At 32.9% G+C, this 136,025-nt stretch overlaps 12 protein-coding genes across 16 annotated transcripts; 7 read left to right on the top strand and 5 right to left on the bottom strand.

Annotated features, from left to right (window-relative positions):
• Window positions 1-9,528: 9,528 nt before the first annotated feature.
• Window positions 9,529-11,920, bottom strand: LOC112751560 (uncharacterized). Its single transcript, XM_025800730.3, has one exon. The coding sequence runs from the start codon at window positions 11,563-11,565 to the stop codon at window positions 9,769-9,771; it is 1,797 nt and encodes a 598-aa protein (XP_025656515.1). The 5' UTR covers window positions 11,566-11,920; the 3' UTR covers window positions 9,529-9,768.
• A 19,856-nt stretch (window positions 11,921-31,776) lies between these two features.
• On the bottom strand, window positions 31,777-33,842 carry LOC112749325 (probable RNA methyltransferase At5g51130). Its single transcript, XM_025797580.2, has 6 exons — window positions 33,648-33,842; window positions 33,422-33,536; window positions 33,149-33,202; window positions 32,680-32,894; window positions 32,031-32,099; window positions 31,777-31,869 (listed from the first exon to the last, which is right to left on the bottom strand). The coding sequence occupies exons 1-6, from the start codon at window positions 33,840-33,842 to the stop codon at window positions 31,777-31,779; spliced, it is 741 nt and encodes a 246-aa protein (XP_025653365.2).
• Window positions 33,843-50,573: 16,731 nt separating this feature from the next.
• Window positions 50,574-52,253, top strand: LOC112749324 (uncharacterized). The gene is made up of 3 exons (XM_072218327.1): window positions 50,574-50,813; window positions 51,092-52,192; window positions 52,242-52,253. The coding sequence occupies exons 2-3, from the start codon at window positions 51,092-51,094 to the stop codon at window positions 52,251-52,253; spliced, it is 1,113 nt and encodes a 370-aa protein (XP_072074428.1). The 5' UTR covers window positions 50,574-50,813.
• Window positions 52,254-52,256: 3 nt separating this feature from the next.
• LOC140172956 (uncharacterized) lies at window positions 52,257-53,389 on the top strand. Its single transcript, XM_072218438.1, has 2 exons — window positions 52,257-53,038; window positions 53,279-53,389. Exons 1-2 carry the CDS (start codon window positions 52,319-52,321, stop codon window positions 53,291-53,293), a joined length of 735 nt encoding a protein of 244 aa, XP_072074539.1. The 5' UTR covers window positions 52,257-52,318; the 3' UTR covers window positions 53,294-53,389.
• A 2,068-nt stretch (window positions 53,390-55,457) lies between these two features.
• LOC140179563 (uncharacterized) lies at window positions 55,458-57,021 on the bottom strand. The gene is made up of 3 exons (XM_072218437.1): window positions 56,691-57,021; window positions 55,835-56,281; window positions 55,458-55,764 (listed from the first exon to the last, which is right to left on the bottom strand). The coding sequence occupies exons 2-3, from the start codon at window positions 56,027-56,029 to the stop codon at window positions 55,534-55,536; spliced, it is 426 nt and encodes a 141-aa protein (XP_072074538.1). The 5' UTR covers window positions 56,030-56,281; window positions 56,691-57,021; the 3' UTR covers window positions 55,458-55,533.
• On the top strand, window positions 56,432-63,886 carry LOC112749323 (TMV resistance protein N-like). Its single transcript, XM_025797578.2, has 6 exons — window positions 56,432-57,038; window positions 59,045-60,149; window positions 60,336-60,635; window positions 60,730-61,677; window positions 61,809-62,427; window positions 62,827-63,886. Exons 1-6 carry the CDS (start codon window positions 56,578-56,580, stop codon window positions 63,702-63,704), a joined length of 4,311 nt encoding a protein of 1,436 aa, XP_025653363.1. The 5' UTR covers window positions 56,432-56,577; the 3' UTR covers window positions 63,705-63,886.
• A 329-nt stretch (window positions 63,887-64,215) lies between these two features.
• Window positions 64,216-69,592, top strand: LOC114925390 (disease resistance protein Roq1-like). Its single transcript, XM_029293023.2, has 5 exons — window positions 64,216-64,800; window positions 65,785-66,889; window positions 67,078-67,365; window positions 67,466-68,410; window positions 68,787-69,592. Exons 1-5 carry the CDS (start codon window positions 64,337-64,339, stop codon window positions 69,477-69,479), a joined length of 3,495 nt encoding a protein of 1,164 aa, XP_029148856.2. The 5' UTR covers window positions 64,216-64,336; the 3' UTR covers window positions 69,480-69,592.
• Window positions 69,593-83,135: 13,543 nt separating this feature from the next.
• Window positions 83,136-89,262, top strand: LOC112751558 (TMV resistance protein N). Its single transcript, XM_029292660.2, has 6 exons — window positions 83,136-83,879; window positions 84,207-85,305; window positions 85,518-85,802; window positions 85,912-86,865; window positions 87,499-88,183; window positions 88,303-89,262. The coding sequence occupies exons 1-6, from the start codon at window positions 83,395-83,397 to the stop codon at window positions 89,187-89,189; spliced, it is 4,395 nt and encodes a 1,464-aa protein (XP_029148493.2). The 5' UTR covers window positions 83,136-83,394; the 3' UTR covers window positions 89,190-89,262.
• A 377-nt stretch (window positions 89,263-89,639) lies between these two features.
• On the bottom strand, window positions 89,640-94,627 carry LOC112751557 (uncharacterized). 5 transcript variants are annotated; one of them, XM_025800724.3, is made up of 13 exons: window positions 94,260-94,627; window positions 93,391-93,442; window positions 92,581-92,906; window positions 92,405-92,479; window positions 92,259-92,317; window positions 91,969-92,104; window positions 91,652-91,748; window positions 91,467-91,533; window positions 91,223-91,321; window positions 91,002-91,091; window positions 90,725-90,879; window positions 90,295-90,396; window positions 89,640-90,174 (listed from the first exon to the last, which is right to left on the bottom strand). In XM_025800724.3, exons 3-13 carry the CDS (start codon window positions 92,831-92,833, stop codon window positions 90,054-90,056), a joined length of 1,254 nt encoding a protein of 417 aa, XP_025656509.1. In that variant the 5' UTR covers window positions 92,834-92,906; window positions 93,391-93,442; window positions 94,260-94,627; the 3' UTR covers window positions 89,640-90,053. The 5 variants fall into 5 exon arrangements, with proteins under 5 accessions (XP_025656509.1, XP_025656510.1, XP_029148492.1 ...); XM_025800725.3 differs by having other exon boundaries at window positions 91,969-92,029; XM_029292659.2 differs by having other exon boundaries at window positions 92,581-92,852.
• A 9,667-nt stretch (window positions 94,628-104,294) lies between these two features.
• On the top strand, window positions 104,295-108,343 carry LOC112751556 (CDT1-like protein b). Its single transcript, XM_025800723.3, has 8 exons — window positions 104,295-104,466; window positions 104,576-104,778; window positions 104,894-105,013; window positions 105,307-105,532; window positions 106,045-106,767; window positions 107,265-107,466; window positions 107,560-107,650; window positions 107,933-108,343. The coding sequence occupies exons 2-8, from the start codon at window positions 104,615-104,617 to the stop codon at window positions 107,997-107,999; spliced, it is 1,593 nt and encodes a 530-aa protein (XP_025656508.1). The 5' UTR covers window positions 104,295-104,466; window positions 104,576-104,614; the 3' UTR covers window positions 108,000-108,343.
• Window positions 108,344-122,456: 14,113 nt separating this feature from the next.
• On the bottom strand, window positions 122,457-124,381 carry LOC112749320 (protein FAR1-RELATED SEQUENCE 5-like). Its single transcript, XM_025797574.1, has 3 exons — window positions 123,410-124,381; window positions 123,083-123,334; window positions 122,457-122,987 (listed from the first exon to the last, which is right to left on the bottom strand). Exons 1-3 carry the CDS (start codon window positions 124,379-124,381, stop codon window positions 122,457-122,459), a joined length of 1,755 nt encoding a protein of 584 aa, XP_025653359.1.
• A 5,795-nt stretch (window positions 124,382-130,176) lies between these two features.
• Window positions 130,177-133,508, top strand: LOC112751554 (serine/threonine-protein phosphatase 7 long form homolog). Its single transcript, XM_025800722.3, has 4 exons — window positions 130,177-131,201; window positions 131,699-132,441; window positions 132,521-132,608; window positions 132,710-133,508. Exons 1-4 carry the CDS (start codon window positions 131,136-131,138, stop codon window positions 133,343-133,345), a joined length of 1,533 nt encoding a protein of 510 aa, XP_025656507.1. The 5' UTR covers window positions 130,177-131,135; the 3' UTR covers window positions 133,346-133,508.
• The last annotated feature ends 2,517 nt before the right edge of the window (window positions 133,509-136,025 follow it).

Genomic DNA, 136,025 nt, shown 5'->3' with positions numbered 1-136,025 from the left:
GAATATTCTAGGTGAGCACTAAAGCATGTAATAAATCTTCTCCCTTCTTTGTTGACTGAACCATCCGAATTCAATTTTCATGAAGGGATGAACCAAAGGTCCCAACTTTTTTCTTTACTCGAGCAAATTCAGATTGGGCTAAATGGAAAGTGAAGAGTACTCATAAATCATAATATTAGCAGAGAGATTAGGAGGTCACAATCACCATCAACCAATGAAAGAAATATTTATGGACAAGTCTAAGCCAAATTTAGTGTCAATGCTCCTTCACCTTTGTGTCGCAATCCAACCACGGTATTAGTAAATCGGATTCTATCTGCATATCACCCTATTTATTTGAATTCAAATGAAAAGTTGCATATATAGATTTGATCATCCTATCATATATGCGCACTAATATAATCGAATGGTATATTTTATGTAAATATTCACATATTTACAAAAATAAATAAATAAATATTATTTAAATTTTAGAATAAAACTTTTTTTGATTCCTAACTATTTATGAAAAGAACCTGGTGTCCTTAACCATTAGAAAATAACAACGCGATTCTTATTCTTGTGATCGACATGTTCTTTCGGCTCTCCCTAACCATTAGACTCTTTCGATTACTTTTTATCCGAAAAACCGATAAAAGAGTCCTTCCAGTCACACAGAGAAAATGGATAAGGACCGCGTTATTATTTTCTAATGGTCAGGAGGCGTCAAATCTTTTTCAATAAATGGTTAGGGACCAGAGAGGGGTTTTACTCTAAATTTTATTTCAACTAATAATTATCATATATGTTGTATTATTTTATTTTTATTAAAAAAAGTATGTTTAATAATATTTTAAAAGTAAACATATTTAAAAAAATAGAAAAAAAATTTTATTGATACTTTTTAATAAAAATAAGCCATCTAAAATATTTTTAAATTTTATAGATATATCCGATATCCGATTTGATCTACAAATTTGTGGATCCGATCGGATCGTATCCAAGCTTAAAAAGCCACGGATATTGGATCTGATTGTTTTAGTGCGGATCGGATCGAAATTTTAGTCATAACCGATCTGCATTCACTCCTAAACCCAACAGTTACAAAGGAAATAGACCTAAAGTATTATAGTATTATTTAAACCTAAATAATTATAATTTAAATTAAATTCTAAATAATTATTTTATCGTATCAATTATATAATTGTAGGAGCATAAATATTGTGAAATTATTACATCATTTTATAATATATTTAATATCGACTATATTATATGTACACTAAAATTAATCATTAAAATCAATTATTAGTATAAAATACATGTTAAATTATAAATACATATTAAAAATAAATTAACTCATATATCACAACAATAGCGGGTGACAAGTGTCTCAAGTGAATTTTATTGTGCTTTGTCCGCTGAAAGACTTACTGATTAAGTATGATAAGTATAATTATGATGAATGGTCAATTGTGATTATGATGATGGCCTCAGCTTAGATGGTATTTTTGGTTTTTGTAAGTGATATTGACATATTCACAAAGCGGTTATATTTTTGTTTTGAATTAAAATGCGTACTAAGTATTCATATATTTTAAAGCCATTTTAGCTAAATTCATATATCAGAAACAAAATGAAAGAGTTAGTCCCCATTTAATTTTATAGAGAAAAATAAGAAATTCATTAATTGTTAATTAAGGACTAATGTAAATAGGTTTAGCGATCATGTTGCAGCGGATATTACTGCTGATTAAAAAGCAAAACAAAAATAATGAGTTGCAATTTAATCAATTTTTCTTCCTCATGATAAACGTATACTTTTTGTCTAAAAAAAGAATTTTTTATTAATTAATTAATACAGAAATAGTTGTAATATAATTGTTGCAATATAAATTCTTACAAAAATTATAATTTGTTGCAATATAATTTGTTTACCAATATAATCTAGCTATGTAATAAGTCTTTCTCTTCAGTAACGAATTGTATCTATTTGCATTGGAATATATATAGAAACTTCGTTGGAGGTAAGAGTTTTATACTATTTTTTTATATATCATATTTTAAATAGTTTTTAATATAAATATTAGCATTGCATGTCATGATATAATGTTTCTTCATTTCATACACATGCATTATAATAACGATCTTATGTATATTAAAGGATCTTTGGGTAAGAGAAAATGACCTCCAAAGACAAGATAATTGAAATGATCATTTGATAAGAAAAGGTGATCGACAAACTTTTGGGATAAGAACATTCGATAAGGGAAGGAAATTCCCAAGGACAAACTTTTGCCCTTTTCTTTTAACATAAACTTATTTAAATAACCTTAATAATAACCTTAATTGTAAATTGAACTGAGGAAATGATCTTTCAATAAAGAAAGGTGGCTCTTGGTAAGAAAAGATGATCGATTGAGATGATTCTTCAGTAAAGAAAGGTAATTGTCAAACTTTTAAGATAAGAACTTTAAATAAGAGAAAGAGACTCCCACCTTTTTATTACCGGTTTGAACTTAATACCTTACATAAAAGTTACGAAAAAAATAATGAAAAATGTAAAGAAACGTGTGATTATGATTGTTCTCCTTTTATCGTTTCTGTTAGATTTATGATTATATTTTTTATTCTTATTTTATTCAAAAATTCTTCTTTTATCCAAAGATCATTTTTATTTAATTTATGATTATATTTATTATCCTTATTTTATTTAAAGATTCTTTCTATTTGATTTATCTATGCCAATGTTACTATTCTTCTCTTATTTATTTTATCTTATTTTATGGCCTACGAAAACATCAAATCAAGATTTATGAGTTTACATTCTATATGTTTTAACGTTATAGGCATGAGCCACATGTATCATAACATAAGTAAATGAGAAATATTTAAAAGTCACACCACTCCAACTAACAAAACCTTTTAAAAAAAATAATTGAACAACATTGCATTATCATTATTTTTATTTTAAGACTCGTAGTGGTTGGAGATGGATACAGTGACATTATATAGATAAACTACTGAGTTAATTTTTGTTTATTACCCCTTTTTTCGTACTATCTTCAAGAACAACGCGGTGCAAATAATATGCTACTTGATTGAGCTAAAAAGACTAATACACTATAAGATGGTTAGGAACCGTAGGTCAAGGACATAAATACAGAACGTTAAGCACTTATCCAAATTCATATTAATGATGGAGGATAGGTGATTGATTTAACCATAGTTATATAGAAGTGGGAAAATTAGGATTCTCTCTGTGTTTTATTTAATTTTTATTGAATAACTACAATTGTGGTTGTGATGTTTGTTTTTTTTTTATTATATGATTATTTGATACCAGTAAAATTTGTTATTGTTTTTTTCTTTATAATTTAGTACGTCCATTTTCCGACTTAGTATTACCAAGTCCATATTTTTCAACTAGTAATGTTTTTTTATGATCAATATTCTCATTATTTTCAAATGGTTTTTAAAAATAAAAATTAGTTATCTACTATATTTTTATAAAAAATTTATTTTAAAATTTTGTAAAATTTAAGTATCAACAACCAGTATAATTAAAATAAAATTTAAGATTAGTCTCAAAATATTAGGATGTTACACATTTTATTATAAATTCTAACTTCTCTATTGACATCTTGTCAATTGGTAACATATACAGTACATGAGTTTAAGTATCTTTACTTAAAATGAATAGAGGTTTAAATGTCTTTTTTTAAAATAGATAGAGATTTAAATATTTCTTTCAAAGACCATCGTTCTCTCGTTCTACCTCCATAAACAATTATTCCAAGCTGAATATTAATTTGCGCAGTTCATAATTCATTGTTAGGGTTGCTATTTTATGAACAAGATTTGAAGAATTTATATTAATTTGGGAGCAAGCAAAACACATTTTGCAAATTGTACAGGGAGCTATCTATTCTAAATAAATTCAGTGATGACACATAAGTAATTAAAATATTACAACTAGAATTATGTCATTACCAATTGATAAAAATGTTAATAAAAGAATTAAGATGTCTAACAAAATAAATAGTTAAAACTCGATATTGTTGTGATAAACATAAAGGATATAGATGTCCATTAATATCATGGGTGAGTCAGTATTTATGTTACTAAGAAAGAATTTATATTTAATGAAAGTTGAAAATATAAACCCTATACATATATAAACAGGGGTTATGGTACGAGACAATTCACACAGCAATATAATCTTCTCTCTCTTTATATTACTAATGCAATTCTCTCTTTTACTTTATTTTATAAACATTTTTGAATATTTTTCTCTCTCACTGTTTATATATAATATTAGTAAATATATCATCTTTATTATATTGAGATAGTAATTGTAGTACTAGAGTCTTTTACTTATATTTTTATTTTATATTTATTTTACAACAGATATAGTATTTTGGTTTTATTAGAAGATGAGTTGTTTGTTATTATAATCCGAAATGGAATGAGGTTTTACTCAAAAAAATTAAAGAAGGGATAATTACTTAACTTATTATTTTTTATATATGCACATGCGATGAAACTTGAAAGTCATCATTTAAAAAAAAAAAGAAAAAGTTATTATCAAAGAAATAACAAAAAGAATATAAACCTTATTCAATAATATTTTCTGGAAATCTTTAGGACGAATTTCAATCTCATTATAATTCTTCTTAGCAACCTGCACAATAAAAAAAGATTTAACCAACTTGTATTTTAAGGACAAATTTAAAGACTACAATAATAAAAATATTTTAACTTTTATTATATTTAATACATTAAAAATATAAAAAATTATCTTCTCAATAACTTTTAGTAAAACATTCAGGAAAAAAAAAACTATGCTTTCAAAACATATGTTAGTAAGAGCCTAAAAAAATACATATATATGCTGAATGCTGATTGGGATTTGGGAGTAAATGAATAGAGTTAAAAGCATAATTCAAATATAGCAAGTTGATAATGCTTTGATTATTATAATAATCAATTAACTGCCAAGATTAAAAAGAATCTAGCTAAAATTGATTAAAGTGGTAGATACGCACAAATATATAAATCCGTTGAAAAATATAGGTTATGAAATTATTATAGGTGAATGATTCCAAAATGGCAAAACAATAATCCAAAATATATTAAAAAAAGTTAAGAGTGAACTTAAATATATTGCTCATATGTGTTCAACAAAAAAAGAATTTTTCTTCAATGATTTAATAATAGATTATTGTAATTTAACGATCAGATTCATATAATGTAAATTAATTTTTGTAAAATGTAACTCCCACTCTTCCGAAATTGTGTTTATAAGTAAAACAAAGAACCAATCTCGACAGGTGGAAGCAAAACTTTGGGTATACAACTACGAAAATTGGCATATTGTTAACCCGACAGGAGTGGCAGGAGGACTTGTGCTAGCTTGGAAGGACAGCATCAGTGTTCAATTATTAGCAGTGGAGAATTCTTTGTGGCGGCCAAAATTAAGGAAGTCGGAAGCAGTGAGGTATGGGCGTTTATTGGTGTCCATTTGAGTTGTTCAAAGCAAATTCGATCCTTACAGTTTGAGGAGCTTACAACAATGAGCCAACACCTGGAAGAAAAAGTGGTAATAGCAGGCGATTTTAATGCTATAACAAGCCAAGCGAAAAAGGAGGGTAGAGGCCAAAAATCAACAACCACCATTGCAACATTCACTAATTTTATTGACAGTAACGAATTAGTGGATATTGAAATGGTGGGGCGCCCTTTCACGCGGATAAATCGAAGACAAGGAGAGGATTTGGTGAAGGAGAGGCTTGACTGCTATTTAGTTGGGATGGAATGGAAGTTGAAGTTTCCAAATGCAGTGGTGCACAGGCTCACAGAGTCAGGCTCGGATCATGCTCCAATTTCGATGGAAACCGAACCTCAATCCTGGCATAGTAAAAGGCGGTTTAAATACCAGGAACGTTGGTGTGGAGAAGAGGATGTCAAGAGAATTGTTAGTGAATTGTGGAGAATGGAAGTTGTAGGCTCGGCTATGTTCTCCTTGACCCAAAAGTTGAAAGTTTGTAGACATAAACTAGTTCAATGGCAGAAAACTCACAAAGCAAACTCCCGAAAAGAAATTGAGGACCTTCAAGCTAAACTAGAGAAGTTGCGGGTGGTTGGAATCAATGGGGGAGAGGAGGTTATCAGTTTGGAGGAGAAGTTGGAGTTGGCATATTTGAAAGAAGAGAGATATTGGCGAGAAAAATCTAGAGTCAAGTGGCTAAAAGAAGGAGATCAGAACACTAGATTCTTTCACCAGAAATTTCAATCAAGGATGCGAAGGAACAGAATTTGGAGATTAGTGGGGAGGGACAATGAAATTGCATCGAAACCGGAGGATATTGCAAAGGTAGCTGAAGACTACTTTTGCGATATTTTTACTTCTTCTTGTTCGGCTGATCCGAATCCGTACTTAGAGGATTTGGAGCCTAAGGTTACAGCTTCTATGAACCATAGGCTCCAAAGGCCAGTAACTATGGACGAGGTCAAAAGAGTTACAATTAGTGTTCATGCTCAGAGTGCTCCTGGTGATGACGGGTCTACAGCTAAGTTTTTTCACTTTTTCTGGGATATAGTTGGAGGTGACATTTTTAAGGCAGTGAGAAGTTTCTTTCACAGTGGCAGAATTCTAAAAAGCTTCAATCATACACAAATTTGTTTGATTCCAAAGGTGTCAGATGCCAGTGACATGACTCAGGTACGACCGATCAGTTTGTTTTCAGTTATGTATAAAATTATTTCTAAAGTTATGGTGCACCGATTACAAGGTATTATGAATAAAATTATAAGCTCAAATCAGAGTGCGTTTCTCAAAAGTAGACTCATTTCAGATAATATTCTAATTGCCCACGAATGTATGCACTATTTGAAAAATAAGAGAAGTGGGGCAGAGCTTGAGATGGCTATTAAACTAGACATGAGCAAGGCTTATGATAGGGTTGAATGACATTTCTTATGGTATATTATGGATAAGTTGGGCTTTGATGCTAAATGGATTAACTGGACTAAGGAATTGGTAACGACTGTTTCTTACTCTGTCGTTGTGGAAGGTCAACCTTTTGGCTATTTTAGGCCAAATAGGGGCATCCGACAGGGTGACCCCCTATCTCCATATCTCTTTCTTTTTTGTGCAGAAGAGCTTTCCTTCTTGCTACACAAGGCAGAGCAAAACAGATTAATTCAAAGAGTTCAAGTTAATCGGAGATGTCAAACAGTTAATCACCTTTTGTTTGCTGATGATTCAATCCTTTTTTGTAAGAGCGCACCTAATACAAGCCAAAGTATTCTAGAATTACTAGAGATCTATGAGGGTTTCTGTGGGCAAAAAGTCAATTTGAATAAGTCGGCTATCTTTTTCAGTCACAACACACCCCAGAACACAAAACTAGCAGTTGCTCAGACACTAAATATTGAACATATCGGAGTATAAGACAAATACCTGGGACTGCCCTCTATAGTTCAAAAATCAAAGAAAGCAACCTTTGGAGCTATCAAGGATAAAGTTCAGAAGAGGATTATGGGTTGGAAAAGAAGTCTATTGTCATTACGTGGCAGGCACACACTATTGAGAGCGGTGGGGGAGGCGATTCCTATTTATACACTCTCTTGTTTCAAGCTCCCGGACACGCTGTTGACTGAGATTCATAGCATGCTCTCGCAATTTTGGTGGGGTCAAAAAGGCGCAGAACGAAGAATGGTTTGGATTAAATGGGACACAATGACGAGACCGAAGAAAGATGGAAGGCTGGAGATCAAGGACCTAAGGGCGCAAAATTTGGCTTTATTGGGCAAGTAATGGCGTATAATGAAATACCCTAATTCTACTCTATCAAGAATGCTCAAAGCTAAATATTTCAGATATACAGATTTCCTACATGCAGAAATAGGAAGCGTACCGTCGTGGGGCTGGAGAAGTGTTCTTGAAGGGCGCAAGGTGATCGAGAAAGGCTTATTATGGAAAATAGGCTCTGGTACTAATGTTCGCATCTTCCATGACCCCTGACTCCCACCACCAGTGCCCCTTAATGTCCCTCAAAATGCACTCACAATCCTGCCAAATCTGTAAGTGTATTACGTTAGTGCGTTACTAAATCCTGATAGAAGTTGGAATAGAAATCTCATTGAGTCAATTTTTTCAGTTGATATATGCAATAAAATTTTTTCAATCAAACCAACAGAGGAGGAGGATGAAGTTAATTGGTGCTGGACAAAATCTGGTATATATGAAGTTGGGTCAGGATACAAAATTGCTTATGGATTCTTTCATACTCCTACTTCATTGAGGCCCCAGAACATACAGAACAATAGAGTCTGAAATAGCATTTGGAAATTGAAATTACCTCGTAAAATTAAGGTTTTTCTATGAAAAAGTTTTCATGAAAAGCTTCCGGTGTTGCAACAAGTTCACAGCCGGTTCGCATCCACTCCTGCCATTTGTCCAAGATACATGTTGAAGGTTGAATCAATTTCTCATGCTTTGTTCCAATGCCCTCTGTCTTCAATAATATGGAGCATAAACTTAATAACCCCTTACCTATAGATGAGAGAAGAAGAGACATTTTTCAATTGGTGGCAACGAGTCTTATCCTGGGCAGCGGCTCAATTAGACGGTAGACAAAACACCCTCCTCATAGCGGCGCTGTGTTGGAGCACTTGGAAAGCGAGGAATCGGTGTGTGTTTGAGAAGGTAATAAGCTCGGCACCAGAGATAGTGAAAGAAACCAGCAATTTAGTGCGTGAACTCGTGAACCATACCTGACAGATGCTGCTAATTTTCTTTACTCTTACTTTACTCTTTTCTAAACTCTTAGTCTTTTAGTCACACTTGATGATAAATGAAAATACCCAATTCTTTTGTACTTCTTTATAAAAACATTTTTATTTTATATTAAAAAAATAACATTTATCTTTAAAAAAATATATAATTTTTGTAGAAGGATATAAGTAACTTAAGTATAAAGATATATAATTCCTAACTTATGATATATATTCTTAAATAAAACTACACAAAAATTGTTCTAGGAATTAGATAACTTCTAATATTAGCAAAAAATTGAAGAGAAATCATGTTAAGAAATAGAGAGAGGATATTATTACAGGTGATAAATCATGCTTCAATGAGTAAGACCTCCATGCCTGAGGTTCCAATAAAAGAACACCACCCTGATAAGAAGAAGAAAGAATATATACTAACATGTAGAATTATATAATAATGGATAAACACAAATTTAGTGTCAATGCTCATCGCAACTGAATAATCATGAACCTAAAATATTATTTAAACTTCGAATATTATAACTTATTTTAAATTCTAATTTAAAATTATATTAATAAATACTATATCATATATAAATACTCTATTCATATAAATTAAATCTGATATATTATCATTGTAAAACAGTTTTATACGTGCATTCAATTATATAATATTACATCTTTTTTCATTAACTTTATGAATAGTCCTCCAAAAAAATAAATGTAATTAAACGAAGATACAAAATATTTTAAAGTTTTACACTATCAACGCATCAAAATTAAACTCATTTTTATACCACAAGTTTTATCTTGCTCCGTAACCACATGAATGAAGCTTAAATGGAAGTAGATGACTAGAATAATACATTGCATAATCTTCTCAAGAAGGAGATTCTTGCTCTGGGTCCAATTTGAAAAAAAAAAAAAAACAGCATGAAAGTATCAGTTTCAACACAAACATCAAAACCTCAATTCAAATAAAGAACTAAGAGGTTATATATATTGATATATTCAAACAATTTTCTGCACAAATTCTTGAAAAGCATTCTCTCCTTTGTGCGTAGATAGGCAACCTACAAGCAATTCCATGGTTGTAGCATCTGCTGCAAAACCTTTGTCTTTCATAATCTGAAAATATTTTATTGACTTCAGAACAGCATTTCGTCGTAGTAATCCTTGGATGAAGACGTTATATGTGCAGCTATCTGGCAAGCAGCCATGCTCTTCCATATTCATCAGCATCTCTTCAGCATCAATCAGAAGTCCTTCCCCACATAGACCTTGGATCATTATTGTATAAGTATATACATCAGGTTTCAAGCCTTTTGCTGGCAGACAAGAGAAGAGTTCTCGTGCATCATTTAGTTTTCCAGCATGGCACATACCACGGAGCACCACACTGTAAGTTTCAATATTAAGATCCAACTTATTCTTCTCCATTTCTCTAAATAATGATATTGCATCAGAAGACAAATGACATTTGAATAGGCCATCCAATATAATGGCACAGCTGAATACATCAGGATATTGACCAAATTTGTGCATTGTAAAAAACAATTCTTTAGCAGCTAACGGTTTACCCACTTCGCAAAATCCATGGATAAGAGTATTCCAAGTCACAACATCCAAATTTAAACCTTTATTGATCATTTCATCCAAGAGATAAATAGCCTTATTAATCCTTTTGATCTTGCACCATCCATGGATTAATGAATTATAAGTGTTGACGTCTGGGAGGCATCCCTTGTGTACCATCAAATCAAATACTTTCATGGCCTCCTCCATTTGATTTTGAAAACAATAAGCAGCAATCATTGAGTGATAGGTGACAACATTAGGCTCCTTTGCCATTCGAACCATTTGACCAAGTATGGCTCTAGCACTTGAAATCTTTCCCTCTTTACAAAGAGCATCCATTAAAATATTAAAAGTATGCGTATCCGGCATAATTCCCTTTTGTTTTCTCTCGCTGAGTAAAGACGCAGCCTCTTGCCATCTGCTGAAAGTACAGAGTCCTTGAATCAAGCAATTGTAAGTGATAGTAGAGGGTTGTATACCTTTTGTTGTCATTTCGGAGAATAGACTCAAAGCCTCAGATAGCAGCCCATCCTTGCAAAGACTATCCACAATTGCGTTATAAACCGCAACATCAAAACTTGGTTTGCAGTTTCTTGTTTCCGTCTTCCTTAGAAGGGCAATGGCAGCAGGGGTGTTGCCGATCTTGCACAATCCATTTATAATTGCTCCAAACGTGTGGGCGTTGGGTTGATACCCCATGTTATCCATGTGGTCAGCTAACCATATAGCAAGATCCACCTTGCCTTCAATACAAAGACCATTAACAATGGTGTTCAATGTGACCACATTGGGCTCCAAGCCGATTTTGAACATCGTACCCACCACAGAGAAGGCAAAGGGAGTGTGATTCAAACGGCACAGACAATTGACAACAATACTGAGTGTATAGATATCAGATTTGAGTCCTAAAGAGAACAAGTGTTTGATTAACGAAATGGCAGCTGTGTAATGCTTCATCTTAACCATAGAGCTAAACAATAAGGTAAAGTCCTTCACAGATGGCAAAGGGTTCATGGAAACCATTTTGTGAAAGAGATGCAGAGCAGAATCAAGGTTTTGGAGATTCCTAATAGAATCTATGAGACGGGTTCTGTCCTTGATGGCATCAATATGAGTGGTATAAGAGAGAGTAATGGGGAAAAGGAAGGGTTTGGGACGAGAAAAAGTACCAAATTGAGATTGCTGCGGAAAGAAGCGCAGAGAAGCTCTTGTTGATGAACGCAACATCATTGATGAGTGAAGAACGCAGTGGGAAGAACACCCTAGAGTCCCGCAAAAACTCACATAGCAATATTCTAGGTTAGCACTAAAGCATGTAATAAATCTTCTCCCTTCTTTGTTGACTGAACCATCCGAATTGAATTTTCATGGAGGGATGAACCAAAGGATACCATCGGATAAGCATTTTCTCAAAGGTCCCAACCTTTTTCTTTACTCGAAAAAATTCAGATTGGGCTAAATGGAAAGTGAAGAGTTCTCATAAATCATAATATTAGCAGAGAGAAGAGTCCACGGCACCCCCCTTCAAGAGGGATGAGGAGGTCACAATCTCCATCAACCAATCTAAGGGTTAACTAGCAAAAATGTTACTAAACATTGAATTTTGATGTAATTTTTTATAAATATGATTATACAAATAAAATATTATTATTTATAAAAATTGATAATTTTTTTGTTAAGTATATATTTTATATAATTTTTTTGTTAATAATTAATAATATTTTTAAAAAATTACAAAATAATATATATTTAACAAAAAATTACCAAATTTTAAAGATAATAATATCTCATTTTTTTAATTATACTTGTAAAAAATTGTATCAAAATTTAATCTCTAATGTATTTTTTAAAAAATATATATTTAATGTTAGTTTTTTTTAAGATTATCTAACATTAAATATGTAGTTCTCAACATTAGAGATTGAATTTTGATGCATTTTTTTACAAGTATGATTAAAAAAATGAGATATTATTATCCTTAAAATTTGGTGATTTTTCGTTGAGTATATATTTTTTTGTAGATCAAATTCGATCTGCACAGTATTTATTTAAATTCAAAGGGAAAGTTGCATATATAGATTTGAATTCTATCTGTACATTAATAGAATCCGATTATGGATTTCATGTAAATATCCACATATTCGTAAAAATAAATAAATAAATAAATAAGTAAATAGTGTGTAGATCGATCCGCATAGTATCAGATTCGATCTGCACATTAATAGAATCAGATTGCGGTTTTCATGTAAATATTCAAATATTCGCAAATATAAATAAATAAATAAATAAATATTTTTTAAATTTTATTTCAACTAATAATTTTTATATATGTTGTATTATTTTATTTTTATTAAGAAAAGTATGTTTAATAATATTTTAAGAGTAAACATGTTTAAAAGAATGAAAAAAATGGATGTTATTGATAATTTTTTTAATAAAAATAAGTCATTTAAAATATTTTTATATTTTACAGATATATTCGAAATCCGATCGGATCGTATCCAAACTTAAAAGTCGCGAATATTGGATCCCATTCAATCCGATGATTTTAGTGTAGATTAAATCAATATTTTAGTCATAACCGACCCGATTCGATCCGATCCGATCCGATCCGATCCGATCCGCATTCACCCCTAAACCCCACAATCACAAAGGATATAGACCTAAAGTATTATACTATTATTTAAACCTAGAATATTATAATTTAAATTAAATTATAAATAATTATTCTATCATATCAATTATATAATTGTAGGAGCATAAATATTGTGAAATTATTACATAATTTTATAATATATTTAATATCAATTATGTTATATGTACATTAAAATTAGTCATTAAAATTAACTACTAATATAAAATATATGTTAAAATATAAATATATATTGAAAATAAATTAACTTATATCACAACAATAGCGTGTGACAACTCACAGGTGTCTCAAGTGAGTTTTATTGTGCTTTGTCCCCCTGACTGATTAAGTATGGCCTATGAAGCACGGACACTTCACTGAGTTATCGTATCCGCGTGTCGGATACATTTTGGACATGACACTCACCGACACTCGTTCGACACGCGTGTCTGTTGTGTCTAACCGTGTCTTAATAAAAAATAAAAAATTCTTCTCCGAACATGCCTGAACACACCTAAATACCATCACGTGTCCGCGTGTCCAGTCTTATTCTTAATATATATTCTTAAAATAAATTTAGATATAGTATATATTATTATTTATTAAAACAAAAATATTTTAAATACTTGATATAATTAAAATAAGACATTAAAAATAATTAAAAAATTTTAATTTATATTTTAATATCAATAAAATATCAAAATATCATTACAATTTATCTAAAAAATACTTTATATTTTATATATATATATGTTTCTGTGTCATGTAAGATTTTAAAATTCGTATGTCGGCGTGTCCCGTGTCGTGTCGTGTCCCGTGTCCGTGTCAGTGTCCTTGCATCATAGAGTATGGCAATTGTGATGGGCCTAAGTTTAGATGGTATTTTTAGTTATTGTAAGTCATATTTACAAAGTGGTTATATTTTTGTTTTGCATTAAAATATGTACTAAGTATTCATATACTTTAGAGTTTAGAGCCATTTTAGTTAAATTCATATGCCAAAAACAAAATAAAAGAGTTAGTCCCCATTTAATTTTATAGAAAAAAATAAGAAATTCATTAATTGTTAATTAAGGACTAATGTAAGTAGGTTTATGGATCATGTTGCAGCGGATATCACTCCTGATTAAAAAGCAAAACAAGAATAATGAGTTGCCACCTAATCAATTTTTCTTCCTCATGATAAACATATACTTTCCGTCTAAGAAAAATTGATTTTTTTTATTAATTAATTAATACAAAAATAGTTGCAATATAATTTGTTACAAAAATATAATTTGTTGCAATATAATTTGTTTACCAATATAATAGTTGCAATATAATTTAATCATGGAACAAATCTCTCTTTTCACTAACAAATTGTGTCTATTTGCATTGGAATAAAAATTTTACTGAATATAGATATTTTATATTACTTTTTTATATGTCATATCTTAAATATTTTTTAATATAAATGTTAGCATTGCATGTCATAATATAATGCTTCTTCATTTCATACACATGTATTATAATAATGATCTTATGTGCATTAAAGAACAGAGAAAACAATCATTTGGTAAGGAAAAGTGACCCCCAAAGACAAGATAATCGAAATGATCATTCGATAAAGGAAAGTAATTGAATTGGGATGATATTTCGGTAAGGGAAGGTGATTGACAAACCTTTGGAATAAGAACCTTCGGTAAGAGAAGGGAACTCCCAAAGACAAACTTTTGTCCCTTTCTTTTAACATAAACTTATCTAAATAATCTTGATTGTAAATTGAACTGAGAAAATGATCTTTCGATAAGAGAATGTGGCTCTCAAAGACAAGATATCGATATGATTCTTCGATAAGGAAAGATGATCGATCGAGATGATTCTTCAGTAAATAAAGGTGATCGCCAAAACTTTTGAGATAAGAACTTTAGATAAGAAAAAGAGACTCCCATCTTTTTATACCGGTTTGAACTTAATACTTTTCATAAAAGTTATGAGAAAAATAATGAAAAATACAAAGAAAAAGTATGATTATGATTGTTCTCCTTTTATCGTTTCTGTTTGATTTATTATTATATTTATTATTCTTATTTTATTCAAAGATCCTTCTTCTATCCAAAGATCATTTTTATTTAATTTATGATTATATTTATTATCCTTATTTTATTTAAAGATTCTTTCTGTTTAATTTATCTATGCCAATATTACTATTCTTCTTTTATTTATTTTGTCTTATTTTATGGCCTATGAAAACATCAAATCAAGGTTTATAAGTTTGCATTCTATATGTTGTAATGTTATAGGCATGAGTCACATGTGTCATAACACAAGTAAATGAGAAACATCTAAAAGTCACACCACTCCGACTAACAAAACCTTTTGAAAATAATAATTGAACAACATTGCATTATCATTATTTTTATTTTAAGACTCAGAGTGGCTGGGGATGGATACGATGACACCATATAGATAAATTACAAAAAAATTTTTGTTTATTACCCCTTTCTCCGTACTATCTTCAAGAACAACGCGGTGCAAACAATACGCTACTCGATTGAGCTAAAAAGACTAATATCACTATAAGATGATTAGAAACATGAGATCAAAGACATAAATACAGAATGTTAAGCACTTATCCAAATTCATGTTAACGATAGAGGATACGCAATTATTTAGGCAATTTACGTAAATAAAATATTTGGACTTCAATATTACACAAATACAACTTTTGGAATGAGAAGACGCAAATGCATTTTTTCATATATCTATAGAAATCGCTACTGACAGTAGCAGTTTACAGAAGAACGTAATCCGCCATAGGTAGCCGCGGATTACATGGATAGGCTGCAACACAGAAATCGCTATAAGCAGCAGCAGTTTCTGTTGAGGAGGAAACGTGCATAAACCGCTATTGGCAATAGCGGTTTATGTGTATGGGGACGCCTGCGTAAACCGCTGGAGACAGCAGCGATTTACGTTGAGTGTGTGTGAGGGGCGTTGGCTATATAAGCCCCACAAAAGCATTGTGGTGGAAGAAGAGTTTCATTTCTCACAATCCAACCCTCTCTAGATAAGGGATGATCCTGTTATGCATGGACATATTTTGTTACCTCCTCACACTGTAAATATAAATAGTTGGATGCACCCAACATGAAAGATATACACGAAACAAGTAAATTCTACTATCTACAAGGAATCCCCCTATCTAATAAAACTAAAGAAATAACTTAAACTATCACCAAACAAGGAAACAATTAAACAATTAAACAATATTACTATTAAACTATTATTCAATCGTTATATCAAATTGTTAAATACTTATTTCTTTGATTAATTAAAAAATTGGTTATACAATTAAACTCCGCCGGTTAATAATTGATTTTTTTTTTGGTGACTGGTTAATAATCGATTATGAGTATCACAAACGGTTTTCGACAATAATCGACTTTCTAATTAACATGCACAAGTCCAATACTCAACTATAACAGTTAACCTATAAATTCTAGTTCCTCTACCATACATATACCATTTTCCTAATTAACAAGCGCTAATGCTAAGATAAATAAAATAAAATTGACCTCTTTAACAATGGTACCGGCAATATGGGCAACATCGTTCAGTTGGTACAAGCCCTGCTCGCCTGCCATGATACGTAGATGGAGGTTGGCACTGAGATACCTCGGATCCACTCTCAAGGTACTCTACCCTTTCTCTAGAATTTTCTCTCTCTAGCTAAATTCAAAATCCACTCCAAATGAAGAATCCGCGGCTGCCTTCCACGGTTTATATAGGCACACACACTCAACGTAAACCGCTGCTGCCTCCAACGGTTTACGCACGCGTCTCCATACACGGTAGCGGTTTATGCACGTTTCCTCCTCAACAGAAATCGCTGCTGCTTATAACGGTTTCTGTGTTGCAGCATATCCACGTAATCCGCGGCTACATATAGCGAATTACGTTCTTCTGTAAACCGCTACTGCTAGTAGCGGTTTCTATAAATATATAAAAAATTGCATTTGCGTCTTCTCATTCCAAAAGTTATATTTGTGTAATATTGAAGTCCAAATATTTTATTTACGTAAATTGCCCCGATTATTTTAACCATAGTTATACAAAAGTGGAAGAATTAGGATTCCATGTTTATCTTATTTAATCTTGGTTTAATTACTCTTTTAGTCCTTATAGTTCTACTAAATTTTTAATTAGGTCCCTATACTTTTTTTCCTTTCAATTGGATCTCTACACTGCTTCAATTTTGTAATTAAGTCCTTCTTATTATAAAAAATATTAGAGTTAACTGAATATTTCTTCGCAAATTGAAGGTATTTATAATTAAAAACTTAATTAAATTTTTTACCGCACGTATTTTGGTAAAAATATATATTATGTTAATTTTAACATTTTTAACATGAAAATGACATAATTACAAAATTAAAAGTAGTGTAGGAATTCAATTGAAAGGAAAAAAGTATAAGAAGATAATTAAAAATTTGGTGAATCTATAGAGACTAATAGAGTAACTAAACCTTTAATCTTTATTGAATAACTACAATTGTGGTTGTGATGTTTATTTTTATTTATTATACGATTATTTGATATGGATAAAGTTTGTCATTGTTTTTGCCTTTATAATTTAGTACGTTCATTTTTTGTGTTAGTATCACAAGATCTACTTATACTTTCCAATTAGTAACAAATTTCTTTTATGATCAAAGTTCTCACTATTATCAAATGCTTTTAAAAATAAAAACTAGTTATTCACTATATTTTTATAAAGATTTTATTTCAAAATTTCGTAAAATTTAAATATCAACAACCAATATAATTTAAATAAAATATAAGACTAATCTAAAAATATTAGGGTGTTACACATTTCATTATAAATTCTAACTTCTCTATTGACATCTTGTAGATTAGTAACATATACAATACACGAGTTTAAGTGTTTTTACTTAAAATGAATAGAAATGTAAGTGTCTTTTCTTAAAAAGAGATTACTTCGACAAAGACACTAAAAATGTCTTTTTTAAAACGTTTACATGTGTCATAGTATTATTGGCCATCTTTATTAAATCAATTAATAATTTATTTTTTAATAAACCAGAATAAAATCGGTTTATTATAACAATAATAATAAACCCACCCGCATTATAATTATTAGATTCGATTTAATCCGATCGATTTACACAATCTAAATCGAATCATGTTTAAATATTTCGATAATAAGACAAATATATCCATGCTTTTTGTTTAAAAAAACAAAAAAAATGATTGAGTGGGTTATGTAAATTAGTTGGTTAGACCGGATCTGATAACAATTTGATTTATTGTTATTGTTATAAAAAATCGATTTATTTTAGTTTTTTAAGAAATTCAAAAATAATCGTTGTATTAATGCGTCCAATAATAATGTGAGTTATCCCATACATAAGTGTCTTTACAAAAAGATCTTTTACGCATCTTTTATCGAGCATCCTCCTTCTTAAAATAGATAGAGATTTAAATATTTCTTTTAGAGACCGTCGTTCTCTCGTTCTACCTCCATAAACAATTATTCCAAGCTGAATATTAATTTGCGCAGTTCTTAATTCATTGTTAGGGTTGCTATTTTATGAACAAGATTTGAAGGACTTATATTAATTTGGGAGCAAGCAAAACACATTTTGCAAATTTTACAGGGAGCTATCTATTCTAAATAAATTCAGTGATGACACATAAGTAATTAAAATATTACAACTAGAATTATGTCATTACCAATTGATAAAAACGTTAATAAAAGAATTAAGATGTCTAACAAAATAAATAGTTAAAAGTCGATATAGTATTTTGGTTTTATTAGAAGATGAGTTGTTTCTTATTATAATCCGGAATAATGGGATGAGGTTTTACTCAAAAAATTAAAGAATGGATAAGTACTTAACTTATTTTTTATATATGCACATGAGATGAAACTTGAAAGTCATCATTTAAAAAAAAAAAAGTTGCTAATTAACTATGAGCAATGAATGAATCTAAAACTCAAGCTTGTGAACTATACAAAAGAACTAATTCATATTGAATTACATTATTGACTTTGTACAAAACTTTTGTGATTGTTTCATTTCTTGAAAACCAAAACGGGTCTATTGAAACGACGATGTTTTGCATCTACCCAACCTGAATTGATGTGTTCTACCGTTCTAAATCCAATCTACAACAAAGTCAAATAAAATCAGGTGTCAAGAATATCAATGATAAAATTGCATAATAAATAAAACAAACAATGCTTGTTATTAATTAAGTAAACAAACATCACATGTTTGTGCAATTTTATTATCAAAGAAATAACAAAAAGAATATAAACCTTATTCAATAATATTTTCTAGAAATCTTTAGGACGAATTTCAATCTCATTATAATTCTTCTTAGCAACCTGCACAATAAAAAATATTTAATCAACTTGTATTTTAAGGACATATTTAAAGAGTATAATAATAAAAATATTTTAACATTTTAATATATTTAATGCATTAAAAATATCTTTTCAATAACTTTTAGCAAAGCATTCAGAAAAAAATATATGCCGAATGCTGATTGGGATTTGGGAGTAAATGCATAGAGTTAAAAGCATAATTAAAATATAGCAAGTTGATAATGCTTTGATTATTATAATAATCAATTAACTGCGAAGATTAAAAAGAATCTAGCTAAAATTGATTAAAGTGGTAGATACGCACAAATATATAAATCCATTGAAAAATATAGGTTATGAAATTATTATAGGTGAATGATTCCAAAATGGCAAAACAATAATCCAAAATATATTCAAAAAAGTTAAGAGTGAACTTAAATATATTGCTCATATGTATTCAACAAAAAAAGAATTTTTCTTCAATGATTTAATAATAGATTATTGTAATTTAACGATCAGATTCATATAATGTAAATTAATTTTTGTAGAATGTAACTCCCACTCCTCCGAGATTATGTTTATAAGTAAAATAAAGAACCAATCTCGACAGGTGGAAGCAAAATTTTGGATATGCGGCTACGAAAACAGGCATATTGTTAACCCGGCAGGAGTGGCAGGAGGACTTGTGCTAACTTGGAAGGACAGCATCAGTGTTCAAATTATTAGCAGTGGAGAATTCTTTGTGGCAGCCAAAATTAAGGAAGTCGAAAGCAGTGAGGTATGGGCATTCATTGGTGTCCATTTGAGTTATTCGGAACAAATTCGATCCTTACAGTTTGAGGAGCTTACAACAATGAGCCAACACCTGGAAGAAAAAGTGGTAATAGCAGGCGATTTTAATGCTATAACAAGTCAAGCGAAAAAGGAGGGTGGAGGCCAAAAATCAGCAACCATCATTGCAACATTCACTAATTTTATTGACAGTAACGAATTAGTGGATATTGAAATGGTGGGGCGCCCTTTCACGTGGACAAATCGAAGACAAGGGGAGGATTTGGTGAAGGAGAGGCATGACCGCTATTTAGTTGGGATGGAATGGAAGTTGAAGTTTCCGAATGCAGTGGTGCACAGGCTCACAGAGTCAGGCTCGGATCATGCTCCAATTTTGATGGAAACCGAACCTCAATCCTGGCATAGTAAAAGGCGGTTTAAATACCAGGAACGTTGGTGTGAAGAAGAGGATGTCAAGAGAATTGTCAGTGAACTGTGGAGAATGGAAGTTGTAGGCTCGGCTATGTTCTCCTTGACCCAAAGGTTGAAAGTTTGTAGACATAGTTAGACTAGTTCAATGGTAGAAAACTCACAAAAGCAAATTCGCGAAAAGAAATTGAGGACCTTCAAGCTAAACTAGAGGAGTTGCGGGTGGCTGGAATCAATGGGGGAGAGGAGGTTATCAATTTGGAGGAGAAGTTGGAGCTGGCATATTTAAAAGAAGAGAGCTATTGGCGAGAAAAATCTAGAGTCAAGTGGCTAAAAGAAGGAGATCAGAACACTAGATTCTTTCACCAGAAATTTCAATCAAGGATGCGAAGGAACAAAATTTGGATATTAGTGGGGAGGGACAATGAGATTGCATCGAAACCGGAGGATATTGCAAAGGTAGCTGAAGACTACTTTTGCGATATTTTTACTTCTTCTTGTTCGGCTGATCCGAATCCATACTTAGAGGATTTGGAGCCTAAGGTTACAGCTTCTATGAACCATAGGCTCCAAAGAGTTAAAAGAGTTAAAAGATTTACATTTAGTGTTCATGCTCAGAGTGCTCCTGGTGATGACGGGTCTACAGCTAAGTTTTTTCACTTTTTCTGGGATATAGTTGGAGGTGACATTTTTAAGGCAGTGAGAAGTTTCTTTCACAGTGGCAGAATTCTAAAAAGCTTCAATCATACTCAAATTTGTTTGATTCCAAAGGTGTCAGATGCCAGTGACATGACTCAGGTATGACCGATCAGTTTGTTTTCAGTTATGTATAAAATTATTTCTAAAGTTATGGTGCACCGATTACAAGGTATTATGAATAAAATTATAAGCCCAAATCAGAGTGCGTTTCTCAAAGGTAAACTCATTTCAGATAATATTCTAATTGCCCACGAATGTATGCACTATTTGAAAAATAAGAGAAGTGGGGCAGAGCTTGAGATGGCTATTAAACTAGACATGAGCAAGGCTTATGATAGGGTTGAATGGCATTTCTTATGGTATATTATGGATAAGCTGGGTTGTGATGCTAAATGGATTAACTGGACTAAGGAATTGGTAACGACTGTTTCTTACTCTGTCGTTGTGGAAGGTCAACCTTTTGGCTATTTTAGGCCAAATAGGGGCATCCGACAGGGTGACCCCCTATCTCCATATCTCTTTCTTTTTTGTACAGAAGAGCTTTCCTTCTTGCTACACAAGGCAGAGCAAAACAGATTAATTCAAGGAGTTCAAGTTAATCGGAGATGCCAAACAGTTAATCACCTTTTGTTTGCTGATGATTCAATCCTTTTTTGCAAGAGCGCACCTAATACAAGCCAAAGTATTTTAGAATTACTAGAGATCTATGAGGGTTTCTGTGGGCAAAAAGTCAATTTGAATAAGTCGGCTATCTTTTTCAGTCACAACACACCTTAGAACACAAGACTAGCAGTTGCTCAGACACTAAATATTGAACATATCGGAGTACAAGACAAATATCTGGGACTGTCCTCTATAGTTCAAAAATCAAAGAAAGCAACCTTTGGAGCTATCAAGGATAAAGTTCAGAAGAGGATTATGGGTTGAAAAAGAAGTCTATTGTCATTACGTGGCAGGCACACACTATTGAGAGCGGTGGGGGAGGTGATTCTTATTTATACACTCTCTTATTTCAAGCTCCCGGACACGCTGTTGACTGAGATTCATAGCATGCTCTCGCAATTTTGGTGGGGTCAAAAAGGCGCAGAACGAAGAATGGTTTGGATTAAATGGGACACAATGACGAGACCGAAGAAAGATGGAGGGCTAGGGATCAAGGACCTAAGGGCGCAAAATTTGGCTTTATTGGGCAAGTAATGTTGGCATATAATGAAATACCCTAATTCTACTCTATCAAGAATGCTCAAAGCTAAATATTTCAGATATACAGATTTTCTACATGCAGAGATAGGAAGCGTACCGTCGTGGGGCTGGAGAAGTGTTCTTGAAGGGCGCAAGGTGATCGAGAAAGGCTTATTATGGAAAATAGGCTCTGGTACTAATGTTCGCATCTTCCATGACCCCTGACTCCCACCACCAGTGCCCCTTAATGTCCCTCAAAATGCACTCACAATCCCACCAAATCTGCAAGTGTATTACGTTAGTGCGTTACTAAATCCTGATAGAAGTTGGAATAGAAATCTCATTGAGTCAATTTTTTCAGTTGATATATGCAATAAAATTTTTTCAATCAAACCAACAGAGGAGGAGGATGAAGTTAATTGGTGCTGGACAAAATCTGGTATATATGAAGTTGGGTCAGAATACAAAATTGCTTATGGATTCTTTCATACTCCTACTTCATTGAGGCCCCAGAACATACAGAACAATATAGTTTGAAATAGCATTTGGGAATTGAAATTATCTCATAAAATTAAGGTTTTTCTATGGAAAAGTCTTCATGAAAAGCTTCCGATGTTGCAACAAGTTCACAGCCGGTTCGCATCCACTCCTGTCATTTGTCCAAGATGCATGTTGAAGGCTGAATCAATTTCTCATGCTTTGTTCCAATGCCCCCTGTCTTCAATAATATGGAGCCTAAGTTTAATAACCCCTGACCTATAGATGAGAGAAGAAGAGACCTTTTTTCAATTGGTGGCAACGAGTCTTATCCTGGGCAGCGGCTCAATTCGATGGTAGACAAAACACCCTCCTCATAGCGGCGCTGTGTTGGAGCACTTGGAAAGCGAGAAATCGGTGTGTTTTTGAGAAGGTAATAAACCCGACACCAGAGATAGTGAAAGAAGCCAGCAATTTAGTGCGTGAACTCGTGAGCCATACCTGATAGATGCTGCTAATTTTCTTTACTCTTACTTTACTCTTTTCTAAACTCTTAGTCTTTCAGTCACAGTTGGTGATAAATGGAAATACCCAATTTTTTTGTACTTTCTTATGAAAACATTTTTATTTTATATTAAAAAAATAACATTTATCTTTGAAAAAAAAAATATAATTTTTGTAGAAGGATATAAGCAACTTAAGTATAAAGATATATAATTCCTAACTTATGATATATATTTTTTTATAATCAATGAGACTGAAACTCAGAAAATAAAACTACACAAAAATTGTTCTATGAATTAGATAACTTATAATATTAACAAAAAATTGAAGAGAAATCATGTTAAGAAATAGAGAGTGGATATTATTACAGATGATAAATCATGCTTCAATGAGTAAGACCTCCATGCCTGAGGTTCCAATAAAAGAACACCACCCTGATACGAAGAAGAAAGAATATATATTAACATGTAGAATTATATAATAATGGATAAACACAAATTTAGTGTCAATGCTCATCGCAACTGAATAATCATGAACCTAAAATATTATTTAAACTTCGAATATTATAACTTATTTTAAATTCTAATTTAAAATTATATTAATAAATACTATATCATATATAAATACTCTATTCATATAAATTAAATCTGATATATTATCATTATAAAACAGTTTTATACGTGCATTCAATTATATAATATTACATCTTTTTTCATTAACTTTATGAATAGTCCTCCAAAAAAATAAATGTAATTAAACGAAGATACAAAATATTTTAAAGTTTTATACTATCAACGCATCAAAATTAAACTCATTTTTATACCACAAGTTTTATCTTACTCCGTAACCCACATGATTGAAGCTTAAATGGAAGTAGATGACTAGAATAATACATTGCATAATCTTCTCAAGAAGGAGATTCTTGCTCTGGGTCCAATTTGAAAAAAAAAAAAAAAAACAGCATGAAAGTATCAGTTTCAACACAAACATCAAAACCTCAATCCAAATAAAGAACTAAGAGGTTATATATATTGATATATTCAAACAATTTTCTGCACAAATTCTTGAAAAGCATTCTCTCCTTTGTGCGTAGAGAGGCAACCTACAAGCAATTCCATGGTTGTAGCATCTGCTGCAAAACCTTTGTCTTTCATAATCTGAAAATATTTTATTGACTTCAGAACAGCATTTCGTCGTAGTAATCCTTGGATGAAGACGTTATATGTGCAGCTATCTGGCAAGCAGCCATGCTCTTCCATATTCATCAGCATTTCTTCAGCATCAATCAGAAGTCCTTCCCCACATAGACCTTGGATCATGATTGTATATGTATATACATCAGGTTTCAAGCCTTTTGCTGGCAGACAAGAGAAGAGTTCTCGTGCATCATTTAGTTTTCCAGCATGGCACATCCCACGGAGCACCACACTGTAAGTTTCAATATTAAGATCCAACTTATTCTTCTCCATTTCTCTAAATAATGATATTGCATCAGAAGACAAATGACATTTGAATAGGCCATCCAATATAATGGCACAGCTGAATACATCAGGATATTGACCAAATTTGTGCATTGTAAAAAACAATTCTTTAGCAGCTAACGGTTTACCCACTTCGCAAAATCCATGGATAAGAGTATTCCAAGTCACAACATTCAAATTTAAACCTTTATTGATCATTTCATCCAAGAGATAAATAGCCTTATTAATCCTTTTGATCTTGCACCATCCATGGATTAATGAATTATAAGTGTTGACGTCTGGTAGGCATCCCTTGTGAACCATCAAATCAAATACTTTCATGGCCTCCTCCATTTGATTTTGAAAACAATAAGCAGCAATCATTGAGTGATAGGTGACAACATCAGGCTCCTTTGCCATTCGAACCATTTGACCAAGTATGGCTCTAGCACTTGAAATCTTTCCCTCTTTACAAAGAGCATCCACCAAAATATTGAAAGTATGCGTATCCGGCATAATTCCCTTTTGTTTCCTCTCGCTCAGTAAAGACGCAGCCTCTTGCCATCTGCTGAAAGTACAGAGTCCTTGAATCAAGCGATTGTAAGTGATAGTATTGGGTTGTATACCTTTTGTTGTCATTTCGGAGAATAGACTCAAAGCCTCAGATAGCAGCCCGTCCTTGCAAAGACTATCCACAATTGCGTTATAACCCGCAACATCAAGACTTGGTTTGCAGTTTCTTGTTTCCGTCTTCCTTAGAATGGCAATGGCAGCAGGGGTGTTGCCGATCTTGCACAATCCATTTATAATTGCTCCAAACGTGTGGGCGCCGGGTTGATACCCCATGTTATCCATGTGGTCAGCTAACCATATAGCAAGATCCACCTTGCCTTCAATACAAAGACCATTAACAATGGTGCTAAATGTGACCACATTGGGCTCCAAGCCGATTTTGAACATCGTACCCACGACAGAGAAGGCAAAGGGAGTGTGATTCAAACGGCACAGACAATTGACAACAATACTGAGTGTATAGATATCAGATTTGAGTCGTAAGGAGAACAAGTGTTTGATTAACGAAATGGCAGCTGTGTAATGCTTCATCTTAACCATAGAGCTAAACATTAAGTTAAAGTCCTTCACAGATGGCAAAGGGTTCATGGAAACCATTTTGTGAAAGAGATGCAGAGCAGAATCAAGGTTTTGGAGATTCCTAATAGAATCTACGAGACGGGGTCTGTCCTTGATGGCATCAATATCAGTGGTATAAGAGAGAGTAATGGGGAAAAGGAAGGGTTTGGGACGAGAAAAAGTACCAAATTGAGATTGCTGCGGAAAGAAGCGCAGAGAAGCTCTTGTTGATGAACGCAACATCATTGATGAGTGAAGAACGCAGTGGGAAGAACACCCTATAGTCCCGCAAAAAGTCACATTGCAATATTCTAGGTTAGCACTAAAACATGTAATAAATCTTCTTCCTTCTTTATTGACTGAACCATCCGATTTGAATTTCCATGAAGGGATGAACCAAAGGATACCATCGGATAAGCATTCTCTCAAAGGTCCCAACTTTTTTCTTTACTCGAGTAAATTCAGATTGGGCTAAATGGAAAGTGAAGAGTACTCATAAATCATAATATTAGCAGAGAGAAGAGTCCACGGCACCCCCTTCAAGAGGGATTAGGCGGTCACAATCTCCATCAACCAATGAAGGATTAACTACCAAAAATATCCCCCAAATACCTTAGAGGTTAAATTTTAATGTAATTTTTTTAAACATAATTAAAAAAATAAAATATTATTATACATAAAAATTGGTAATTTTTTTGTTAGGTATATGTTTTTTATAATTTTTTTATTAATAACCAATAATACTTTTAAAAAATTATAAAATAATATATATTTAATAAAAAATCATCAAATTTTAAGAATAATAATATCTCATTTTTCTAATCATGCTTGTAAAAAATTGCATCAAAATTTAATCTCTAATGTATTTTTTGAGAAATACATATTTAATGTTAGTTTTTTTACAAAATTATCTAACATTAAATATGTATTTTTAACATTAGAGATTGAATTTTGATGCAATTTTTTGCAAGCATGATTTAAAAAATTAGATATTATTATCCTTAAAATTTGGTGATTTTTATTTGAGTATATATTTTTTTGTAGATCAAATTCAATCTACATATCACAGTATTTATTTAAATTCAAAGAGAAAGTTGCATATATAGATTTGATTCACATCGAATCAGATTCTATCCGCACATTAATAGAATCAGATTATAAATTTTATGTAAATCTCCACATATTTGTAAAAATAAATAAATAAATAAATAAGTAAATAGTGTGTAAATTGGATCGCATCGTATCAGATTCAATCTTCACATTAATAAAATCAGATTGGGAATTTTATGTAGATATCCACATATTTGTAAAAATAAATAAATAAATAAATAAATATATAAATATTTTTTAAATTTTATTTCAACTAATAATTTTTGTATATGTTATATTATTTTATTTTTATTAAAAAAATATGTTTAATAATATTTTAAAAATAAACATATTTAAAAAAATAAAAAAATGGATGTTATTGATATTTTTTTTAATAAAAATAAGTCATTTAAAATATTTTTATTAATTAGTCCCCATTTAATTTTATAGAGAAAATAAGAAATTCATTAATTGTTAATTAAGGACTAATGTAAGTAGGTTTATGGATCATGTTGCAACGGATATCACTCCTGATTAAAAAGCAAAACAAGAATAATGAGTTGCCACCTAATCAATTTTTCTTCCTCATGATAAACATAAACATACACTTTCCGTCTAAAAAAAATTGAATTTTTTTATTAATTAATTAATACAAAAATAGTTACAATATAATTTGTTGCACTATAATTTGTTTACCAATATAATAGTTGTAATATAATTTAGTCATGAAATAAGTCTCTCTCTTCACTAATAAATTATTTCTATTTGCATTGGACTATATATAGAAATGTTACTGAAGGTAGAGATTTTATATTACTTTTTTATATGTCATATCTTAAATATTTTTTAATATAAATGTTAGCATTGCATGTTATAATATAATGTTTCTTCATTTCATACACATGTACTATAATAACGATTTTATGTGCATTAAAGAACAGAGAAAATGATCATTTGGTAAGGAAAAGTGACCCCAAAGACAAGATAATCGAAATGATCATTCGATAAGAAAAGGTAATTGAATTGAGATGATACTTCGATAAGGGAAGGTGATTGACAAACCTTTGGGATAAGAATCTTCGATAAGGGAAGAGAACTCCCAAAGACAAACTTTTGTCCCTTTCTTTTAACATAAACTTGTTTAAATAACCTTGATTGTAAATTGAACTGAGAAAATGATATTTCGGTAAGGGAAGGTGGCTCTCAAAGACAAGATATCGATATGATTTTTTGGTAAGGAAAGATGATCGATCGAGATGATTCTTCAGTAAAGAAAGGTGATCGCCAAAACTTTTGAGATAAGAATTTTCGATAAGAAAAAGGGACTCGCATCTTTTTATACTGATTTGAACTTAATACCTTCCATAAAAATTATAAGAAAAATAATAAAAAATACAAAGAAAAGTATGACTATGATTGTTCTCTTTTTATCGTTTCTGTTTGATTTATGATTATATTTATTATTCTTATTTTCTTCAAAGATCCTTTTACCCAAAGATCATTTTTATTTAATTTATGATTATATTTATTATCCTTATTTTATTTAAAGATTTTTTCTGTTTAATTTATCTATGCTAATATTACTATTCTTCTATGACCTACGAAAACATCAAATCAAGGTTTATAAGTTTGCATTCTATATGTTATAACGTTATAGACACGAGTCACATGTGTCATAACATAAGTAAATGAGAAACATATAAAAGTCACACCACTCCGACTAACAAAGCCTTTTGAAAATAATAATTGAACAACATTGTATTATCATTATTTTTATTTTAAGACTCGGAGTGGTTGGGAATGGATACGATGACACTATATAAATAAATTACTGAAAAATTTTTGTTTATTACCCCTTTCTCCGTACCATCTTCAGAAACAACGCGGTGCAAACAATACACTACTTGATTGAGCTAAAAAGACTAATACACTATAAGATGGTTAGAAACGTGAGATTAAGGACACAAATACAGAATGTTAAGCACTTATCCAAATTCATGTTAGCGATAGAGGATAGGCGATTATTTGGGCAATTTACGTAAATAAACTGTTTGGACTTCAATATTACACAAATACAACTTTTGGAATGAGAAGATGCAAGTGCACTTTTTCATATATCTATAGAAATCGCTACTGGTAGTAGCAGTTTACAGAAGAACGTAATCCGCTATAGGTAGCCGCGGATTACGTGGATAGGCTGCAACACAGAAATCGCTATAAGCAGCAGCGATTTGTATTGAGGAGGAAACGTGCATAAACCGAGCAGGGCAAAGCACCTAGAGAGAGGGCAAGGCACCTTGAGAGTGGATCCGAGGTATCTCAGTGCCGACCTCCATCTGCGTATCATGGCAGGCGAGCAGAGCTTGTACCGACTGAACGGTGTTTTGCCCTCTCTCAAGGTGCTTTGCCCTCTCTCAATGTGCTTTGCCCTGCTCGGTTTATGCACGTTTCCTCCTCAACAGAAACCACTGCTGCCTATAGCAGTTTCTGTGTTGCAGCCTATCCACGTAATCCGCGGCTACCTATAGCAGATTACGTTCTTCTGTAAAACGTTACTGCCAGTAGCGGTTTCTATAGATATATGAAAAATTGCATTTGCGTCTTCTCATTCCAAAAGTTGTATTTGTGTAATATTGAAGTCCAAACATTTTATTTACGTAAATTGCTCCAATTATTTTAGCTATAGTTATACAAAAGTGAAAGAATTAGGATTCCCTGTTTGTCTTATTTAATCTTGGTTTAATTACTCTTTTAGTCCTTATAGTTCTACTAAATTTTTAATTAGGTCCCTATACTTTTGTTCCTTTCAATTGGATCCCTACACTGCTTTAATTTTGTAATTAAGTCCTTCTTAGTATAAAAAATATTAGAGTTAACTGAATATTTCTTCGCAAGTTGAAGGTATTTATAATTAAAAATTTAATTAAATCTTTGACCGCACGTATTTTGGTAAAAATATATATTATGTTAATTTTAACATTTTTAACATGAAAAAGACATAATTACAAAATTAAAAGCAGTGTAGGATTCAATTGAAAGGAAAAAAGTATAAGGATCTAATTAAAATTTTGGGAAATCTATAGAGACTAATAGAATATTTAAACCTTTAATCTTTATTGAATAACTACAATTGTGATTGTGATGTTTGTTTTTATTTATTATACTATTATTTGATATGGATAAAGTTTGTCATTGTTTTTACCTTTATAATTTAGTACGTGCATTTTCCATCTTAGTATCACTAGGTTTACTTATACTTTCCAACTAGTAATAACTTTTTTTATGATCAAAATTCTCACTATTATCAAATGCTTTTAAAAATAAAAACTAGTTATTCATTATATTTTTATAAAGATTTTATTTTAAAATTTCGTAAAATTTAAATATCAACAACTAATATAATTCAAATAACGTATAAGACTAATCTAAAAATATTAGGTGTTACACATTTTATTATAAATTCTAACTTCTCTATTGACATCTTGTCAATTAGTAACATATACAATACATGAGTTTAAGTGTCTTTACTTAAAATGAATAGAAGTTTAAGTGTCTTTTCTTAAAAGGAGATCACTTCGATAAAGACACTAAAAATGTCTTTTTTCTAAAAAAAAAAAAAATGTTTACATGTGTCATGATATTATTAGACATCTTTATTAAACCGATTAATAATTTATTTTTTAATAAATCAGAATAAAATCGATTTATTATAACAACAATAATAAACCCACCCGCATTATAATTATTAGACTCGATTTAATGCGATCGATTTACACAATCTAAACCGAATCATGTTTAAATTTTTTGATAAAAAGATAAATATATTCCTACTTTTTGTTTAAAAAAAAAAAACATAATTCAGTGGGTTATGTATGTAAATTGATCGGTTCGACCGGATCTGATAACAATTGGGTTTATTGTTATTATTATAAAAAAAATCGGTTTTATTCTAATTTGTTAAAAAATTCAAAAATAACCGGTTCATTAATACGTTCAATAATAATGTGAGTATTACGATACATAAGTGTCTTTACAAAAAAATATTTTACGCCTCTTTTACGGGGACATCCTCCTTCTTAAAATAGATAGATATTTAAATATTTCTTTCAGAGATCATCGTTCTCTCGTTCTACCTCTATAAACAATTATTCCAAGCTGAATATTAATTTGCGCATCAGTTCATAATTCATTGTTAGGGTTGCTATTTTATGAACAAGATTTGAAGAACTTGTATTCATTTGGGAGCAAGCAAAACACATTTTGCAAATTGTACAGGGAGCTATCTATTCTAAATAAATTCAGTGATGACACATAAGTAATTAAAATATTACAACTAGAATTATGTCATTACCAATTGATAAAAACGTTAATAAAAGAATTAAGATGTCTAACAAAATAAATAGTTAAAAGTCGATATAGTATTTTGGTTTTATTAAAAGATGAGTTGTTTCTTATTATAATCCGGAATAATGGGATGAGGTTTTACTCAAAAAATTAAAGAATGGATAAGTACTTAACTTATTTTTTATATATGCACATGAGATGAAACTTGAAAGTCACCATTAAAAAAAAAAAAAGTTGCTAATTAACTATGAGCAATGAATGAATCTAAAACTCAAGCTAGTGAACTATACAAGAGAACTAATTCATATTGAATTACATTATTGACTTTGTACAAAACTTTTGTGATTGTTTCATTTCTTGAAAACCAAAACGGGTCTATTGAAACGACGATGTTTTGCATCTACCCAACCTGAATTGATGTGTTCTACCGTTCTAAATCCAATCTACAACAAAGTAAAATAAAATCAGGTGTCAAGAATATCAATGATAAAATTGCATAATAAATAAAACAAACAATGCTGGTTATTAATTAATTGAACAAATATGAAATATCACATGTTTTGTGCAGTTTTATTATCAAAGAAATAACAAAAAGAATATAAACCTTATTCAATAATATTTTCTGGAAATCTTTAGGACGAATTTCAATCTCATTATAATTCTTCTTAGCAACCTGCACAATAAAAAATATTTAACCAACTTGTATTTTAAGGACATATTTAAAGAGTATAATAATAAAAATATTTTAACATTTTAATATATTTAATGAATTAAAAATATAAAAAAAATTATCTTTTCAATAACTTTTAGCAAAACATTCAGAAAAAAATATATGATGAATGCTGATTGGTATTTGGGAGTAAATGCATAGAATTAAAAGCATAATTAAAATATAGCAAGTTGATGATGCTTTGATTATTATAATAGTCAATTAACTGCCAAGATTAAAAAGAATCTAGCTAAAATTGATTAAAGTGGTAGATAGATACGCACAAATATATAAATCCATTGAAAAATATAGGTTATGAAATTATTATAGGTGAATGATTCCAAAATGGCAAAACAATAATCCAAAATATATTCAACAAGAGTGAACTTAAATATATTTCTCATACATGTTCAACAAAAAATAATTTTAGAAGTGACAAAAATAAAATAAAATAAGTTTAGAAGTGCTATATGAAATTAAAAACTCTGTTTTTCATTTGGTGTAACAAGAAAAAAGTGGAAAGAAAAAAAGGTTACCAAGTAACAGTATCATAAAGTTCTGGATGCTGGCTCTCCACAAAATTCTCTTGTTTGAATGTAACCACTTCAAGCAGATTTCTTTTCTCCAATGAAGAAGGTTCCGATGGCGTCACTTCCTTCTCCGGCGAAGCAGCAGCATCCGAATTATTCTCAGAGGATCCTCCCATTTGCATTAGCAAATAAGAATCTCTCAAATTTAAATTTGCTTGCTCAACAAGTTCTGGAAAATTGGCCAGAAGAACAATAAATCAATAAGGAACAAAACATTTACCTATTCTAACATCCCAATTCAGAGTTCAAAGCTTGATGAATAATAATAACACACATGATTCTATAATGTGAATGAAATTGAACTTTAAGATATAAAAAACATACATAACCCTAATAAGATCAAAGTTACTTGCTAAAGAAGGCACTATCCAAATTATCCAATAGAAACAAAAAATACTGAATGGAGAAAAAAAAATCAATAACTGATACCAGGATCAATGTCAATTGCAAGAATGCTCCGGCACCGGAACATTTTCGCTGCGAAAAAGAACAAAGAAACAACATTTAGAAATGAAAATTTACCATCATAACACAAGTTTCAAACTTCAATTCAATGCATAACAGCAGAATCCTTTTTTTCCCATTAAATTGCAGACCAAGAATACATAAATTTCTAACACTTCAAATAGTTCCTATGATATGATCACTTTAATAAGCTAAGGGAAGATTGAATCTTTGGAGGGTTAAAGAAAATACCAATGGAAATGGTTAATGTCCCATCGTTGCAACCAATATCAAGACACTCCTTGTCTTCAAACCATTCCTTCCTCAAGAGTTCCAAACGTGGATCTTCTTCAGGACCCTCTTCATTCTTGAATCATAAAAAACAAATGGGCATTGTAAAGTTTGAATCTTTTTTACCGAAACTAATGAAAAGAAGCAAGCAATAACAAAGAAAAAGAAGAAATTAGATGATAAATACTCGATGTTCATAGTATCCTCTGAAATTGCCATATTGCCTACGACTAAGGGGTGAGGGTGATTCATTCTTCTTCTGATTCTTTTCCTCTTCCTTTTCGCTTTCAATTTCGATATCAGCATCACTGTCATTTTCACTTTCTGATGAATCCTGAAACGGAACCTGATGCAGGCCAATGTCTCCTTCTTTTGCTGCCATTGTTGCATGAACAAAGAGTTGCTTAAAGTGCAAGTAACAAAGTTTGTTATTTAATTTGCTTCTTCTGAATATAAAAGAGGTTCAGTTAGTTAATTAGTTATTGTGAACACTTAAAGTTTCATACCTGTTTCAACCATAATATCTAGCACCATTTCTCAGCTTGTTCTGAGAGGAATATAAAATTCTATATATTATTTTCTTCATATATCCATTTGAAGCATTTGTTTATTCTTCACATTAATTGATGTAAATAATAATTAAGTAAAAATATTTACTGCGTTTGAATGGACTTATTTTGAATAAAAGGCCACTATAAAGAAGTAATTATTAATTTACTATTTATATCCAAAGACCCAAAAATAAATAGTATTTCCTTGCTTTATCCATTACAAGTCAACACAATTATACAGCATTTATCACTTGGTTTGAATGATCATTTATTATGCTTATAATAGATAATTAAAGTACTATCAAATAGTAGTAAAAAAAATTCAGGTGCAGTCGACTTCACGTGAAATTGATACCTGAGAACCGTTAAATGATTTGATTGATTTGACTAAATTTTCATCTAACGACTCTCAGATATCAACTTCACGTGAAGTCGACTTCACCTGAGTTTTCACCTTATTTTATTTTATTTTTTTGAAAAAAAAAAAGAGAAAATAAAGAATGTGTCATTGTATCCTGAACAAGGTGTAGTCACGAATCAACTTTAGGCAAAGTTTCCAAAAATTTTATTTTTGCCTTATATTGTTCAAATAAATTTAGAAAAATATGTATTATTGATTGTTAATGCATAAAATATTTAACATTGATTTAATACCTCCGTGATGTGGCAAAAAGTATAAGAATCAAATAAGAATACTCTCTTTTGTTAAAAAATAAAGTTACTTAAAATTATCGGTCTCGCTATGTTACCAACAACATTTTTGTCAATTTCTGTCAATTCTTATTCATAATTGTGTTTAATGGAAGTGTCTTCGTAGATGTGTCTAATAAAAATGTCTTTTTTATAACTGTGTTTAATAGAAGTGTCTTTATAGATATATTTTCTGGATGTGTCTCTTTATATATGTGTTTAAAATATAATAATTAATTATTGTTGATAATAAATTAGCAGATAATATGTTGGTACCCTATACTTTTCCTAAAATTATTTAGTAAAACGTTTTTTTCGATGATAGGATTATTTAGTTCCATTGTAAAATCATTAAAATGCATTAGTAAATGCTACCTTATACACAAATATTGTTGCATATTTTCTATAAGGCAATGTTATTATATGTTTGACCCTTATTTTCTTTTCAAATAATATTGACTTAGAAACTATCCCCGAATTTATTTGGACTCTACGACAGTTTTAGTATAGGAAAATTATAAGCAAGAACACTCAACTAATAATTATGAATAAAAAAATAAATGAAATTCATCATATTCTTTCTCCATTTGACTCATCTATGGTTATATACAAAATTTTCGATTTTTATATATTATTTTCGGTCTTACTACTCGTAAATATAATTAATAATCAAATACATCATAATTAAAATCTTCTAAATGAGTTTGATATTTTGCCTATTTGAATTATGTTATATGTACGAACCTGTTAATTTCTTACATATGACCATATATAGGAAAGTGTTCTACATACTAATAATTAGAATAATATATAATCTAATTATATGTTATTTACGAGAATTATGTTAACGCTATTAATTTCTAATATGACTATATAGGACATGCAAATTGTCGTCTTATATATGAACTAATTAGAATTTAATAAAATGAAGTTTAGATTCTAAATAAGACATGTAACATTAGAATTTAAACTATTGATATGAATTAGTTTTTCTATAATAACATGTATTTTTATATAACTAAGAAATTTAATATGAGAAATTATAAAATTAATGTTAGGTTTTTTTTGTTTTAAACCGATGATAGAGAGACTCGAACTCGCAACCTTTAGGTGAGTATGAAAAAATTATGCTGTTTGAACTATAACTCATTGGCAAATTAATATTAGGTTAATTATATACAATTTATTATTTATGATATTATAAAGATGACTAGGTAAATATTTAGATTTTATTTTTATATTATTATAAAATAAATTCATCAATATGTACTGACATGACAAATTTATAGTTTACAAATTAAGTATTATTAGCTCATTATAAAATTATTTTAATCTCTTATTTTATATATATTATTAAGATATTAATAAGTATTAATATGTCTATTAATTATTTTTTTTTTTATGGTAGTGATTTTAGAGTCAGCTGGAGGCTATAACCAGTCATCCTGTTAGAGTGTGACACCTGTTAGGCCTGATTTGAATTTATATAAGAAGAGGATTTCTACCTAATTTTAACATGGTAAACATTACATCGTTTATATGTATTATCTTTATACATATTAAATAAATAAAAAATAAATTAATAAGTTATTAATACAATAATACCTATTGTAAATACATAAATAGATTACAAATATGCTGGTTTGTATAATATATAAATTAGTACCACTTCCATGTATTTTACAAAACTATCCTGTTATTATTCTCTTCCCTCTTAAGAATAAAATTCAGTGCAATATATACTGTATCGAGATTGGAGAGGAAAAGATACATTTGATCATGTATGATAAAAGTTTAGGGGTGTCAAAAATTCCCAGGAAGCGGGGATCCCCGCGGGAACCGCCTCGAATGGAGCTCTGTTTGTGGGGAATTTTTTCTATAGGGATGGGGATGGGGAGCAAAATTCCCCCGAGACAGGCGCGGGGATTCCCGCCCCATCTCCGATAATTCTCCGAATGTTTGAAATTCCTTAAATAACCTTACTTTATTTCTAATATAGGTGGATTTTTTAGTAATTTTACCAATTAAAAAAACCCTAATCCTATTATTCAGTCTTCTCTACTCACTGTGTTATAAAATTTTGATTTTCTCTCTTTTTATGTATCTAAAGCAATTAGACATATAGTGTTTATAATTTTGAAATAGTTAGGGTTTGATTTTGAAATAATTGCTTGATTTTCTCTCCTTCTATGTATCTAAAACAATTATGATTTCTCTTGCTGAGTATGTTGACCATCAAAGAATACTTAATGTTAAAGACTATATCTTATCGCTTTTTTTTAGAATGGAAGTTGTATTTTAAGATTTTATTTTATGGATTATAATTTGCTATGTTGTATTTCTGGACTTATAATCTTGAATAAGATATGTTTGTATGTTTGTAATAGTATTTTGTAGTTTGTTTTTTATTTTTTTGATATTTTTTACTATAATTTTCATATGAATGTTAAATATAAGGGGATGGGGAATGGGGCTCCCGCGGGGAATATGGGGAACGCGGGGAATGGGGATGGGGACAATTATCCCCCATGACGGAGATCGGGGCGGGATGGGATTAATTCTAGGGGCGGGGACGGAGAGCAGGGAGGCATCCCCCGCTCCCGCCCCGCCCCATTGACATCCCTATAAAAGTTCTATATCTGCCGCTTGTAAAATTAAACAAATATGTTGTACGTATAAAATATATATTAAAATATAAAATATAAAATATATATTAAAAAAATATAAAAATATGATAAATAGTTTTTAATATATAAAATATTTTTTTTATTTAAAAATAAAATGTTGAAAAAGAGAGGTTTGGTAGTGGCAAAAAATGTGATCGGCGTTGCCAGTTCGTATGTCAACCTTTTATTATTACTATTACTAAATTAATAGTATTTTTAATGGTGTAAGATTACATCTAATAGTAAGAGATCACTCATATTTATTTCTATGGTTAAGTGCTGGTCCTCTAGACTTTTCCTAATAATAATGAAGTGTATAAACTGTAACGTCTTCTATTAGATTTGATTATTGAAGTGCAAATTAAGAACACTGTACTACTCCAACATGCATCTTTTGAATGCAGCAGCAAACCAACGAAGCACCAGTAATTTCCATGGCTAATAAATGGACCTACTATGTGTTCCAAAGTCCAGCGTTTCATTATTGGAGACTTCTGTGAATCTCTCCGTTGGAGGGGAATCAGGAACATGAAAGAGGAGAAGACATCACATGTTCACTTCTCACTGCAATTAGGAGATAGGTGATATCAGGAGACACACTTTCTACATGTCGTGTGGAAAAATGACTATCACCGCCTTGTAGGACTTCTTCTATCAGCTGGGTCTTCGAATTAGGAGGAGTATTATCAGGAACAGAACATAGTCGATATATGTCAGCAAGTTGTTAGGACTTGCAATGTTTTTTCCTTCGATGCATGATGTTGCATTCCATATTGCGTTGCAGGTGGGTGGAGTATGAGTAGCGGAACGACTTTGATGAGTTTAGACTTCTCATTGGAGACCCTCGCCCGATTCTCTCTCCATCGTTCAAACAAAAAAATGTATTTCTACAAATGATTGCCAACTATAATGTGAGTAGCAACAAAAACGCCTAATAACACAAAAAAACCCCATAAATCTAAACTTAAAATTGGAAAAATCAACAGCACACCCCTCTTTCTTCTCCCGCTCACGCCATTCACCCTGCTGTCTTTCTCTCCCACCACAGCATCCTCCATCACGATTCATAGCGCCACCCATCACCGCAGCACCCTCTCTCGCGATTTGCAGCACTTAGGACCACTGCAACACCCTCCATCACACTTCGTAGTGCCCCGATCACTGCAGCGCCCTCCCCCTTGCGATTCATCCCTCGCAGCAGCTCTCTCCCCCTTGCGATTCACACCGCGGCCAACAACAGCAGAGCCCTCCCCTCGCGAACGTAGCGCCGTTGAAAAATTTTTTAAAATTTAAAAATTTGGCTCAAGTTGGCTGATAGCTAGGGATGGAAAAAGGTCTGCCTTCCAGGACTTGCAGTCTGGTTTGTGTTTGGCTTGGCCTCACCTGACCTGTTATAAAATAAGCATAGGCTCAGATTGTTATAAGAGTTTTATTATATTAATAGACCAGGTCCAGCCTCACTAATTAATCTGATCTGGCCTGTCTAGACCTTTTAATATATAATTATAAATAATTTTGTATATTTTAAATACTTTAAAGTTTAAAAATTTTTATAAATATTAAATATAAAATTTTATATATAAATATGTTTATTAAAAAATAATTTTTTAAATAATATTTTTATTTTTGTGAAAAAAAATTAGCAGGCCTTTTAACAGACTTCAAACCAGGTCAAGCTGAATAACAGCCCAGACTTAGTACTTTAAAAAAAATTATAACAAGCTATAAATCAGGTTCAAGCGAATCAACTACATGACGGGCCAGACTTGTTAAGAGCAAAGCCTAGCCTGACCTGGCTTGTTTCCATCCCTACTGATAGCCTAGTTGATTATCTAACAAAGTTGAAAAAAAAAATCATAAATCTTTTATCTATGTAATAATAATCAACATAAAGATTTAAGATTTGTTTCTATTTTTTAAAAACAAAATTAGAAATAACAATAGTGTCACTCCTATTTTTAGTAACATCACTTAACATTTTTTTATTTTATATATTTATATAAATTAAAAAAATAGCATTCTCAAAATAAAAATAACAATAATATCATCACTTCACACATATTCTTTTACATCATATATTTATTCCATAAAGTCAGCCCTTCACATTATACTCTCGTGCGGAGAACCTTTACTTTATGTTCGGATATCCCTACGACCTTAAGGCTCCATTTGGAAATAAAGACACAAAGCGACGAACAAAGACACAAAAACATAATAATACACAGATATAAACATACACAATTTTTTTAGTGTTTGATAACAATATACACAATAATACATTAAATTTACATTCATATCAAAATATTAAATTTATCTTCATCAGTAACACCACTACCACCACTACCAATATCTACAACCACCATCAAAATCTACAACTACCACCATCGTCTACAACTATCATCACTACCACTATCAAATTCTTCTTCATCATCTATAATTAACAAATAAATCTTGATAAATTTATTAACAATACACTACAAGAAAAAATGTTGAATACCGTTGGATTTAACATCGGACGTTAGCGGCGGGTTTACCAATAGATTTACCGACGAATTTGGTAATAAATTCATCAGATAAAAAGATTATCGTCGAATTTGATATTTTGACAGTAAATTCGCCAGTAATTATTGGAGAAAACAAGAAAATTTGGTGCCGAGATTACCGTGGGATTTACTGTCGAATTTTTCGCCTGTAAATCTCAATTAATGGAACGCTGCGTTTTGGTCATATGCAATGCATTACCGTCAGGTTTATCCGCTGGTAAACACGACGGTAAACCTGATCTAAATTCAAAATGTGCGGCCCTCTCCCTTCACTTTCGAGAACACCCTTCTCTCTCCTCCATTCTTCTCTCTCTTCTCTCTTCCCTACAACATCCTCCGTCCACCCTCCGCCAGCACTTTTCACCTCCATTCTCCTCTAAAGTTTGTATCAAGTTGCCTGGATCGTGTTTCGTTGCCTCAAACGGAGTTGCTCCATCTGTCTCCGCCACCGTTGAAAGAGCTGCCGCTGTCGCTCCCTCTTTTGCCGAAGCTGTGTCTTTCCTTCGTCGTTCAGGTAGGTTGCCCTCATCCCTCTCCCGATTTCATTCTATTTTCATTTTTTAATAAAAACCCTTAATCCCCTTTTTTGCCCTAACCCCTTTTTTAAACCACCATTCAGGTTCACCTCTGTCTCTGGTTCTTCTTCCCACGGCTGCTTCATTGCTCCATTCAAGTAAATTCTCCACTGCTTCTTTCACAATTTTTATAATCTTACGACCGTTTTGTAATTTGAATATCATTCATTGTAGAATGTTAAAGGATTTTGAATTGAAAAGGTTATCTATTCATTGCTTGGGTATTTAGATAATAATTGTTTTGGAATTTATACAAATGATGGTACTGGTACTGTTACTGTTGCTTGAGTATTTGATGCACGTTATTTGTTAGAATTTTGAGTTTCAGTGATCTTAATGTTAATTTATGTTGTGATTAGTTTGCACTACGCTTGTGGTTTGCTATGTTATTTCTTTAGTTTGTCCATGGAACATACTAGTCACTGGTGCTGTGGTAATTGTCCAATCTCTAATATTATTAACAACATTCAGTCTCAAGGGTATCAATTATCATCATTAGTTTCAACAGTGTTAGTAAAGCTCAATACAAGTCATCAGTCATACTAGTACTCTCAATTCCTCAACCCAAAGCAAGTGGGGCAAGCCACAACCCTTACATTCATCCAAGGAGTTCAAATATCAATTAATACTCACTTCCATTATCCAATCATTCAGTAATTAACATTGCCACAAGAATAACCCTCAACGCCACCATCGCTAGCATAAAAGACCTCTCAGTTGTTCAATCACATACAAAACAATACAAAGAATACACAGATAGGGAGAATAAATAAAGCATTTAGATCAAGTACATATAGATACATTTAATCAAGAAGGCAAACCAATTACAAGATGCATACCAGTACAATACACACAAATGCAAATGATGCATGTTTGTCCTATGGCCAATGAGCTAATTTGTCGGTTACACAGCTAAACACGACATGTCTGGTAGCTAACCCAGACATCGTCGCTTTGTTGCGCACTAATATCTCAATACATTGGCTGGCCGTTAGAGGGAATGTGTGCCCTGTCACAATTAGAGGGAATACGTGCCCTCTCACCATTAGAGGAAATATGTGTCATGTCACCATGCAACCAGAGAGAACCACGAACAAGCGGGAGTGACCACCATCCTTGTTCTGGTATAACTCAGCTCAATGCGCAAACAAAATTCACCATCGTCCTTGCCACGAGTAAACGTCAGTTCACATCAAAGTCTTTAATCAATTTTTGAAATCATTAAGTTCATTAACTATATTCTCATTTAATTTACTAATTTGTTTATCTCGTAAGTAGGACAACGCCACCGTCCTCACCGTAGGTGGGACAAAGCCACTATCCCCATAAAGTAATAACACACTAGGCAAGCAGGATGATACCACTGTCCTCGCCAATCCGGTCACTTAGACCTCAGTTCATCATTATCATTTACTTAAATCAGTTTCATAAGTTAGTATGTTCTTTAACCTAGGGGTGTGCATGGGCCGGGTGAAACCGGGTTTGATGTGACCCAGACCCGACCCGAAATATATACCGGGTCTATTTATTAGACCCGAACCCGGCCCTAGACCCGATGAAACCTATACACTTTCGGGCCACGATTATATCGGGTAAAAACCGAGTGAAAACCGGGGCGTTAACATTACATTACCTTGATACCTTCTTATAAGCTAGCATGTGAAAATATCCAAATTTTCAAAACTCCAACCATTATTTGACATGGTAAAATTCACTTAGAAAAATATAACAAGAACCAACTCTTCTCTAAAATTAAAGCATAACCATAATCAATACTAATATTGTCTAATAACACCAAATATTTAAATCAATATAAATAACACAATATTATGCATTAGTCTAAAATCTTATGTATTTTAAACATAAAACATTAACTTATAGTCTTATAATAACTAATAACACAAAATATTAAGCTTTACAATACTTAAATTCCACATAAGAATATCCATCATCCATCACTAATAACACAAAATATTAATTGTGTATGATGACCGGGTCTATTTTTGAGACCCTTACCCGGCCCTAGACTCGGTGAAATCACACCAAAATAGCTCCTAAAGTGTTCGGGGCCGGGCCGGGTCTTTGGGCCGGGCCGGGCCATGCACACCCCTACTTTAACCCCAATTCTCTATCAATTTACCCATTCCATTCTCTCGTGAGCAGGATAATACCACCATCCTCACCGTGGACGGGACGAACCACCATTCTCACAACCATGTCATCCAGTTTAACCAAGCGTTTATCCGAGAATAATTCAATTTAATTCATACCATGTACTCACACTCATTCCAGAGCCTAAAAACAGGTTGTCGGACCTTAATTAGGGATTACGGAAGTTCACAAGCTTTTCGGAAAAGTCAAACATTTAAAAACAGAGTTTACGTGAGAAAACAGGGCTTGTGCATACGCACCACCCTTGTGCATACACACGCATCCGAACGCAATTCCCAGCTTGTTTGTACGCATGACCTTTATGCGTACACATAACTTGTAAAATTTCTTGGCATTCGTACGCATACCCCTCATGCGTATGCACTATGCACGAGCATTTTCATCCACTCTGTTCTGTGCATGGGCACCATTGTGTGTGTGGGCACACATACCAGAAATCCTGGTTTTCTGCATAATCTCATAATTCAATTTTTTTATACCAGTTTTCATTCGTTCATATCTTTCTCTTTAAAATTTCGATTTCTCCCATTCTTAAACCATTTTAAAGATCAGTTAACAAACTTCAATTTAAGCTAAGTTTTACGCAAATCCAAGCTTTGAGCACCAAATTATAGCCGCCGAAATTGGTCAAAATTCTATTTTTACCAATTTCACCAATTTGCCAAATTTCACCAAAGTCCAATTCAATCCAATTCCAAACCATTCCAACATCATTTCTAGGCATCCCAACACTCATTTAATCAAGTCCTACCCATTCCACACCTAACCAAACCACTCCAACATAATCCATCCAAATTCCCCAATTCTCTATCAATCATCAAACTAACCATTAATTTTATATAACCAAATCAATGGTAATACCATAAATTCTCAAATCAAACCTTATCATTCCAATCAATAATCTACTCGTGACAATTTTATCACTTATCATAACTTACCATATAGGGGATAATCTCACCCTATGTCGGCTTTCGGCCCAATTTCATATCAATCAATATATTAATCATCATACCACAACATTCATTTATAACCTCACATCCATATAATCATACTAAGCTCACCAAATACACAATTCGCGCAATCATGCTACAATCGCAATTCATCATCAACTTTTTCATTCAACGCTAACCTAGGGGCAATTAACCTAGGTTTTCACATAGTCTTATATCGTGTCTACTCGAAATTAAAATTCGTACCTCTTAGACGGCAGTCTCAACCTCGGAAAGCTCATCTCCGGCAATTCCAAGCTTCATCCAATGTCAATCAATCCCCTACAAATACTCCGCAACCAAATCAAGCCACAAATCGCAGCATAACTCAACCTAAGCAGGCCATCACTCTTCATTTAACCTAGTTACATCAATTTAATTCACATTTCAAGTTACAGTTTTATTTAAAATTATGGATAATAAAGGGATTAGGCTTACTTACCTTAATCCACTTGAAATTGGGATGAAACTCACTTGAAATCCATGCTAGAGTACCCCTAAAGAGCCAAAATCACAAAATTTCAACACCATGTACTCCAAAACGTGAAATAGTGGAGAAATTCAAAAAATGGGAAGGTGTTTCGAATTTACTCACTGCAATCGTTTTAGCCCATTAGCCCAACTTTAGGTCAAAACCTTTAAGATGAGTGTTTTGATTCGTATTTTAAATATTTTTACTTTTTCAAATTATAACTTCTAATTTCTTAATCTTCTTTGCTCATATTTAATTTATTAAAAAATTATTTATCATTTTTTCTGGATTTTACACCCTCCCTAATTTATACTTTTTTGATCAGGTAGACAAGTGTGGTTTTTTATTATTAACATGGTATACTTTTTGTATGATCCCTTTTTTTGTGAGCTAACATTCTCATGTTAGAGATTGTCTCATTCTAATTAGACTGTGCAAAAATAGATCTTCAAGTAGTTTTGAAAAAGAATGTTAAATAGAAAGTGTTTATTTCCATAGAATGTTATATATTTGAGACTTTGTTATGTATTTGCCTTCTCAATTTGGATGAAGACCTGTGATCCTGTATATTCTCCACAGTTTAGACTGTGTTATGTTATTAGTTAGTGCTGACCCTTTCTAATATATTGGGCTTTTCTTTTTTCAATAGGTTTTGATTATATGGATACCAGAGAATATGGATGGTAAAAATAGACATTATTATCTTTGCATTCTTAACAAAAGGGCATTTGCACGTATGATACAGTTTGGGTGTGGAACTGCAACACTGGCCATTTGATTCTGAAGTCACCTCTTTGAAAGCTCATACTTCATTTATACGATATTTTAATGATGAGGACACTGAGGTTGCTGGTAGCGCTGCTGTTGGAGGCGGTGCTTTTACTGCGGTCATGCTGGTAAAGGAAGGAGAGGATGGCGGGCGATGATCAAATCGGTTCCGCATGAACATAAAGAAAAGGTGTTGAATTTGTTTTTTTTTTAGTTGATTTTTATTTTGCTTTTGTGAATTGTGCAATTGATTGATTTTTCTGATTGAACCTTTTATTTAGTTTATGATAATGATTTTGAACTGTGCATATTGAGTTTCAACATGATCTGCCAAGTCATGGCTTGATCATAAGCTCATAGCTAAGAAGTTGCTTTTTGGCTTAGAGAATGTTATTCAGTTATTGTATATTTGTTTGCAAACTTAAACTATGAACCACAATAACCCTAAGTTGTGGGTGTTTTTATTCTTGGATTTGGTTGTGAAATTTGTTGCAATTATAGTAAAGAGCAATTTTTGTTGTTGATTTTGTGAATGTAGATATAATTGCAGGGGCTTGAGGATTTAAATGTTTTTCTTTCTGGTTTGTAACATATTGTTATTTGCTATTTTTATAAATAAAAAATTAACTTTTTTTATTTATGAAAAAATTTGTAAATGTAACATTTTGAACTTTTTATGAAAAATATGATAGATTACTGTAAAAGTTTAGTTTAAAAGTTAAGTGTTTACCAAAATTTAAAGAAACATTTCATCACCAAAAGAAGTGAAAATAATAATCATTAATTACCTAAGAATGCAGGCCAAGACAAAGGTAATGGCAGGAAGCATATTGGTCATGGCAGCGGCAAAGGTTGCTGCTGTGTATTTCATTCCCAAAAGGTATAAATTCTGATCAATAACTGGCCTGCCAATAATAATTTAAAAAAAAATATAGTAATTATTAATAAATATCAAGAGTTAATTAAGTGAGTGTTTCAGTTTCCATGAGAGAAATCATAGATAGCCATGCAGAAAATTACTCTAGTATGCTTAGTGCCACCATCTTCATAAAGATTGAAAATGTCATCTTTGGCCTCACTTTTCTGGTAAAACAACAGCATACCAAATTAATTCAAGTTATACAATCATGACTCATTCTGCCAATAAAATGACTATTTTTATGAAGACATCTTCATGTAAAAATAATATTGTAAATCGTTAGATAATTCAATTAAACATGTTTAGTTAAACATATCAAGTTATCTAACCGTTTATAATTTTATTTTCACATACAAATATTTTCATTGGAGTAACAAGTTTTTGATAAACTTATTTCTAAATTCATCACAGAAATTATGTGTATACAAATAAGAATAAGAAAGAGTGGTTTAAACATTTTCAATCGACAAACAATACAGAATACATACTTGTCAATGACTAATGCGAAAGGGGTTATGACAATTGTTAGAAATAAGAGACTTAATCGGAGAAAGGATGATATATTATTGAGTGTATTCAAGTTGTCTATCAAGTTATCTAGAATGATACAATATAAAAGGGTATTTATAGGTACTAAGAGAATCGTAATAATAAAGACATAATCTCCTATAATAAATATTCAGATATACTAATTGATCCTAATTATATTTTAACATCCCCCTCAAACTCAAGTTGTACTCAAGTGACAACTTGAGTTTGAAACTTATTTAAAACAACAAAATAAAAAGAAAAAATTGCATAAACTGATAAAATGGGTGCAGACGGAACTGTCGGAAGGAAGCGCAGATGGAACTACCGCTTGTTTGAAGGAAGCGCAGACGGAACTGCCGCTTGTTTGAAGGAAGCCCAAACGGAACTGCCACTTGTCTGAAGGAAGTGCAGATGAAACTGCCGCTGCAGACGGAACTGTTCTAAAAAAACTGCCACAAGGAAATACAGACAGAACTGTCATGAGAAATCGCAGACAGACTGTCGAAAGAGAGCGAAAACTATATGATTTCTTCATGAGAATAAGTAAGCAGCTGATGACAATGGTGTTTGATGATTCGACTCGAAAAAAAATACAAGACAGAGAGAGCAAGCTATGAAAAATATCAAACTAGTGACAAAAGAAAAGGAAAAATGGCATAGAAAAAAAGTATAAAAATTACGATGATTTCACCGCAAGAAAAATAATATGCAAGGAAAAATTATCTAAAATGATACAAGAAACAATAGATGACACACCACTTCACCAATGAAGGTTCATGCTTCTTATATAGTAGGCTGTCGTATACTATGTTAGTGTACGTATAACTGTACGTAGATATTAGGATCCACATTATTTCACGCAGCTAATTGGAGTAGATATTAGGATCCACATTATTTCACGTTGGAGATAGAGTCACGGTTATCAACGTACCCATATATATGGCCATATCCTCTGATTTCTTTAAAAAGTCAGTGTCTACTTTTTAATTATTGGTGGTTACTCCAATAAAGATTTTATGATTGTCATCATGTGAAGATATTTCATTTTAACCATTGGATGATAGATTGTAGGGCTTAATTTTTATTTAAAGTAAAAGTGTTACCTTTATTCAAAGTGTTGCTAAACAAATAAGTTACACTTTTTAAACAAGGATCATCATGAGAAGATGTTTTTGGCATCTTCATGAGAATAGTTGTCTTAATTATTACCATGTTTTTTGTATGGGTCGCTTTACCATGTTTTTTGTATATAGTTGAATGTTACTCATCGTGGAGTAGCTTTTATATATCATATCATATATCGTCTTTTGTTTCGAATCTTGTTATTTGTTTCAATTTAATTATTACTTCAACTTTGAGGTTTCATTATGGACAAATTTGTCTTTGCATCTGATTATATGATGCAAATTAAAGATTATTAATTTTGATATGTCGACTTTGTTGTCAACACAGACCACACGATTTATCTTACTGTATGAACCAACTGATTCTTAATCATGACCATAGTTAACTTGACTCTTGACTTATTTGTCTCACTGATAAAATATAGTTATTTATATGTATTTTTTTATTAGATTAATTTTGTAGAAAAAGTAATTTTAAGTCATGAGTCAAACTAACATACTTAAATTTATATACCAACCTGCCTTAATTCAGGATTTGACCTATTATTGGACTGTTCAATTATTAATTATATGGTTGACACAATACTATATGATCTACTAATGTGAGTGGAGATAAATGGTAGCTCATTTTAAAAGAAAAGAGAAAAAATATAAATGAAATAATAAAATTAGGTGGCCAAATTATTTTTAAATCAAGACCAATTAAGTTATATTTATTGTACGTGCACTTTTTCAATATTATATTCGCGGTCTTTTTCTTTCTTTTTCTTTTTTGTGCTGTTGCTTGTTTTTTCTTTGCGTTTTTTGTTCTCTTATTTGATTTTTTTTATTATCTTTTTCTTTTTCATTCTCTTTCATTATCATTACACTCAATTAATAAAATATGCTAGTTAAAGATTTTTGAAGAATCACGAACTCACATTCTACGCGTTAATATTTCAGGAGGAACAAGCCAAAAAATACAATATTCTCCGATTCGGTAGGTTAATAAATTTGTTCACTTTATTCGTTAATATTTTATTTATTATTATTATTATTATTATTGATATGATAAATTTGTTCACTTTTTTTTATAGATTTTTTACGGTATTCTTCAATTCGGTAGGTTAATAAATTTGTTCACTTTATTGTTTAATTTCAGGTCCGGTCCTCACTCGAAATCCAATTCAGTTTTTTTTTTTTTTTTTTTAGAAAAAAAACACAATACATACCCGCCCACTGGTGACTCGCATTACATTAGGGGAGATTCTATGATAAAAAAAAAGTCTATTAATATCTAAAATAATAATAATAAATATAAAATTAATTAAAATAATAAATATTTAATATTTTTTATTATAAAATTATTAAAACATAAAATTTAGATGAATTTATATAAATCAATTTTATTTTTTAAAATAATTTAAAATAATCTATAAATACCATATTTTTAGTTATCTAATATCTATTATAAAAATAAAATAGATATATAAATATTTCATTTACTTACTTTAAATAAAACTGATTACAAAAATTTTAATACGTATCTCATTTATATTTTAAGTACGATAAAAAAAATATAGCTCAACAAAAAATTAATATTTAACTCTAAACTATTGATTTTGGATAAATTTTTCAGCCTTGTTATTTGGATAAATTAATGTTGGAGCGGCGGGTTTACTAATGAATTTACCAACAAATTTGGTAATAAATTCATTAGATAAAAAGATTATCGTCGAATTTGATATTTTGACGATAAATTCGCCGGTAATTATTGGAGAAAACAAGAAAAATTGGTGCTGAGATTACCGTGGGATTTAATGTCGAATTTTTGAACGCTTCAATTTTTTGTTAGACTACTTTTTCTTTTTTTGATGTAGAAGTGATTTTGTATTAAACTCACATTTACAATAAGCAACAAATCCTAATTTTTATGTTGTATTAACTAGCTTTTGCATTTTTTTAATTTCCTTCTACTAACTCTAACATTTGTACTTGTTATTGTTTTATTTATGAAACTTTTATTTTTTTATGTCTTTTTTTTCTTTATTTATTTTTTTGTTTGATATTGTACACTTTTATAATTGTGATTCTTGTGAATTATATTTATTATTATCTGTTTATAATATGATTTATTGATCCTATTAGGTAGAGTAAATTAAAAAAAATTAACCATAAATAATAATAGTAGTAAGAAATTACAGCATACAAAAAAAGAGTACTAAAAAAATATTATAAAAAAACATACTAGAAAAAAGTATAAAAAATTATATATATTTAAAAAAATAATATTATAATTTAATGTCATGTCTTTTTTGTGATTATCTATCTAAAAGTTATTTTAATTAATATTATCTAAATAATATTTATTTTATCAAAATTAATTTTAGTATAGAGTTACCAAACATAAATCATGTTGAATCCAAAATCAATTATATAAAATTGCTTTTATTCAAATTACAATTTAATAAAAGTCAATCTAAACACACGCTAAAATTCTTGTGATTGTAGAAGGACGATAAAATTTGAGGTCATTTACTTTAATTTAATTTTTTTCTTTTTCATTTTAGAATAAATATGCCTCCCATTTTTAGTTTTTTTTTTAAGAAAATATTTTATTGCATAAGAAATATCAAATATACAATAAAACCAGCGCATAATCAGAGTTTAGCGTATAGTCATTTAGAATTTGATTCCCAAGTAAAGCATGTATTGGCAATTGGAAAAATTAAAGGGCTCATGAGATATGAACATTTAGATTAAGAAAGAGGTTGGTGAGTCAAAATTTTTCTAAGGGTACTTCTTTTTTCCTCAAATATAAAAGGAATTTTAAATTTTTGGCTAGTCAAAATTCCCATAGTAAAAAACCCAAACTTATTTTTTTTATCTTGAAGTCTATTTGTTGGACTAAATCCCCATAGTGGTCCTCCAGATTCAGCCCGTGCACCAATTTTGTCCCTGAGATTCCAATTGCACTGTTTATGTCCCCCAGATTCCGATTCGAGCACCATAATGGTCCTTCGAAGATTTTCCGGCGTGACTCAGCGACGACGTTGCTTATGTGGCACAGCCACTGCCACGTTGGAGAGTCAGAACGACGTCGTTTCATGGGGCAAAACGAATGAAAGCCCACACGTCGCCGTTTTGATCACAGTGAGAGTAGTAGTAACTTGGGCAAAGGGTTTGGTATTCGTTACGTCTTCTCCTCCATATTTTCTCACCTCTCTCAACGCTTGGTCTCCTCCTCCATAAGCAGTAGCGACAGGCAAGGGCACTGCTGCCTGGTTTCTTAACATTGCTGTACTGAACTTGGGGGAAGGTTCGTGGTTCACCATTGAAGCATCGACTGAAGAACCGTTTAAGCTAGCTTCAAGGTACAAATTTTATTATATTTTTTTGAATTTTTTGGATCATGTTTCATTCCTGATATGGCTGATTGTTAAAGTTACTTGAACATAATGCATGTAGTTTGTGTTAGAATCCACTGCCTGTTAGGGTTTTAGTGTTTTCCTTCTTCAAACCAGTAATGCATGCTCTGTTTCTTGTGAAAAGAACAGGGGTTAATCTCTGGTGGTGTGTAATATCTAAGTTATTTGTTGTTTTTGTGTTGCATGCGTGGTAAATTTTAAGCATTTCCTCTGTTTTGTTGCAGATGAACGCCGAATTGTTAGACATAATGTTTCATCATGGGGGAAATTTTGAGAGGGGGAAGGATGGGAGATGGACATACACACCTGACAATAGGCATTGTTTGGGTGATCTGGATGTGGACAGGTTAGATGTATTCTACCTGAGAAATTACTTCAAAGAGCTAGGCTATGAGACCATGAAGGAGGTTTGGTGGCAGGTCCCTGGGATGAGCCTGGAAGTAGGTTTGAGGCGTTTAGACTGTGATAATGAGTTGAGAGAGCTGTGTAATCATGGTGGAAAGAACAATGGGGTAGTGGATGTCTACATTGAACATGGCATTTCAGAACCTGAAATAGTACAAGGAGAGGATGTTGTTGTGCATGTTGATGACGAGGTGAGGGATCTTGGAGAGCAAGCCAAGTCAAATGCCAGGATGGTGAAAGACCCCCCTGTCAAACCTACCACCGAGAAGGACCCTCCTAGGAGTTTAAGCATGGTAACATACAAGCCCCAAGCTAAAGAGGCGTTACTGAAGAAGAGCAATGTGAATTCTAACATGGAGTCCCAGCCTAAGCCTAAGTCAAAGTGTAAGCCTAAGACAGTTCCCAAACCCAAACCCATGCCCAGACAGAACAATGTAACTAGGACTAGGAGATATTGTCTAAGGTCTGTAGGGAAAGGTATTTCAAAAGCAAAGAAAAATGCTAGTGATCATGTTCTTTTATCCTCTGACTCAGACTCTCATGACAGCTACGAGAGTGCTGAGGACGAGGCCTATAAGCCACAAGAGCCGGATGATAGCTCAGATGAATCGGGCATTGGATATACTGTTCCTTCACAGAAAAAGAAAGTCAAGAAACCCAATGCAAGGAAGAAGGTCCAGGCTGAGAGTGCAAAGGAAAAAGGGAAGGCCAAGGTCTGTGTTGATGATGATGGATTTGTGGAAGACGTTTCTGATGAAGATGTGGACATTGGATTTGTGGGGGGAGGTATAAAGGGGGATAACCATGATGCTTTTAATCCGGGGTCAGAATCGGATGGTGGCAATTCGTGGCACTCTTTGGAGATGAAAACACCACCTAATTCAGAGGATGAGCTGGTTGGAGAAGAAAGTTCAGAGGAGGTATTTTCGGTGTTTAGACAGGGTGCTAGGTTCGGGGAACTACATTTAGAAGTCGAGATGAAGTTCAATACTAAGTGGGAGTTCAAGGAGGCAGTGAGGGAGTTCACTATACAAGAAGGGAGACGGATGAGGTTTAGGAAGAACGATGGTAAAAGGGTGAGGGCAGTATGTAAAGTGAAGGATTGCAAGTGGGTTGTATACGCATCAAGGGACCACGAAGACAGTTGCTGGCAAGTTAAGACTTTCTTCAATGACCACACTTGTCCACGAGAGGATAAAAACAGGGCAGCAAATAGAAATTGGGTTGCAGGTAAGTTAGTAAAAAAACTAAGAAAATATCCCAATTTCAGGAACTGTGAGGCTACAACATATTTCAAGACGAAATATGACTTGTCGCTCAATAGGAACTCTATATCACGGGCACTGTGTGATGCTAGAAATATAGTCTATGGGGATGCCAAGGAGCAATATGCTATGCTTAGGGACTATGGTGAAACACTATTGAAAACAAACCCAGGATCAACTGTTCAGATATGCACAAAGCCACAGCCTAGTGGTGAGGTCATATTTGAGAGGATGTATGTCTGCTTGAGTGGCTGCAAGTCAGGTTTCAAGGCTGGCTGTCGTCCGTTAATTGGACTTGATGGGGCTTTTCTAAAAACTGTTTTCGGGGGGCAAATTCTATCGGCTGTTGGACAAGATGCTAATCATCATGTCTATGTCATTGCCTGGGCAGTTTTGGAAGTGGAGAACTTTGAGAATTGGAAGTGGTTTCTAGAGTTGCTACATGAGGATCTTGGAGACTACAAGACCCATGGGTGGAACTTCATCTCTGATATGCAAAAGGTAATTTCTTACTGAAACCTTAATCCTTACTCTCACATAAGTTTAAATGTGTAAAACTGTGTGGTATATACTGTGGTGTGCTGTTAGTATACTGCCATATTGTGATGATACCTAAGATATAATTGTTTGATACTTTGTGGTATATACTGTGGTGTGCTGTTAGTGTCTGCTGCTATGCTGTGATTACTGCTCTGATCTAATTGTTTGATTACGTACTATACCATGATGGTGTGCTGTTAGGTACTACTATGGTGATCGATTTTCAAAGTTAGGGACTATTATGGTGAAGGATTGGCAAAGTTAGGGACTATTATGGTTATCGTTATGCAAAGTTAGGGACTATTATGGTGATCGATTTTCAAAGTTAGGGACTATTATGGTAACATAATGCTTGATATCTTCAGGGATTACTGCCTGCTATGAAAGCTGTGATGCCTAATGTGGGACACCGATTTTGTGTCTGGCACTTGTGGCGAAATTTCAATAAGCAGTGGAAGGACCTGGAGCTTAGGGGACTGTTATGGGAGTGTGCTAGAGCTACAACATTTCAAGAGTTTAAGGTACATAAAGCCACTTTTTTTGAAACTGGAGTTAGCTAACATGGACTTCTTTCCCAACTATTAACTGTTGAATTTCAGGAATACATGGATAGGATAAAGCGGCTGAACGAGGACGCATGGAAGTATCTTGACAAGTGGCCAAGGGAGGCATGGACGAGGTCACAGTTCAGGCACAACCCGAAATTGGACTCGATTTGCAACAACGCCTGTGAGGTTTTCAATTCAAAGATCAAAGAAGCAAGGGGCAAGCCTATACTTACTCTTCTAGAAGAGGTGAGAATGTTTGTCATGCGGACTATGGCTAAGAACAAGGTTAAGTTGGACAATCACCTGGGGCTGTTACCACCCGTAATCAAAAGTAGGTTAGAAAAGGTGAGGAAAGAGTCCAGACATTGGCATGCTATATGGTCTGGAGATACTGGATATGAGAAGTTTGAGGTCCATGGGCGTCCAACAAACCATGTGGTAGACCTGGGGAAAAGATTATGTACCTGCCAGTTCTGGATGTTAACAGGTTATTCTCTCCCATCCACTTACCTTTGCTCATTTAATTTTATACTAGTGTTATAAATAATTTTTTATTTAACCTAAGCTGGAAGTAAACTGGGCTTGTAGGGATTCCATGCGTTCATGCTTGTGCAGCACTGGCCAGAGTCAACAAGCACCCAGAGGATTTCTGCCATAAGTTGATAACCATGGAGTCTTACAAGGAAACATACAAGTACCACATCAATCCTATACCTGGCCAAGCCTTCTGGGAACAAAGTCAGTTTAACAAGCCATTGGCACCACCAATCAAGAGGAAGCCAGGGAATCTTCAAACAAAGAGGAGGAAGGACTCAGATGAAGTCTCAAGTTCTAGCAAGAAATCTAAGCCAGTAACAGCCTTGAAAAGACAGCTTCGACCTTTCACATGTAAGTACTGCTTGCAAAAGGGTCACACCAAGAGAGGATGTGAAAAGAAAAGAGCAGCTGATGCTGCTCAAGCTGCAGCTGATGCTGCAGCTGCTGCAAAGGCAGCAGAGGCTGCTAAAGCCCCTAAAAATGCTAGTGCACAAGCAACTGCAACTGCCCAGGCCACCACAACTGACACTGCAACTGCCTCTGCATCTGCCAGCGCCACTGCAACTGCTACTCCAAATGCAACTACTACTGCTACAGCTACAGCTAATGCTAATATTACCATCAATTCTGCTCCTATTGGTCAAGCATCAGAAATTGATCTGTCACAGCCAATTTGTTCTGAACCAGAAGACTCTCAAAAGGTACAATTTTAATTCTATAATAAGCCTTTGTAATTAATGGAGTAAAAACTCTGAAAAAGGTTTACTGAGTGACAATGTTTGGTATTTATTTCTGGTTTGAAATTTGTGTAGTTCACTGAAGTAACCGGGGAACCAGCCACAAGACCTGCCAAACTGCCTACTAGAAGAAGGTAACCTCCAACAACCCCTTCTACAGCACTGGACCCAATGAAGGGTGCGAGTTCTGCCACTGCTTCACGATTCACAAATTTTCTGAAGTTTGTGCCGACTCCTGGATTTAAGCACCCCCGAAAGAAGTGAACTTTCATATTAGCATATTAGGACATTTTGCTTGTCAAGTGTTAGTTTTTTGTTAAAAGATACAGTGACTGCGCTCACTCTAAATAATGGTTCATTTTGTTGATTACTAATCAAGTATGTCATGCTACTTGTTCAATTACTTATGGTTGTAATGTGTTAAAACTATGAATGGTTTGCCATATTTTGGTATTGATCAATTAATAATGTCCATGGTTTGGTCAATCTTGCTGTTACTTATTTACAAGTTCTTTTACTTCATCCAACAGGATATTATATTATATCAAAGTAAGATGATTTACACAAACCTTGTTATGTTACCACATAACAGTTTCATTCATTAATTTGGGAACTGCATTACATTGACATGTTCTCAACCCTTTAATAGCACCAATCCTACAAAAACAACAATTACTAAGAACCCAAATCCAAGAACATGAGTTATGAATTTCAGATTCCTAATGTCTGCCTCCATCTTGCCCATCCGCCATGCAAAGTTCATCTTCCTGTCACCATCATCATCTCCTGCAACAGCTCCTTCAGACAACTCCTCTTGCACAGAATCAGCCCAGACGAATAACCCACACCATGTTTTTCCACTTGTCTGCAACCAACCAAAATAATCAACCGAAAAAAAATTTTCAATCTGCTACAAATTATTAAACTTTACTCACATTATAGTTGGGGCAACCAAAGAAGGGCTTGTTAGGATGCGACTCCGTCCCAGACCACCTTAGCACCGGGCGACAACCACAGCCGCACCAGTCTGGAACCCGTCCATGCCTACTTCGCGTCGTGCTTCTTCTCCAGTTCTCCGTCGACGATGACCGGTTGGAACTTCCTGCAACATGGCTCCCACTTCCTCTCATGGTGGACAGCTATCGGTGTACAGAAGAGATGCAGAAGAAGACGTTGATGGAGAGAACCTCAATGGGAAGGCCAACGAAATTTTAGGGTTTAAAAATGAGGACGGGGACTACATTAGGGAATTTTATCACACATTCCACGTCATATGTACACTACGGCGTCCAACGTGGCAGTGGCTGTGCCACATAAGCAACGCTGTCGCTGAGTCACGCCGGAAAATCTTCGAAGGACCATTATGATGCTCAAATCGGAATCTGGGGGACATAAACAGTGCAATTAGAATCTCAGGGATAAAATTGGTTCACAGGCTGAATCTGGAGGACCAAAATGGGGATTTAGTCCTATTTGTTGTTTGAAGTTCTTTTTTATTTTAAAATAAATGGCACATAAGAACAAGGCAATATAGGATGATTTTCTTGGAAAGCACGTTGCACTAGACCTTTAGGAACTCTTCTTCAACAACTAAGAATCGAGTTTGGTGTGGCTCTCTAGACACAAGTCTAGGTCAGCCATAAATCCAATTCAGTTTAAGTGCAGAGATCGTTAATTTATGGATAATCGGAGTTGGAGGTACGACGTGTTCCTCAGTTTCAGAGGTAAAGATATTCGGCGACATTTCATTTGTCATCTCTACGAAGCTCTTCATAGAAAGGGAATTCGTACCTTCCGTGATGACGAAGAGCTCAACAGAGGCGAAGACATCACACGTTCACTTGACAAGGCGATTCAACAGTCAAGGATTGCCATCCCTGTCTTCTCTTCCAACTATGCAACTTCATCGTTCTGTTTGGATGAACTTGTCATGATCATGAACTGTTCAAAGAAAAAGGGCCACAAGGTTTTGCCGGTGTTTTATGAGGTTGATCCTTTTCATGTGCGACGCCAGAGAGGAACCTTTGGAGAAGCCTTGGCCAAGCACGAGGAGAGGTTCAAAAACATGGAGAGGTTGGAAACTTGGAAGTGCGCTTTAGAGCAAGCAGCCAACTTGTCCGGCGAGCATTTCACATTTAGGTACTTCTTTTTATTCCATTTTCAATATAAAACATCTAATTATTAAAAGGATATTTTTAATAATTCAATTATCTCTCTATCCGCTCACCATTAAACATATTCTTAAAAATAATCTACTCAAAATTGGTAAATAAAAAAAAATTAATCTGATACAACTTACAAGTATATATGGTTGCGTTTGTTTTTAAGAATTGGATAAAACAAGATACTCAGAATAAGATATAAAAAATAGAGATATAAAATTTTGTGTTATTGTATTTTTGGTGATAAACTAGAACAAATTATGAAAATTTAATTTATTTTGATATTTTTTCATTTAAAAAATTTGAGAAGAAAAATATAATAATAAAAAAATATAATTATAAAAAATCAATAAAAATAATAAAATAAAAAATAAAAAATAAAAAATAAATTATGTTCTTTGTTAGTGTTTATGTGTCTTTCCTGGACACAAAATACACTAATTCAGTAAGGGTCGAGATCAAATGCATTTAATAGAATATGCCAAAAGCTTTGAACACCACCACTGTCTGGGAGTAGGTGAAAGAAAAATAAAAACTTCAAGAGAGTTCCCTTGTGGTGTTTTTGTGTCAAGTGAAACTTGAGACAAAACATTTAAAGTCACGGCTAGGCTCAAGGTGCAAAGCACCAAAGAAAAAAAGAATAAAAAAAAAAATTTTGCTGGGTTCAAAGATTAAATTCAAGTACAAGTATCTCTAGATACAATGTCTTTATTCATATCTTATCTATCAAATTTTGTGTCTTTATGTCCATGTCTCAATATCTCATTCCTAAAAACAAACACAACCTATCAGTCAAGTATCTTTATTTTGACACTTTACTTGGTTCCCAGGAACTTAAATATCCTCTTACCTTCGATAGTTTAACGTATCAATGTATATCAAATAATTTTAAGAGAAATTATTATTCATCTCTTCTAAAAGATATTAAATAATATTTTTTTTCTATTTATAATATATACAATCTTTTTTTATATAAAATTAAAATAAAATATTGTTAAATTTATTTAATCAATATACTATTCAATAATAATTATATATATAAGTTAATGTTGAAGGTGCAAAGAGGAAGTGTGAGAATAGAGTAAAAGTAGAGACAAAAAGAGAAAAATGAGAGAGTTTTTGTTTGTTCATTGTACAAAATGATAAATCTCAATTAACACTGTTATAACAATTAGCTATATATATTGTCCATCTAACCAGCTAAGTTAGAATAATTAGAGGCTAACTAAATTCTGTTTTATTGCAACAAACTAATCAATTAGTATTAGGCTACTCTAACTAACTTGTTACTACAATTAATAATTCAACTAATTACTTGCTAATTGATAGTATAGTTAGTCCTTTATACTTTTTTATAGATAAATAATTAAATGTATAAATTGAAATGAGAGTACTAATTTCAAAATCAAATCCGAATAATACAATGTGTATTTATACAATATAACAAATTTAATATGTGAGCTACACCTTAGACTAATAAATAATAATAATCTACTAGCTGAAATTTGAGTCTTTCTATGTTAATGTCATTACTACGGTCAACTTTCTAGCTAGAATATCTCAAGCAAATTCAAAATACATAATTTATAACAAACTTCTATTTACTAAGTATCATAATAATCAAATACATATATGCCAAGAAGCTATAGCTCAAATGGCATAATCTTTCCATACTCATCTAAGAGGTTGTGGGTTCGAGTCTCCCTATCTTTGGAAAAGAAAAATCAAATACATATACACTAACTTGGAATCAAAATAGGTAAAAGATTCGTCGACGCCATCCAACTATAGTTCAAATGGCATAGTCTCCCATCCTCACCTAAAAGTGTCGGGTTTGAGTCTCCCTCCTAACTTTCAAAAAAAAAAAAAAAACTTGACCTCCCTTAATGAAGGAATAAATAAATTGTAACTGTAATTATGAATAGGGGATACAAGGAAATAGATTGAGTATATATTTCATGCTAGCTACCATCATTGATGCAGGGGTGAAACTGAACATGAATTTATTGGGAAGATTGTTAATACAGTATCCAAATGGGTTTGTGAGACTCATTTGCATGTTGCAGATCACCTAGTTGGACTAGAGTCTCAGGTTCTAAGAGTAAAATCGCTTTTGGATATTGAATCTGATGATGCAGTCCACATGGTCGGGATTTATGGAATTGGAGGGATAGGCAAAACAACTCTTGCTCGTGCAGTCTATAATTCAATTAAGGACTCATTTGAGGATGCATGTTTCCTTGGTAACGTGAGGGAAAATTCAGCAACACACGACCATGGACATCTCATAAGGATTCTGCTTAATACATTAGGTGATAAAACAGAATTCCTGCTCGGAGATGTCAATGAATTAGTCTCTGTGCTTAAACGTCGGCTGTGCCAAAGAAAGGTTCTTTTGATTCTTGATGATGTTGACAAACTGAACCAGTTAAAGGTCACTGCAGGAGATATTAACTGGTTTGGCTCCGGCAGTAGAATCATCATTACAACTCGAAACAAAGGCTTACTAAGAAGTCATGGGGTTCAAAGACTATATGAAGTGGGGAAGTTGAGTGATACAGAAGCTATTTGTTTGCTTAGAAGGATTGCTCTAAAAGTTGACAAAGTTGATCCAAGTTATGAAAGCATTTTACACCGTATAGTGGCCTTTGCTTGTGGCCTTCCATTGGCTTTGGAGGTGATAGGTTCCCACTTGTTTAGTAAAAGTAAAGAGACATGGGAATCTGCATTGGATCAGTATAAAAGAATTCCTAAGAAAGAGATTTATCAAATACTCAAAGTAAGCTTTGATGATTTGGAAGAAGATGAGAAGGATTTTTTTCTTGACATTGCTTGTTTCTATAATGGATATAGCTTGAAAAATGTTGAAACATTACTCCACATTCATCATGGTGTTTGCCCAAGAAATGGTATCAGGGTTTTGGTTGATAAATGTCTAGCAAAGATTGTTGGTCAGCAAGTAACATTGCATGATTTGATACAGGACTTGGGTAGAGAAATTGTCCGACAAGAATCACCAAAAGAGCCTGGAAAGCGTAGCAGGGTGTGGCACTGTGATGATAGTCAGGATATTTTGGTAGAAAATAAGGTGAGCAAGGATGATATTCATGATTGGAATTTTCATTTTAAAAGTTAGTCTCTTTTGATTGTTTTCACTCCAAGTCATTCATTCCTCTCTTTCAAATCTTTCATTCACTTGACAGATAACTATGCATCTTGAAGATGACTATTCACTCTATGTAGCTGACTTATGCTTTACTCGTTTGTATTGTAGGGAAGTGGTCAAATTGAAATCTTACAAGCAGAATTTCCTAAAATTAAAAGCTTGCTAGAAGAATGGGATGGTGGGGCATTCAAGAAGATGGATAACCTCAAAACACTGATTATTTGTTATTCTCATTTCGTCCATGGTCCCAGACACCTTCCAAATAGCCTTCCAAACAGCCTAAGAGTATTGATTTGGAAGGGTTATTCTTCAGAGTTTTTGCCTTCTGATTTTTATCCAAAGAAACTTTCATGGTTGGATTTAAGCCATAATTGGTTATTGCCTGTCAATTTGTTTAGGATGCTGGAGGCAAGTACAATAATTAATTGTATCTGATCTTGAATATTCATAAATCCATTTTAAGATTATCCATTTGATTCTGTTATTTATTATTATGATGCAGAAATTCGTCAAGTTGAGAGTTTTGCATCTTGATGACTCTCCATTGCTTGAACAGATACCTGATATGTCTGCTCTCCCAAATTTAGAAGAACTATCATTTGTTCGGTGTAAATATTTAGTTAAGATTGACAAATCAGTTGGGCTGCTGGATAAACTCAGAATCCTGAATGCTGAAGGTTGCATCAATCTCCGGAGTTTTCCTCCCATCAAGTTGATCTCTCTTGAATATCTCAATCTTTCACATTGCTCAAGTCTGGAGAGTTTTCCAGAAGTACTAGGAGAGATGAGAAACTTAATGGAGCTTGTGTTGCATAATACTCCCATAAAAGTGTTTCCATTTTCAATTCGGTATTTTACTCGAATTCGGAGTTTGCTACTGCAGAACTCCACAACTGTTAAATTACCAAGAAGCATTTTTGTGTTGGCAGAACTTACACATTTGAGCATTAAGTGTGATGGGTTGCTGGTAAATGTTCAGGATGAATGCGAAGAGCGTCTGAGCTCGATGGTGTCCTTAAACAAGCAAGAGTTTAACTTCAGTTACTGCAATGCATCAGATGAATTCCTTCAAATGAGTATCCCTTGGTTTGTCAATGTGAAAGTTTTAGATATTTCATACAATAATTTTACAATTCTCCCTGCATCCATCAAGGGGTGTTCCTTTTTAGAGAAACTTATTTTGAATCATTGTAGCAGCCTTCAAGAAATTAGAGGGATTCCACCAAAGATAGAAACATTCTCTGCAAGAAATTGCACTTCCTTGAAAGATTTGGACCTCACACTTCTTCCTGCATGCACCAAAGAATGTCACTTTTTAAAGGAACTCTTTTTGTCAGGTTGCATGAATCTTCAGGAAATAAGAGGGATTCCACAGAATGTAGAAGTTTTGGATGTACCAAGCTGCACAACTTTGACTTTCTCATGTAGAAGCATGACATTGCTGAATCAGGTTACTATTTACTTGTATACTTTATTTGATAATTTTGTGTCACAATTTGCACTTATTTATATATGTATTGCTATGGTTAAATACCAAAAATAATGTGTTGATGGGATTAATTATCACCAACAATATTGTAGGAGGAGGGTGGAGAGGAGTTTTGGTTGCCAGTGAAAAGGCCAAAGATTCTAGAGTGGCTCAACCACTATTGCTGGGGATCTTCAATTTCCTTCTGGTTTCGTAACAAGTTCCCTGCCATGTTTCTCTCTGTCATAAGTGGAGACAATATACTATTTTGCCCAGAATTGAAGATCAACAACCGCGAAGTGCATTACAGTTTTTGGCTGGAAAAATACAATAAATTAATTCTGAATGTGAGTAAAGAGTTAATAAAAAACAAAGATAAGATGACTGGTGTACTTCTAAAAAATGAATGGAATCATGTGGAGTTGACATATTCTAAGGTCAATCATGGGCCTGTCATTCAAACTGGATTCCATTTATTTGAAAGAAGTAGTAGCATGGAGGATATTCAATTCACTGATCCACTGAAAGAAGAGCAGAGAGTGGTGGAAAGGGAACATTCTCAGAGACAATTTATGCAGCAGAAACAAATGTTGGCTTTAGTCGATCCGTATATGGGACAATGCAAAGTTTTGCTTTCATTGCTTCCGCCTCCAGAATTCGACAATAAAAAGAATTACTCAAACTCAATGGCTTCAGAGCAGTTAAGATGCTCCACTCTTGTCCCACTCCCAGGTAAATATTACATTTCTTTCTCATGTGCTTTCAGTATTACTTTTAGTTTTACTGTGTACTTTGCTCGTTTATCACCACTAGATCATGAGATGCATAATTGATTTTGTCAAGGAAAATATAGATAACTATCACTTTTTTATGTATATATAACATTTTTAGTAAAGATAATCTTTGATATTATATAGATAACTGCCAGTCTTAAAATTTTAATAAATTTACAATATATATTTTTATGTGATTAAACTTTTATTATTTCACAAAATATTTTTTTATTCATATTTATAATTATGTATTTAAAATTATTTTATAATATTTATTAATAGTTGCCATCATTTATTTGAGTCCGCCAATCATTAATGTCAACCTTGTCTTGTCTCCTGCCTTTTGGATTTTACCTAGTATCCCAGGATTGTCTAGCAAAGGCTCCAGGAGAATCATCTCAAGCCCCTTTTGATGAGATTCAAAGTGGAAAACTTAGTGGACAAGAAATATACGTGAAAACCTGTTCCACTGGATTGCCAACAACATTTGACAAGTCTTACATAAATCAAGTTCCTCTAATTCAAGATGATACAGAAATGGAAGCATTTTATTCTTCTCTTGATGTTAGGAGCCATGTTCTTTCATGTTCCCAAGATAATTTGTCCGCTAATGCTCTAAGCGAAGAGACCAGGGAAGCAATAAAAATAGTAAAATACTTCATCTCCGGCGATGCTTCGGTTCTGTTGCATCAACAACAGTACAGTGCAGTGAGAACTAGCTTAGAGTACCTTTCCAATTTGTCTGCAGATGATGGCCTATCAGGACGAGTGCTAACTTTGATATCAGAAGCTTCATGGTTCTTGACCCATTGGAGTAAGGATTTCGTAGAAGCAAGCATGAAATTTGAGTACACGACATCCGAGCTGCAGAAAGCTGATGCATTGGAAGCAGGTCTAGAAGCTAACAAGAATCAGTTCAAAGAAGCTGTAGCCATGGAAAATGAGCTGCACCAAAAGTTAGCTTGGATTGAAAAAGGTAAAATGGGACAAGAAGAGCATATCAAAATTGTTGAAGCCAACTTATCTGCTTATGAATCAGAAAAGAATATGGCCCTGAAGAGGAAGAGAGATATCTTTGAAGAAGGGAAGACACTTAAAGCTCAACTAGACAAGTGGAGGGGTGAAAAAGTGCCACGTTTGAGGCACGAGCAGGGTCTAGCAAAGGCTATTCAAGCAAAAATCTCAGCTGAATGGTCAAATCTTGGAGAAAAATTTAAGACCATTGTTGTGGACTGAGATGTCTGTGTAAGAATTCAAGAGTAGTTTGTGGTACATTTTGTTACTGGATGTTGCATTGCATCGGTGAAAATTTTGTTGTTATGTGCAAGTGTAATGCCAAAACCTGCTGCGAAGGAGCAGAATATGATGCAACATTTCATCATGATATTGATCATAGAATCATAGATTCTTTTATCAAAGTGAAGCTTACTATTGCTAGGTTGCTTTTTCCAAATTATATTATAGGAAACATTTCAAGTGCACTGGAAAGTATTTTAACCGTTGATTTCAATTAATATATATTATATATATTTTTTATAATTCAGATCAACGGTTAAAACAATTGGAGCACCGGTACTCTTGGTGTACTTGAAATGTTTCCTATATTATATTCTTTCTTGTTGTTTATGAACAGAATAGAAACTGCCAAATTCCAGCACAACGTGCTGACACTAAGGCGCATAGTTAATAGTGATCCCGATACGTCGCACAAAAAATATTCAACATATACCTAGGTATCTGACCAAGATTCTTTTTTTTTTAAAAGGAAAAATTATACCTATGTATATGTAAAAAAGAATACAGTTAATTAAATCGACTCATTAGATAGATAGATTGTAAAGAACAGCGAGGTATTACTATCATCGTTCATGGCTGATTGGACTTACGATGTGTTCTTGAGTTTCAGAGGCAAAGATATTCGGCAACGGTTCATTGGCCATCTCTACAAAGCTCTTTGCCGGAGGGGATTCCACACCTTCATTGATGACGTGGAGATCGAGCGAGGAGAGGATATCACACGCTCACTTCTCACTGCAGTTGAAGACTCCATGATTGCAATTCCGGTGTTCTCGGAAAACTATGCAACTTCAAGTTTCTGCTTGGACGAACTGGTTAACATCATGGAGTGTGCCAAGACTAAGGGGCAGATTGTTTTGCCGGTGTTCTATGACGTGGATCCTTCCGATGTGCGAAATCTGAGGGGGAGTTTTGGTGAAGCAATGGAGAAACATGAGGAGAGGATGAACCTCGAGGAAGATAAAGAGAGGTTGGAGAAATGGAAGATGGCTTTTATGCAAGCTGCTAATCTTTCTGGATTTCATTTTAAACTTGGGTACCTTGCTTTATTTCTATGCAATACTTGAGATTTTGTTCATCTCTTTTATAACGATCAATAAACATGCATCATTTATGAATATTTAAAATGAGTAAGGCTGTGTTAGACCAAACAAAGCAGAATTGTGCCACATTTCAATGTATAACGTTTTTTTCATCCAACTAATCAACTCTACCTAATGATATAAAAAAGTTTAATTATTTTGTTAGTTTTTATAGTTTTAACAAATTTATAATTAGATTCATATATATATTTTTTAATTGAATCTCTATACTGCTTTTAATTTTGTAATTAGGTCTTTAAAAAATATTAGAGTTAAGAAAATATTTCTTCGTAGATTGAAGATACTCACAAGGTAAAAACTCATGTGAAGTCGACTTTACGTGAAGTTGATACCTGAAAGCCGTTAGATGAAAATTTAGTCAAATCAGTCAAATCATTTAACAGCTCTCAAATATCAACTTCACGTGAAGTCGACTACACCTGAGTTTTCACCTGCTCACAATTAGGTCTTTGATCATATTTTTGTTGGGAAGAGTATTCTGATAATTTTAATATTTTTGACTCAAAAAGGACTTAATTATAAAATTAAAAAGAGTATAGAAGCTCAATTGAAAGGAAAAAAAGTATAAAAATTTAATTGTGAATTTAATAAATTATAAGGACTAACAGAATAATTAAAAAATAAAAAACTTTGTTCAAAACTGTTCTTATATTTCTTATTTTTGCCTTTCGTTCTGGTAAATTTTTATTTTATTACATCGGAGTTTAACGATTATGTTGGTATTTACTAACAATAGAATCTAAAATAAAATATTTTAGATTCCAAAAATGAAAAGATACTAAAATTAAAGCTTACTTAAAAGTAAGATTAAATAGCAAAAGACATGCATAGAATCTATTTATCAAACCATGGCATAACATGAAACGATTTGAATTGTGATGCATGTGTTGGTTAACCTTAGCATGTTGACTGCACAGGGCCGAAGCTGAATGCGAGTTTACTGAGAAGATTGTGAAAATAGTCTCCAAATGGATTCATCACACTTGTTTATATGTTTCAGATCAAGTAGTTGGACTAGAATCTCAGATTCCAGAACTGAACTTACTTTTGGATGTTGAATCCAGTGACAGAGTCCACATGGTAGGGATTCATGGCATTGGCGGAATAGGTAAAACAACTCTTGCTCGCGCCGTCTACAATTCCATTGCTGACTCATTTGAAGGTGTATGTTTTCTTGGTAATGTGAGAGAAAATTCAATAACACATGGCTTAGTATATCTCCAACAAATGCTGCTTTCAAAGTTAGTTGGTGATGAAAGAGATGTTAAGTTAGGTGATGTCAGTGAAGGAAAGAAGGTGATAGAGCGTAGGCTCAATCGAAAGAAGGTTCTGTTGATTGTTGATGATGTCGATAGATTAGAGCAGTTAAAAGCAGTTGCAGGGGACTCTGTTTGGTTTGGTTCTGGTAGTAGAATCATTGTAACAACTCGAAACAAAGGCTTGTTAACGAGTCATGGAATTGTAAGAACATATGAAGTAGGGAAGTTAAATGATAAAGAAGCTCTTGATTTACTTAGATGGAATGTTTTCAAAACAAGAGAGGTTGATCCAAGTTACTCATACATTTTGAACAGAACGGTTGCTTTTGCTTCTGGCTTGCCACTTGCATTGGAAGTAATAGGGGCTAATTTGTTTGGTAAGAGTAAAGATGAGTGGGAATCTGCTTTGGATCAGTATAAAAGAAGTCCTAAGAGAGAGATTCAAGAGATTCTTAAAGTGAGTTTTGATGGATTGGAGGAGGAAGAGAAGAAGATCTTTCTTGACATTGCTTGTTTCTTTAATGGATATAGATCCAAGTATGTTGAGGAGATACTGCGTGCTCATCACGGCTTTTGCCCCAAGAACAGCATGCGAGTTTTGATTGATAAGTCTTTGGTGAAGATTGAAGATGATAAAGTGATGTTACATGATTTGATTCAAGATATGGGTAGAGAAATTGTCCGACAAGAATCGGAAGAGCCTCGAGGGCGTAGCAGGATTTGGAACTTTGAGGATGCAAAACGTGTTTTGGAACAAGACAAGGTAAGTTGGATTCTCTTTTACAATGCTCAAATTGGTTCATGAAAGATTATGTATGACTTAAATTGACTTACGTGTGATCTTTGAAGAATCATTTTGAGTATTAACTCTTATTTTTCCTTTAATTCTTTAAATGATATGTTAAGGTCATTATCTATCTAAAGTTGTTTGGTGCTTTTATGGGCTAGCAGGGTAGCCATAAAATTGAAATGATAAAGCTAGCATTCCCCAAAGCTGATGAAAAACTTAATTGGGATGGTGTAGCATTCATGAAGATGAATAATCTCAGAACAATTGTTATTAATAAAGGTGACTTTTCAGACAGTCCCAAACATCTTCCAAATAGTTTGAAAGTGCTTAAATGGCGAGGATATCCTTCACAAATTTTCCCATTTGATTTTTATCCAAAGGAAATAGCCATATTGTGGTTACCAGATAGTTCCATATCATCACTCATTAGTTTCTTTCAGAAGCAAAAGGCAAGTACAATACAAAAAGTCTATTTTTTTTATAATCATGAACATTAATTTATCCATTTTAAGCTTATTTATTTGATTTATATTACTTTTTCTTTGGCAGAAGTTCATGAATTTGAGAGTTTTGAATTTCAGCAATTGCCAGCACCTAGAACAAATACCTGATTTATCTGTTGCCCCACATTTGGAAGAATTGTCTTTTTGTTGGTGTAAGAACTTAACTGAAGTTCATAAATCAGTTGGGTTGCTAAATAAACTTAGAATGTTGGATGCAAAGGGTTGTTGCAAGCTTAGGAGTTTTCCAGACCTTATGTTGCCTTCTCTCGAGAAACTCCGCCTTTCGTCTTGTTCAAGTCTTAAGAGTTTTCCAGAAATATTAGGGAAGATGGAAAGTTTAACACAACTTGAGTTAGAATACACTCCAATAAAAGAATTCCCACCTTCAATTCGTTATATTACTAGGCTTGAAAGATTAGAATTGTGGAACTCTAAGATTGTTCTGTTGCCAAGTAGCATTTTTCTGATGAAAGAGCTTAAGTGCTTGAGAATTCGAAACTGTGATGGTTTGCTGTTACATTCACAAGAGAAAGTTGAGGAGCAAATAAGCTCAGTTGTGTTTTCCAATCAGCAACACTTTGATTTCAGAAACTGCAATGTATCAAATGAGTTTCTTCAAAGGAGTGTTCCTTGGTTAGTCAATGTGAAAGAGCTGAATCTATCATCCAACAGTTTCACAATTCTTCCTGCATGCATTGAAGGATGTACCTTCTTGAAGGTACTTATTTTGGATTATTGTGGGAATCTTCGAGAAGTCGGAGGGATTCCACCAAACATTGAAAAATTCTCTGCAAGAAGATGCATATCCTTAAAAAGTTTGGACCTCACTCTCCTATCATGCACCAAAGATTGTTACTTTCTGAAGGAACTCATTTTGGATGGTTGTGAGAATCTTGAGGAAATAAGGGGCATTCCACCTAGCATAGAAGTTTTGCATGCACCAAGCTCTACCTTGTTGACTTCCTCTTCTAGGAGCATGTTTTCTAACCAGGTTACTCTAAACCCCAAATTCTAAAAACTTTATAAAATATTTAGACTTGATATAAGGACACATTTGTTGCCCCATCACAAATGATTTCTTGTGTTGTTTTGTTTTGATTGACATTTTCATTAGGTTGAGAGTTGTTAATGGTGGTGGTGGTGGTTTGTGATATAGGTAATAATGTCATTTTAGGAAAAGAATCCTCTAAATCAAGGAATTTAGTAATGAGAGAAAGTGAGTTTAGTTATTAATTTTGTAATTAACATCATGTGTGAGTCTTACTATCTTGATTTAAGGGCATTAGAAGCTCACTTTTTCTGTCATGTACTTAGTTATCAAATAAGTTAAAAAATTGTTGACCTTGCCGAATTCTTATGACAAGCAGGATTTACATGAGGATGCAAATGACAAGGAATCATGGCTGCCAATGCCAGGAACAAAAGTTCAGGAGTGGTTCAACTATTCTCGCCACGGATCATCAATTTCTTTCTGGTTTAGAAACAAGTTTCCAGCCATGTCACTCTTTGTGATTAATGAACTGAAAAAGACTTCATTTGAACCCAAGTTGACCATCAATGGTCATGAAATGCATATTTTTTCCTTATTCTCTCTACAAAAAGATCACATACTGATTCTAACTCTGGGTCCAAAACAAACTGAATTCAAAGATGAGGTAAACAATGTGATTTCTAAAGATGAATGGAATCATGTGGAGTTGTCTTCTGATCATGCAGTGCATGGAGTAGGTGGTGGAACTATATATGAGAGCATGATGCAAATTGGACTCCATGTATTCAAGCAATTTAGTAACATGGAAGATATAAGATTCACTGATCCGTTCTTGTTGGAAGAAGTTCATAGCTTGGAGGGTATTGGATATTCTCCTACACAATTTGTGCAAAGGCATCAAAATTTGACTTCATTGGAAACAAATGTGGAGCAAGAAATAGTATCTCATTCATTGCTTCCATCTCCATCATTCAGTGACAACTTGAATTGGGAGTCAAACACAATTGTTACGGAGCACAAAACTAACACAACTAGTGTCCAAGGTAAATATATGTGTGGCATTTCTTAATAATTAATGTGGCGAAAAACTACACATGATATAGTCTTATGAAATTTGTACCTGAGAACATTCATTTTCATAAATAAAAACTAGGACAAGATTGGCACCCTTGCAATACAAAATTATTTTTCTTGATCAACACATAAATTATTATTGTTTCATTAGCTATCTAAGTTGAACAAAAGGAAACAATTTAATTCCATTAACTTATTAATTAGAAGAAAATTTCAGTCTCGAGATACAAAATTTCAGTCTCTTTAGTATTTTTAAAAAGTGGAGATAAAGGTCGCTGGTGGAGAGATACAGACAAAAAGATTGAGACTGAGAGACAGAGACTAAGAGACAGAGATTGAAATAAATCTCAGTATTCTGTTTGGTGCAAAGTGAGTGGAGATAAAGGTCGCTGGTGGAGAGATACAGACAAAAAGACTGAGACTGAGAGACAGAGACTAAGAGACAGAGATTGAAATAAATCTCAGTATTCTGTTTGGTGCAAAGTGAGAGACAGAAATTGAAACAAGAAAGAAACTCTAATTTAATTTGTACAAAGAATAAAATTAGAATTAATTAATTGAAATGAGGATATTTTAGGTATAAAATGTTATTAAAGTTTCAGTCTTTATCTCTAAAAATTTTAGTCCCCTGTGTCTCTACTTTTTGGAGGTATTGAAATACTGAAATTTTAGGGATAGAGACAGAAATTTTAGTACCAATATCTGAACCAACAAATATGATACTGAGTCTCAGTCTCTCAGTCTCCCAGTCTCTATCTCAATACCTCAAAACAAACGCTACCAAAGAGAATTGAAATTTCTGGGATTGGAAACTGAAACTTTTAACATTTCTTTTCAAAAATACTCACACGTAACATTTAAATTTCAAATCTACCCTTCAATCTTCACATTTATTTTAAACTAAACATGATATTTAGACATAACTCAATTAAGTACATTTTATACCAAACACAATACAAAGACTTAATTTAGTCTATATCTTCCTTTTTTTGTCTCTCGGTCTCAGTCTCCCTTTTGGAGAAAGCATCTCCTAGAAAGCAAATTGAACTATTTTCAAAAGAGATTAATCTCTTTTCTTGATTCTTGGAATTTCTTTTGAAAATCCTAAAATCAAGGACATATGTTTTCTATCCTATTTTTTTATCAACTTCAATTGCTCTGTTTAACACTACATTGACTATAATACCCTATTCTATGCATTGACTAATCATTTCACATTCTTTTGTTTTGGATATACTCTAGCATATGAGGATAATCTAGCAAATGCTGTAGGAGAATCATATCAAACACCATCCATAGCTAACACAGAAAACGTTCATGACCCAATTCCCACCACTCCATCAAGTAGTGATAAAGATAGTGGACAGAAAATGTACACAGAAACTTGTAGCACCACTTTGCTAATAAAATTTGATGAGCCTTTGATAAATCAAGCTCCTCTAACTCAAGATGATAATGATGTGGAGATGGAAGCATTTTATGCTACTCTTGATGCTGAGACACATGATGATGTTCTTTCCCCGAATTCCGATGATGATCCAGCAACCACCACTGCTCCAAGCAAAGAAGCCAAGGAAGCATTGAAAACAGTACAAGACTTCATCACAAAGAATGATGCTTCAGTTTTGTTGGATGAAGAAAACTACAATGTCATGAAGAACAGTTTGCATTACCTATCCAATTTGTCTTCAAAAGATGGCATATCAGGAGAAGTTGAAACATTGGTATCAGAAGCTTCATGGTTGTTCAATTGTTGCAGTGTGGAATACATTGAATCATGTAGGAATATTGAGTCCACAGCATCAGAGCTACAAAGGGTTGATGAATTAGAAGCAGGATTGGAAGGAAACAAGAACAAGCACAGGGAGTTGAGGCAAAAGTTAGATTGGATGGAGAAAAGAAAGAAGGAGCTGGAAGAGGAAATGAATGCCATCAAAGCTAAGTTATGTGATTGTGAATCAGAAAAGAAGATTGTTGTTCAGAAAAAGAAAGATGTATTTGAAGAAGCAAAGACACTCAAAGCTCAAAGAGATGAGTGGAGGAAAAAAGTGCCACAATTGCGGCATCAACAGAGTATAGCAAAGAGTAATCATGCAAAATTCACAGGTGAATGGTCAAAACTAGGAGAAAAATTTCACACCATTGTTCTAGACTGAGAAACCTAGATTTGTGTACTTGAACTGCATGGATTGAAATAATCCTATTTGAATACTATAGTCTATAGGGCACTCAAATGTAGACACTTGTACAAGCTAAAATTTGAACATTGATTTACTACCATGTCTGAAGGATTTAAATTCTTATTTCTATTTGTGTTGAGGTTTTAAATGATCTAACTAGACTTGATTTGAGATCAATAAGAGTTAGATTTGATAAATTTATGTGTAGATTTAGTATTTGTTTGGTGTCATTAAGTTGATAAAATCTTTTTTTGATGAAAAAATAATTTTTTTTATTTTTTTAGCGTATTTAGTAAATTTTCAATAGAAAAGTAAAAATATTAGAAAAATAAAGTCTTTTTTGAGAAGATATAATTTATATTTTTTTTAAAAGATTTTTTTTTAAAAATATGTTTTTCACATAATAAATAAACAAACAAATTTTTTATATTTTTTTTTACCAAAAATAGGGAGATCCGAATCCGTAACCTTTTAAATGAATATGAAAAGACTATGTCATTTGAGCTATAATTCCTTAACAAATACTTTTATATTATTATACTCGAATATAATTGATAAATAAAAAATTTTTTTATATAAAATATTTAAATATAAAATTATTTTTATTTTTCTATAAATTCTTTTAAAAAAAAAAACTCAAATATATCTTTTCTAAGTTCTTATTCTTATTCTAATGGGGAGTTACTCTGTTTAATGATAGTGATGGTGTTGCTAATTAGATCCAATTTCACATTATGGTCCATTGACTCCATCGTCTACGATGAAGCAATAAAAAATCCACAAAGAACTTTGATGATATAATGCAAGTGTATCTGGGGACAGAACTCTGAGATATAGAGAAAAGAGGTAATTTGTGAACAAATTTGGAAAAAAATTGTTTTTTATATTCAAATGCACAAGTCAATTTTACATAGATCACTTGTACAAACTTGTTTAACAAATGGATGATGAAGTGGCTTGCTTTACTATGAAATGAAAACAGCAATCAAAGTTTAGCAAATCCACGCATAGTATAGAGTATTGAAATAAAATTTGGACATCAGAATTCGTAATCAAACAGGGTAAGGATTCAATACACATTGGGCAGAGGACTAGAGGTCCCATTTATCTATTATATAAAATAAAAAGGATAAAAAAAATTCGAACCTAAAACTTTTTCATTGAAATATTAAATATGATCAATTTTATGGTGGTTTGTTACTTGGTGTTTAACCTATTTTTTATAATAAATTTGAATATTTAAAGAGTATCAATTTGGTACTGAAAGATTTAGATCCAAATTATAATAAATTGGTGCTTGAAAAATGTTATTGGATAAAATGATTTTTAAAAAATTTTAAAATTTGACAAAAGTGATTATTTGTCATTTGACTTCATTTTTATTAACGGATAATACTAAGGTCCAGTTTATAAATAAATTAGTTTGTATTTGGGTTTTAAGTTATAGAAATATTTATTATTTTAAAGTTGTAATGTTTCGATAAATAACTTAAAAATACAATTTTTTTTACACAAAAAAAAAGATATTAAAATAACGATGATAACACGTACTTTTTAATATTGAATGTTGATTTTATGTCACTAAAATTACAATCGATTAGGCAATTGATTCTTTATTTGTTTTCTTATTAGTTTTATTTTTCTAGCGCTTTCAACATTTGATTTTTTTCACGTAATATCATTAGAAACTGGTTCTTCTATTTCACTTCAACCATAATGGTGTTCTTGTATGTGGTGAATAGTAACAAAATTCTAATTCACAATAATCTTGATGACAATGCCAAAAAAATTATTGTGTAATTAGTGTTTGCTATTTTATTGTGTATGATATGGTAGGTGAAAATAAAAAACAGATGTAAAATGTGTGCCAATGTATTTTGCTGTTTTTATTTTGTTTTACTCCTATTAGAACTTCCTCCTTCTTTATTGGGGTAAAAAACTAGCTATAACTAACTATAAAAATAATAACAAGTTATATAAAAATAAAATCACATGTGAAAAAATAAAATTAAAACTGAGGTTTTATACCACACACAATATTAAATACAAATTTAATAATAAAAATAAAGTGGTAAAATGATAAAAAAATACCTGAAAGGAATATAGGCAGTAGGTGATTCAGATGGAACATTTGTTGGTGGTGAACATTACGTAAAAATTATAGTAAAAGGTTAGTGCTTCTAGAAGATGAATCATTACATAAAAATACCTACGTGAAAATGATGGTAGAAGACCAATATTTTTAGTAAATAAAAAAAAGTAATTTTTGCTATTTCCAAACTGACTCTAAAATGACCAACAAATTTGATAAAAAATCTTGATAAAAAACCCAAAATAGTTCCTAACAATTACTTCAAAAGACAACGAGACCCTTAACAAAAAAATACCAATCCGGCTCCTAAGTTTTACTTTTATGGGACTAATTAGCCTCTGTGCCAAAAAAAAGTTAATGTTATTTTTTTTGGCACAGGAACTAATCAGTCCCAAAAAAAATCAGGGATCGGATTGGGTGTTTTTTTTAAGGTCTCGTTGTCCTTTCGAGATAATTGTTAAAGATTTAGATCTTCTAAAGTTTGAATTTTACTTTAGAGAATAAAGTGTGATCTTTCACCATTGATTTCATAAATGGGATCAAAAATAAATATGAAAGAGAAACTATTCAAAAGTAGAAGATCACACTTTCCTCTTTAAAGTGAAATTCAAACTTTAGAGGATCTAAATTCAATTGTCAAGGGTCGAGTAGGATATTTACTCTAAAATTTTTAATTTATCCTATAATGATCGAAAGTCTTTGTAGAGAAGGACTTTTGCTGAAGAGTTAGGGATGAATATGGAAGAGGATGGCTGAACATACGATGTCTTCGTCCAAGAATTACTATGACGAAATGATGTTCTGAAGTTAATAAAATATTTTCAGATTATGAAAGACGGAAATTTTGCCCATCCCATTAGGAAACAAGAGGGTTTAGCCAACAATAAATCAACTAATATCTTTAAATTATATTTTATATTAATTAATAATATTAATTATCATTAATTAGTGGTTATTAAATTTTTTTAAAAAAAAAGTATAAAACTAATGATTATTAATTGTCTTTTTTTACTCTAATTCATCTTTTATCATTTATTACGCAAACGCTAATTTTTTTTTCCGAAAAAAACTTCGAAACTCCAAATACAAAAACACCAAAACATAAGATAAAGAATCATCCAAATCTTAAGAAAAAAACATACAAAATATAGGAAAAAAATCATCCAAATCTTAAAAAAAAAACATAAAAAAAAATCATTCAAAACTAATAAAAAGAATTATCCAAAATGTAGAAAAGTGAAACATATAAAACAAGTTAAAAAAATCATTCAAAACCAAATAGGAGGAGGAGAAGAAGAGCTGCAGGGTGGCCGGCGACGACGTCTTAGACAGCGTTGCGAGGACAGTGGGGGGACTCGCGGTGGTGCGTTGCGACGAGTGGAGGAGTCTCACGGATCGAAGGAGTTGATTGCGCGTCGCAAATGGGGACCTGGTGGTGGTGGCTGTGTCGCGACAGATAGAGAGTTGTGGGGTACAAGTAGCGAGCGATGGGGAGTCGCGAGCGGCAAGGGTGCGTTGGGCAAGCGATAGGGAATCGCAATGGGACGCGAGAAGGGTGAAGTAAAAGCATGATGGTGGCTGTCTTTCCTGCGCGACAGCAGATGAGGTGGCAGAGAAGGATACAAGGACGACCGGCGATGGCGCACGAGGATGGTGCTGTAGTAACGCTAGCGGCGCGAGGACAAAACCGCGGTAGTGTGGGACATTGGAAAGAGGGATTAGGATTTGTGGTGAATGGTGAGTGGGAGTGAAAATAAATTAGGGTAAGTTTTGATTCAAAAATATTATTAATGTCAATTAATCAAATTTTGAATTTGAAAAAATAATTCAAAATTAATCAATTATTAATTGAGTTGTTCAATTCTTGGCTAGTAGACACTTAATTCTCTATACTTTTCCAAATTTTGCAACAGATGTTACTACTGTGAAATTATTTATAAATTACTTCTATGCCCATAAAGGAGAGAATGCTTCCAAGAATTTATGTAAAAAATTTTTTGAACTTTGAATATATCAATTTAACCACTTAGTTCATTATTAGAATTGAGGATTTGAGACTTTAGATTGGGATAAGTTTGGCCACAGCAAAGCAAGAATCTCCTTCTTGAGAAGATTATGTATTGTGTTCTTTTGGTCATCTAGTTCTCTAATGTCCCAAGCTTCTTTTTCTATTATTACTATTTTATCCTTTAATTTTATCAATATTTCTGCATTGCCCTTATTCCTCCTATCCAACCCTAACTCTAAATTACTAAACAACTTCCACTTTTCCTTATCATTGTCGCTATCGTGAGAATTGAAGTTGTTGCCATTGCCTTGGTCCAAATTCTGTACTCTTCCGTTCCATTCTACTTCAACTCTCCTCACCTTTTAATTTCGCACTTCGGGTTTTACATGTATAATTATAATTGTTTGGCTTTACGTCTATAATTATTTTGATATACGGTGCTTTGAACTTAGTTATACTTACAACGATTACTATCAAGGGATTTTAAATTGGTTTTAAAAATCAATTTATTAGAACTAAATATTTATCCTTGTTAAGCTCATTTTAATATACACATGAGACTATATGTTTTTATTATAAGTATGTTTGAAGAAGTTTTATATTATTTTAAAATATTTGATTTTATTCGAATATGTATTTTTGAAGCATTGAAGTATTTGTTGGTATTTATTTATTTTGAAATTATGAAATATGTTTGAAATGCCTTAAGACTGAGAAAATATGATTGAAAAAGTATTATTTGATTTGATTTGATACATTATATGTTTGAAGACTGAAGAATTTGTTATATTTGAAATTATATGTTTTGAATTGGTTTGGGAGGCTCATATTAAAAAACCGTAGTTAACGGCGGTTATGACGTTAACCTAGATGCATCTGGCTCAGACCTCAGCTAGCAGGGGCGTTGCTAGCCTAACATGTAGGCCACACGTTGGATCTGTTATTCCGTACGGACACACGAGAGGAAAGGGCTACCCTTAGAGGTGGAGCCGCCTAAGTGTAGACTATTTGATTTGATTTCTGTATGAGAACTCCCTTATTGATTCACTTATTTATATAAGTTATTATTTTCTAATTAAAAGTATTTTATTAATAATTTTTATATGGTCTCATGTGAATTATAGATGTACTGTCTAGTCACTGAGTTGCAAAATTCACTCTATTTTTCTAAAAATATTTTTCAGGAATAAATATTTGATTATGTGAGCATTTATATTCAAGGGTAATGATCTGCAATGGGTATTTGTTCTTGGTTGAGTTCTTAGACATCACCTTCTCCATATGTCACAGGAAGGATCCCTCTATATTTATTTATTTTATTTTTGTTAAAAATATATAATTATTCATTATAGAAACTGTAAATTTATCAAAAATATTTATAACATTTTTATTTATCTTATATTCGAATCTGTCAGGCTTGCTGAGGGAATATTTTTCTGAGCGCCAGTCACAGCTCATTTTGGACCGTGACAAAGTGGTATCAGAGCTTCGGTTTAATCTGTATAATATGGATCAAGTGTCCTATTGTAGGATCATAATTGTATAAACAGAAGCGCGCCTATTTGTATAAATTGTGGCACTATCAAAAGCCTATAGGAATGTCCTCTTTGTCCTCTATGTCATTGTTGTCTTATGATTATTGAAATCATGCGTCCTCTGCCGCTTCTTACTACTCGTGTCCTTTTGTACTCAATCTTGACATATCCTTTGGTAGATCTTCTCGAGTGTGTTTTTGTAATGGTTTCAGCTTGGGTTCCGGTTCACGATTTCTCTCCTAGCTAGTTCTAATTTTCTCTGATTTTGTGAATGTTTGCTTTAATCTTCTTCATCTTCATGTTGTTTTCTATGGTTTCTGATTTCAAGATTTCATCTATTATCTAGAAGATTCGATATGTTTTTGTTGTGAGTTATTATCTTATTCTTCTTATTGAATAGTATTTGGATTTGTGGATTGTGGATTCACTTAGCTGCTGATTGAGATGCTTTGTTCTGGATTTCGATAAAACAAGTTTGTTCTTCTTATGTTGATGATCTTTGAAGTCAACATAATTTTGAACCACTCGTGATTCTTTCTTTCGAATTAAAATTTTAAAAACTGTTATTCGGTTGCTTAGGTCGAAGAACTATATGACGAATATATGCATGGAGTGTTATTCTTGTTTGCTAGATTGGAATTATAATTTTCTCTGTTTAGGTGTGGCAAAAAAAATTTTTATGATCTGTTAGTTGAATTGAAGATCTTTTCTGATCTGAAAGTTTGGTTGAACTTTTTTTTGTTTGATAATCTATTTTGCTATGACTTTGTTTGTTGAATGTGGCTTTCTTTTTAAGGACACTATTTCTTGTGGGAACCTTCAAGTTCTTCCCTTTTTAATCTTAGGGTTTCTTTGATTCTGAAATTTTTGGATTTCAATTTTTGACTCATTTTGCTTCTACTCCGTTACTGACAGCACTTCATATTTTTCATGGTAAAATGACTCAAAATAGCATGTAAATTCTGGGGAATGAATTTTTGTGCATAGAAATTTCTATGTAGTAATCACTTTTTCAAAACCCATGCTTTCTTTTTCTTTTCTTTTTTTGTTTTCTACTGGTTGATGCTGCTTTGGATTAATACCCTTACCTTGCTGTGCAAAACAACTCAAACCAGTTTAGTTTATTGTGTACTAAATATTGTATTGAATTCTGACGATTCATTTGTTTTTCAATTATGTTCTGAAATCTAAGATTTTTTGTTGTTTTTGAACACCCGAGTTGAGTATTGTTTTCAATACCTTTCAAAAGTTTCGAACTTATACTTGTTAGTTCGTTCTCTCTTTTTATGCATTTTATTTGTTTGATTTTGAATACTATAACATTATTTATCTTATGAAAAAGTGCTTTGTATGTTCAAACTTCCTTCCTTTATAGACCTTTGTTTTAATCAAAGCAAGTTTTACCCTTGCGCTTTTGCAATGCTTTGATTGTTTGGATTTTCATTGAAGATCCTTTATTCACAAGTTCCTAATCTGTTTATTGATTTCCAGCTGTTTCCTTTTTTCAAATTTATGATTAAAAAAAAAAGTATTTTGCTTAAAGTTACTTTACCTTATGCAAGTTAACTATGTTTTGGTTTGAACCTTGAATTGTTGCATATGTTGGAGGTTCTACTGTTAAATGTTATGTTAATGGGGTTATATGACATATTAATAGAGATCATTGAGATTTTCTAAATAACAAGCAAGGTAATTTCTTTTGTAATTAGACTTTTGGATTTCTTGATTGGTATGTTATTTTGTGTTTCTAATCTCACCCGGGTTGGAAATTTGTGAAAAACTTTGTATATATATAAAAAAAAAGTTTTTTTTCTTAAGATATTATATTTATATATATATATATATATATATATATATATATATATATATATTTGAATTTGTCCTTTGTTCATAAGTTTTAAGTTCAATTAACTATTTTATAAAGGTGATTTTTTGGCATTTTATCTTTACAAGAAATATAATTCCATACTAATTTTCTAAAATTTTTTTGCTATGTGCTTAGATTATGTTAAAGGCAAAAAAAATTATTATAATTATTTTTAGTGTATTAATTGTCAGTACTTCTAAGTTTTATTTTATTATTATTATTATTATTATTATTATTATTATTATTATTATTATTATTATTATTATTATTATTATTATTTTATATACGAGTTTAATTTGCAACTTCATACTAAGTCTTGTTGTATGATTATAGGAAATCATTTAACTTTATTTTACAACAATGACAAAAATGTGTTAAATGTATATGTAAATTTTAGCATAAAGGACAACAAGGAGATCAATTACAATTTCTGTCATGCTTTACATAACTTATCTACTATTTAAAGTCATGAGATATTAAATTTTATAATGACATAGTTACTTAATATCCAAGGTCATGATAATAATCTAAAGGCACTTAGTTAAAGGTTTCTATAGAACAGGAAAGGAGGCATATTGATTTTTGTGACATTGTTTTTAATTTTTATGACTGTCAAGTTGGCTATTCTAAATTGTGTTGTCGTATTTTTAATTTATGTTTTACTTTGCTTTCTCTATTGTTGTTTGTGTCCTTTTGCTTATGCATATCTCTACTTGATTGTGTTCCTAATCATTCTCTTAAACTTTCGTGAACATTGCCATCGACTTTAGTGTTCATTTCGTCTGAGCTAGTTGCTCTTTTGATCAGCTTGAATTTGTTTTGATTTAATACTCCATCCTTCTTTTATTGCTTCTATCAAAATTCCTTGATTCAGATTTTCTTATCAGGATGTGATTGACTCTTTCTGGATTATTTTTGTATAGCTTAATTGCAATCTTATACATCATTCCACATTCTTGCGAACACCAACTGTGTTATTTGCTTTTTCTTCCTAAGTTTTGAATCCCATTGAGTAAACTCGAGCTTGTTTTGGGTAACATGCGATTCCTAGATTAGCAAGTGATACGTTAGTTCTTTAGGATACGACTTATCGATGCTGAAGTTCGGAAGGTTGTAATCCTAAGATTTGACATAAAACCGGCGGTAGTTACTATGGATATGTACAACAAAATCAAGGAGATTATGAGGTAAAAGTGTATTTTGAGGAGATTGACGAACGAAGTGAAAAGTGCTATGTATATTTGAGTTATCAAGGGAACGAGAATAGACGAATGTCAACCGCATCTTTTTAAAATAAACCTATCCTGTAACCTTTTGTACCGATTATACTTCTTTCTCATGCTTGGTAAAAGGCTAAAATCATGTAACACTTTGTACACTATTAATTTTTGAAGGCAAAAATTTTTGTAAGGAGGGTAGAATGTAATGTCCCAAGCTTCTTTTTCTATTATTACTATCTTACGCTTTAATTTTATCAATATTCCTGCATTACCCTTATTCCTCCTATCCAAACCTAACCCTAAATTACTAAACAACTTCTACTTTTCCTCATCAACCATAGCCCCCCTTCTTTTCAAAACTCACACCATACACAGATACACCCACGCAGAAAAAAAAGAGAGAACGGCAGAAGGAGTTGCTGCCTCTACGCCTCACCGCCGAAGTTCTGCTGCTGCCAAGTTGCCATCGACGTCAACCCAAGAGAAAGAGGGAGTCTGCGAGTTGGGAAGCTGGAGGAGTGTTGCTGCCATTAGCGTTTCGCCGTGCCGCCATCATGATCGCCGAGAGGGAGGAGGAACTCGACGGAGGAGAGGGAGACTCGTCGCTGCGCCTCTAGTCGCCAGGAACGGCGCTACCGTCGCCGGAAAACACGCCGGAGCTTCCAAACTCACCGGCAACACTACCTTGCCACTGTTCTGGTCTAGCTTCTTCCCTTAGTTTGTTCTATTTTCACTTTATTTCTGCCACCATTTCATTTTTCTACCTTGTTCTTGTTTTGATTTATTTTTGTCTATGTTCTGTTTTGGATTTTCCATAATTTTATCTGCCTTTGTCTCTGTAATCGATTTGAAATTACTGCATTTGCCTGGTGTTGTGGTCATTGTCACTGTCGTGAGAATTGAAGTTGTTGCCATTGCCTTGGTCCAAATTCTGTGCTCTTCCGTTCCATTCTACTTCAACTCTCCTCACCTTTTAATTTCGCACTCCGGGTTCGGCCTCTTCGGTCCCTTAGGACCATATTGTGAGTAGGCTTTATATGTATAATTATAATTGTTTGGCTTTACATCTATAATTATTTTGATATACGGTGCTTTGAACTTAGTTATACTTACAACGATTACTATCAAGGGATTTTAAATTGGTTTTAATAATCAATTTATTAGAACTAAATATTTATCCTTGTTAAGCTCATTTTAATATACACATGAGACTATATGTTTTTATTATATGTATGTTTGAAGAAGTTTTATATTATTTTAAAACATTTGATTTTATTCGAATATGTATTTTTGAAGCATTGAAGTATTTGTTGGTATTTATTTATTTTGAAATTGTGAAATATGTTTGAAATGCCTTAGGACTGAGAAAATATGATTAAAAAGGATTTGGATGAAAAAGTATTATTTGATTTGATTTGATACATTATATGTTTGAAGACTGAAGAATTTGTTATATTTGAAATTATATGTTTTGAATTGGTTTGGGAGGCTCATATTAGAAAATCGTAGTTAACGGCGGTTATGACGTTAACCTAGATGCATCTGGCTCAGACTTCAGCTAGCAGGGGCGTTGCTAGCCTAACATGTAGGCCACACGTTGGATCTGTTATTCCGTACGGACACACGAGAGGAAAGGGCTACCCTTAGAGGTGGAGCCGCCTAAGTGTAGACTATTTGATTTGATTTCTGTATGAGAACTCCCTTATTGATTCACTTATTTATATAGGTTATTATTTTCTAATTAAAATTATTTTATTAATAATTTTTATATGGTCTCATGTGAATTATAGATGTACTGTCTAGTCACTGAGTTACAAAATTCACTCTGTTTTTCTAAAAATATTTTTCAGGAATAAATATTTGATTATGTGAGTATTTCTATTCAAGGGTAATAATCTGCAATGGGTATTTGTTCTTGGTTGAGTTTTTAAACGTCATCTACTCCATATGTCACAGGCAGGATCCCTCTATATTTATTTATTTTATTTTTGTTAAAAATATATAATTATTCATTATAGAAACTGTAAATTTATCAAAAATATTTGTAACATTTTTATTTATCTTATATTCGAATCTGTTGGGTTTGCTAAGGGAATATTTTCATGAGCGCGAGTCACGACTCCTTTTAAATTTTGGGCCGTGACAAATTCATTTTATACTTCATTCATGTGGATTTTTATGTAGGTAAGATAAAACTTATGATATAAGAATAGTTATAAATAATACATCATTTACTTATATATTTTTAAAATTAAACTAAATAATTTTATTAGAAAGTGTTTTATTAAATAATTTGAAATAATTGTATTTTCTAACGCAAAAGAGTATTCTTATTTTAAAAATATTATGAATATATTAAACATCAGTCATTAAATATTTGTATATATATATTTTTTAATTTATTTTTAATGTATACTTTTATATTTTTAGTAACTGATTTTTTATTTATACATAATATATTTTCTTATTTATATTTTTGAATTTTTTTTGCATAAAAATATTAACAATAATAGGAGTAGGTTTTTTTTTTTTTTTTCAAAGTGTTCTTACCACCGGATCAATTTAAGTTAGATTTTGTGTATATGGTCAGATTATCCACTAAATTAAAGAAGGAACTATAAACCAAGTTGGGTTCATCTAGTGGTTAGCTCACTAGTTCGCTCGGGAGTTCGAATCCCGCCTTGTGCATGCAGCAACCTATTGGCCAGCGGCAAACCTTTAAATAGAGCTCAGTATTGCGACGGATTAAGGAACTATAAATGGAAATTATCCGCAAGAATTTCCGAAGAATTGAGCTCCGGACAAGAAACTTTGGAGGTCCTCCAGGTTGGACATGGAATCCATCGCCCTTCTGAATAGCAAGAACAAAGTCAACGTTAAAACTATTGAACCCTTCATGGAAAATATCACACAATATTGTACCAGTAGTTTCTATAAGATACAGTGAACTTCTATTCTTCAGTGTATATTAGTATTCATTATTTGAAGTGCAATAACGAAGTATAATCATGGCTGGATGGGCTTTCGATGTGTTCCTCAGTTTTAGGGGCCAAGATATTCGCCAAAACTTTATTGGCCATCTCTACGAGGCTCTTCGTTCCAAGGGTTTCCATATATTCCTTGACGAGGAGAAACTCGAGAGTGGCCAAGATATACCCGGGTCGCTCATCAGGGCGATCGAGGAGTCGAGAATTGCTATCTTGCTGTTCTCTGACAACTATGCAACTTCATCTTTTTGCTTAAATGAACTTGTCAAGATCATGGAGTGCGCTAAGGCTGAGGTCCAGATGGTTTTACCGGTTTTTTATGACGTAGATCCTTCTCATGTGAGACATCTGAGAGGAAGCTATGGAGAAGCATTGGTTAAGCATGAGGAAAGGTTCAAAAGTGACAATAATGGAATCTTAAAGGAAGTAGACATGGAGAAGTTGGAGAAATGGAAGATGGCTCTAAAGCAAGCGGCCAATTTGAGTGGAAAGCACTTCAAAATTGGGTACTTTATTCATTTTTGAAAATTGTTTGATTCTTTCATGTTAAAACCCTAAGATCCAAACTATAATAGAAATTTGCTTTTTTAACCTTGAATAATTATATACGCCGTTGCATGTTCATGATATGTCCAAATCTCAGTGCTAGTTTTGAAAACTATCATTTCTGAAAATTTGGGTATTTTGGTCGAACAAATCTAAACTTAGAGTATTGAGTTCATTTATATATTTCATCGTTAAAGTTATGCCCAAAATTTTTCATAGTTAAAATTAGTAGTTTACTCTCAACGAAGAAAAAGAAAGAACTATTTTAAGTTTTGGTCATTGTGCAGGGGTGACGATACTGAATGTAAGCTTATTGAGAAGATTGTTAATACGGTCTCTAAATGTATTTGCCGTGGATATTTACATGTTGCATATCACCCTGTTGGACTGGAGTCTCAAGTTCTAAAAGTAAACTCTCATTTGGATGTTGGATCTGTTGATGTTCACATGTTAGGAATTTATGGAATTGGTGGTATAGGTAAAACAACTCTTGCTCGTGCAGTTTATAATTCCATTGCTGAATCATTCGAAGGTGTATGTTTCCTTGGTATGGTGCGAGAAAAATCAATGACACACGGCTTAGAACATCTACAAGAGATAATGCTTTCTAAATTACTTGGAGAGGATATTAAGTTAGGAGATGTCAGTGAAGGAGTCTCAATGATAGAGCGTAGGTTCAACAGAAAGAAAGTTCTATTAGTTGTTGATGATGTTGACAACATGAAGCAATTAGAAGCCATTGTTGGAAATCCTAGGTGGTTTAGTTCTGGCAGTAGAATCATTATTACAACTAGAAACAAAGGTTTATTAGCAAGTTATGGGGTTGAAAGAACATATCAAGTGGAGGAGTTAAATGAAAAAGAAGCTCTTAATCTGCTTAGATTCAATGCTTTTAAAAATGATGAAGTGGATCCAAGTTATGCAGACATTTTGAACTCTACAGTCACTTATGCTTCTGGCCTTCCATTGGCTTTAGAAGTAATTGGTTCTAACTTGTTTGGTAGAAGTCTAGAAGAATGGCAATCAGCTTTAGAACAATATGAAAGAATTCCCATCAAAGAGATCCAAAAAATACTTAAAGTAAGCTTTGATGATTTGGAGGATGATGAGAAGAACCTGTTTCTTGACATTGCTTGTTTCTTTAATGGAGATAGATTACAATATGTTGAAGAAATACTTCGTGCTCATCATGGTTTTTGCCCCAAAAATGGAATCCGAGTGTTGGTTGATAAATCTCTAATAAAGATTGATGATGATAAAGTGACGATACATGATTTGATACAAGACATGGGCAGAGAAATTGTCCGACAAGAATCAGAAGAACTTGGAAAACGTAGTAGGATGTGGTTTTTCGAGGATATTAAGCATGTTTTAGAACAAAATGAGGTACGATTGATTGATATTTATGATTTGATTTTTCATTTTTCTAGTTGTTTTCTTTGACTGTTTCATGTTTACCACTGAGTCATTGTTTTCTTTATTTCCAGTCTCTTTTCCTGACTTGAGAGTGGTATTTTGTTCTATATGTTGTTTGAATATTCATGTTTGTGAGATATAAGCATGCATTTTTGAGAAACTAATGCTTCTTGTGTTTGTAGGGAAGTAATAAAATTGGAATCATAAAGCTTACACTCCCCAAACTTGATGAAAAAGTTAACTGGGACGGCAATGCTTTCAAGAAGATGGATAATCTCAGAACACTTATCATCAATGAAGGTGGCTTTTTGGAAGGTCCCAAACATCTTCCAAATAGTTTAAAGGTGTTGAAATGGGCAAAATATCCTTCAGAATTTTTGCCATCTCATTTTTGTCCAAAAGAACTTGTCTTATTCCAGTTACCTTATAGTTGTGTATCCTCAGTCAACATGCTCCAGATGCAAGAGGCAAGTATCATAAATTCTTTTATCTAATCATGACAGTTAACCATATAACTCATTTTAAGATTATTCGTCTGAATCTTATTTTCTTTTATTTTTTATTTTTTTCATGCAGAGGTTCATGAATTTGAGAGATTTAGATTTTAATAACTGTAAGTTCATAAAACAGATACCTGATGTATCTGTGGCCCCAAATTTAGAAAAATTGTCGTTTCGCTTATGCGTGAATGTAACTGAAGTTCACCCTTCTGTTGGATTGTTGGGTAAACTTAGAAAGTTGGATGCTTGCCACTGCTCGGCGCTTCGGAGTTTTCCTGCACTTTTGTTACCATCTCTTGAATATCTTGATTTTTCATGGTGCTCAAATCTTGAGAATTTTCCGGATATAAAGGGAAAGATGGAAAATTTAATAAAGCTTGAGTTGTGCCATACTCACATAAAAGCATTTCCATTCTCAATTCGATTTCTTACTAAGCTTCAAACACTAGAAATGCGGTTTTCTGGAATTGTTAAGTTACCTAGTAGCATGTTAGAGCTAACAGAACTTCAGAAAATTAGCATTTACAAATGTGATGGGTTGCTATTATATACACAAGATGAAGGGGAAGGGGAAGGGGAAGAACAAGTGAGTTCAGCAATACTGTCAATTCAGCACAACTTTGAGTTCATTCACTGCAATATATCAGATGAGTTCCTTCAAATTGGTATCCCTTTGTTTACCAATGTGAATAAGTTAAACTTATCATGGAATACTTTCACAATTCTACCTGCATGCATCAAGGGATGTTCCATTTTAAAGGAACTTATTTTGGATCATTGTGAGAAACTTAGAGAGATACAAGGGATTCCACCAAACATAGAAATATTCTCTGCAAAACATTGTGGATCCTTGAAAGTCCTGGACCTCACACTTATTCCTACAACTACAAGCACCAAAGAATGTCACTTTTTGAAGGAAATCTTTCTGAATGCTTGCATGGATCTTCGGAAAATTAGAGGGATTCCACCAAGCATAGAAGTTTTGCATGCACCAAAATGTACATCCTTGACTTCGTCGTTGCAAAATCAGGTTAGTATATATACTTCAATTCTTGATTATAATATTGAGTGTGCTCTCTACATATATTATCATAAGAAGTGTATTACATGAAAGCAATGGTTTATAAATAATAGTCAATACTCACATGAAGATGATAAGAATAGTTTTCATGCAAAGATACTAGTTGACAGTGGTTAGATAGTTTGACATATATATGACTAAACTGTCTTAAATAACACGCGTTTCGTCTCAACTATCATCCTTGTATAAAGACTACTCTAACCGTCTTCATGTCAATAGTCACTGACTAAAATAAGAGGCATAAAACTCAGTTGTATAAACTATACTAGAACCTTTAGAATTAAGTCGTCAAATGGTGTCTATATGGCTCTTTCAAAAGTCATGATGTTGTGTTTTAATTTTGACCATTCACATAAAATTCAACTATCCAAATCTCATCATTTCACTCTTATTATAAATTATCATTCTTGTGTATGCACTCCTTTTTATTCTTTTCGTTTTAAAATGTATCTAACTAATTAACTATAAATTGTATCCAAATACATTAAGTTTTCAATGTACCAAAATTCTCAAGCAACAGATATTTTAAAATGGACTTCTATCATTTAAGAATTGCTTAGTATTAATCATTGTGGCCAACAGGATTTGCACAAGGGAGGAAGCAGGGAGTTTTGGTTACCAATGCTTGGGATTCTAGAATGGTTCAACCACTCTTGTCATGGATCATCAATTTCTTTCTGGTTTCGTAACAAGTTCCCCGCCATATCTGTGTGTGTCATTAATGAACATACTTGTAAATCATTTCGCCCGAAATTGATCATCAACAACCATGAAGTGCACGAGTTCTCCGAATTCAGTCTAGATACTGATCATTTATCAATTCTAGTTCTGGGTAAACTACTAACAAAATTCAAAGTTGAGGTGGATGATGTGCTTTCAAAAAATGGATGGAACCATGTGGTGTTTTTCAGCAATCCCAAATTACAAAAAGATCAGATGTCATTGCTAACCAGGGCTGATATTACAGTCCAAATTGGACTCCATGTATTTCAACGAAGTAGTATGGAGGATATTCGATTCACTGATCCAAAAAAGGATCATAGAAGATGGATGGACACCGGACATTCTCCAAAACAGTTTATGAAGCCAAATTCTAGAATTGCGCGTCGAGACTCACACAGAGCTAAGATACAGTTAATGCAGCAGAAACAAAATTTGGCTCCATCGGAGGGACGAGGCACAAGCACAACAACAGCCAACCAGAATTTGAATTTTGACCTGGACGCATCTGTAGCAAACCAGATAAATAGCACCACCATTGTTCAAGGTTTTTCTTTCTCATTGTTTTCCGATCATATAAAAACTCTGCTTTAAAAATCTTAATCAGTATCCTTAGTAAAACCAAATCTTTAATCACACACCTTTTTTTCTGCATTTTTTACATAGCATCCCAAGATCATCAGCTACCAATGGCTCCAGGAGAATCATGCCAAACACCAGATATTTTAGAGCCCCCATCTATTCAGGCCCCAAGTCCTACTTCTTCATCAAGTAGTGAACTTAGTGGACCAGAAATATACACAGAAACTGAATTCAATGAGTTTGATGATCCCCTAAGTAGAAATCAAGACCATCCAGTTCAAGAAAACATAGAAATGGAAGCATTTTATGTTTCTCTTGAAGCCAAAGCACGTGTTCTTTCAAGTTTTTGGGGTGATAAACATGCGAATAACACTGCTACAAATGAAGAGACCAAGAAAGCATTGATGACAGTACAAGATTTCATCTCCCAAGGTGCTTCAATCTTGTTGCGTCCTGAACAAGGCAAAGTCATGAAGGCCAACTTAGATTACCTCTCTAATTTGACCACAGATGATGGAATCTCGGAAGGAATGAAAACATTGATATCTGAAGCTTCATGGTTGTTCAATCACTGGAGCAGGGACTACACTGAAGCATGCATGAAAATTGAGTTCACAAATTCTGAATTGCAGAGAGCTTATGAATTAGAAGCAGGTATGGAAGATAACAAGAACCAATTTTGGGAAGTTGTGGGATTGGAAAATGAGCTCAAGGACCAAATCAATGCCATTAAGGCTTATTTGGCTACTTGTGAATCAGAAAAGGATGTGGCTGTTCAGAGAAAGAGAGAGATATTTGAAGAAGGAAAGACACTTAAATCTCAAATAGACAGGTTGAAGGAAAAAATGCCACAACTTCAGCATGAACAGGGGTTAGCAAAGATAATTAGAGAAAAAATCTCATCTGAATGGTCAAACTTAGGAGAAAAATTTAAGACTACTGTTGACCAGAGCTTTTTAACGTATGATTGAGTAAAAAGCCTTCTTTATGAATATGATACATTCCAGGGCAATATTTTTGTTAATAAAACTAAAAGAGTTTAAATAATATATATTTAAACTTTAATAAATACATAAAAAATTTTAAATTTTATATGTTTTCTATAAAAAAAAAAAAAAAACTCAATTGATAACTTTAACATATGCACTTAAGATACATGTAATAAATAAAAAAGAATGTAAATACAATTGAATAATATAAGTTTCATTATTTATTTTCTATCTCCTCTTTTAAAATCACTTAGTTTCTGAACTTTATCGTCTCTTTTCCTACCAAGAGAAGTTCCTAACCTTAGAGCTTTAAAAGTTCAAGTTATTAACTAATTTTAGGGTGTTACCAATCATTCAATGGCATTTTGCAAGAAAAGAAAGGAGAGCCTAAAAAAGAGTACGGTATAGAGAAAAAAGGGAATATAAGAACTCTTGTCAAGAAATTTATCATTTTATATCCAGATGCACATGTCGATTTTACACACGTATGGAAAATGATGCGACTTGCTTTACTATGAAATGGAAATAACAATCTTATTATTTTGGTATTGGGAAGCTATTCTTTCTTCACAAGCAGTGGGGCAATTTTACATTGAACTCCATTGGAAGCTCTACTTGCATGGATCTCTTCTGATGGTGTAGATGGAGGAAATCAATTTATAAAGGGAGGAAAAAAAAAAGGCCCAAAAGGGTAAACCAAAACAAGGTTCAATTAAAAACCATTTTCCTTTTTGTATTAACAAGAACTGAAGAAAACAACACCCTTTTCAGTTTCTGAGCTTGAACTTGATTGGCTTCTTTCAAGGTTTTGTTTTGATGTTTATGACACCCTTGAAATGGTTAGCATCAGTTTGTTCCAATTTTTATGTTCTCAGTTTTCCAAGAGGGGTCAAGTGCAGGAAGTTGATATTCATCTGGTTTCAAGGCCAATGCGAAATCTGGCAATGTTGGTGCTGTCTCCATGATCCTGTAATGACAAACAATGACAAGATGTGATTTTATTAGTCATTGTAGTACTTTACAGTAACCAAGAATAATACATAACTACATGATTCCGGAAAGTTACTCATGCACCATGCAAATTTACCTTTCATGAGAGTACAGATCACGGTTGATTCGCACCTTGCTCGAAGTATCCTTGGGGATTTTCTCAGACAGATATTTCATGGTCCCCCAAAGTGGTGGATTTCTGCACCATGAACTTGAGTTAGATGGGCAACAAACAAGTATACCAAACGACATAGCTTCGAGCCTTCAAGATTGCAAGCTTCTTGTGTACACATATTACACAAAAGTATCTTCATTGAAATTTTCAACAGGCAATGGAAGATGAGACAAAAAATCTAAAAAATTCATCATGCCAAGTTCTAGAACGAGGTGGCGAAATCATTTAAATCTAAGAAGTGAAACCAAACACTGAGGTTTCAGATAAAGTCAACATCAAAAGGATTCACAAATGCATGGATTTTCAGATAAATAACAGCAAAACATTGTGAGAAAGGGAAGATGATGGTGACCTTGACAATGGAGGTGCTGCATTGAATGCCTCATTCAGCTTCTTACTTTCCTTGAAATATTCATCTGCAGCTTGCAAAGCAGCTACCGCCATCCCATGAGATTTCTCTGTATTTCCCTCATCAAGAATCAAACCGTGATAATAATATGCTGCAGCCTGGTAAACCATTTCAACAAGGTAATCACTTATGTTAACTTGATAGAGATTTCTAATCATTACTATTACAGCAACTCATGATTTATAAATAAACAAATATCAAGATGCAAAGAATCCCCTACCTTTGCTTCTACATATTTCCATTTCACAAAGAGAATATGCTTTTCGCCCCAATCATTTGCCAATGGAAGGTTCATAATGTTATCTTGAGCCTGAAAACAAAGAGTGAAATATAAAAATAACCAAAGCTTAGCGAACCGGCGCATGTTAACAAACTAATGCAAACAAAAGCATAATCAATAGGGTACAGACTGAGTAAAGGACTAATTCTTCATTATCATACCTGCTGCCAACATTTCACCATTTCGCACGCAAGTCTACGCTTCACAGCTAGAGTGGCCTTGGTACTATCAATTGCCATTCCAAGTTGGATATCCACTCCCTAAACAAGGGAAGAAATAAACAATTATACCAAAGCAGGGAGGATTTTCAGTTGAATGTTTCAAAGCTAAGAGTGGATCATAAATACACCACAGCAGAGATAAGACACCTCATTTAGTAGGTCCATATGAAATTATAATTGATACCTGGCCTAATGCCTGTAGAGAGAGTGCTCGAAGCGTTCCTTCTGCTAAGTCTACTGGTAAATTCCTCCTATAATCAGAACACATGTAATGAACATCAAATAATATAGAAAACTTTATAGGTCATATACAGGGAAACAAAATGCTTCATTCCAGTTATTGCATAAATGACATATATATGTACTAACCTGAGTTCGGCCGGCAACTGGGGAAGAACATGTTTGACAGCACAATCCAGATATCCAGCAGCCTTTAAGAAGATATCAACAGAAGCTCGTCTGCTTTCTGTTACAAGTAACAACTATTTTACTTTCGCAATTGACACAATATATACTAAAGATCAGTGCAACTGCGAAGACAGAACATTCTTATAAATAAAGTATTAGAGTATATACAACAATTATCTCAAGAGCAAAGAGTCTAATTTGAGGTCTAAACCAATCTATTACAATGGATTTTGGCTGTTTCGTACAATGGAGTTGTGTTAAAATTCCAAATTACTTACCTTCAGATACCTTAAGCTGATAACCATCAGTGGATGATCTTGGAAGCAGTAAAAAATTAGCCTGTGATAGTAATAGCATTGCCATCAAATGTAAAACTGACAACACTTCATACCAACCATTAGACATGGCTGTTTCCTGTGAAAGCGTCAATCACGCCACACCATAAAGAATGGAAGTGGTGGGAACAAACTGATCAGCACTTTTTAAGTGTAGAAAATAATTTTCAAATCAAATCCAGAAATACAATATACACCAGGAAAGAAGTAAAAAAAAAAATGGCTGGAGTTACCTCAGCATCATCCTCTTGATTCACCCAAACAAATTGTACTTTATATTGTAAATGGCTTCCTTCACCATAAAGCAAATATTAGAATATTTATCTTACAGAAAGGCAAAAGCACATATTACAAAATAAAGAACAAATATAAGACTTACCATCGTTGACTAACCCCAAAAGAACCGGCAAATAATCTTCTAGAGCCTGCAGAAGATCAAGCAGTGTCGAACCACCTGCAGATGATCATGCGTTGCCATACCAATGCATCAGTAAATTTAATCTACCTTCTTTTATCATTAAATAAAATAAGTTAATCTTTGTTTAAGAAACTGACCATGTTGAGTAGCACTTTTTCTTTTTGTTCTTGTAATTGTAGGGCCTTCTTGGCCAGCCATTACAACTATACGTGTTCTAAGAGCCGAAAGGCGCTCTACTATTTTCTTTGACAAGTGATCTCCAAGTGACTGAGCAAAATCAACAGGTTTAGGAATTCGTAGACCGGGGACATAGACCGAAACTTCTCCAATACTCCCTGGTTTCCTTCTGTTTCCACCGGAGTCCTTTGGAGTCGACACCAAGCACCCCATGTCTGGAGCCTTGCTATACCTTCGAAATGCTTATGTGTATTATATACAATAAATAAACCACCCCTCAAGAATCCTGTGTTTCAATAAGACAGTGAGTTTCGATTGTCTCCGACATCAAGCAGAGCAAACTTAACAATATAGTGCTGGGAATAATGGTCCCACAGTATATTGGTTTGATTCAAAGAGATAAAAATGTTTGATTTGATTCAAAGATTCTTCATTTCCGGGAACAAACTTTCAAGGAAGCTGAGAGATTAACACTAGAAAAACCATCAACTTGACTAATTAAATGACAAGTTGCCAAAACAACCAAAAAAAGAGGTAGTAGGTTACACTCACGAGCAGCATTTACATTCAACTTGTAACTGAACTCTTCTACAATATTTTAAACTTGACAAATATTTTATTTGGAGCCATTAATTTTATACTTTTTTCGACAGCTTTCAGCAGTATTAATGGTTCTCACTACTATATCCACTTCCCAACAAGCTACAAAATCTTCATGACCATAATCCTTAATTAAAAACAAGAACCAAAGACTTATGTAACTAACAAACCTTGTCCTTTGCCCTTGCTGTTGACTGGTCAAGTCAAAATTTCTGGTATTCTCTGCATTAAAAAAAATCACATTTAGAGAGATCTTAATTAAGAAATAAATAGAGAAAAATAAATAAAGTAATAATATCACAAGAACAGCATGAGATATGACAAGTGTTTGTCCATGTCAACTAGGAACTGTGACAACAAGAGAAAAAGGCTTCAAAAGATTACACCAACACCATACTTTCAATTTCATGGTAATAAACTTAAAGGTAGGAACACCCGTGCACCCCATTACTCTTAACAATATATCACATCATCAATAGAAGAAGGTAAGGAAATGAAAATGGTTCAGACTTAAGCACAGTGAAGAATTCATCAAGGTAAAGTAGCTTCATCTATAAGTTTCTAACTTGCATACTTGAACAAGTAAACGGCTAAAAAATTCACAGAAAGTTCAAAAATTGTGAGTAAAGGATTTCCAAAGATACCCAAAACAAGCAAACATTGCAGAAACGCAAAGGAATACTGGATAACACTCAACATCTAAAGAAAACCAGAATTGAACAATAACTCAATTTTAAAAGCTCAAACTTTTAGAAAAAAAAAAATGAGAAAAATGCTCCTGAGTTGGTGGAAAAACAACAAAAATCTTCAATTTTTTTTATTATCCATATAGCTTGGATTGAAAAGGCAAAACCCCTTTTTTCTCATAATTCACTCCAATGCTAAAGTTTGAACTTGGTTGAGTTGATATTTTATTTTTTTTATAAAAAAAAAAAAACACTTTTCCATTAGAACAATTTCCAGACCTGCAATAATTTCATTCCCTTTGAATTTCTCACTTCAAAAAAATAAATATTAGAATCACAAGCTAATGTCATACCATGAACATTAAAGTGAGGTCTGATTCAGCAACCAGAACAAGTAGATGGAGAAAGCACAAAACTTTAGTATCATACAATTCAATTGAATCCAAAATCAAAAGAAAGCATAGATCTTGAGAGCTTCCCAGAAGCACAACCTCCCCAAAAATGGAGATCCAAGAAGCAAAAAATCAAAAGGAATGTGGGTTCTTAGCTGTTCCTTCAACGAGAAACACTCAGATAGATAGAGACAGAGAGACACAGTCTTGTTTGGAAACAAAGATAGAAACAACAAATATTCTAATAAATTGGACAACATAAACAAACATATAGGCTATGTCCTATTTATATATAATATTGGTCGTTTGATATTATAATCTTATAATATATGGTGACGATATAGTAAGGTTTACTTTTAGTAATAATCTTATTGTATTTTTCAATAAAAAGGAACAAAAAATTAATAATAAAAAATTATAAAAAACTCACATATTTTTATGTAAATTTCTTTAAAAAATATTGTCTTTTCTATTTAATTCTACTATTTACCAACAAAATTTTTCAAAAATAAATAGGTTTAAGTATTTTTAGTAGTATTTTTGGTGTCCATATTTGTATTAGTATAAATAATTAAATATAGATCATTTGTATTTTAGTTTTACAAAAATTTTGTTTTGGTTTTTCCCCCTTTTATTGTCTTGGTTCATTTTTATCCTTGTTAATTTGTTATCATAAACATAAAGCTTTTAAATGATTGTTATTAATATGGATATAAACAATAATATATATCCTATAAGCTATATTTGATTATACTTGTGTTTGTATTTATTTGGGTACTATTAATTAAGTTGACTAAAAAAAATTTTTTCAATAAAAAAGTTATTATTTTTTTATGTATTTAATAAATTTTTAGTAATAAAAATAAAAATACTAAAAAACATAATAAATATATTTCTTAAAAAACTACAATTACATATTTTTTACATAATAAATAAATAAATAAATATTAATTTTTATGTTATTATGCTCAAACATAATTAATAAATGAAAAAAAATTATATGAGATATTTAAATATAAAATTATTTTTATTTTTTTTAAATCTTGTAAAAAAAAATAACTCAAAAAAATTTTTTTTTTCAGAAGCTCATCAAAATAAATAATCCCTTTATATTATAAATTCGTACTTTTTACTATTTAGTGTTTCTATTGTGCAAAAACATATTTAGTGTACGTTCATGACCCAATTCAATTCAATTTAAAATCAAAATTTATTTAAAAAATATTGTACTTTCTATTTAATTCTACTATTTACCAGCAAAATTTTTCAAAAATAAATAGGTTTAAGTATTTTTAGTAGTATTTTTGGTGTCCATATTTTTATTAGTATAAATAATTAAATATAGATCATTTGTATTTTAGTTTTACAAAAATTTCGTTTTGGTTTTAGTTTTCCCCCTTTTATTGTCTTAGTTCATTTTTATCCTTGTTATCATAAACATAAAGCTTTTTAAATGGTTGTTATTAATATGGATATAAAGAATAATATATATCCTATAAGCTATATTTGACTATGCTTGTGTTTGTGATTATTTGGATGTGATTAAGTTGATTAAAAAATATTCTTTTTTAATAAAAAATTATTCTTTTCAATTTTTTAAAGAATTTAATAAATTCTAGTAGTAGAAATAAAAATATTGAAAAAATAAAAAAATTAAGAAGCTATAATTTACATATTTTAAAAAAAAAAAATTTAAAAAAACATTTTTTTACATAATAAATAAATAAATAAATAAATTTATATTGTTATATCTAAAGTCTAAATATAGTTAATAAATTTTGCATGAAATATTTAAATATAAAATTATTTTTATTTATTTTTTTAAAAATAACCCAAAAAAAAATATTTTTTCAAAAACTGTCAAAATATAAATAAGTCCTTTATATTATAAATTGGTGCTTTTTACTATATTACTTGTTTCTATTATGCAAAAGCATATTTAGTATTAAATAATATATAAAAATCTTTATGATATATTTGACTGTTATTAATATAGATATAAACAATAATAAAAGTGTTAACACAATGTTTTAATATATCTAAAATGTAGTGTCAAAATCATGATTAGAACATTATATTTCTCTTATTTGTTACTTAAGTATTTGAGTGCCAAGTGACCACACTACCATTATTACTGCCGCAAATGGGATTGCTTGCCGTCTAATGAGGTTGTTTTCACAAGGATTAGAAATTTAAAATAAACTACCCAAGTCAACTTACAAGTGGGTGAAGATAATTAATGTTCAATAAACTTTCACCAAAATATGATGATGATATATTAATGCTCAATCTGAAGAAAATTTCGTTAGCAAGTGGAAGCTAAAGTTAACTCATCCACCCGAAAATGATAAAAATAAGTAGACCGGAAAAGCAAATAAAAAATTATATGAAATGGTACTTTTTACTATCTAGTGTTTTTAATATGCAAAAGCATATATATCATACTATATCAAATGTGCTTTTGCCTCTCAACGAACTCATTCTTAGCTTGGCAAGTAGTTAATATTCTAGATGTCGATTTAATCTAATTAGGTATCTACATATTGTGTTACACACACATATTCTATTGAGAGGAGATCAGATGGTTGTTCAGTCATTTTTTTTTTATATTAGATGAATAGCTTTATTAGATATATTTTTATGTAAAAATATTAGATAAAAACGGTTAAATAAGTGTTTTTTATTTACAAAGAAAAAAAATTATTTTTAAAAAGTTTTTTCAATTAGAATCTAACCTTTTCAAATAATGCCATTTATAATTAGTCAATTTTTTTTTAAGTTTGTGTGTGAAATTGTGGCGGTTCAAAAATGTCACTTTAAAAAAAAAAAACCCACATTTGCAGTTTTTTTAAACCCACGTTGCAGATTTTTTTAAATTTACTGACTAAAATAGCGGCGGTTCTGTAATCGCCGCAAAATTAATTATCTAATTTGTGACGATTGTGTCAATGATTTGTAAAAATTGTCGCAAAATTAAATGACAACGGTCTAAACCGTAACGGTTATAGAACCGCTAGCATGTCGTTTTGTGGCGGTTTAAAATCATCGCAATTTCCCAACAAAACTACCGCTATTTTTCGGTTCCATTGTAGTATATATATATATATATATATATATGTGATATTTTTTTATGAAAATATTTTTATATAGATCACTTTGTTTTCAACATGTATTTTATTTTTATTTTTTTTTCTTGAGTGGAGTATTGTGATCCCAAACAACTCTTGAGCCACAAAACAAACAACGGGGTTTAAAGCACTTGAAATTTCTTCTTTGTAAGTATTAGTAAATATTTATGAATGTGGACAATTCATACATAATGTGTCTTCATCACCACTAATAGTGAGTTTTTTGGCAAATAAAACATGTGACATGCAACTCTCATAAGCACAAGTGGTTCATTCATTCTTGTTCCTTCTCCCACTTTGCCACTAATTTAGCACCAGCTTGCAACTTTTTACCAGTTTTTAAATAACAATAAGTCAATAATATATATATAACTACTCTAGCTTCCCTTACACCTGCATGCTTCATTTCCTGGGTACAACACATACACTTAGCTTCTTCCCATCAAATTTAGATTAATTAACAATAATAATAATAATAAAATTAATATCGTATATATATATAGTATTTAGTAGTATTAATTGTCATATGTTAAACCAATATACATGTAAGAGGGACAGATAGAGATCGAGTGGAATGGTGACTTATAAAAAATAATATCACACGTAAACCGTCAATCTTAATTTTAGTGGGACAAACTTTTAGTATCATATATTAATTAATTCTAAGGAAAATGACATGAAAAAAATAAATAAATAAATAAACCATGCATGTATGTATGATATAAACTTACAAGAAGTAATTAATGGAGAAGTTAGTGGTATTCAGGAAAATTCCATTAGCTGTCGTTAGCACTCAAAAGTGTATGATGCATACTGTTCGATGCCAATACATACCCCTCTGATCTGATCTTAGCTTAAAATTAAAAATCTTCATGCTTAGTTTCCTTTCTCATCATGCCAGCTTGCAACTTAAGCCAACCACATTTATGGAGTCCCAAAATTACGTGTCAAATAACAATAATAATAAAGGCAAAGAAGAAGAAAAATACTGTATATGATGCATGCATGTTTATTATCTCGCAAAGTTTTTAGGTTTAAGCTGAGAGAGGAAAAAAATAATTAAAGAATCAGATATTTTTAGTAAAAAAATAAAAGATTGACCAATATTAATTTAAATATAAAATAAATATAAAAAATTATGAAAAAGTATAAGTGAATAATTTTTAACCAGCCAACTTTAAATAACTGTAATTAATAATTATTAATTTTATATTTTTAAAAAATAAAATTTAAATAATTACTCATTAATAACAATTAATTAGTATAAAATATAATTTAAAAATATTTGTTAATTTGTTATTGGCTAAATCTTTATTGATTACCTAACGGAATTAATATATATATATATATATATATATTGTTCTTGCTTGATTGATCTTTCCGTGGTATAATTTGTCCAAATTTTAGTTGAGTTCCATTTCACTGGGATGGACAAAATATACTTTGATTAATAAAAAACACAAAGTGTAAATACTTACAAAAAAAAAAAACACTTTAATATTTAAGTCAAATTCTATAATTTTTCAAGTGAAACTCAAGTGAATTTTTAACATGTCCCTTATTTGGATTAGGCTGTCTCATTTTATAATCGGCCTAAAGTATGATTATAGCCTTTATTTGGCCAGTTTCAACAATTATTTGCAGATATAATTCTTTCACAAATAATGTATTAAAGTGTTATTAAGATTAAAGTTATATTTTTTTATATGTTAATAATATTTTTTAAAGTGCCATAATCATCATTATAATCAATGACGGATTCAGATAATTTTAGTAGTAGAGGCAAAAATAATAATATATTTATATATCTAAAATTTAAAATATATTAATCAATTTTTTAATATGTTGCATAATATTTTATTATAATACTAGTATTTTGTTAAACATTTTATATCCATAAAAAGTTATTTTTATTGATTATTTTTTATATAATAAAAATTATACCTTAATATTTAAAAAAATTCTATAAAGAGTCTAACATAAATGGACCAACTTCGATTTTTCAATATAATTATGTGAGAGGAAAATAAAATATTATGTAAAATATAAAAATTAAAGAATCAAACAAATCACAATTTTTTATTATATAGTTATAGACAATAATGTCTCTCTTTTTTTATTAAATCATTATTTAATTATAGAGTTGGCACTATAATATTTATGTTATAATTTTTTTTACAGAATTAACTAATCTTTTTTAGCCAACAATGACCAATTTTTAAAAATTATTTTGTTTATCTTAAAATCTAAACCTAAAATTATTAATCTTTAATTTTAAATTTTAAATTATACACCTAAACACTAAAATAGATTAATATTAATTAATTAAAAATTATTTTTTATATTTTTTCTAAATTTATATAATATAATAATCTTTATTATTATTGTAATGAAGACATTACAAATACATATATATTTATTATTTGTTTTTCTAAAATTCAAATGAGGACAATTGCCCCACCAAAATATAGGTGGATCCGTCCCTCATTATAATAATTATTGTAGTATAGATATATTTGAGATTTGTGTTATTAGTTGATATACATATATATAAAACTTCATCAAATTAACGTTATGCACTTAATTAATTACTTTTTGTTGGAAATTATAAATTGTGAAAGAGATTACATTTTTATTTTATATTTAAATGTGTATCTTTTATTTTTACGAAATATCAAACTATTTATTACGACTTGTCCTTATCATTGTTGTTGTTATCGTATGTCTTTCGTTTCCATTTTTATTTTGAATTCAGTGAATTATCTCAGGTCAACCGACTGTAGTTGAATAATAAGGATGAATTTATTTATTATATAAAACATAAAAAAACTAATTATTGAACAATTCCCTGAAATCTGGTATACATAAGGATCTTTGTTTTACTGCCATGTGGCAAGGAAATGTCATATCAAACTAGAAAAATATGTACACTAATTTATTTCCAACGAATAATTCGAAACACCCACGACACTGTCGTGAAGTCTTACATAAGAGATTAATAAACGAGAATATATAACCTGAAATAGAAACGAAAGAAAACATGTAAGGAACATATATATAGACTATAGTAATATATTACCGTTTAAATTTTAAAGTTTACTATAATATACGTGAAGAGATGATATATGAGATTTTTCGTTCAATAAATTATGTCAAATATAATAATAATATCTATCTTTTTATTATAAGATATGCATTATAATTAATCAATGGAAGCTAAGCAAATGAAATATCCTTGCTTAAATGAACGTGTACGTGATTGAAGTTGATATTGATGATATTGATATGGATATTATTCTTAATAAAACGACGAGAATATATATAAACCAAAAGGAAAATATAATATATATTATGTATGTATGTATAATTTTGCATCATAATAATTTGTTCATCTTCGTAACGTTCGTTCATAGTAAGAGTGTTTGGCCCCACATACTCCCAACCTTCCAAATCATTTTTATAGGTCGGCTCTTGGGTGTTCCACGTGTGAGATACAACTATAATATGGTTGGAAAGGTGGGGGCCACAAGGATCAAGCTACTGGTCAAGAAGGGTGACACGTGGTGTTAATAATCATAGTGTGTTAGGTTGGTCAACTGTATGACTCATTTCGCTCCTATACATGTGCATGGATATTTTTATTTCATACTTTCAACCATATACAATGCTGTTGGGAATAAGACACCATTTTTTTTTAAGAAAACATTTTTAATAGAAAAATAAAATAGACACAATTATAATACAAGAATTTAACGTGGAAACTCTAATTATCGGAGAAAAAACTAGCTGTTATCAAATGACAACCAAAGAATATCACTATGTGAAAATTGTTACAACACATAGACTTCTTTCTCTCTAACACCGGCACCTTAGTACACCCACATTCTCTCAAAACAAATATCTAAATACACCTCACAACACTCTCTAATCAAAGAGTATAGAGGAAAAGAAAAAATCAGATACAAACTTAAAGTGTTTTTGACTGGTGCAAAAACAAATGGAGAACTTAGCCTCATATTTATAGCTTAGGCCACCAACTTCATTTGCTATCCTAAACAATGTGAGACTAATTTAATCAAATCCTAACAAATGCTTGCATCCTCCTTGCTTAGTTACGGAAGTGAATTCTCTTTGGTGAAAAAACAAATTGGATGGTGTTTAATGTAAAATTTCATCTTTTATTATTTTTTCTCTCATATTTAATTTTAGTCCTACTTATAGAATTAAAGGTAAAAAATGGAGAAGATCCATTCTCTTTAATTACACGATATTCTATATAACTAGAATAATCTTCACAAATTGTAAATATTAATTTATTAATAATTAATTGAATTGAAATTATAATATTCATTAGTTGGAATCGAAATATCTATAAAATTAAAGTTATAATTTATATTGATTAAATAAATTATTAAAATTTTTAAAGTGATACATTTTTTAAAAGTGATATACTTGTCTTGTTGATCAACAATTATGAAAATATTAAATAAGTCAGTCATATATTTAATGCAATCCAAATAAATTTTTAAATAAGATAATTGTCTCTTCAAATAGTAGTATTTTTTTTTTTTGGGATAAACTATGAGATCCTGCGCATTTTTTGTTTTATTTTCAAGGATGTGAATTTTTTCATTCTAATAATGAATTTGGTCCTTGAAATTGTGTTTTGAGTAACGATTATAATTTTAATTCATTTTTCTAATTATTAAATTAATAAAAATTTATTTTTGTTATAATTTTTAAAACATAAAAGATGATAATTTTTTTATTTATTTACAAATTAGAAAAACAATTAAGAAGATATAATTTAGGATTTTCAATCATTTCTTTATTTTTATTAACATTGCCTTTTGGGTTCATCTGAATCTGCCTTATGGTTTTGTCCCAAGTGGACTAATAGAGCTTATTTAATCCAAGACTGTTCAACATCCCTATTTTGGATCCAAATCCAATGGTTGAGGAAAAAAAAAATGTCCAATAATATTTATAGTGTTTAGACTAAAATCAAAAACAAAATTTCATGGTTTGATATTTAAAAACAACTATACTAGTATTGACAAAAAAATATTATTTTTATAAAAAATTATAAAAAAGAAATAATTATTTATATAGTTATGTTTCTATATATAATATTTATGTTTATTTTAATTAATTAGGTCATTTGATAGTTTGATTATTTATTTTGATTTTTTGAATTGGTATCGAATAAGAAGTGCAGGAACAGTTACGGATGCCATTTAAATTTTCACTTGGTAACTATCAGTTGACATTAGGTTAATCTATAAATAGAGTTTTAAGCACATTTTGTAGGGAGTTAAGTTCTTTTAGAAAACACTTAAAAATCCAAAACGCTCTCAGTTCTTGGCATCACAGAATAAAATTAGGAATCTCTGAACTCAAACACTTGTAATTTGTTTCTTTTCAGTTTTTATTAATAAAATTTTTCTACTTTTACTTGTTCATCTATTTTACATTTATGTTTCTTCTTCATCTTCTCTTTAATTTCTACAATTTACTTTGCCTCCGACACCTCACATTTCTTTGTTTATTTGTTACTTTCAATCCTTTTTAATTCTTATTGATGATACAATTGCGACATTAAGATACTCACATTTTCTTTTAAACATTAACAAAATTTGAATAAAATAACTAGGTATACCATATTTTTTTGTAATTTTTTGTCAGTCAACTCTTAACTCAATTCTTTTCCCTATTTTATCCTAGGGGTGCACATGAGTCGGGTGAAATCGAGTTTGATGTGACCCTAAACCCGACCCGAAATATACATCGGGTCTATTTATTAGACCCGAATCTGACCCTAGACCCAATGAAACCAACACACTTTCGGGTCACAATTATACCGGGTGAAAATCGGGTAAAAACCGAGCCGTTAACATTACATTACGTTGATACCTTCTTGTAAGCTAGCATGTAACTTGTAAGCTAGCATGTAAAAATATCCAAATTTCCAATACTCCAACTATTATTTGACATGGTAAAATTCACTTAGAAAAATATAACAAGAACCAACCATTCTTCAAAATTAAAGGATAACCACAATCAATACTAATATTGTCTAATAACACCAAATATTTAAATCAATACAAATAACACAATATTATACATTAGTCTAAAAGTCTTATGCATTATAAACATAAGACATTAACTTATAGTCTTATAATGACTAATAACACAAAATATTAAGGTTTACAATACTTAAATTCCACATAAGAATAGCCATGATAGATCCATCACTAATAACACAAAATATTAATTGTGTATGATGACCGGGCTACCAGGCCGAATTCGGGTAGCCCGAGATATGACTCGGACCCGACCGAAATAATGACCAGGTCTATTTTTGAGACCCTTATCCGACACTAAACCCGATGAAATTACATCAAATTAGCCCCTAAAGTGTTCGGAACTGGACCAAATATTCGGATCGGATAGGGATATTTGCACCCCTATTTTATCCTGCTATTTTTATCCCCCAAAGACCCAATTCCGTCCAACATCCATGACTCCACCTCCACCTCCTAAAAAGAATATTTACATCTCTATATGTACTTTATTTTAGTAATAATAATTTTAGGTCTCTATCAAGTATCAACCAAGAAGACAATAATTTTTTTTATTACAAGAGTGGGCTCAAGGCCCAATAATACGGGAGTAAACCATGTTATGGGTTCCTGAAATAAAAGGCTGAAACCCCAAGACCAAAAAAAATAAAAAGCTGAAACGAAGAAAACAGCACGGCTCCAATTTTTGAACTTCCAAGTGCCCCTCAACGGTCAAATCCCAAAACGGAAAACTGCAAAAAAGCGCCAACAGGCTGAACAAAACGAGGGCAATCGCGTCTTTTCACGAAAGCACCAATCCACAACGAAAGCGAAAAACACACTAGCCACTACACGATTTTTGAAGTTCGTAAATTTTCCCTCCTTTCCGAGTCACAACTCGCTACCGAGTCAACTCAGAAACCCAGCTAGGGTTTTTTTCCCCTTTCCAAATCGAATCCTGCTACCCTCTCAGCTCAGGTAAAATTTCTTTTACAGAGCACAGTTTTTGTTCCAGTGCCACGACAATGCTTAGCTGAATTTATGCGTTGATTCCTTTTTTTTTCCGCTTCTATTTCATGCCATGCAGTTTTTCCTACTGCACCATCGTCTTTGGTGTTGTTGGAGAATGGAACAAAAATCGTGCGAGGAATCTGCGAGAAGCGTTTCGGACTTGAAGTGTGCGAAGAATCTCAACGAATCCGATGAATCAATTGCGTGCCCTACACCAAATAAGACGAATGAGCCCTTACCTTCCAAATCCAAAGAGCAACAAACTCAGCTTCCAGAAAAGTGTGCACCCTAAATAATTATATTATCTTTTTAAAAATTGTTTTGGTAAAATTTTCAATTTCCATCTAATTTTAATCAAATTGTGATTTCATATTACTTTTAAATTTTTTTTCAGATACAGAGCCGTAGCTGATTTGTTTGGCCATATGAGCTGCTCACTTAGATTGCTGCATCTGCGTAAAAAGTCTCCAACATTTCAAAATATTTGTGCCCAAGTTGAAATTCTGGCGCAGAGGTGTGTTGTTTTGTTTTCTTAGATGTTTCCTGATTTAGTTTAGTGATAACATCAGATCCCCAAAGTTGTCCATGAATAAAGTAGCTTCCAACACGTTATATAGACAACTAGGATGACTCTTACAGTCGTACTTTTGATTTTGATGGACTCTGCTGGAGTTATTCAGTTTGTAGTGAGACTAATGTTAACGCTTTGGCAATTGGGTGCAATCTTTTTTCAGGGATTACTCTTCTGACAACTTTGGTTTTATGGGTTAAGTAAAATGAAGTTACTGTTCTGTATTTTATTTCCAGGAAATTCTCATATGCCCATCTTGCACAAATGAAGTATATACTTCCTGAGGGCATACATATAGATACGGTCCTTGTTCATGATAAGAAGAGCTTGTGTATGAAGTCAGACATGAAGATCACCTTGGTATTTGATGTTTTGGAAGAGGAATCTAATGAATCTGCTGATAGGGCTCTTCGACAATATTTTAGTTCTAGGCTTATTAATTTCTCCAATATGCATCCCGAGGTAATTTTTTTAATTTTAAGTTATCATGTTAGTTATGTTTTTGCTTTGTAGTTTACACAATACAAACAATCATATGAAATTGTTATAGACCGTTAGCTGTCACGAGGATAATTGTTCAATGCACTGCGTTATTACAAGAGTATGACAAGGTAATTGCTAGTGGGTCTTCTGGGTACTTCTTCTATTGTGTTATGTCTGACTAGGTCTACAAGAGTCAATTAGTGGTAATATATTGTGTTGTGGTGTTTGGATTACCTGCAAAGAATTATGTGCTGTGTATTATCATTTCATCAAGCAGGTATACACACTGTATAGTAACATGTTTTCTTATGTTAAAAGTTGGGTTGATGATAATGAGAAAGTATCTACTTATGTCTTTTTTCTGTTTAGCTTACCTCTTCATTAGTGTATTCTTGAGCCAGGATCAGTTATTTGCATGTTTCGCTCAAGAATTTTGAAATTGTGATTGAGGTATTTATCTCTTTTTCTATTTTTGTTTTATTGTGGATAAGGCTGCTGATATTCCAGAGGCTGTTCTGCCAGAGCCCTTTGGCCAAAGACCATGTGGCGTGATTGATGTAGATTTGCCTGTAAATTCTTCCAAAGCATTTTCGTCAACTTCCAATCAAATTGAATTGTTGCCTGGGAAGTTCCATCTATGTCCATCCTTTAGCCGACACTTTTCTCAAAAGGATGTTGCTAGCCAAACCGAAAAGCTCCAGTGTTTTTCATCAACTAAAACTTCCTTGTCATCCTGTGCATCTGGTTGCCAGGATAACCAAGAAATTGAATATGCACCACCATTTGATTGTGCAACTAATATGAAAACTGGAGGACAGGGGAAGGAATCTATCTCTCACTTTCAACCTAATATTGCTAATACACCAGTACATACTGTCTGTCCTCCACATGATGTTTGCGATAGTAGTTTTGAGAGCCCTGATATCAAAGTTTCCTCTTCCTCAAATAGTTTGATGACGGAGACACCTGCACAATCAGCACCTGGGAGACTGATTCCCATTTCTGATGCCAAGCTTCAGAACATGGATACCCGAAAGTCAGCATCATGTCGCAAACCAGCAAAAAGAGTGCTTGACTTTCCACTCATGGAAGGAAATGATGGTTTTGACATCAAAGTAGACAACTTACAACCTAGCAGAGGTTCATACAAATACAATAGCATCCTCGAATCTAGTATTGCATGTGCTGAGGATTGGAATGTACTGCCCCAGCAGGTATGCCATCTCAACCATGTCTGTCCTATGTGTAACTTCATAAAAAATGTTTAATCTTATCATTTTAATTTATATAGGGTTACCGGTAGAACAGGGATTTGCCAATACCTTCTCCCCCCCCCCCCCCCCTTTCTTTTCTCTTTTCGACTGGTGGTCAAATCTGCCATGTTTTCATGCCTCACAAGCAGTATGGTTGTGCTGTGCAATTTTTTTATGACAGTTATTCCAAGAGATCTTGAAGTTTTGACTTGTGCTTAGGATTGTTGATAACTACCATATCCTTGTATATACATTATCCCTTCTTTTAATTGACTTCATGTTTTTAGCCATGAATCCATGGTATTAATTTTATGGGGCACACTTGATGTACATGTTATGCTATGATTTGATCACCTTGAAGATTTCTTTTGTCAAGACATGATTAAACTTTAACTTATTTTATATGAATCTACATTGAAAAATAAATTCTTTCTTTTGTGTGTGATTTCTTGATTCAGGTAGAAGGGAGGTCTGGTCACTCTCGTGAGAATACCAACCATATTCAAGGTGGTTTAGATACAAGGGATGAAAAATCATTGTCGTTGCTTGACCTGGTCAATGTGATTCACCCTATATTTCATTCGGTCAGAGGAACTTCAATCACAAAAGAGGAGCTTTTGCAAAAGATAGTTATGAACAGTTTGAATGTTGTTGAGATTAGTATGTTCCAGTTCCATTTATTATCATGTACCAAAAAATCTTTGTTGATTACTGTTGCTAAGCTTACTAATGGTATCACTGTCATCTGTGCAGGCGAAGTTGAAGAACAACTCAATTTTATTGAAAAGTTGGTACCAGACTGGATCTGCAGAAAGTTGCTTCCTAGTGGAGATGATATCTACAGGTGAGTCTGTTCCTGTTTACTGTTGATTAAAGCTCTATAATTAGAGAGTCAGTATCCTTTTCTTTTATTAACTCTGAAAATATGAAGGACCTGCATCGGAAAAATTTTAAATGGTAGCAAGGGCCAATTGATAAGGTTAGCGATTGAAAACAAATATTGGCCTTTCACTAAACAGCTCAAATATGGTTGAGTTTTTACAGATAGTAGAATTACTTATTTCTTAATTTTCTTTTTGATAATTCTACTTTATATTGAGCCCCTGGGTTTCATGAACGTTTGTAGCATCAAGAAAGTGTCAGATTTGGACTCAGTTCGATCCAGGCTTCTTACCAACGTGACTCGGAGCTGAATAAAGGGTATTGTTGGATCGGCCTGAGTGATAACTAGTGATTGGAAAAACTTTTGTTATTGTGTTGTAAATGTTTCGCGATAGTTGAGGTGCCTACTATGATAACTAGAGGTTGTGGATTTGTACCAAGTTATTGGTTTTGGCAACAAAGTCCCATGTTCAGTTTTCTATTTCTTAGTTGAGGTGTTGTTGAAGAGAGCCTTTGCTGCCGGTGGCGGAGCTTAATTAAGACAATGAGGGGCCATGGCCCCCCAAATATTTTATAAAACTAAAACTTTGACCATTTATTTTGTATGGTACAAGTTGTTCAATTGGTTATTATTTTGTTGTAAGTTTTCCACAAATTTTTGGTCTTGGGTTCAAAACTTACTACAAGCACATTCTCTTTTTTGTGTGTGTATATATATATATATATTCTTTTCTTTTTACTTTTAAGGTCAACAAATTTTCATTTGTTCATTTTTATTTTTTATGTTTATAATAAAAAGATAATCTTATTATTTTAAAGTATAATGAACTAAATAAAATTCAACTATCAAATAATAAATAATACAAATAAATGATTTCATACTATTTTATTAATTTTAATGTTTTATAAAACAAAATTATTTTTCAACTAAATTATAAAATAGATAAACTATATATATAAGTATTTATTAAAATAAGTCTAATATTTTAATTTTTTTTATATCACTACTATCTTTAATATGTTGCACAATATAGTGATTGGTATCATAATATCAAATAAAAAAAAGTCTTATTATATTTTAAGTTTGTCATTTTATATTTTTTTTATTGATCTTCAATATTTTTTGAAAAAAATTGATTTGGACAAAAAAAATTATATATTTAGTGTAGTTTTAGATGCTATTATGTTAATTTTAGTTTTTTAATAATTTATTTCTATAATTATAAATTTATAATAATTTAAAAAATAAAAATTAATACATTTAATTTAAATATAAATATTCTTTTATATATATATATATATATATATATATATTTGGCCCCTAAATTTTTTTTTCAAGATCCGCCATTGTTTGCTGCCAAGCCTTAGTTTGTTCTCTTGTTCTGAATACTTTAGTTTGATTCATTCACTGGCCTGGTTGCAGTTTGCTTTGAACATGAACTAAATCATAAGCATTGCTAGAGATTTTAATATTATATTTTTATCCTAGTACGTACATAAGTGTATAGAAATTTGTGATTAAAAATTATGAAGGAATGAATGTAACTGGAATGTTGATGACTATATGGAGATATAATGTCACTGAGAAGGAAGAAGAATGATAATGAAAGGGAGAATTAGAAGATGGGAATTAAGAGAAATTCATTCGGTGGTTCATTCAAACTAGATTAAGACCCACCTGATTTATGGGAAACTAAGTATAGAGAAATGATGTCACTTATTTTTGGTGAATATAATAAGATGGCTTTGATTTTGCTTCACATTTTCAGCAATGGATGGTTTGAATTGTTGAATTCATAAGGGAAGTTTGAATGAGTTGGATGTAGGTGGTTTAGTGGGTAGGTTGTTCATGACATGTGAGGTGCTCCTTGCCCTATAAATAGAGGCATTAGCAATGGTTCATAGCATCAAACATTTAGAAAAGAGAAGTAGTAAGTAACTTGTGAAGTCTCTTGTATTTAATTAGTGAGATATTTTTGTAGTGAGTGTACTATTGTAGAGTGTGTGATATAAAATTAGTGTTCTGAGGAACATACATTGAATTTTAGATAGACTTTCTAATACTCATTATTTACTACAAATTCTAGTCAAAGAGTTTGATCGCACTATATTGTAATTACGATTAAATATGTGTTGACAAAACAAGCAAAACCAATGGACGAAATTGCACATCTATAAATGACTTTAATTGATGTGATGCACCGTTTTGAATGGAAAACTTTGTTGCAGTTTTTTGCTAACTTTACATGGTAATAGATGTAGGAATTAAGCTTGCTAGTGAATATTTTTTGAAATTTGGCCTGTGATTTTTCTTTGACAATTTTAGGATTTTTCATGTTAAATTGAGGTGTTATTCTGTTGCTGACATCATAATACGTATTTCATTGTTTATTGTACGATTCTATTCACTGTATAGCACTATTTACCTATAAGTTATTATTCACATGTATGAAATTACAGTGCTTATAATTTTACTTGTTATATTTACTAGTGATACTGTGATACTCTACATCAATTTTGGTATGCATCTGCTCATGCTCATTGTTGAGTCTGCAGCAAAATTTTGACTTCTAATAGCTACAAAGTAATATGAAATTGAACACTACTCACAATAATACACTCGCTATATAATTACTAAAGAAAAAAAAAAAAAGAAAATGAATAATTGCTATGGATATGTGAATTCCTTTTATTTTATTTTGGATTGAATACATTTTGATTTCACTCATTTATATAGTTTCCTAACTTCTATAAATAAAATAGTTTTCTATAAAAGCTCTTTAACTATCCACCATTTTCTCTTTTCCATCATTTGTTTGCCTCCCTTTGTTTTCTCTCTGCCTTTCTTTTATTCTCACAATTTTCCACCTCGTTCACAATTTGAAATCTACTCAAATTTTGGACGATCAAAGTATAGTATTCATATCTGGTTGCGTCAATTTTACAATGACTGCCTACGTACCCTTGTTCAGGATCAAACCAATCGTAGTTCCTCTATTTCTTCATGTAATGCCTAACATGAAGTAATATTGAGCAATTCCAAACAGTATTGGAACTTGTTTCCTGACACTACTTTAGTCAACATATCAGCAGGGTTTTCATCTGTGTGTACTTTTATAAGAGAAATGTTACCTTTCTCTATAACATCGCGCACGAAGTGATATCTTACATCAATATGCTTGGTACGAGCATGATGAACCTGATTTTTAGCCAAATGAATTGCACTTTGACTATCACAACTCAGATTCACGCAATCTTGCTTCAACCCCAAATCATCTAGAAGACCCATTAGCCACAATGCTTCTTTCACCCCTTCTGCTACTGCCATGTACTCAGCTTCTGTAGTAGATAGTGCCACTGTAGCTTGTAACATCGATCGCCAACTAACTGGAGCACCTTGTATTTTATATACATAACCAGTCATAGAACGTCTTCTATCTAGATCACCAGCATAATCAGAATCAACAAAACCGCTGATTTGACATGATTTTCCACTAAAGCATAAATCTCTGTCAATGGTACCCTTCAAGTATCTTAATATCCACTTGACTGCTTCCCAGTGTGCCTTACCCGGGTTTGCCATGAACCTGCTAACAACACTGACTGCCTGTGAAATATCTGGGCGTGTACACACCATAGCATACATTAGGCTACCGACTGCACTAGCATAAGGTACATTTTCCATGTAAGCCTTATCCTCTGCTGTTGTGGGAGATTGTTTACCAGAGAGCCTAAAATGTGGAGCCAACGACGTTACCACCGATTTAGCATTTTTCATTTCAAACCTTTCAATGACGCGCTCAATGTATCCTCTTTGGCTCAAGAACAATTTTTGGCTTGATCTCTCTCTTTTAATTTCCATGCCTAATATTTTTCGTGCAGCACCCAAGTCTTTTGTTTCAAATTCTTTACCAAGTTGAACCTTTAACATATCTATCTCTACCTTGCTCTTAGAGGCAATAAGCATGTCATCTACATACAATAGAAGATAGATATAATCACCTCCAGGAAGCTTACGAATGTATACACAACAATCATAATTACTTCTGGAAAAACCTTGTTTTAACATAAAGGAGTCAAATCGCTTATACCATTGCCGAGGAGATTGTTTTAATCTATATAGCGATTTCCTCAAGCGACATACCTGACTTTCTTTACCCTCAACCTTAAAACCCTCAGGTTGATACATGTAGATTTCTTCCTCTAAGTCACCGTGCAAAAATGCAGTCTTCACGTCTAGTTGTTCCAACTCAAGATTACCATGAGCGACAAGACTTAAAAGCACCCGTATGAAAGTGTGTTTCACCACAGGAGAAAATATCTCATTGTAATCAACACCTTCTTTCTGTGCAAATCCCTTTGCTACTAACCTAGCTTTGGATCTTGTACCATCTGACTTAGTAGGATCTTCTTTTCTTTTATACACCTACTTACAACCAATTGCAGTCTTTCCCACGGGCAATGGGACCACATCCCATGTCTTGTTCTTATGAAGAGATTGCATCTCTTCCTCCATAGCGACAAACCAACTCTCTCTATCTTTGTCTTTGATAGCATGTTTGAAGATGACCGGCTCATCATCCTCCACTGAGAGTGCATAATCTACCAAGTTTAGCTGCCCATAATGTCTCAAAGGCTTGTCTGACCCGAACTTCTGAACAAATTTATAATTCCTCTTTGGCCTAGTAGATGCCAAAGAATCCTGTTGCTGCTGTTGTAATGCATGTGCATTTTCTCGCTGAATTTCCTCATGATCAAGTTCATCCTTTGCGTCATCTCGAGTAGCATTAGGATGCTCCACCTGAACATTATTAGAGTCTATTTGTTGGTATTTAGACTCTATCTCCACCACTTGAGTATTTGAAGTTTTTCCAACATCACCATCATCTGGCACCACATCTTTAGACAAAGCTACCATAGATCATTCATCAAAGGTAACATCCCTGCTAATTACAAACTTAGAATCATTTACACTCCAAAGGCGATAGCCTTGAACGCCTTTTGAATACCCCAAAAAGATTGCCTTCTTAGCTCTATCATCAAGCTTATTATCTTTGACATGATAATAGGCTGTGCATCCAAAGACTCTGAGTTTCTCGTAATCTGCATGTTCCCCTGACCATACCTTATAAGGTGTGTCTCCATCTAGAGAAGAATGTGGGGATCGATTCACTATGTAGCAAGCTGTAGCAACCGATTCTGCCCACCATTCTCTGCCTAACCCGGAATTAGAGCGCATACACCTTGCCTTCTCAAGTGGCGTACGATTCAGTCGTTCGGCGACTCCATTCTGTTGTGGTGTTTCTCTAACTGTCCAGTGTCTTGTAATGCCTTCTCGGTCACAGAACTCCTTGAAAGCCTCATCCGTGTACTCTGTGCCATTATCAGATCGTAGAGTTTTCAGCTTCCTACATGTTCGATTTTCAACCATTGCTCTCCATCGCTTAAAAGTATCGAATACCTAATTCTTATGTTTGAGGAAGTAAATCCAAACATACCTGGAATAATCATCAACAAAAATAACAAAATACCTGGAACCACCCTTGGAAGTAACTTTAGCCGGGCTCCAAACATCAGTATGCACGTAGTCTAACAACCCTCTGCTTTTATGCTTGCTTGTAGAAAATTTCACCTTATGTGCCTTTCCATACACACAATGCTCACAAAATTCCATTTGTGGTTTCTTCATATTCTTCAGCAAACCTTGTCCACAAAGCAATGATAGACCTTTCTCTGACATATGTCCAAGCCGCATATGCCATATTCTCGTGCAATCTGTTTGATCTCTACTTCCACCGATTCCAACTGCTAACTCACCTATAACCGTTGTCCCCAAAAGAGAATAAAGATTACCGTGACGAACTCCTTTCATCACTACCAAAGAACCACGAACAACTTTCAGTACCCCATTTTCCGCAACTATTTTGCAACCATTTTTCTCCAACAAACCTATGAAGATCAGATTTTTTCGCAAGTCTGGAATATGTCTCACATCCTTTAAGGTTCTTACGACACCATCATGCATCTTGATTCTTACAGTACCCAACCCCACAGTTTTACAAGCATGATCATTGCCCATTAAAACTGTGCCACCATTTATGCTTTCATAGGTAGTAAACCACTTCCTATTTGGACACATATGGTGAGAGGCTCCTGAATCAAGAATCCACTTATCGAAGATTTCATAAGATTGTTCTGTCACAGAGTAACAATCTTCCTCATCATTTGAGACGTAGCTTGCTTCTTGCTTTTCTTTTGGGTTGTCGTTGTTCTGTTTCTTGAAAGTTATCTTCTTATTTGGACAATTTGCTTTGAAATGTCCAGCTTCACCACATTTAAAGCATGTTCTCTCCGCGTGAGGTCTAGATTTTGTCCTAGACTTTCCACGCTTATTACCTTTTCCTCTTTCATTAGTCCTTCCTCTAGCCGTGAACAATCCTTGTGCTTGATCATTATACTCTCTTCCATTTGAAGATGACATTACACTTGTAGCAACCTTACGTAGATCATCTGCTAAAAGTGATGCCCTCGTCTCATCCATGGTCAGAGTGTCACCCACCAGCATCAATGTCTGCACCAGATTTTCATAGGACTTCGGTAATGAAAGTAACAATATGAGTGCCTGGTCTTCTTCATCAACCTTCACATCTATATCCTTTAAGTTTGATATGATCCTATCAAACTTATTGATATATTCTCGGATTGAGGTGCCTTCCTCCATCTTGCATGTATACAATTTGGATTTTAAGTAGATCCTGTTAGTTAGAGTCTTTGTCATGAAGTTACTCTCTAACTTTAACCAGACGCCTGCTGCAGTTGCTTCTTCGTTCACCAAGAAAGCAACATCCCTCTCAAGGCATAAGATTATTGCAGCCCGTGCCTCAAGATCTAATTCTTCCCAATCCTCATCTTCCATTCCTTCCGACTTTTTCTCTTTTTCCGCTAGTGCCTTGTGTAACTTTTGTGATATAAGCAGATTTTTCATCTGCATCCTCCAATAGAAAAAATCATTTTTTTCATTGAACTTCTCGATTTCATATTTGCCTACTTTGACATTACTACTAGTAGAAGCCATTATATTCAAAATTGAATTTTACCACTCAAATAATGAATAATATAATGTTGGCTCTTGATACCAATTGTTGAGTCTGTAGCGGAATTTTGACTTCTAATAGCTACAAAGTAATATGAAATTGAACACTACTCACAATAATACACTCGCTATATAATTACTAAAGAGAAAAAAAAAGAAAGAAAATGAATAATTGTTATGGATATGTGAATTCCTTTTATTTTATTTTGGATTGAATACATTTTGATTTCACTCATTTATATAGTTTCCTAACTTCTATAAATAAAATAGTTTTCTATAAAAGCTCTTTAACTATCCACCATTTTCTCTTTTCCATCATTTGTTTGCCTCCCTTTGTTTTCTCTCTGCATTTCTTTTATTCTCACACTCATAGTGTTTAATACGCTAGGAATGTACTCAATTCTGATTATCCTTAATAATTTTTTCTATAAATTCATACAAAATACAGTGCAAAAGAATCATGTAAGGAGTAACATTATCATTTTAATCATTTTCATAAAAATTACGAATTGACAAAAATGACCAATTTAAATGCGGAAAAGATTTTATTTTAAAAATTGTTGAAACCTGAATTTTAACGTTTTTAAGAGTATGTCTTACCATTCCAATTTATTTTGTTTAATAAAATTAATTTTTGGGATAAGTTGTTCTCTCCTTTGATCAGCATTTTGCTAGAACATCAAAAGAAAATATAAAATAAAATAAGTTTTTCTTTTTCCTTTTTAAAAGAAAAAATTGTCAAAATATGATGATGACATGTTACTTGCTGGTTCACATATAGTAAGATGGGAACGGATTTCATGTGCCGAACTTTGGCACACCAGTGCACATAGCACTTATCTTCGGCTAACCGGTGCGTCTTTGGATGTTGTTTCTCGGATCTCTCTCGCTTTTTTAATCCAATGGTAGAGATCACCCTTCTTATTCCCTCCTTTGATTGGTTAGTGAATATCTTGTGTCAGAGGGGCTATTTTACAAATTTATTTTATTGTTGGTTATTTTTGTTAGATCTGAAAACTATCTAGGTTTATGTAGAATTAGTTAACGATTTTTAAGATGAAATTATTTGCGGTTGATGATTCTACGTTATGTTTAATCAGAGACGATGGAGTTGGGCTGGGAAGGAAGGAGTTTCCTCGTTGACGTCGTTTGACGCATACTAGAATTGCGTTGATGTTTACGTTTCCGTCACTGACCATCAATGGAGTTGCAGGAAGTTTCCCCCACCCCACCCCTCGCATAATCACACTGCAAAGCTGCCTACTCTCCGAATGGCGCATCTGTCGCGACTCATTGGTTCGGAGGATGACGATTTGCATAGTGTTATCGCCGGAAGGGGTTTCAATCGTCGTTGATAACAAGGAGTGTTGTTTCGGGTAGACGTATGGCTTTGCCGGAGACGATCAACAAGGAAGGATCCAAGCAGCGTGGAGATGGTGGGCTAGAGAATGACAAAGGAGAGGCAGAACTCTTTTCGGGTCCGGCGGGTCAGGTTGGAACACTGCTGGTTGGACTTGGCTCAATCCAAATGGGCCTGTAGATTATAATTTTTTTTCTGAAACCAATGATGGTCTCGAGTGTTGGATTATTAATTATTTTGTTAAAACTAGATCACTGGTTTGGTATGATCCTCTTTACAATACCCAAAAAAAAAAACCTAACATGGCTGAACAAAGAAGATGAACACCCAGGACCAAAAAAAAAAAAAGAGGAACACCAAATTAGTTATTGCATATATAATTAGTTGCTGAACAATCTAACAACAGTATTAAATATTTAAATTTCCTTAGGATATAATAATTAAAATACTCTGTAAAACCAACTTTTCTGGTGCATAAAATTAACAGAAACGTTGAATAAGGAACATGCACATTTTTTCCAATTGAACCCGGGATTGCATTTGTGCAATATGATTAGTTGAGGATGAATACCTATCCTTTAACAAGCAGAATTTGATGTGGCTTTTTAAGGAGATTTTATTATTCAATAAAATAATAATGCGCCTCTTTTATTTTTGGAAAGGTAATGGAATAAATTAAATTATTTTGTTGGGAAGGACAGTCAGTATTAAATTATTGCTTTGTAAAATCGAAGCATTTAAATTGCCACGATAGTTACACCGAATTCGATTGAGGATCTGTTCAACATGCAGGCGACGTGTAAGGTGTTCCTGGGTGCGGCGAGTTCAGACGCTGTATACAAGCATGCGACGATGTCGTATAAACCGTTAGTGCACTTTTTAGTTTACCTCGACGGGCCTGAAAGGAGATTCCTTGATCGCTGCGTGGAAGTAGGAAACATGGATGCTACACTCCGGTAGGGGTTCATGGAGTATTTCCGGTTTGGCCGCCGTGACAAAGGGATGGAACTGCTTGCTAGGGCCTCAACTGAGGGCAGCGTCGAAGCAGGTTACCTGTGTGCCATATTGCTACTGTGTGATCACGAAGACGAAGAAGAAGTGCAAAGGGGTGTTCAAATGATTTAGGTTATCCGTATTTCTGGGCAGGTCGAGAGCTGCAGGAAGTTCTTCAGGGACATTTTCAACGATGTCATGGTGTTCTTTGAAATGTTTGCATTTGAATGAACATGACTGTTTATCACTCTTGTTAATCCGCCCCCCGACTATACCGTTGTGGGTTTATCTTTATGTAATCCGCCAATACAGTAGCTAGCAAATGTCAGTTTGTTCTGATCCTTCATTAACCCCTTGCTATGCATACTGATGGTGTATTTTATTTATTTATTTATTTTGTTAAAAAACTGTTAGTTTGATCAATTAATTTATCTTAATTATGTGGATGGCACAGACGATGCAATTAATGCATATCTTGGATAGAACTTAGTTCAAATAATGCTTTCTTCTTGAGTGGGATTTGATATGAACTTTGCACATTTGAATGGACAGAAGACTGTTTAATCAATCAACCTTTTACACCATCGTCCATTATTTTCTGGGGCTGGGTACTAACTTAGACCGTGACAGTGAATTTATACAAAACTGGTAACTTGGATAGTCAATAGGGAGTCATCAAAAGGGGTCAGGTAAAAAATGGGAACGAGATTTTTTTTATATGTGCAATGATAATTGACGATGGTGTATAAAATCTGTAGAAACGTTGAATAATGAACATGCATATATGTTCCAATTGAACCACGGGATTGTATTCGTATAATATAACTGGTTGAAAGATTGAATACTTGTCCTTTAAAGAACAAAATTTGCTTTCATATTTTAAGGAGTTTTTATTATGTAATTGCACTAATTGTTTTATTATAACCTGAGAGAGAAGTACTTTGAATTTTGTTTCAATCAATGGCTTCGTATTCTTTGTTCACTCAAGCAATCTAATTTGAAAGATGTTTATTTCCTATAATTTGATATAATATTAGGATATCATAAAAATGATACTATGTCTACATTCCTTTGTTTTATTATCTAGTGTAAAATGACGGTATGTGCCTTTAAATTAGAAGGATCACGTAAACATTCGTGACAATCAAACGCGCTGCCTGTAGGGTAATACCAATCTGCAAGGAAGGATTAATCGATAAACACATCTTTGATAACGCACACGTAAATAATTGCCGAAATGGTCCGAAATCATGATTTGGAAATGATATTTGGCTCCATCGTAACATAAATCCCTAATTGTGTGTCAACAGGTCACATGACTTTTGAAATTAAGAACAAACAGATGAAAGTAGATATAATTATATTAACCGAGTTTAAGTTCCACTATAGAAGATCAAATGGGAGACAGAACAAACAGAGGAAATAAAAGGATCATACAGGCCTCAACGGAAAACATGACATTAAGATATCAAGCATGTGCAGCAGGTCAAATAACTTCGGCTCCGTCTTCATTCTGCCCGGCTGGCTCCGGATCTTTGGAGCTGTGAGCCGTGTGCGGCGCTGGACGACGACCTCGATGGAGCAAAAACTTTTTCTTTTCCTCCAAAACGTCGATCCTGCGTTCCAGGTCATGCCACGGTAGCACCTCAAGCTGTTCCCGTTCACGGCGCTTGGTGATTTCTGCCATCAATTCGTTTGCTTTGTCATCCAATTGGCGAAGGATCACGTCATTCTTTCGCTGCGCTATTTTTAACTCCTTTTTCAGCCGTCGCCGTGCATTCTCCTCTTCCTCCAGTTCATCCTTCTTCGCCTCGAACACGAACTTGGCGGCCAACATCTCCACCTTTGCACGCCTCAGTTATGCTTTGGTCGTTACAAGTCTAGCCTTCAAAATCTCCTCCCTCCTGACCAGTGCGGCCTCAACGAGGTCATAATCTGCGCACTTTTCATCTACACGGATGATGTCGATAAGAGTGTCAATCGAGATTTCCGCGAGGTCGTCGGGACTAATGGCGTGGTCGGTGACGGATTCCTGCGAAATTTTTTCGGAAGAAGAGGACGACATATGGCAGACTACGACGACCCTTAAAGCAACGATTTTTGTTCTGGCGATGACAGTTGTTCTCTGAGTGGGTCGTTCTCAGGCGATAGACGTCGAATCTTCCTTTTGAAGTTACGCCGAGGGTGCGAAGTGGGAGCCGTGTGCGAAGATGAGTGTGGCGGTGTGGCAGACGGCGGAGAGAGCAGTGGAGGGTCGCAGTAATAAGGAGAGGGAGAAGGATAGACAGAAAGTGGAGAGAAGGAGTTACGGTAGAGAAGAATTGAAGAAGGGTTAGTACTTAGTAGGGTTTGGGTTGTCAAAAACGGGCACATGTATATATATTATAAAGTAGGAAGTTGCTTGGTATTCTTTTTTTTGTAACTAATGTGTCAATAATGGTGATTTATTTTTAGGAAAATAAAAGATTAATTTAAACTATTTCGATGAAAAAAGAAGAAGAAAAGATAACATTTATTCAGCGAGTAATTAAAGTAAGCAACTAAGTTGACATGAATATAACCCAAAAATCGAACAGTCAACATTAAATTATTGCGTTGTAAAACCAAATTATTTGAATACGATAGCACATTAGTATTAAAATAAAGGGGTAAGTATTGACTTAAGCTTGTCTTTGTTTCAGATTTCTAGAAAATTAAAAAACGAGTATTTCGTTCGTCCCCTATTAATTATCTGAACTTTTTCAAAACAATCGGTTAAGAAACGTACGAGGCACTGAACCATTTTAACAACAAAAAAAGGATATAATAAGAGCACAAAACGTATCGTTGGTGGTCGTGTCTCGTCTTGATATTTTCCAAAATCCCTGGCCTAAGTTTCTTGCAAATGGCTGGAGGTTCCATGAAGAACAGAAAGAAAAGGAACGCAGCCAAGAAGATCGGAGAGAAAGGGACCGTATCCGTTGAGTACGAATGCCTGCTGAATCTTCTTCCTCACGACATATGGGTCAAGATTGCAACGAAGGTTGCGTCGTATTCGATTAAGGATCTGTTCAACATGCAGGTGACTTCCAAGGTGTTTCTGGGTGCAGCGAGGTCCGACGCTGTTTACAAGGAGGCGTCGATGTTGGAGTTGCCGATTGCGTCCTTTTTATACTACTATGGCTGTCTTGAAAACAGGTCCCTAGAACGCTGCGCGGAGGCAAGAAATCCGGCTGCCCTACTCCGGGTGGGGATGACTGAATTCGTCTGGATTGGTCACTGCATCGATGGAATGGATACTCTGACTATGGCTGCAACTGAGGGCGACCTGGAAGCCTGTTACATGTGTGCGATGCTGCTACTGTCTAATGGCAAGGAAGACGAAGAGCACATGCGAAAGGGACTTGAATTTTTTGAAATTGTACGTGATTCTGGGGCGCTCGAAAGGTGCAGAGAGGTCTTCAGGTAGGTATTCGCGGGTCGGTGGGTGGAGGTTAAGCCGTTTGATCCTGGACAGCCTGAGGTTTGTCGGTCCACCAGTTGCTGCACCCGAGGCACCATGGGTGATGTGGAAGATTTGTCCCATGTCTCGTGTGTGCAGTGCCTGGCCGATTACGAGGTTCGGGTATTCCTGGAGTTGTTTGCATTCGAATAAAAATGTCTATTTTAGTGTTTGTGTTTCCCAAATTTATTGTTTATGCTTCTCGTATCTGATATTACCGATGAAGCATTATCTCCACTTTTGTTAAGAATTTACGCATGGTTATCCTCATATTAAATATATTTTTATTATGTTTTTGTTTTTGTGCATGGATAAATCTTAGTTTGAATTGGTATGGAAGATTTTTTGGACGATGAATCGATGATATAACTTGAGTATGCGCCTATACACAAGTTATTACAAGTCGTGGGGAAGGCAAACGGTATATGCGAAACAATAATAAGGTTTTCGTTGAGAAGATTTGGTTTTCATTGTAGGGGATGGGGGTTAAGCTGGATGGTGGAATATGGTTTAGGGGTTTTCCCTCACCCAGGAGAATGCACATAGCCGATGGGTTCAGATCGACCAATCCATTCTTTGTCATGCCCATCGTCGACAGCATAGTAACATCCCGTATGCTCGTAAGTGTTATCTCAGTCCACATATATGTCCTTAGCAAATTACATTACATTGGACTATAATTTGTAATTCTATACTATAAATGATTAATTTTAACGGCAATTATTTCTGGTGCTATTGTTCTAATCAATTATTTCATTGCACTTATAATAAAAAATATGTTTTCGTTTCCAGCCGAATGTCCCACCTCTGCCGAAAGACTACGAGGATAGCCCAATTTCGATTACCAACGAGAGGGGCGCGTGGACCGTTCAGTATAGGCACTATCCCGGGAGGATGAACGGATGTTTTGGAACAGGCTAGTCTATCCTAGCAACTGCATGCCAACTAAGACACGGCCATGTGTGTGTCTTCGAGCGGCTGGCGCCGCAAGACTACCGCATGCATATATATTGAGAACTCCTGTATCCCCCGCCCCCATCCAAGTACACCCGATCTATGTTGTTTTCTAGCCTCCGTTTGTAAAGTACAATGTTGCATGTCAACATATCTATATCTTTAATCTCTTTTATTTTCAAGCATAAATTTCAAAAGAACCCAAAGAACCAGTGCGATGCGACTGCGTCGAGCCATAACTGGGCTAAATGTTACATACTAAATATCCACATAAACGTTACATACAAAATATCTACTTAACATAGAATCGTTATAAAGATGCCCTTAACTACTATGTCCGGTTCAACAAAAGGGTTGACAACGAACGATATATAATACATTAGGTTTGATAGTGGATTTGCAGCTATTCGCACGATACCACTTCACACCTCCACTTCTGGAATCAGTCGTTGATTCCTCACTATGATTTTACTGAAAATACATGATAAAAATCAGTTAATTCTAGAGCACAGCCACATACCAACGAAAGCCAACATAGCAAAAACTTTTTTTAACATCGACAACATATAGAGATCCTCATGTATATGTATTCTAACAAAATCAACTTTGTAATTCAGACAGTGGTTCTATACCAAGATGAAATGCAGACAATATTCGGTGTGTGGCTACCGCCTACCAGAAAATGTGAAAAGGTTCGACCAACCTACTGTTGCAACACACGGTGGTGACGACTATAGGCCCCCTTTGCTCAATCGGCGAGAGACATGACTGGCCCGAACGTGTTGGTCCCAGTGAAGTCGTTGTTAACAAACCCAGCATGCGTGTCACTATCGGAGCATTGGAACGAAGGAATCTCCGCGGTCGCATACAGATCCCCAGATAGGTTATCATAGAGTTGATACCAATGTAAAAACCAAATGATTAGAACCATTTATTAAGGCATAAATGTTAACTAGATCATCTTTCAAATGATTAACCCACCATGTTAGTGTCCATCGAATCCATGTCATCCGCAACTGCGCTGGATGACTCCATTGTGTGGCGGTCCGGACACGTCGTCCCATTGTGTCCCACCTCCCGGCACAAATGACATCTCTGGGTTTCCTTTCCACCATTAGCACCGTTACCCTTTGTATTGCGCCTGGGTGGATTCCGTGCTGGGGCTCTGCCACCCGTGGCCCCTCGGGTGGAAAACTGGTGTCCGCTGCATCTTTGTTCTCGAAGTGCTTCAGCATTAGCATGGCAATGTCTCTTGCAAACTGGAACTTTTCAGTGATGTGACATGCAATTTTGTACACTTTCCGATACCAATCCATCAGGCACCAGTGTTGCGTTAGTTGTACAGAATCCCAAAGCACGCCCATCGACTGCACCGCCACAACTTTTGCATCCTTGGTCCATCTCGGCAATATTCTGACCTTGAGATCTCATGAACATTGTTAAGAACAAGCACCACAATTATATGTTCGCAGAAGACTCCGAAACATTTCATTCTCATGCACGTGCATCGGACCTCGCTCATTTTAGACGTTGCAATAACATGCCAATCCTTCCCCGGAGTGTCGTATCGAGAGACGGTGTGGATAAAATACGAACCGTTGTCTTCAGAATCAACCACCCTCATTGCACAGGCCCTGTCAAGAATGGGAACAAACAAATAGAATATGGCCCGAGTGTAGTTCTCGGCTGCACTCCGCTCCAACTGTTTCAGGTTGGTGGTTATAACAGGGTTACCCTTTGCACACTCGAAATCAGCCTCCACTTCCTTTGCACGCATGAACATCAAGCATCGATGTAAATGACATAAAAATTAGTGTAACTGTATCGAGACTTAACATACCGTGATATCACAGCGTGCAAGCCCTCGCACCTTGAGGTTGTGCGAAATCCGACAAAGAACTTTACTCGTATGTGTGCTGTGGCCCAACTGTGCCTTCTCTCGTACATGTCTTGTACCCATCTTTTTATCGGCGACGCCAAATTTCTCCACCATCTCAAACCACTTTTTCTGGAATGTTCCGACCTCGTAGTCGCCAAGCATGCAATCCTTAAACATCCTGGTAAAGTTAGAATTTCTGATGTTGCTCGTGGCGTTTCGGAGTAGGTGCCAAGCACAGAGTCGATGGTGAGTCTCTGGAAAAACTTCCTCGATTGCAGACTTCATTTTCCTATCACCGTCGGTTATTATGGACACGGGAGCCTTCCCTTTCATTGCAGTTTGCAACTGTTGAAGCAGCCAAACATAGGTCTTTTCTTTCTCGTCTTCCACGAGTGCAGCGGCAAAGACAACCATTTGGTTGTGGTGATTCACACCGGAGAATACTACAAGAAGTGAAAGGTAAATGTTTTTCTTGTACGTTGCATCAAATGCAACCACGTCTCCAAATACCTGGTAATCAATTTGGCTGGTGCCGTCACACCAAAACAAATGTTGTAGCACGCCCTCCCCGTCAACAACTTCTTTGTAGTACAGTGCTGGATCATTTGCCTTGCACTCTCGGAGATAGCTTAAGCATGATTCCGCATCTAGGCCACCCTCCCTTCGTTGCTTCGCATTTACATTATGCATGTCCCTTGTTGTGTAGGGGACATTATGATACCCGCCGGCTAGACTCGCCAAAAAACCGTGGATTCGCGAGACGCCAGTGCCCCCTTTGGGCATGTCGTTCATCTGCTCGATGTCCGCTTCGCTCATCCTCCGATGGCCTAGGAGCATGGAAGAAAATTGCAACTCAAGAACGTGGTGGTTATGCGCGTCTGAAAAGTACGTAACGTGCCAACGTCCTGATTCGTCATCCATGCGAAGTAGCATCCTTGCAAGGCATCCACACCGTGTCTCGGCCCTCGGCCTCTTTTGTCAATTAGGCATTGAGTAGAACTTCGGGGATCGGTACCCTTGTCGGTGGCACACGAACTCCTGCCGTATCCTTACTTCGCCACGTTTTTCGCTTCTGGAACGTCTCGTGCCGAAGCCATGGTGCTTTGCATATTGCTGGTAGAACTCAAATACAATATCAACATCTGCGAAATTAAAGCGGAGAACCTCCTCCTCGCTCAATTTCAAAAAATCAATCGAACCTATTGATTCGCCGGAATCAACAGCGTACAAGTCATCATCCGCATAATTGTCAGACATTCCTCCGACGACGTCCAAATTGTCTTCCAATTCAAACGCATCCCCATTGTCGACATCGGCCTTTGCATGATGGTTGTGTTCTGTTTCATCTTCTTGTAAATCGTACTCGTCCGACTCCATCCCTGCAAAGCCTTCGCCCTCAACCGATCCAACTCCATGGTCTGCTCCGTCGCACATTTCTACTTCCTCGGCAACACGCACGCCCCCAGTGGTATCTTCATCCCCGGCAACCCTGTGCGAAACAACCACAATGCGGTAATTTAGCGAATCACGCAAAATTGGGGGATGTCCTTCAAAGAAAATTGGCGACCTATGACGAAACAAAAGGGAATATTTGTAAATCAAGTGAAGGGTGATAATACAACGGGTACCTTCTTTCCGTTGATGGAGACGGCGAAGCCATCAACTGCCGAAGACAACCGGCAATGCAGATCAGGTACCGTCGTCGTCAAAGGTGAAGCTGTTGTTGTGCTTGGATCCGCCTAAACAGAATCGTTAACTCTAAGTGGGGGGGGGGGAAGAAGTTAGCTGAGTGGGGAGGTTTCAGTGGTTCTCGGTGGTGGAGATAGGAAGGAACAGTGCGATTGCGATAGAGGAGAAGGAGAGAAAGAAGGTGCGATTGCGACGAAAGAGAAAGAGAGGAAGAAGGCAACAGTAATAATTGTTAACCAAATATTGAGTGTCCAACTAATTTTAACAATTAAATTAATTGTATGTATGTATTTTAAAAATTGTAAAAATAACCCCCTATTTTATATGAAATTATAGAAAGAACCCAGAAAAAAATATTAGATTTCATTCTCACGCTCCCTAGTAAGATTCTTGGAAGGACCCTCTCAAGTTTTTAATTGGTTTGTTGACTTACAAATGCTGTCTTTTCTAGTCGTCTCTATGGGTCTATCCATTCATTACTAATAAGAAAGCTACAACAAGCGGAAAAGGATACAGTATGCATTGGAAAATGTTACGTATCAGCCACTAAAATTTATAGATGAAAAATAAATAAAGTTAAACAATAATTTAAACAATAATAAAAATAATATAATAAAATGATAAAATTATAATTTTTTTAAATTATATAAAAAAATTTACAATACTCATATATTATAGAAATAATACTCATAAAAATATTATAATATATAAAAAATTTTACTATTTTTTCTTTTAATTTTCACTCACTTATAAAACATGGCATTAACATATATGAACCTGCGGCTACCTATTTATATATAGGTAGTGACGGTTTAACATAAAAAAATCTTAAGTTTTTATAAAGTTGTACTTTTTCAACTTGGACTCAATGTCCAGAAATTGCAAGCTGTGTATGTATGTGTTGGCAACATGCATGCCTATTTTTTTGACTCAAGTCAAAATCAAATTTATGCTTGCTTTCCTTACTTTCATAGAAACACCACCTATCAAATTCCAATTTAATCATGCTAAGCATCATTTCTTTGACTTAAATTTTTGGATCATGGATTTTTTTATTTTTATTTTTATGTAAAAGTATCATTAATCAATATTAAAATAATTATAAAAAAATATTTTTTATTTTTAAAAAAAATCAATAATTAAGTATTAATCCCTCTAATTTTTTTTTTACACATTTTTCTTTAAATTTCAGACTTAAAGTAATGAGATATTTAGTCTGTTAGAATTTTTGCTCTTCTTTCAATCTGTTGTTATTCTCTCTTATTCTCCTTTCGTAATCTCTCTCGTTCGCTTATCCTTACCACCGCAATCCATTTCAGATGACGTCGCAACTCGCTTCCACCGCAACCTAATTTTTTATGAGGTGTCGTTTTCACCCTGTCTCTTATATATGATATATTTTATTGTTAATTGGCCCTTTATGTGTTTTAATCTACGTTAATTGCTTTCATACTCTTTGTTTAATTCAAATGTACAGTTGTTCTTTAAGCTTTCGATTTTATTCTTTAAAATCTCGCTTATTTGTTTTTTTTTTTTAATATTATACAGTAATTTTTAATTCTCTTTGAAATCATCTTGTTGTGGCTTACGAATGAACTTGTGTCAATTTTATGTGAGAAATAATTAAAGGGTTTGACAGGTCTAGCATGCACATACAAGTTCAAAATTTTATTATAGAGTAAAGTATCGTTTTTGTCCCCAACGTTTAAGGTAAGTCCTAAAGTTGTCCTTAACGTTTCAATCGTTCTATTTAAGTCCCTAACGTTTCAAAATTGACTCAATGTTGTCCTGCCGTTAGGGAGTCGTTAACAGAATTGACGGCGGGACAAAATTGAGACAATTTTGAAACTTTAGGGACTTAAATAGGACGAAAACGTTAGGAACAAAAACGATACATAAAAAAAATTTAATTTAATTTTATCCTTCAATAATATTAATTTTTTACTGTACATAGTATTCAATTATTTTTTAATTACATCTAAATAAATTACACTTAATCACATTACTTTTATTTTAAATAAATTTATTTTCTTATAATTTTAAAGAATTTTGGTACATTAGAGACAAAAGGTATAATTTATATTTTATTGTATATATATATATTATTTTTTTCTTTTCTGCAAGTTTATATACTAGTCATTCTACAAACATTTCATGATAACTAAAAATTTTTAAGAGTAAAATTATAAAAAAATTTAATTTATTTAAAATGAAAGTAATATGATTAAGTGTAATTTACTTAGATGTGATTAAAAAATAATTGAATACTATGTATAGTAAAAAATTGATATTATTGAAGGATAAAGTTAAAATTTATTTTTATGTATCATTTTTGTCCCCAATGTTTTCGTCCTATTTAAGTCCCTAACGTTTCAAAATCGTCTCAATTTTCTCCCGCCGTCAATTCTGTTAACGGATCCCTTACGGCAGGACAACATTGAGTTAGTTTTGAAACGTTAGGGACTTAAATAGGACGATTGAAAAGTTAGGAACAACTTTAGGACTTACCCCAAACGTTGGGAACAAAAACGATACTTTACTCTTTATTATATAATTGAATGCCAGTAAAATTCAGAATTGTCTTTATTATGTCATTGAATGTCAGTAAAATTTAGAATTGTCTTTGCAGCTTTAGTACCACTTGTATGTGCATGTTAAATCGGTCGAACCCTTTATTTCTCACATAAAATTGACACAAATTCATTCGTAAACCATAACAAGATGACTTTAAAGAGAATTGAAAATTACTGTATGATATTGAGAAAAACAAAATAAGTGGGACTTTGAAGAACAAAATCCAAAGTTTAAAGGACAACTACACATTTGAATTAAACAAAGAGTATGAAAGCAATTAAGGTATATTAAAACACATAAAGAGGCGATTACCAATAAAATATATCATATACAAGAGATAGGGTAAAAATGACACCTAATAGAAAATTAGGTTGCGGCGGTAGGAGAAGCTTGTTGCGGCAGTGGCGGAAGCAGGTTGCGCGTGGCAGAAGCTTGTTGCGGCGGCGGCTGAAGCAGGTTGCGGCGTCGTTTGAAGTGTGTTGCGGCGGCGAGGATAAACGAACGAAAGAGACCGCGGAGGGAGAGGAAGAGAGAATAACAACAGTAATTAAAAGAGGGACAAAAATCCTAGAAAATTAAATGTCTCACTACTTTAAATTTAAAATTAAAAAAAATATATATAAAAAAAATAATTAGAAGAATTAATATCTAATTATTAATATTTTAAAAATAAAAATAGAATTCTTTTTATAATTATTTTATTATTGACTAATGATACTACCACTTAAAAATAGAAATAAAGAATCCATGGTACAAAAATTTTAAGTCAAAGAAATGATGCTTACAATGATCTATAAAAGTAAATGAATAACTTATTTTTAAGATATCTTTTTCTTCTTATTAATGCCATATCAGCAATATTATTTATTTGGCAAAATTTTTGAATCAATCACTCAATTTTTGCTAAATCAATTATTATTTTAAAATTAGCAAAAAAATACAAAAAAACTAAAAAATATCTGTAATTAGAAATTAGTAGTGTCTAACCAAATTTGTAACCCACAAAAACATTGAATCTATATTCCTATATTTATTATATCTTACCGTTATAAACAATACAATGAATTTATACTCCTAATAATTAATTTATTAATTTCTATAAATAACTCATTAAATGTAATAAACATCCATATTACAAATGTCATAATAAATTTTACGTTACAAATATTCAAATTTCATACATTTGACCTACTTATACAAGACTCTTATCACTATTCTTTCAAATAACACTAAATTTAGCACAAAAATTTTATTTCTGAACTACACAACATCTCAAACTTACTCAATAGAACATCATTCTTTGGATAATATCACCAAACAAACAGACAATCGATCTATCAAAGTTCGCGTGGTTCGTCTATGAAAAACATTAACACCTACAAATGAAGAGGAGTCTCTTTGCTTAGAAATGATTATATTAGATGAAAAGGAGACAACTACATTTGTGACACATGTAATCAAACACCACAATATCCAACAATAAGGTAACTCTATATACTTTTCATAATCCCATATATCAAAGTGCTACAACAATTTTTATACTATTTGATGGCGAAAAAAAAAATTGTTGGGCACAACTATTTCAAATCTAACGATACTCCAGAAAAATAATGACATTGAAACACCACCCTAATTTAAAAGTTTGTGCAACCTCACACTTATATTTAAAGTCAAAATAAATAGTTTTTATCTCAAAAAAGGTTCTCAACAATACACTGTTATCAAGACATTTGTTTCAACAAAAAACACTGAATCTCAACACCCATTACAACAAATAAAACAGGTAATACTCTAAATTCAAGACACATTTTCGAAAGAAAAATATATGTTAAGATGGAACAAACAACACAATAGAAAGAACAAACAACACAATAGAAAATGCATGCAACTCAAATGTTTATTAAGAACATGCATTCACAAGAATCTACCACAGAAAGAAAAAAGCAACAACTCTAATAACAATTGATAAAAAAAAGAGGACGAACGCCACATAAGAAGAGTAAGTCCATCGACTAAAACAAATAAAAAAATTAAACAACTAAATAAAAATGTCACTTTATACAATTTTAACATCTAAACTTTTTATACTATAAATTATTTTAAATAAAATATCTTTTAAATTTAACTTTAATTTATACATATTTAATTTAATTCTACAAAACATAATAATTTTTAATTTTTATTTCATACTATCAAATATTTACCGCCCGCATTACGCGAATCTCACCCTATTTGAAATTTGATAGGCGGTGCTACTATGAAAGTAAGGAAAGCAAGCATAAATTTGATTTTGACTTGAGCCAAAAAAAAATAGGCATGCATGTTGCCAACACATACATACAGCTTGCAATTTCTAGACATTGGGTCCAAGTTGAAAACGTACAACTTTATAAAAACTTAACTCGGATTTTTTTTATGTTAAACCGTCACTACCTATATATAAATAGGTAGCTGCAGGTTCATATATGTTAGGAAACATTTCAAGTGCACCGAAGAGTACGGTGCACCAATTATTTTAACTGTTGATTATAATTAATATATTATATATATTTTTTATAATTCAGATCAACGGTTAAAACAATTAAAGCATCAGTACTCCTGATGTGTCTGAAATGTTTCCTATATGTTATATTTATAGAAAAGTTATCCGGTGTATCTGGAAATACCGGTATTACAGTTGTTTTAACCGTTGATCTTAATTAATATATATTATATATATTTTTTATAATTCAAATCAACGATTAAAATAATTGGAACACCGAAATTTCCAGTACACGTGATAACCTTCTTATGTTATATGTTAATGCCATGTTTTATAAGTGAGTAAAAACTAAAAGAAAAAATAGTAAATTTTTTTATATATTATAATCTTTTTATATGAGTGTTATTTTTATAATATATGAGTATTGTAAACTTTTTTATATAATTTTAAAAAATTCTAATTTTATTATTTTATTATATTATTTTTATTATTATTTAAATTTTTGTTTAACTTTAGGGCAATTTACGCATCTAAATTGTTTGATCCCCAATATTACGCAAATACATTGTTTCGGTTTTTAATACGCAAATGCATTGTTTCTATATTTTATGTAAACCGCTACTGCCAGTAGCGGTTTACGTGTGAGTGTGTGTGTGTGTGTAAACCGCTACTGGCAGTAGCGGTTTACGTGAGTGTGTGCGTGTGTGTAAACCGCTACTGGCAGTAGCGGTTTACGTGTGTGTGTGCGTGCGTGTGTGTAAACCGCTACTGCCAGTAGCGGTTTACGTGTGATAGTTTGCCTATATAAACCGTGGTTGCAGCCGCGGATTATGTGTTTAGAAGGTTTGAGGAGTTTTCTAGAGAGAGGAAATTGTAGAGAGAAGTCAGAGCAAGTTGTGAGCGGGCCCGAGGTTCCTCAGCGGCGACTTCTGGCGAGTTATCATGGCAGGCAGGAACCTGTACCGACTGAACGGCGTTGCGCATATTGCCGGTTCTATTGGTGACGAGGTTAGTTAATATTTATTTTTTTTCTAATCTTTGCATATCTTAGTCAGAAAAACGGTAGGTTAGGTAGACGAATTAGAATTTATAGATTAGTCGTTGTATCCTGAATTTAGGGTTCGCATGCTAGGATGTTAGTTCACTAATCTTGGTTTAGTGTTTTTAGTTTTTCTTGGTTAGTTATAGATATGCCTAGTTACCTGAAATTTAATTCCATTCAATGAATGTTATGCCCGCTAAATAATGTTGGTTTAGTTTAGGGAACGGGATAGTTGACATTAGTGAATTATTATAGTTTGTTTAGGATATTTGTATGATATGAAGTTTTAAATTTTAAATCTTTACAATATTTTAAAATTTCTGGATGTTAATAAGTAAGTTATTTGTGTTGTTATTTTCCCTATCGTGAGTAGGAAATTTTTTTTACATATTATATAGGAGAATTTGCTGATGGTTTAAGGTGAATTTAATTGGACTCTGTTTTCGTTTGTTGTTCTGTGCAGCCCAATAGGTGTATATACAGTGTGAGGCGGCAACAGAATATGCCCATGCATGACAGGATCATCCCGTATTTAGAGCGGGCTGGATTGTACCATTTGGCTAGGCTAAATAGCCAATGGTTCTGGTTGTATGAGCCACTCGTTAGTGCGTTCGTTGAGAGGTGGCGTCTTGAGACGCATACGTTCCACATGCCTTTCGGAGAATGCACAGTGACATTGCAGGATGTTGCATTTCAGCTAGGGCTTCCTGTGGATGGGGAGGCTGTGAGTGGTTGCCTTGGTGAGTTTGAGACATACATGGAGGGTGGCCGACCAGCTTGGGAGTGGTTTGAGGACCTATTCGGTGAGCGGCCCCCACCGAATAAGGTCAAGCAGATGACAGTACACTTTACATGGTTCCACGAGAGGTTTAGGGTGCTACCACCAGATGCGAGCGAGGACACTGTCCGCATCTACGCACGGGCCTACATCATGATGCTGTTATCGACTCAGTTATTTGGGGACAAGAGTGCGAACCGGGTTCATATACGATGGTTGCCATTTGTGGCAAACCTTGATGGCATGGGGAGGTATAGCTGGGGTTCAGCCGCTTTGGCGTGGCTGTACCGATGTATGTGTCGAGTAGCGAACAGAAATGTGACTAATCTTGCGGGCCCGCTCCAGTTACTTCAGAGTTGGATATTCTGGCGGTTTCCGTCTCTTAGGCCGGCCGGATTTGAGGTTTTCTCTTTCCCGCTGGCATCAAGGTATGGGTTATGCTTTTTTAAGTTTAACAAATTTATTGGGCATATTTTAAATTTTGTGTCTCATATGACTTAAATTTAGGTGGTCTGCCTACTTACCTCCTAATGATGGAAAGGAGCAGAGGGTCATTAGGTATCGGCTTGCATTGGATCGACTGACCGCTCGTGATGTAAGTTTTATAGCAGCAAGAGTTTTACTTTTTGTTTGATCTCTATTCGTGACTAGATATATACTTGTTATTGTAGTCCTTGATGAGTTCTTAAATTTCAGATTCTGTGGGAGCCCTACTCCGCGCTTGATGTACTTGCCGTGGTCCATCCAGAGATACTTACAGAGGAGCACAGTCGCATGTGGCGAGCCGTGACTGCCTTGATATACTTTGCGGTCATCGAGTGGCATCAGGTTGACAGGGTTGTTCCACAGCTAGGTGGAGTACAACATATCCCCGAGGATGCTTTGAACGTAGACTGGCTGCATGCTAAGGACGGTAGGGGTGGCGATAGGTGGTTTCCCCACTACTATCGGAAATGGCATGAGCATTGGGAGAACCGACTTGATGCCGTCATTTCCATTGAGCGAGTGGCAGATCCTGGCCCATCTGCAGATTACCTAGATTGGTGGTACCGAGAGGCTCAGCGGTTCCTTAGCCCTGGGGCTGCATTTGCCGATCCTAGAGGCACCCAGAGCTATCCACACCATCTTCCAACTTTGCAAACAGCTCAGTTACCCTCACCTCCGGAAAACTACGCCTGCAGTGAAACAAGACATGCAAGTCTTCATCCGACCGGATCACGAAGGTCTCATATCTCACACCAGTTGAGACAACATCAATGGGAATCTTGTAAAATAATTTTTTTACCCACTTCGTCCCACACACACCGAGCTTCCGTAATATGCTTTGCTTAATCTCCGCCAACGTATTCGAAGATCGGATAAAAACACTAAGTGGTTCTCTATCTGTGAATTTTACACCATGCCTTTTGCTCTTTTGAATTTTTCCAGAGCAGTGAACCAGAGCCACAAAACTATCCTCTCCCTCCATTTGTGAATAACACTCTACTTCTTCAAATTTGGTCCCTCTATGGTTTATATAGGCAGCTCCATTCAGACACACACACGTAAACCGCTACTGCCAGCAGCGGTTTACACACACGCACACACTCACGTAAACCGCTGCTGCCAGCAGCGGTTTACACACACACTTACACGTAAACCGCTACTGCCAGTAGCGGTTTACACACACACACTCACACGTAAACCGCTACTGACAGTAGCGGTTTACATAAAATATAGAAACAATACATTTGCGTATTAAAAACCGAAACAATGTATTTACGTAATATTGAGGATCAAACAATTTAATTGCGTAAATTGCCCTTAACTTTATTTATTTTTCATCTATAAATTTTAGTTGCTGGTACGTAACATTTTTCACTGCATACTATATCCTTTTCCTCTTTTTGTAGCTTCCTTCTTAGTAACGAATGGAGTAAGAGCAGGGATAGACCCATATAGACGACTAGAAAAGACAGCATTTGTAAGTCAACAAACCAATTAAAATCTTGAGAGGGTCCTTCACTCCTTACAAGAATCTCAAAGCAACTCTTCGGTCAAAATATGAGGTTAATTATTAGATAGCATTTGTTTTGAGATATTAAGAGAGACTGATATTTATTATTATGTTTGTTAGTTTAGAGATTGATATTAAAATTTTTGTTTTTGTCTATAAAATTTCAGTATTTCAGTACCTCCAAAAAATAGGAATATAAAGGACTAAAATTTTTAGAGATAAAGACTGAAATTTTAATAATATTTTATATTTAAAATACCCTCATTTAAATTAATTAATTTCAATTAATTAATTCCAATTTTACTCTTTGTGCAAATTAAATTAAAAGTTTATTCTTGTTTTAATTTCTGTCTCCTATTTTATACCAAATAGAAGAGTGTCTTTTAACAGAAATTTTTATTGTCCAATAATAACTTGTAAGTTATTATAAAAATAAAAATGATATAAATTTATAATCAATAAATAATTATATTAAATAATTATATTTTTATTTAATTTAATTTATATTAATTATTTTAATAAAATTATTTAAATAATAATTACATTAAATAATTAAATTGTATTTTTAATTAATTATATTAAATAATTATATTTTTATTTAATTAATAATTTATATTAATTACCTCCGTTAGAATAGGAAGATTTTGCAGTGCACTATCAATTTCTTCAAAGAAATACCCAATTTTAAAATAGACAACAACATTGACCGTTAAAAGAAGACTTAATTGAACACATATGACAATTTTACAATGTTTGTCGTCAACTATAGAGCTCCACTATACTTTTTTTTATATTGTGTAATTTTACAAGGAGTAAAGTATCGTTTTTGTCCCCAACGTTTGGGGTAAGTCCTAAAGTTGTCCCTAACATTTAATTCGTTCTATTTAAGTTCCTAACGTTTCAAAATTAGTTCATTGTTGTCCTGCCGATAGAGAGCCGTTAATAAAATTGACGATGAGACAAAATTGAGACGATTTTGAAACATTAAGGACTTAAATATGATGAAAACGTCGGGGACAAAAACGATACATAGAAATAAATTTTAATTTTATCCTTCAATAATATCAATTTTTTTACCGTACATAATTATTCAATTATTTTTTAATCACATTTAAATAAATTACACTTAATCACATTACTTTCATTCTAAATAAATTTATTTTTTTTATAATTATACTCATCAATAAAATATTTATAGAATGACTAGTACATAAACTTGCGAAAAGAAAAAAAAAATGATACATATACAATAAAGTATAAATTATAACTTTTGTCTCTAATGTATCGAAATTCTTTAATGTTTAATTTAATTAAATTTTATTTTTAATTTTATTTTTTAATAATATTAAATTTTTACAGTAGATAATTATTTAATTATTTTTTAATTTTATTTTTAATCATGTTATTTGTTTCTAAGTGAATTTATTTTTTATTAAGATTAAAATTAAAAAATAAATTAAGTAATTATTTATCGTAAAAAATTGAAGTTATTAAAGAAAATATTAAAATTTATTAAAATTAAAATGATTGAAATTATTGAAAATTTTTTTTAACTTTTTAATAATTTTTAATCTTTTCTTCAATAATTTTAAATTTTTTACCACAAAAAATTACTTAATTTATTTTTTAATTTTGTTCTTAATAAAAAGTAAATTCACTTAGAAAAAATGATGTGATTAAGGATAAAATTTAAAAATAATTGAATAACTATGTAATGTAAAAAATTGATATTATTGAAGGATAAAATTAAAATTTTTTTTATGTATTGTTTTTGTCCCCAATATTTTTATCCTATTTAAATTCTTAATGTTTCAAAATCGTTCAATTTTGTCCCGCTATAAATTTTGTTAACGGTAGACAGGATAATATTGAACCAATTTTGAAACATTAGGGACTTAAATAGAACGATTTATACACTAAAGACAACTTTAAGACTTACCCCAAATGTTGGGAACAAAAACGATAAGTTACTTTTTTACAAATTGGTTTAATCTCGAATTATATATTGTGTACTAT

The sequence above is a fragment of the Arachis hypogaea genome, chromosome 15 (genome assembly GCF_003086295.3).
Source record: "Arachis hypogaea cultivar Tifrunner chromosome 15, arahy.Tifrunner.gnm2.J5K5, whole genome shotgun sequence".
NCBI lineage: Eukaryota > Viridiplantae > Streptophyta > Magnoliopsida > Fabales > Fabaceae > Arachis > Arachis hypogaea.
This window is presented reverse-complemented; position numbering and strand designations above follow the sequence as displayed.

What these genes read in the sequence shown, in the direction of transcription:
- LOC112751560 (XM_025800730.3), bottom strand. Translation starts at nt 11,565, where the DNA reads ATGATGTTGCGTTCATCAACAAGAGCTTCTCTGCGCTTCTTTCCGCAG.
- LOC112749325 (XM_025797580.2), bottom strand. Translation starts at nt 33,842, where the DNA reads ATGGCAGCAAAAGAAGGAGACATTGGCCTGCATCAGGTTCCGTTTCAG. An exon ending in TGACATTGATCCTGGTATCA is followed by an intron (nt 32,895 to 33,148) that starts GTTATTGATTTT and finishes CCAATTTTCCAG; the next exon opens with AACTTGTTGAGCAAGCAAAT. An exon ending in AGAAAATATTATTGAATAAG is followed by an intron (nt 31,870 to 32,030) that starts GTTTATATTCTT and finishes ACTTTGTTGTAG; the next exon opens with ATTGGATTTAGAACGGTAGA.
- LOC112749324 (XM_072218327.1), top strand. Translation starts at nt 51,092, where the DNA reads ATGAACGCCGAATTGTTAGACATAATGTTTCATCATGGGGGAAATTTT.
- LOC140172956 (XM_072218438.1), top strand. Translation starts at nt 52,319, where the DNA reads ATGAGGTTTAGGAAGAACGATGGTAAAAGGGTGAGGGCAGTATGTAAA.
- LOC140179563 (XM_072218437.1), bottom strand. Translation starts at nt 56,029, where the DNA reads ATGAGAGGAAGTGGGAGCCATGTTGCAGGAAGTTCCAACCGGTCATCG. An exon ending in TTGGTTGCCCCAACTATAAT is followed by an intron (nt 55,765 to 55,834) that starts GTGAGTAAAGTT and finishes GGTTGGTTGCAG; the next exon opens with ACAAGTGGAAAAACATGGTG.
- LOC112749323 (XM_025797578.2), top strand. Translation starts at nt 56,578, where the DNA reads ATGGATAATCGGAGTTGGAGGTACGACGTGTTCCTCAGTTTCAGAGGT. An exon ending in GCATGACATTGCTGAATCAG is followed by an intron (nt 61,678 to 61,808) that starts GTTACTATTTAC and finishes ACAATATTGTAG; the next exon opens with GAGGAGGGTGGAGAGGAGTT. An exon ending in CACTCTTGTCCCACTCCCAG is followed by an intron (nt 62,428 to 62,826) that starts GTAAATATTACA and finishes GATTTTACCTAG; the next exon opens with TATCCCAGGATTGTCTAGCA.
- LOC114925390 (XM_029293023.2), top strand. Translation starts at nt 64,337, where the DNA reads ATGGCTGATTGGACTTACGATGTGTTCTTGAGTTTCAGAGGCAAAGAT. An exon ending in GTGTTTTGGAACAAGACAAG is followed by an intron (nt 66,890 to 67,077) that starts GTAAGTTGGATT and finishes ATGGGCTAGCAG; the next exon opens with GGTAGCCATAAAATTGAAAT. An exon ending in GTTTCTTTCAGAAGCAAAAG is followed by an intron (nt 67,366 to 67,465) that starts GCAAGTACAATA and finishes TTTCTTTGGCAG; the next exon opens with AAGTTCATGAATTTGAGAGT.
- LOC112751558 (XM_029292660.2), top strand. Translation starts at nt 83,395, where the DNA reads ATGGCTGGATGGGCTTTCGATGTGTTCCTCAGTTTTAGGGGCCAAGAT. An exon ending in ATGTTTTAGAACAAAATGAG is followed by an intron (nt 85,306 to 85,517) that starts GTACGATTGATT and finishes TTGTGTTTGTAG; the next exon opens with GGAAGTAATAAAATTGGAAT. An exon ending in TAGCACCACCATTGTTCAAG is followed by an intron (nt 88,184 to 88,302) that starts GTTTTTCTTTCT and finishes TTTTTTACATAG; the next exon opens with CATCCCAAGATCATCAGCTA.
- LOC112751557 (XM_025800724.3), bottom strand. Translation starts at nt 92,833, where the DNA reads ATGGGGTGCTTGGTGTCGACTCCAAAGGACTCCGGTGGAAACAGAAGG. An exon ending in TGGTGAAATGTTGGCAGCAG is followed by an intron (nt 91,092 to 91,222) that starts GTATGATAATGA and finishes CTTTGTTTTCAG; the next exon opens with GCTCAAGATAACATTATGAA. An exon ending in GATCTGTACTCTCATGAAAG is followed by an intron (nt 90,175 to 90,294) that starts GTAAATTTGCAT and finishes TTGTCATTACAG; the next exon opens with GATCATGGAGACAGCACCAA.
- LOC112751556 (XM_025800723.3), top strand. Translation starts at nt 104,615, where the DNA reads ATGGAACAAAAATCGTGCGAGGAATCTGCGAGAAGCGTTTCGGACTTG. An exon ending in GTTGAAATTCTGGCGCAGAG is followed by an intron (nt 105,014 to 105,306) that starts GTGTGTTGTTTT and finishes TTTTATTTCCAG; the next exon opens with GAAATTCTCATATGCCCATC. An exon ending in TCTCCAATATGCATCCCGAG is followed by an intron (nt 105,533 to 106,044) that starts GTAATTTTTTTA and finishes ATTGTGGATAAG; the next exon opens with GCTGCTGATATTCCAGAGGC.
- LOC112749320 (XM_025797574.1), bottom strand. Translation starts at nt 124,381, where the DNA reads ATGCTACTTCGCATGGATGACGAATCAGGACGTTGGCACGTTACGTAC. An exon ending in TTGCACGCTGTGATATCACG is followed by an intron (nt 123,335 to 123,409) that starts GTATGTTAAGTC and finishes ATGCGTGCAAAG; the next exon opens with GAAGTGGAGGCTGATTTCGA. An exon ending in CAACGTCTAAAATGAGCGAG is followed by an intron (nt 122,988 to 123,082) that starts GTCCGATGCACG and finishes TGAGATCTCAAG; the next exon opens with GTCAGAATATTGCCGAGATG.
- LOC112751554 (XM_025800722.3), top strand. Translation starts at nt 131,136, where the DNA reads ATGGCAGGCAGGAACCTGTACCGACTGAACGGCGTTGCGCATATTGCC. An exon ending in TCTTTCCCGCTGGCATCAAG is followed by an intron (nt 132,442 to 132,520) that starts GTATGGGTTATG and finishes ACTTAAATTTAG; the next exon opens with GTGGTCTGCCTACTTACCTC. An exon ending in ATCGACTGACCGCTCGTGAT is followed by an intron (nt 132,609 to 132,709) that starts GTAAGTTTTATA and finishes CTTAAATTTCAG; the next exon opens with ATTCTGTGGGAGCCCTACTC.